This window comes from Ambystoma mexicanum, chromosome 7q (assembly GCF_040938575.1).
Source record: "Ambystoma mexicanum isolate Mex_15411 chromosome 7q, UKY_AmexF1_1, whole genome shotgun sequence".
Lineage (NCBI taxonomy): Eukaryota > Metazoa > Chordata > Amphibia > Caudata > Ambystomatidae > Ambystoma > Ambystoma mexicanum.
Genome location: NC_090941.1, coordinates 603,753 through 747,931, shown reverse-complemented (window position 1 = coordinate 747,931; position 144,179 = coordinate 603,753).

Sequence of the window (144,179 nt, the reverse complement as noted above, 5' to 3'; positions counted from 1 at the left end):
TGATGTGATATCTCATTGCTTATACCAAACCTGAGACCCTTCCTATAGCTTGAGATGTGATATCCAACTCCTTCCCATTCCAATCCTGAGACCCTTCCTATAGCATGAGATGTGATATCTCAATACTTCTAATACCAAACCTGAGATCCTTCCGATAACATGAGATGTGATATCCAAATCCTTCCCCTTCCAAACCTGAGACCCTCCCTTTAGCATGAGATGTGATATCCAACTCCTTCCCATTCCAATCCTGAGACCCTTCTGATAGCATGAGATGTGATATCTCAATGCTTCTAATACCAAACCTGAGATCCTTCCGATAGCATGAGATGTGATATCTCAATGCTTCTAATACCAAACCTGAGCTCCTTCTTATAACATGAGATGTGATATCAAAATCCTTCCCCTTCCAAACCTGAGACCCTCCCTTTAGCATGAGATGTGATATCCAACTCCTTCCCATTCCAATCCTGAGACCCTTCTGATAGCATGAGATGTGATATCTCAATGCCTCTAATACCAAACCTGAGATCCTACCTCTAACATGAAATGTGATATCCAACTCTTTCCCCTTCCAAACCTGAGAGCCTTCCTATAGCATGAGATGTGATATCCAACTCCTTCCCTTTCCAAACCTGAGACCCTTCCTATAGCATGAGATGTGATATCCAACTCCTTCCCATCCCAATCCTGAGACATTTCCGACTGCAGAGATGTGATATCTCAATGCTTATACCAAACCTGAGACTCTTCCTATAACATGAGATGTGATATCCAACTCCTTCCCGTTCCAAACCTGAGACCCTTCCTATAGCATGAGATGTGATATCCAACTCCTTCCCATTCCAATCCTGAGACCCTTCCGATAGCATGAGATGTGATATCTCAATGCTTCTAATACCAAACCTGAGATCCTTCCTATAACATGTGATGTGATATCCAAATTCTTCCCCTTCCAAACCTGAGACCCTCCCTTTAGCATGAGATGTGATATCCAACTCCTTCCCTTTCCAATCCTGAGACCCTTATGATAGCATGAGATGTGATATCTCAATGCCTCTAATACCAAACCTGAGATCCTTCCTATAACATGAGATGTGATATCCAAATCCTTCCCCTTCCAAACCTGAGACCCTCCCTTTAGCATGAGATGTGATATCCAACTCCTTCCCATTCCAATCCTGAGACCCTTCTGATAGCATGAGATGTGATATCTCAATGCCTCTAATACCAAACCTGATATCCTACCTCTAACATGAAATGTGATATCCAACTCCTTCCCTTTCCAAACCTGAGACCCTGCCTATAGCATGAGATGTGATATCCAAGTCCTTCCCATTCCAATCCTGAGACCCTTCCTATAGCATGTGATGTGATATCTCAATGCTTATACCAAACCTGAGACCCTTCCTATGGCATGAGATGTCATATACAACACCTTCCCATTCCAATCCTGAGACCCTTCCTATAGCATGTGATGTGATATCTCAATGCTTATACCAAACCTGAGACCCTTCCTATAGCTTGAGATGTGATATCCAACTCCTTCCCATTCAATCCTGAGACCCTTCCTATAGCATGAGATGTGATATCTCAATACTTCTAATACCAAACCTGAGATCCCTCCGATAACATGAGATGTGATATCCAAATCCTTCCCCTTCCAAACCTGAGACCCTCCCTTTAGCATGAGATGTGATATCCAACTCCTTCCCATTCCAATCCTGAGACCCTTCTGATAGCATGAGATGTGATATCTCAATGCTTCTAATACCAAACCTGAGATCCTTCCGATAGCATGAGATGTGATATCTCAATGCTTCTAATACCAAACCTGAGCTCCTTCTTATAACATGAGATGTGATATCCAAATCCTTCCCCTTCCAAACCTGAGACCCTCCCTTTAGCATGAGATGTGATATCCAACTCCTTCCCATTCCAATCCTGAGACCCTTCTGATAGCATGAGATGTGATATCTCAATGCCTCTAATACCAAACCTGAGATCCTACCTCTAACATGAAATGTGATATCCAACTCTTTCCCCTTCCAAACCTGAGAGCCTTCCTATAGCATGAGATGTGATATCCAAGTCCTTCCCATTCCAATCCTGAGACCCTTCCTATAACATGAGATTTGATATCCAACTCCTTCCCATTCCAACCTGAGACCCTTTCTATAGCATGAGATGGGATATCCAACTCCTTCCAAATCCAATCCTGATACCCTTCCGATAGCATGAGATGTGATATCCCAATGCTTATACCAAACCTGAGACCCATACTATGGCATGAGATGTGATATCAAACTCCTTCCCATTCCAATCCTGAGACCCTTCCTATAGCTTGAGATGTGATATCCAACTCCTTCCCATTCCAATCCTGAGACCCTTCCTATAGCATGAGATGTGATATCTCAATACTTCTAATACCAAACCTGAGATCCTTCCGATAACATGAGATGTGATATCCAAATCCTTCCCCTTCCAAACCTGAGACCCTCCCTTTAGCATGAGATGTGATATCCAACTCCTTCCCATTCCAATCCTGAGACCCTTCTGATAGCATGAGATGTGATATCTCAATGCTTCTAATAACAAACCTGAGATCCTTCCGATAGCATGAGATGTGATATCTCAATGCTTCTAATACCAAACCTGAGCTCCTTCTTATAACATGAGATGTGATATCCAAATCCTTCCCCTTCCAAACCTGAGACCCTCGCTTTAGCATGAGATGTGATATCCAACTCCTTCCCATTCCAATCCTGAGACCCTTCTGATAGCATGAGATGTGATATCTCAATGCCTCTAATACCAAACCTGAGATCCTACCTCTAACATGAAATGTGATATCCAACTCTTTCCCCTTCCAAACCTGAGAGCCTTCCTATAGCATGAGATGTGATATCCAAGTCCTTCCCATTCCAATCCTGAGACCCTTCCTATAACATGAGATTTGATATCCAACTCCTTCCCATTCCAACCTGAGACCCTTTCTATAGCATGAGATGGGATATCCAACTCCTTCCAAATCCAATCCTGATACCCTTCCGATAGCATGAGATGTGATATCCAAATCCTTCCCCTTCCAAACCTTAGACCCTTCCTTTATCATGAGATGTGATATCCAATTCCTTCCCATTCCAATCCTGAGACCCTTCCGATATCATGAGATGTGATATCTCAATGCTTCTAATATCAAACTTGAGACCCTCCCTATAGCATGAGATGTGATATCCAAGTCCTTCCCATTCCTATCCTGAGACCCTTCCTATAGCATGAGATGTGATGTCTCAATGCTTCTAATACCAAACCTGAGACCCTTCCTATAACATGAGATGTGATATCCAACTCCTTCCCATTCCAATCCTGAGACACTTCCTATAGCATGAGATGTGATATCTCACTGCTTATACCAAACCTGAGACCCTTCCTATAGCATGAGATGTGATATCCAACTCCTTCCCATTCCAATCCTGAGACCCTTCCTATAGCATGAGATGTGATATCTCAATGTTTCTAATATCAAACGTGAGACCCTCCCTATAGCATGAGATGTGATATCCAAGTCCTTCCCATTCCAATCCTGAGACACTTCCTATAGCATGAGATGTGATATCTCAATGCTTCTAATACCAAACCTGAGACTCTTCCTATAACATGAGATGGGATATCCAACTCCTTCCCATTCCAATCCTGAGACCTTTCCGATAGCAGAGATGTGATATCTCAATGCTTATACCAAACCTGAGACCCTTCCTACGGATTGAGATGTCATATACAACTCCTTCCCATTCCAATCCTGAGACCCTTCCTATAGCATGAGATGTGATATCTCAATGCTTATACCAAACCAGAGACCCTTCCTATAGCATGAGATGTGATATCCAACTCCTTCCCATTCCAATCCTGAGACCCTTCCTATAGCATGAGATGTGATGTCTCAATGCTTCTAATACCAAACCTGAGATCCTTCCTATAACATGAGATGTGATATCCAACTCCTTCCATTCCAATCCTGAGACGCTTCCTATAGCATGAGATGTGATATCTCAATGCCTCTAATACCAAACCTGAGATCCTTCCTCTAACATGAAATGTGATATCCAACTCCTTCCCTTTCCAAACCTGAGAGCCTATCCATAGCATGAGATGTGATATCCAAGTCCTTCCCATTCCAATCCTTAGACCCTTCCTACAGCATGCAATATGATATCTCAATGATTCTAATAACAATCCTGAGACCCGTCCTATAACATGAGATGGGATATCCAACTCCTTCCCATTCCAATCCTGAGACACTTCCGATAGCAGAGATGTGATATCTCAATGCTTATACCAAACCTGAGACCCTTCCTATAACATGAGATCGGCTATCCAACTCCTTCCCGTTCCAAACCTGAGACCCTTCCTTTAGCATGAGATGTGATATCCAGCTCCTTCCCATTCCAATCCTGAGACACTTCCGATAGCATGAGATGTGATATCTCAATGCTTCTAATATCAAAACTGAGACCCTCCCTATAGCATGATATGTGATATCTAAGTCCTTCCCATTCCAATCCTGAGACCCTTCCTATAGCATGAGATGTGATATCTCAATGCTTCTACCAAACCTGAGACCCTTCCTTTAGCATGAGATGTGATATCCAACTCCTTCCCATTCCAATCCTGAGACCCTTCCTATAGCATGAGATGTGATATCTCAATACTTCCAATACCAAACCTGAGATCCTTCCGATAACATGAGATGTGATATCCAAATCCTTCCCCTTCCAAACCTGAGACCCTCCCTTTAGCATGAGATGTGATATCCAACTCCTTCCCATTCCAATCCTGAGAACCTTCTGATAGCATGAGATGTGATATCTCAATGCTTCTAATACCAAACCTGAGATCCTTCCGATAGCATGAGATGTGATATCTCAATGCTTCTAATACCAAACCTGAGATCCTTCCTATAACATGAGATGTGATATCCAAATCCTTCCCCTTCCAAACCTGAGACCCTCCCTTTAGCATGAGATGTGATATCCAACTTCTTCCCATTCCAATCCTGAGACCCTTCTGATAGCATGAGATGTGATATCTCATTGCCTCTAATACCAAACCTGAGATCCTACCTCTAACATGAAATGTGATATCCAACTCTTTCCCCTTCCAAACCTGAGAGCCTTCCTATAGCATGAGATGTGATATCCAAGTCCTTCCCATTCCAATCCTGAGACCCTTCCTATAACATGAGATGTGATATCCAACTCCTTCCCATTCCAACCTGAGACCCTTCCTATAGCATGAGATGTGATATCTCAATGCCTCTAATACCAAACCTGAGATCCTTCCTCTAACATGAAATGTGATATCCAACTCCTTCCCTTTCCAAACCTGAGAGCCTATCTATAGCATGAGATGTGATATCCAAGTCCTTCCCATTCCAATCCTGAGACACTTCCGATAGCATGAGATGTGATATCTCAATGCTTCTAATATCAAAACTGAGACCCTCCCTATAGCATGATATGTGATATCTAAGTCCTTCCCATTCCAATCCTGAGACCCTTCCTACAGCATGCAATATGATATCTCAATGATTCTAATAACAAACCTGAGACCCTTCCTTTAGCATGAGATGTGATATCCAGCTCCTTCCCATTCCAATCCTGAGACACTTCCGATAGCATGAGATGTGATATCTCAATGCTTCTAATATCAAAACTGAGACCCTCCCTATAGCATGATATGTGATATCTAAGTCCTTCCCATTCCAATCCTGAGACCCTTCCTATAGCATGAGATGTGATATCTCAAGGCTTCTACCAAACCTGAGACCCTTCCTTTAGCATGAGATGTGATATCCAACTCCTTCCCATTCCAATCCTGAGACCCTTCCTATAGCATGAGATGTGATATCTCAATACTTCCAATACCAAACCTGAGATCCTTCCGATAACATGAGATGTGATATCCAAATCCTTCCCCTTCCAAACCTGAGACCCTCCCTTTAGCATGAGATGTGATATCCAACTCCTTCCCATTCCAATCCTGAGAACCTTCTGATAGCATGAGATGTGATATCTCAATGCTTCTAATACCAAACCTGAGATCCTTCCGATAGCATGAGATGTGATATCTCAATGCTTCTAATACCAAACCTGAGATCCTTCCTATAACATGAGATGTGATATCCAAATCCTTCCCCTTCCAAACCTGAGACCCTCCCTTTAGCATGAGATGTGATATCCAACTCCTTCCCATTCCAATCCTGAGACCCTTCTGATAGCATGAGATGTGATATCTCATTGCCTCTAATACCAAACCTGAGATCCTACCTCTAACATGAAATGTGATATCCAACTCTTTCCCCTTCCAAACCTGAGAGCCTTCCTATAGCATGAGATGTGATATCCAAGTCCTTCCCATTCCAATCCTGAGACCCTTCCTATAACATGAGATGTGATATCCAACTCCTTCCCATTCCAACCTGAGACCCTTCCTATAGCATGAGATGTGATATCTCAATGCCTCTAATACCAAACCTGAGATCCTTCCTCTAACATGAAATGTGATATCCAACTCCTTCCCTTTCCAAACCTGAGAGCCTATCTATAGCATGAGATGTGATATCCAAGTCCTTCCCATTCCAATCCTTAGACCCTTCCTACAGCATGCAATATGATATCTCAATGATTCTAATAACAAACCTGAGACCCGTCCTATAACATGAGATGGGATATCCAACTCCTTCCCATTCCAATCCTGAGACACTTCCGATAGCAGAGATGTGATATCTCAATGCTTATACCAAACCTGAGACCCTTCCTATAACATGAGATGTGAAATCCAACTCCTTCCCGTTCCAAACCTGAGACCCTTCCTTTAGCATGAGATGTGATATCTCAATGCTTCTAATATCAAAACTGAGACCCTCCCTATAGCATGATATGTGATATCTAAGTCCTTCCCATTCCAATCCCGAGACCCTTCCTATAGCATGAGATGTGATATCTCAATGCTTCTACCAAACCTGAGACCCTTCCTTTAGCATGAGATGTGATATCCAACTCCTTCCCATTCCAATCCTGAGACCCTTCCTATAGCATGAGATGTGATATCTCAATACTTCTAATACCAAACCTGAGATCCTTCCGATAACATGAGATGTGACATCCAAATCCTTCCCCTTCCAAACCTGAAACCCTCCCTTTAGTATGAGATGTGATATCCAACTCCTTCCCATTCCAATCCTGAGACCCTTCTGATAGCATGAGATGTGATATCTCAATGCTTCTAATACCAAACCTGAGATACTTCCTATAACATGAGATGTGATATCCAAATCCTTCCCCTTCCAAACCTGAGACCCTCCCTTTAGCATGAGATGTGATATCCAACTCCTTCCCATTCCAATCCTGAGACCCTTCTGATAGCATGAGATGTGATATCTCAATGCCTCTAATACCAAACCTGAGATCCTACCTCTAACATGAAATGTGATATCCAACTCTTTCCCCTTCCAAACCTGAGAGCCTTCCTATAGCATGAGATGTGATATCCAAGTCCTTCCCATTCCAATCATGAGACCCTTCCTATAACATGAGATGGGATATCCAACTCCTTCCCATTCCAATCCTGAGACCCTTCCTATAGCAGAGATGTGATATCTCAATGCTTATACCAAACCTGAGACCCTTCCTACGGCATGAGATGTCATATACAACTCCTTCCCATTCCAATCCTGAGACCCTTCCTATAGCATGAGATGTGATGTCTCAATGCTTCTAATACCAAACCTGAGATCCTTCCTATAACATGAGATGTGATATCCAACTCCTTCCCATTCCAATCCTGAGACCCTTCCTATAGCATGAAATGTGATATCTCAATGCTTATACCAAACCTGAGACCCTTCCTATAGCATGAGATGTGATATCCAACTCCTTCCCATTCCAATCCTGAGACCCTTCCTATAGCATGAGATGTGATATCCAACGCCTTCCCTTTCCAAACCTGAGAGCCTACCTATAGCATGAGATGTGATATCCAAGTCCTTCCCATTCCAATCCGTAGACCCTTCCTACAGCATGCAATATGATATCTCAATGATTCTAATAACAAACCTGAGACCCGTCCTATAACATGAGATGGGATATCCAACTTCTTCCCATTCCAATCCTGAGACACTTCCGATAGCAGAGATGTGATATCTCAATGCTTATATCAAACCTGAGACGCTTCCTATAACATGAGATGTGATATCCAACTCCTTCCCGTTCCAAACCTGAGACCCTTCCTATAGCATATGTGATATCCAACTCCTTCCCATTCCAAACATGAGACCCTTCCTATAGCAAGAATGTAATATCCAACTCCTTCCCATTCCAATCCTGAGACCATTCCTATAGCATGAGATGTGATATCTCAATGCTTCTAATACCAAACCTGAGATCCTTCCTATGACATGAGATTTGATATCCAATTCCTTCCCATTCCAAACCTGAGACCCTTCCTACAACATGCAATGTGATATCTCAATGCTTCTAATACCAAACCTGAGACCAGTCCTATAACATGAGATGGGATATCCAACTCCTTCCCGTTCGAAACCTGAGACCCTTCCTATAGCATGAGATGTGATATCTCAATGCTTCTAATGCCAAACCTGAGATCCTTCCGATAGTATGAGATGTGATATCTCAATGCTTTTAATACCAAACCTGAGATCCTTCCGATAGCATGAGATGTGATATCTCAATGCTTCTAATACCAATCCTGAGATCCTTCCTATAACATGAGATGTGATTTCCAAATCCTTCCCCTTCCAAACCTGAGACCCTCCCTTTAGCATGAGGTCTCAGGTTTGGTATTAGAAGCATTGAGATATCACATCTCATGCTATAGGAAGGGTCTCAGGATTGGAATGGGAAGGACTTGGATGTCACATCTCATGCTATAGGGAGGGTCTCAAGTTTGATATTAGAAGCATTGAGATAACAAATCTCATGATATCGGAAGGGTCTCAGGATTGGAATGGGAAGGAGTTGGATATCACATCTCATGATAAAGGAAGGGTCTAAGGTTTGGAAGGGGAAGGATTTGGATATCACATCTCATGTTATAGGACGGGTCTCAGGTTTGGTATTAGAAGCATTGAGATATCAAGTCTCATGTTATAAGAAGGGTCTCAGAATTGGAATGGGAAGGAGTTGGATATCACATCTCAAGCTATAGGAAGCGTCTCAGGATTGGAATGGGAAGGAGTTTGATATCACATCTCATGCCATAGTATGGTTCTCAGGTTTGGTAGAAGCATTGGGATATCACATCTCATGCTATCGGAAGGGTATCAGTATTGGATTTGGAAGGAGTTGGATATCACATCTCATGCTATAGGGAGGGTCTCAAGTTTGATATTAGAAGCATTGAGATAACAAATCTCATGATATCGGAAGGGTCTCAGGATTGGAATGGGAAGGAGTTGGATATCACATCTCATGATAAAGGAAGGGTCTAAGGTTTGGAAGGGGAAGGATTTGGATATCACATCTCATGTTATAGGACGGGTCTCAGGTTTGGTATTAGAAGCATTGAGATATCAAGTCTCATGTTATAAGAAGGGTCTCAGAATTGGAATGGGAAGGAGTTGGATATCACATCTCAAGCTATAGGAAGCGTCTCAGGATTGGAATGGGAAGGAGTTTGATATCACATCTCATGCCATAGTATGGTTCTCAGGTTTGGTAGAAGCATTGGGATATCACATCTCATGCTATCGGAAGGGTCTCAGGATTGGAATGGGAAGGACTTGGATGTCACATCTCATGCTATAGGGAGGGTCTCAAGTTTGATATTAGAAGCATTGAGATAACAAATCTCATGATATCGGAAGGGTCTCAGGATTGGAATGGGAAGGAGTTGGATATCACATCTCATGATAAAGGAAGGGTCTAAGGTTTGGAAGGGGAAGGATTTGGATATCACATCTCATGTTATAGGACGGGTCTCAGGTTTGGTATTAGAAGCATTGAGATATCAAGTCTCATGTTATAAGAAGGGTCTCAGAATTGGAATGGGAAGGAGTTGGATATCACATCTCAAGCTATAGGAAGCGTCTCAGGATTGGAATGGGAAGGAGTTTGATATCACATCTCATGCCATAGTATGGTTCTCAGGTTTGGTAGAAGCATTGGGATATCACATCTCATGCTATCGGAAGGGTATCAGTATTGGATTTGGAAGGAGTTGGATATCCCATCTCATGCTATAGGAAGGGTCTCAGGTTGGAATGGGAAGGAGTTGGATATCATATCTCATGCTATAGGAAGGTTCTCAGGTTTGGAAGGGGAAGGAGTTGGATATCACATTTCATGTTAGAGGAAGGATCTCAGGTTTGGTATTAGAGGCCTTGAGATATGACATCTCATGCTATCAGAAGGGTCTCAGGATTGGAATGGGAAGGAGTTGGATATCACATCTCAAGCTATAGGAAGGGTCTCAGGTTTGGTATAAGCATTGAGATATCACATCTCATGCTATAGGAAGGGTCTCTGGATTGGAATGGGAAGAAGTTGGATATCACATCTCATGCTATAGGAAGGGTCTCAGGTTTGGTATAAGCATTGAGATATCACATCTCATGCTATAGGAAGGGTCTCAGGATTGGAATGGGAAGGAGTTGTATATGACATCTCATGCCATAGCAAGGGTCTCAGGTTTGGTATAAGCATTGAGATATCACATCACATGCTATAGGAAGGGTCTCAGGATTGGAATGGGAAGGACTTGGATATCACATCTCATGCTATAGGCAGGGTCTCAGGTTTGGAAAGGGAAGGAGATGGATATCACATTTCATGTTAGAGGTAGGATCTCAGGTTTGGTATTAGAGGCATTGAGATATCACATCTCATGCTATCAGAAGGGTCTCAGGATTGGAATGGGAAGGAGTTGGATATCACATCTCATGCTAAAGGGAGGGTCTCAGGTTTGGAAGGGGAAGGATTTGGAAATCACATCTCATATTATAGGAAGGATCTCAGGTTTGGTATTAGAAGCATTGAGATATCACATCTCATGTTATAGGAAGGATCTCAGGTTTGGTATTAGAAGCATTGAGACATCACATCTCATGCTATAGGAAGGGTCTCAGGATTGGAATGGGAAGGAGTTGTATATGACATCTCAGGCCATAGGAAGGGTCTCAGGTTTGATATAAGCATTGAGATATCACATCTCTGCTATCGGAAGGGTCTCAGGATTGGAATGGGAAGGAGTTGGATATCCCATCTGAGTTGGATATCCCATCTCATGTTATAGGAAGGGTCTCAGGTTTGGTATTAGAAGCATTGAGATATCACATCTCATGCTATAGGAAGGGTCTCAGGATTGGAATGGGGAGGACTTGGATGTCACATCTCATGCTATAGGGAGGGTCTCAAGTTTGATATTAGAAGCATTGAGATAACAAATCTCATGATATCGGAAGGGTCTCAGGATTGGAATGGGAAGGAGTTGGATATCACATCTCATGATAAAGGAAGGGTCTAAGGTTTGGAAGGGGAAGGATTTGGATATCACATCTCATGTTATAGGACGGGTCTCAGGTTTGGTATTAGAAGCATTGAGATATCAAGTCTCATGGTATAGGAAGGGTCTCAGAATTGGAATGCGAAGAAGTTGGATATCACATCTCAAGCTATAGGAAGGGTCTCAGGATTGGAATGGGAAGGAGTTTGGTATCACATCTCATGCCATAGTATGGGTCTCAGATTTGGTAGAAGCATTGGGATATCACATCTCATGCTATCGGAATGGTATCAGTATTGGATTTGGAAGGAGTTGGATATCCCATCTCATGCTATAGGAAAGGTCTCAGGTTGGAATGGGATGGAGTTGGATATCACATTTCATGTTATAGGAAGGGTCTCAGGTTTGGAATGGGAAGGAATTGGATATCACATCTCATGTTATAGGAAGGATCTCTGGTTTGGTATTAGAACCATTGAGATATCACATCTCATGCTATAGGAAGGGTCTCAGGATTGGAATGCGAAGGATTTGGATATCACATCTCATGCTAAAGGAAGGGTCTCAGGTTTGGTAGAAGCGTTGAGATATCACATCTCTGCTATCGGAAGGGTCTCAGGATTGGATTGGGAAGGAGTTGGATATCCCTTCCCATGCTATAGGAAGGGTCTCAGGATTTGAATGGCAAGGAGTTGGATATCACATATCATGCCATAGGAAGGGTCTCAGGTTTGGTATAAGCATTGAGATATCACATCTCTGCAATCGGAAGGGTCTCCGGATTGGATTGGGAAGGAGTTGGATATCCCTTCTCATGCTATAGGAAGTGTCTCAGGTTGGAATGGGAAGGAGTTGGATATCACATCTCATGTTATAGGAAGGGTCTCAGGATTGGAATGGGAAGGATTTGGATATCACATCTCTTGCTATAGGAAGGGTCTCAGGATTGGAATGGGTAGGAGTTGGATATTACATTCTTGCTATAGGAAGGGTCTCATGTTTGGAATGGAAGGAGTTGGATATCACATATGCTATAGGAAGTGTCTCAGGTTTGGAACGGGAAGGAGTTGGATATCACATCTCATGTTAGAAGAAGGATCTCAGGTTTGGTATTAGAGGCCTTGAGATATCACATCTCATGCTATAGGAAGGGTCTCAGGTTTGGTATAAGCATTGAGATATCACATCTCATGCTATAGGAAGGGTCCCAGCATTGGAATGGGAAGGAGTTGTATATGACATCTCATGCCATAAGAAGGGTCTCAGGTTTGGTATAAGCATTGAGATATCACATCACATGCTATAGGAAGGGTCTCAGGATTGGAATGGGAAGGACTTGGATATCACAGCTCATGCTATAGGCAGGGTCTCAGGTTTGGAAAGGGAAGGAGATGGATATCACATTTCATGTTAGAGGTAGGATCTCAGGTTTGGTATTAGAGGCATTGAGATATCACATCTCATGCTATCAGAAGGGTCTCAGGATTGGAATGGGAAGGAGTTGGATATCACATCTCATGCTAAAGGGAGGGTCTCAGGTTTGGAAGGGGAAGGATTTGGAAATCACATCTCATATTATAGGAAGGATCTCAGGTTTGGTATTAGAAGCATTGAGATATCACATCTCATGTTATAGGAAGGATCTCAGGTTTGGTATTAGAAGCATTGAGACATCACATCTCATGCTATAGGAAGGGTCTCAGGATTGGAATGGGAAGGAGTTGTATATGACATCTCAGGCCATAGGAAGGGTCTCAGGTTTGATATAAGCATTGAGATATCACATCTCTGCTATCGGAAGGGTCTCAGGATTGGAATGGGAAGGAGTTGGATATCCCATCTGAGTTGGATATCCCATCTCATGTTATAGGAAGGGTCTCAGGTTTGGTATTAGAAGCATTGAGATATCACATCTCATGCTATAGGAAGGGTCTCAGGATTGGAATGGGGAGGACTTGGATGTCACATCTCATGCTATAGGGAGGGTCTCAAGTTTGATATTAGAAGCATTGAGATAACAAATCTCATGATATCGGAAGGGTCTCAGGATTGGAATGGGAAGGAGTTGGATATCACATCTCATGATAAAGGAAGGGTCTAAGGTTTGGAAGGGGAAGGATTTGGATATCACATCTCATGTTATAGGACGGGTCTCAGGTTTGGTATTAGAAGCATTGAGATATCAAGTCTCATGGTATAGGAAGGGTCTCAGAATTGGAATGCGAAGAAGTTGGATATCACATCTCAAGCTATAGGAAGGGTCTCAGGATTGGAATGGGAAGGAGTTTGGTATCACATCTCATGCCATAGTATGGGTCTCAGATTTGGTAGAAGCATTGGGATATCACATCTCATGCTATCGGAATGGTATCAGTATTGGATTTGGAAGGAGTTGGATATCCCATCTCATGCTATAGGAAAGGTCTCAGGTTGGAATGGGATGGAGTTGGATATCACATTTCATGTTATAGGAAGGGTCTCAGGTTTGGAATGGGAAGGAATTGGATATCACATCTCATGTCATAGGAAGGATCTCTGGTTTGGTATTAGAACCATTGAGATATCACATCTCATGCTATAGGAAGGGTCTCAGGATTGGAATGCGAAGGATTTGGATATCACATCTCATGCTAAAGGAAGGGTCTCAGGTTTGGTAGAAGCGTTGAGATATCACATCTCTGCTATCGGAAGGGTCTCAGGATTGGATTGGGAAGGAGTTGGATATCCCTTCCCATGCTATAGGAAGGGTCTCAGGATTTGAATGGCAAGGAGTTGGATATCACATATCATGCCATAGGAAGGGTCTCAGGTTTGGTATAAGCATTGAGATATCACATCTCTGCAATCGGAAGGGTCTCCGGATTGGATTGGGAAGGAGTTGGATATCCCTTCTCATGCTATAGGAAGTGTCTCAGGTTGGAATGGGAAGGAGTTGGATATCACATCTCATGTTATAGGAAGGGTCTCAGGATTGGAATGGGAAGGATTTGGATATCACATCTCTTGCTATAGGAAGGGTCTCAGGATTGGAATCGGTAGGAGTTGGATATTACATTCTTGCTATAGGAAGGGTCTCATGTTTGGAATGGAAGGAGTTGGATATCACATATGCTATAGGAAGTGTCTCAGGTTTGGAACAGGAAGGAGTTGGATATCACATCTCATGTTAGAAGAAGGATCTCAGATTTGGTATTAGAGGCCTTGAGATATCACATCTCATGCTATAGGAAGGGTCTCAGGTTTGGTATAAGCATTGAGATATCACATCTCATGCTATAGGAAGGGTCCCAGCATTGGAATGGGAAGGAGTTGTATATGACATCTCATGCCATAAGAAGGGTCTCAGGTTTGGTATAAGCATTGAGATATCACATCACATGCTATAGGAAGGGTCTCAGGATTGGAATGGGAAGGACTTGGATATCACAGCTCATGCTATAGGCAGGGTCTCAGGTTTCGAAAGGGAAGGAGATGGATATCACATTTCATGTTAGAGGTAGGATCTCAGGTTTGGTATTAGAGGCATTGAGATATCACATCTCATGCTATCGGAAGGGTCTCAGGATTGGAATGGGATGGAGTTGGATATCACATCTCATGCTATAGGAAGGGTCTCAGGTTTGGAACGGGAAGGAGTTGGATATCACATCTCGTGTTATAGGAAGAGTCTCAGGTTTGGTATAAGCATTGAGATATCACATCTCTGCAATTGGAAGTGTCTCAGGATTGGGATGGGAAGGATTTGGATATCACATCTCATGCTATAGGAAGGGTCTCAGGTTTGGAACGGGAAGGAGTTGGATATCACATCTCATGTTATAGGAAGAGTCTCAGGTTTGGTATAAGCATTGAGATATCAAATCTCTGCAATCGGAAGTGTCTCAGGATTGGAACGGGAAGGAGTTGGATATCCCATCTCATGTTATAGGACTGGTCTCAGGTTTGGTATTAGAAGCATTGAGATATCACATCGCATGCTGTAGGAAGGGTCTCAGGTTTGGAATGGGAAGGAATTGGATATCACATCTCATGTCATAGGAAGGATCTCAGGTTTGGTATTAGAAGCATTGAGATATCACATCTCATGCTATAGGAATGGTCTCAGGATTGGAAGGGGAAGGAGTTGGATATTACATTCTTGCTATGGGAAGGGTCTCATGTTTGGAATTGGAAGGAGTTGGATATCACATATGCTATAGGAAGGGTCTCAGGTTTGGAATGGGAAGGAGTTGGATATCACATCTCATGTTATAGGAAGGGTCTCAGGTTGGTATACGCATTGAGATATCACATCTCTGCTATCGGAAGGGTCTCAGGATTGGAATGGGAAGGAGTTGGATATCCCATCTCATGTTATAGGAAGGGTCTCAGGTTTGGTATTAGAAGCATTGAGATATCACATCTCATGCTATAGGAAGGGTCTCAGGATTGGAATGGGGAGGACTTGGATGTCACATCTCATGCTATAGGGAGGGTCTCAAGTTTGATATTAGAAGCATTGAGATAACAAATCTCATGATATCGGAAGGGTCTCAGGATTGGAATGGGAAGGAGTTGGATATCACATCTCATGATAAAGGAAGGGTCTAAGGTTTGGAAGGGGAAGGATTTGGATATCACATCTCATGTTATAGGACGGGTCTCAGGTTTGGTATTAGAAGCATTGAGATATCAAGTCTCATGGTATAGGAAGGGTCTCAGAATTGGAATGGGAAGGAGTTGGATATCACATCTCAAGCTATAGGAAGGGTCTCAGGATTGGAATGGGAAGGAGTTTGATATCACATCTTATGCCATAGTATGGGTCTCAGGTTTGGTAGAAGCATTGGGATATCACATCTCATGCTATTGGAAGGGTATCAGTATTGGATTTGGAAGGAGTTGGATATCCCATCTCATGCTATAGGAAGGGTCTCAGGTTGGAATGGGAAGGATTTGGATATCACATTTCATGTCATAGGAAGGGTCTCAGGATTGGAATGGGAAGGACTTGGATATCATATCTCATGCTATAGGAAGGCTCTCAGGTTTGGAAGGGGAAGGAATTGGATATCACATTTCATGTTAGAGGAAGGATCTCAGGTTTGGTATTAGAGGCCTTGAGATATCACATCTCATGCTATAGGAAGGGTCTCAGGATTGGAATGGGAAGGAGTTGGATATCACATCTCAAGCTATAGGAAGGGTCTCAGGTTTGGTATAAGCATTGAGATATCACATCTCATGCTATAGGAAGGGTCTCAGGATTGGAATGGGAAGGAGTTGGATATCACATCTCATATTATAGGAAAGATCTCAGGTTTGGTATTAGAAGCATTGAGACATCACATCTCATGTTATAGGAAGGGTCTTAGGATTGGAATGGGAAGAAGTTGGATATCACATCTCATACTATAGGAAGGGTCTCAGGTTTGGTATAAGCATTGAGATATCACATCTCATGCTATAGGAAGGGTCTCAGGATTGGAATGGGAAGGAGTTGTATATGACATCTCATGCCATAGGAAGGGTCTCACGTTTGGTATAAGCATTGAGATATCACATCACATGCTATAGGAAGGGTCTCAGGATTGGAATGGGAAGGACTTGAATATCACATCTCATGCTATAGGCAGGGTCTCAGGTTTGGAAAGGGAAGGAGATGGATATCACATTTCATGTTAGAGGTAGGATCTCAGGTTTGGTATTAGAGGCATTGAGATATCACATCTCATGCTATCAGAAGGGTCTCAGGATTGGAATGGGAAGGAGTTGTATATCACATCTCATGCTAAAGGGATGGTCTCAGGTTTGGAAGGGGAAGGATTTGGAAATCACATCTCATGTTATAGGAAGGATCTCAGGTTTGGTATTAGAAGCATTGAGATATCACATCTCATGCTATCAGAAGTATCTCAGGTTTGGTATTAGAGGCATTGAGATATCACATCTCATGCTATCATAAGGGTCTCAGGATTGGAATGGGAAGGAGTTGTATATGACATCTCATGCCATAGGAAGGGTCTCAGGTTTGGTATAAGCATTGAGATATCACATCACATGCTATAGGAAGGGTCTCAGGATTGGAATGGGAAGGACTTGAATATCACATCTCATGCTATAGGCAGGGTCTCAGGTTTGGAAAGGGAAGGAGATGGATATCACATTTCATGTTAGAGGTAGGATCTCAGGTTTGGTATTAGAGGCATTGAGATATCACATCTCATGCTATCAGAAGGGTCTCAGGATTGGAATGGGAAGGAGTTGTATATCACATCTCATGCTAAAGGGATGGTCTCAGGTTTGGAAGGGGAAGGATTTGGAAATCACATCTCATGTTATAGGAAGGATCTCAGGTTTGGTATTAGAAGCATTGAGATATCACATCTCATGCTATCGGAAGTATCTCAGGTTTGGTATTAGAGGCATTGAGATATCACATCTCATGCTATCATAAGGGTCTCAGGATTGGAATGGGAAGGAGTTGGATATCACATCTCATGTTATAGGAAGGATCTCAGGTTTGGTATTAGAAGCATTGAGATATCACATCTCATGCTATAGGAAGGGTCTCAGGATTGGAATGGGAAGGAGTTGGATATCACATCTCATGCTATAGGAAGGGTCTCAGATTTGGTATAAGCATTGAGATATCACATCTCATGCTATAGGAAGGGTCTCAGGATTGGAATGGGAAGGATTTGGATATCACATCTCATGCTATAGGAAGGGTCTCAGGTTTGGAACGGGAAGGAGTTAGATATCACATCTCATGTTATAGGAATAGTCTCAGGTTTGGTATAAGCATTGAGATATCACATCTCTGCTATCGGTGGTGTCTCAGGATTGGGATGGGAAGGAATTGGATATCACATCTCATGCTATAGGAAGGGTATCAGGTTTGGAACGGGAAGGAGTTGGATATCCCATCTCATGTTATAGGACAGGTCTCAGGTTTGATATTAGAAGCATTGAGATATCACATCTCATGCTATAGGAAGGGTCTCAGGATTGAAATGGGAAGGACTTGGATATCACATCTCATGTTATAGGAAGGGTCTCAGGTTTGGTATTAGAAGCATTGAGATATCACATCTCATGCTATAGGAAGGGTCTCAGGATTGAAATGGGAAGGACTTGGATATCACATCTCATGTTATGGGAAGGGTCTCAGGTTTGGTATTAGAAGCATTGAGATATCACATCTCATGCTATAGGAAGGGTCTCAGGAATGGAATGGGAAGGACTTGGATATCACATCTCATGATAAAGGAAGGGTCTAAGGTTTGGAAGGGGAAGGATTTGGATATCACATCTCATGTTATTGGACCGGTCTCAGGTTTGGTATTAGAAGCATTGAGATATCAAGTCTCATGGTATAGGACGGGAGTTTGATATCACATCTCATGCCATGGTATGGGTCTCAGGTTTTGTAGAAGCATTGGGATATCACATCTCATGCTATCGGAAGGGTATCAGGATTGGTTTTGGAAGGAGTTGGATATCCCATCTCATGCTATAGGAAGGGTCTCAGGTTGGAATGGGAAGGAGTTGGATATGACATCTCATGTTATAGGAAGGGTCTCAGGATTGGAATGGGAAGGACTTGGATATCACATCTCATGCTGTAGGAAGGCTCGCAGGTTTGGAAAGGGAAGGAGTTGGATATCACATTTCATGTTAGAGGTAGGATCTCAGGTTTGGTATTAGAGGCATTGAGATATCACATCTCATGCTATCTATCAGAAGCGTATCAGGATTGGAATGGGAAGGAGTTGGATATCACATCTCATGCTAATGGGAGGGTCTCAGGTTCGGAAGGGGAAGGATTTGGATATCACATCTCATGTTATAGGAAGGATCTCAGGTTTGGTATTAGAAGCATTGAGATATCACATCTCATGCTATCGGAAGGATCTCAGGTTTGGTATTAGAAGCATTGAGATATCACATCTCATGCTATAGGAAGGGTCTCAGGATTGGAATGGGAAGGAGTTGGATATCACATCTCATGATAAAGGAAGGGTCTAAGGTTTGGAAGGGGAAGGATTTGATTATCACATCTCATGTTATAGGACGGGTCTCAGGTTTGGTATTAGAAGCATTGAGATATCAAGTCTCATGGTATAGGAAGGGTCTCAGAATTGGAATGGGAAGGAGTTGGATATCACATCTCAAGCTATAGGAAGGGTCTCAGGATTGGAATGGGAAGGAGTTTGATGTCACATCTTATGCCATAGTATGGGTCTCAGGTTTGGTAGAAGCATTGGGATATCACATCTCATGCTATTGGAAGGGTATCAGTATTGGATTTGGAAGGAGTTGGATATCCCATCTCATGCTATAGGAAGGGTCTCAGGTTGGAATGGGAAGGAGTTGGATATCACATTTCATGTTATAGGAAGGGTCTCAGGATTGGAATGGGAAGGACTTGGATATCATATCTCATGCTATAGGAAGGCTCTCAGGTTTGGAAGGGGAAGGAGTTGGATATCACATTTCATGTTAGAGGAAGGATCTCAGGTTTGGTATTAGAGGCCTTGAGATATCACATCTCATGCTATAGGAAGGGTCTCAGGATTGGAATGGGAAGGAATTGGATATCACATCTCAAGCTATAGGAAGGGTCTCAGGTTTGGTATAAGCATTGAGATATCACATCTCATGCTATAGGAAGGGTCTCAGGATTGGAATGGGAAGGAGTTGGATATCACATCTCATGTTATAGGAAAGATCTCAGGTTTGGTATTAGAAGCATTGAGACATCACATCTCATGTTATAGGAAGGGTTTTAGGATTGGAATGGGAAGAAGTTGGATATCACATCTCATGCTATAGGAAGGGTCTCAGGTTTGGTATAAGCATTGAGATATCACATCTCATGCTATAGGAAGGGTCTCAGGATTGGAATGGGAAGGAATTGTATATGACATCTCATGCCATAGGAAGGGTCTCAGGTTTGGTATAAGCATTGAGATATCACATCACATGCTATATGAAGGGTCTCAGGATTGGAATGGGAAGGACTTGGATATCACATCTCATGCTATAGGCAGGGTCTCAGGTTTGGAAAGGGAAGGAGATGGATATCACATTTCATGTTAGAGGTAGGATCTCAGGTTTGGTATTAGAGGCATTGAGATATCACATCTCATGCTATCAGAAGGGTCTCAGGATTGGAATGGGAAGGAGTTGTATATCATATCTCATGCTAAAGGGAGGGTCTCAGGTTTGGAAGGGGAAGGATTTGTAAATCACATCTCATGTTATAGGAAGGATCTCAGGTTTGGTATTAGAAGCATTGAGATATCACATCTCATGCTATCGGAAGTATCTCAGGTTTGGTATTAGAGGCATTGAGATATCACATCTCATGCTATCATAAGGGTCTCAGGATTGGAATGGGAAGGAGTTGGATATCACATCTCTTGTTATTGGAAGGATCTCAGGTTTGGTATTAGAAGCATTGAGATATCACATCTCATGCTATAGGAAGGGTCTCAGGATTGGAATGGGAAGGAGTTGGATATCACATCTCATGCTATAGGAAGGGTCTCAGATTTGGTATAAGCATTGAGATATCACATCACATGCTATAGGAAGGGTCTCATGATTGGAATGGGAAGGAGTTGGATATCACATCTCATGCTATAGGAAGGGTCTCAGGTTTGGAACGGGAAGGAGTTAGATATCACATCTCATGTTATAGGAAGAGTCTCAGGTTTGGTATAAGCATTGAGATATCACATCCCTGCTATCGGAGGTGTCTCAGGATTGGGATGGGAAGGAATTGGATATCACATCTCATGCTATAGGAAGGGTATCAGGTTTGGAACGGGAAGGAGTTGGATATCCCATCTCATGTTATAGGACAGGTCTCAGGTTTGATATTAGAAGCATTGAGATATCACATCTCTGCTATTGGAAGGGTCTCAGGATTGGAATGGGAAGGACTTGGATATCAGAACTCATGTTATAGGAAGGGTCTCAGGTTTGGTATTAGAAGCATTGAGATATCACATCTCATGCTATAGGAAGGGTCTCAGGAATGGAATGGGAAGGACTTGGATATCACATCTCATGATAAAGGAAGGGTCTAAGGTTTGGAAGGGGAAGGATTTGGATATCACATCTCATGTTATTGGACCGGTCTCAGGTTTGGTATTAGAAGCATTGAGATATCAAGTCTCATGGTATGGGACGGGAGTTTGATATCACATCTCATGCCATGGTATGGGTCTCAGGTTTTGTAGAAGCATTGGGATATCACATCTCATGCTATCGGAAGGGTATCAGGATTGGATTTGGAAGGAGTTGGATATCCCATCTCATGCTATAGGAAGGGTCTCAGGTTGGAATGGGAAGGAGTTGGATATGACATCTCATGTTATAGGAAGGGTCTCAGGATTGGAATGGGAAGGACTTGGATATCACATCTCATGCTGTAGGAAGGCTCTCAGGTTCGGAAGGGGAAGGATTTGGATATCACATCTCATGTTATAGGAAGGATCTCAGGTTTGGTATTAGAAGCATTGAGATATCACATGCTATCGGAAGGATCTCAGGTTTGGTATTAGAAGCATTGAGATATCACATCTCATGCTATAGGAAGGGTCTCAGGATTGGAATGGGAAGGAGTTGGATATCACATCTCATGTTATAGGAAGGATCTCGGGTTTGGTATTAGAAGCATTGAGATATCACATCTCATGCTATAGGACTGGTCTCAGGATTGGAATGGGAAGGAGTTGGATATCACATCTCATGCTAAAGGAAGGGTCTCAGTTTTGGTAGAAGCATTGAGATTTCACATATCATGCTATAGGAAGGGTCTCAGGATTGGAATGGGAAGGAGTTGGATATCACATCTCATGCTATAGGAAGGGTCTCAGGTTTGGTATAAGCATTGAGATATCACATCTCTGCTATCGGAAGGGTCTCAGGATTGGAATGGGAAGGACATAGATATCACATCTCATGCTATAGGGAGGGTCTCTGTATTGATATTAGAAGCATTGAGATATCACATCTCATGTTATAGGAAGGGTCTATCAGGTCTTAGCATGAGACTCTTCCTATAACATGAGATGGGAATATCCAACTCCTTCCCATTCCAATCCTGAGACCCTTCCTATAGCATGAGATGTGATATCTCAATGCTTATACCAAACCTGAGACCCTTCCTATAGCATGAGATGTGATATCCAACTCCTTCCCATTCCAATCCTGAGACCCTTCCTATAGCATGAGATGTGATGTCTCAATGCTTCTAATACCAAACCTGAGATCCTTCCTATAACATGAGATGTGAAATCCAACTCCTTCCATTCCAATCCTGAGACTCTTCCTATAGCATGAGATGTGATATTTCAATGCTTATACTAAACCTGAGACCCTTCCTTTAGCATGAGATGTGATATCCAACTCCTTCCCATTCCAATCCTGAGACCCTTCCTATAGCATGAGATGTGATATCTCAATGCCTCTAATACCAAACCTGAGATCCTTCCTCTAACATGAAATGTGATATCCAACTCCTTCCCTTTCCAAACCTGAGAGCCTATCCATAGCATGAGATGTGATATCCAAGTCCTTCCCATTCCAATCCTTAGACCCTTCCTACAGCATGCAATATGATATCTCAATGATTCTAATAACAATCCTGAGACCCGTCCTATAAAATGAGAGGGGATATCCAACTCCTTCCCATTCCAATCCTGAGACACTTCCGATAGCAGAGATGTGATATCTCAATGCTTATACCAAACCTGAGACCCTTCCTATAACATGAGATCGGATATCCAACTCCTTCCCGTTCCAAACCTGAGACCCTTCCTTTAGCATGAGATGTGATATCCAGCTCCTTCCCATTCCAATCCTGAGACCCTTTCTATAGCATGAGATGTGATATCTCAATACTTCTAATACCAAACCTGAGATCCTTCCGATAACATGAGATGTGATATCCAAATCCTTCCCCTTCCAAACCTGAGACCCTCCCTTTAGCATGAGATGTGATATCCAACTCCTTCCCATTCCAATCCTGAGAACCTTCTGATAGCATGAGATGTGATATCTCAATGCTTCTAATACCAAACCTGAGATCCTTCCTATAACATGAGATGTGATATCCAAATCCTTCCCCTTCCAAACCTGAGACCCTCACTTTAGCATGAGATGTGATATCCAACTCCTTCCCATTCCAATCCTGAGACCCTTCTGATAGCATGAGATGTGATATCTCAATGCCTCTTATACCAAACCTGAGATCCTACCTCTAACATGAAATGTGATATCCAACTCTTTCCCCTTCCAAACCTGAGAGCCTTCCTATAGCATGAGATGTGATATCCAAGTCCTTCCCATTCCAATCCTGAGACCCTTCCTATAACATGAGATGTGATATCCAACTCCTTCCCATTCCAACCTGAGACCCTTCCTATAGCATGAGATGGGTTATCCCAATGCTAATACCAAACCTGAGACCCATACTATGGCATGAGATGTGATATCAAACTCCTTCCCATTCCAATCCTGAGACCCTTCCTATAGCTTAAGATGTGATATCCAACTCCTTCCCATTCCAGTTCTGAGACCCTTCCTGTACCATGAGACTTGATATCTCAATGCTTCTAATACCAAACCTGAGACCGGTCCTATAACATGAGATGTGATATCCAAATCCTTCCCCTTCCAAACCTTAGACCCTTCTTTTATCATGAGATGTGATATTCAACTCCTTCCTTTATCAATTCTGAGATCCTTCCGATATCATGAGATGTGATATCTCAATGCTTCTAATATCAAACTTGAGACCCTCCCTATAGCATGAGATGTGATATCCAAGTCCTTCCCATTGCAATCCTGAGACCCTTCCTATAGCATGAGATGTGATGTCTCAATGCTTCAAATACCAAACCTGAGACCCTTCCTATAACATGAGATGGGAATATCCAACTCCTTCCCATTCCAATCCTGAGACCCTTCCGATAGCAGAGATGTGATATCTCAATGCTTCTAATATCAAAAATGAGACCCTCCCTATAGCATGATATGTGATATCTAAGTCCTTCCCATTCCAATCTTGAGACCCTTCCTATAGCATGAGATGTGATATCTCAATGCTTCTACCAAACCTGAGACCGTTCCTTTAACATGAGATGTGATATCCAACTCCTTCCCATTCCAATCCTGAGACCCTTCCTATAGCATGAGATGTGATATCTCAATACTTCTAATACCAAACCTGAGATCCTTCCGATAACATGATTTGTCATATCCAAATCCTTCCCCTTCCAAACCTGAGACCCTCCCTTTAGCATGAGATGTGATATCCAACTCCTTCCCATTCCAATCCTGAGAACCTTCTGATAGCATGAGATGTGATATCTCAATGCTTCTAATACCAAACCTGAGATCCTTCCTATAACATGAGATGTGATATCCAAATCCTTCCCCTTCCAAACCTGAGACCCTCACTTTAGCATGAGATGTGATATCCAACTCCTTCCCATTCCAATCCTGAGACCCTTCTGATAGCATGAGATGTGATATCTCAATGCCTCTTATACCAAACCTGAGATCCTACCTCTAACATGAAATGTGATATCCAACTCTTTCCCCTTCCAAACCTGAGCGCCTTCCTATAGCATGAGATGTGATATCCAAGTCCTACCCATTCCAATCCTGAGACCCTTCCTATAACATGAGATGTGATATCCAACTCCTTCCCATTCCAACCTGAGACCCTTCCTATAGCATGAGATGGGATATCCCAATGCTAATACCAAACCTGAGACCCATACTATGGCATGAGATGTGATATCAAAATCCTTCCCATTCCAATCCTGAGACCCTTCCTATAGCTTGAGATGTGATATCCAACTCCTTCCCATTCCAGTTCTGAGACCCTTCCTATACCATGAGACTTGATATCTCAATGCTTCTAATACCAAACCTGAGACCGGTCCTATAACATGAGATGTGATATCCAAATCCTTCCCCTTCCAAACCTTAGACCCTTCTTTTATCATGAGATGTGATATCCAACTCCTTCCCATTCCAATCCTGAGATCCTTCCGATATCATGAGATGTGATATCTCAATGCTTCTAATATCAAACTTGAGACCCTCCCTATAGCATGAGATGTGATATCCAAGTCCTTCCCATTGCAATCCTGAGACCCTTCCTATAGCATGAGATGTGATGTCTCAATGCTTCAAATACCAAACCTGAGACCCTTCCTATAACATGAGATGGGAATATCCAACTCCTTCCCATTCCAATCCTGAGACCCTTCCGATAGCAGAGATGTGATATCTCAATGCTTATACCAAACCTGAGATCCTTCCTATAACATGAGATGTGATATCCAACTCCTTCCCATTCCAATCCTGAGACACTTCCTATAGCATGAGATGTGATATCTCACTGCTTATACCAAACCTGAGACCCTTCCTATAGCATGAGATGTGATATCCAACTCCTTCCAATTCCAATCCTGAGACCCTTCCTATAGCATGAGATGTGATATCTCAATGCTTCTAATATCAAACTTGAGACACTCCCTATAGCATGAGATGTGATATCCAAGTCCTTCCCATTCCAATCCTGAGACACTTCCTATAGCATGAGATGTGATGTCTCAATGCTTCTAATACCAAACCTGAGATCCTTCCTATAACATGAGATGTGATATCCAACTCCTTCCATTCCAATCCTGAGACCCTTCCTATAGCATGAGATATGATATCTCAATTCTTATACCAAACCTGAGACCCTTCCTATAACATGAGATGTGATATCCAACTCCTTCCCATTCCAATCCGGAGACCCTTCCTATAGCATGAGATGTGATATCTCAATGCCTCTAATACCAAACCTGAGATCCGTCCTCTAACATGAAATGTGATATCCAACTCCTTCCCTTTCCAAACCTGAGAGCCTATCCATAGCATGAGATGTGATATCCAAGTCCTTCCCATTCCAATCCTTAGACCCTTCCTACAGCATGCAATATGATATCTCAATGATTCTAATAACAATCCTGAGACCCGTCCTATAACATGAGATGGGATATCCAACTCCTTCCCATTCCAATCCTGAGACACTTCCGATAGCAGATTTGTGATATCTCAATGCTTATACCAAACCTGAGACCCTTCCTATAACATGAGATCGGATATCCAACTCCTTCCCGTTCCAAACCTGAGACCCTTCCTTTAGCATGAGATGTGATATCCAGCTCCTTCCCATTCCAATCCTGAGACACTTCCGATAGCATGAGATGTGATATCTCAATGCTTCTAATATCAAAACTGAGACCCTCCCTATAGCATGATATGTGATATCTAAGTCCTTCCCATTCCAATCCTGAGACCCTTCCTATAGCATGAGATGTGATATCTCAATGCTTCTACCAAACCTGAGACCCTTCCTTTAGCATGAGATGTGATATCCAACTCGTTCCCATTCCAATCCTGAGACCCTTCCTATAGCATGAGATGTGATATCTCAATACTTCTAATACCAAACCTGAGATCCTTCCGATAACATGAGATGTGATATCCAAATCCTTCCCCTTCCAAACCTGAGACCCTCCCTTTAGCATGAGATGTGATATCCAACTCCTTCCCATTCCTATCCTGAGACCCTTCTGATAGCATGAGATGTGATATCTCAATGCTTCTAATACCAAACCTGAGATCCTTCCTATAACATGAGATGTGATATCCAAATCCTTCCCCTTCCAAACCTGAGACCCTCCCTTTAGCATGAGATGTGATATCCAACTCCTTCCCATTCCAATCCTGAGACCCTTCTGATAGCATGAGATGTGATATCTCAATGCCTCTAATACCAAACCTGAGATCCTACCTCTAACATGAAATGTGATATCCAACTCTTTCCCCTTCCAAACCTGAGAGCCTTCCTATAGCATGAGATGTGATATCCAAGTCCTTCCCATTCCAATCATGAGACCCTTCCTACAGCATGCAATATGATATCTCAATGATTCTAATAACAATCCTGAGACCCGTCCTATAACATGAGATGTGATATCCAACTCCTTCCCATTCCAATCCTGAGACCCTTCCTATAGCATGAGATGTGATATCTCAATACTTCTAATACCAAACCTGAGATCCTTCCGATAACATGAGATGTGATATCCAAATCCTTCCCCTTCCAAACCTGAGACCCTCCCTTTAGCATGAGATGGGATATCCAACTCCTTCCCATTCCAATCCTGAGAACCTTCTGATAGCATGAGATGTGATATCTCAATGCTTCTAATACCAAACCTGAGATCCTTCCGATAGTATGAGATGTGATATCTCAATGCTTCTAATACCAAACCTGAGATCCTTCCTATAACATGAGATGTGATATCCAAATCCTTCCCTTTCCAAACCTGAGACCCTCCCTTTAGCATGAGATGTGATATCCAACTCCTTCCCATTCCAATCCTGAGACCCTTCTGATAGCATGAGATGTGATATCTCATTGCCTCTAATACCAAACCTGAGATCCTACCTCTAACATGAAATGTGATATCCAACTCTTTCCCCTTCCAAACCTGAGAGCCTTCCTATAGCATGAGATGTGATATCCAAGTCCTTCCCATTCCAATCCTGAGACCCTTCCTATAACATGAGATGTGATATCCAACTCCTTCCAATTCCAACCTGAGACCCTTCCTATAGCATGAGATGTGATATCTCAATGCCTCTAATACCAAACCTGAGATCCTTCCTCTAACATGAAATGTGATATCCAACTCCTTCCCTTTCCAAACCTGAGAGCCTATCTATAGCATGAGATGTGATATCCAAGTCCTTCCCATTCCAATCCTTAGACCCTTCCTACAGCATGCAATATGATATCTCAATGATTCTAATAACAAACCTGAGACCCGTCCTATAACATGAGATGGGATATCCAACTCCTTCCCATTCCAATCCTGAGACCCTTCCGATAGCAGAGATGTGATATCTCAATGCTTATACCAACCTGAGACCCTTCCTATAACATGAGATGTGATATCCAACTCCTTCCCGTTCCAAACCTGAGACCCTTCCTTTAGCATGAGATGTGATATCCAGCTCCTTCCCATTCCAATCCTGAGACACTTCCGATAGCATGAGATGTGATATCTCAATGCTTCTAATATCAAAACTGAGACCCTCCCTATAGCATGATATGTGATATCTAAGTCCTTCCCATTCCAATCCTGAGACCCTTCCTATAGCATGAGATGTGATATCTCAATGCTTCTACCAAACCTGAGACCCTTCCTTTAGCATGAGATGTGATATCCAACTCGTTCCCATTCCAATCCTGAGACCCTTCCTATAGCATGAGATGTGATATCTCAATACTTCTAATACCAAACCTGAGATCCTTCCGATAACATGAGATGTGATATCCAAATCCTTCCCCTTCCAAACCTGAGACCCTCCCTTTAGCATGAGATGTGATATCCAACTCCTTCCCATTCCTATCCTGAGACCCTTCTGATAGCATGAGATGTGATATCTCAATGCTTCTAATACCAAACCTGAGATCCTTCCTATAACATGAGATGTGATATCCAAATCCTTCCCCTTCCAAACTTGAGACCCTCCCTTTAGCATGAGATGTGATATCCAACTCCTTCCCATTCCAATCCTGAGACCCTTCTGATAGCATGAGATGTGATATCTCAATGCCTCTAATACCAAACCTGAGATCCTACCTCTAACATGAAATGTGATATCCAACTCTTTCCCCTTCCAAACCTGAGAGCCTTCCTATAGCATGAGATGTGATATCCAAGTCCTTCCCATTCCAATCATGAGACCCTTCCTTTAACATGAGATGGGATATCCAACTCCTTCCCATTCCAATCCTGAGACCCTTCCGATAGCAGAGATGTGATATCTCAATGCTTATACCAAACCTGAGACCCTTCCTACGGCATGAGATGTCATATACAACTCCTTCCCATTCCAATCCTGAGACCCTTCCTATAGCATGAGATGTGATGTCTCAATGCTTCTAATACCAAACCTGAGATCCTTCCTATAACATGAGATGTGATATCCAACTCCTTCCCATTCCAATCCTGAGACCCTTCCTATAGCATGAGATGTGATATCTCAATGCTTATACCAAACCTGAGACCCTTCCTATAGCATGAGATGTGATATCCAACTCCTTCCCATTCCAATCCTGAGACCCTTCCTATAGCATGAGATGTGATATCTCAATGCTTCTAATACCAAACCTGAGACTCTTCCTATAACATGAGATGGGATATCCAACTCCTTCCCATTCCAATCCTGAGACCCTTACAATAGCAGAGATGTGATATCTCAATGCTTATACCAAACCTGAGACCCTTCCTACGGCATGAGTTGTCATATACAACTCCTTCCCATTCCAATCCTGAGACCCTTCCTATAGCATGAGATGTGATATCTCAATGCTTATACCAAACCTGAGACCCTTCATATAGCATGAGATGTGATATCCAACTCCTTCCCATTCCAATCCTGAGACCCTTCCTATAGCATGAGATGTGATGTCTCAATGCTTCTAATACCAAATCTGAGATCCTTCCTAAAACATGAGATGTGATATCCAACTCCTTCCATTCCAATCCTGAGACCCTTCCTATAGCATGAGATGTGATATCTCAATGCTTCTAATATCAAACTTGAGACCCTCCCTATAGCATGAGATGTGATATCCAAGTCCTTCCCATTCCAATCCTGAGACACTTCCTATAGCATGAGATGTGATATCTCAATGCTTCTAATACCAAACCTGAGACTCTTCCTATAACATGAGATGGGATATCCAACTCCTTCCCATTCCAATCCTGAGACCCTTCCAAAAGCACAGATGTGATATCTCAATGCTTATACCAAACCTGAGACCCTTCCTATGGCATGAGATGTCATATACATATCCTTCCCATTCCAATCCTGAGACCCTTCCTATAGCATGAGATGTGATATCTCAATGCTTATACCAAACCTGAGATCCTTCCTCTAACATGAAATGTGATATCCAACTCCTTCCCTTTCCAAACCTGAGAGCCTACATATAGCATGAGATGTGATATCCAAGTCCTTCCAATTCCAATCCTTAGACCCTTCCTATAGCATGCAATATGATATCTCAATGATTCTAATAACAAACCTGAGACCCGTCCTATAACATGAGATGGGATATCCAACTCCTTCCCATTCCAATCCTGAGACCCTTCCGATAGCAGAGATGTGATATCTCAATGCTTATACCAAACCTGAGACCCTTCCTACGGCATGAGATGTCATATACAACTCCTTCCCATTCCAATCCTGAGACCCTTCCTATAGCATGAGATGTGATATCTCAATGCTTATACCAAACCTGAGACCCTTCATATAGCATGAGATGTGATATCCAACTCCTTCCCATTACAATCCTGAGACCCTTCCTATAGCATGAGATGTGATGTCTCAATGCTTCTAATACCAAACCTGAGATCCTTCCTATAACATGAGATGTGATATCCAACTCCTTCCATTCCAATCCTGAGACCCTTCCTATAGCATGAGATGTGATATCTCAATGCTTCTAATATCAAACTTGAGACCCTCCCTATAGCATGAGATGTGATATCCAATTCCTTCCCATTCCAATCCTGAGACACTTCCTATAGCATGAGATGTGATATCTCAATGCTTCTAATACCAAACCTGAGACTCTTCCTATAACATGAGATGGGATATCCAACTCCTTCCGATTCCAATCCTGAGACCCTTCCAAAAGCAGAGATGTGATATCTCAATGTTTATACCAAACCTGAGACCCTTCCTATGGCATGAGATGTCATATACATATCCTTCCCATTCCAATCCTGAGACCCTTCCTATAGCATGAGATGTGATATCTCAATGCTTATACCAAACCTGAGACCCTTCCTATAGCATGAAATGTGATATCCAACTCCTTCCCATTCCAATCCTGAGACCCTTCCTATAGCATGAGATGTGATATCTCAATGCCTCTAATACCAAACCTGAGATCCTTCCTCTAACATGAAATGTGATATCCAACTCCTTCCCTTTCCAAACCTGAGAGCCTACCTATAGCATGAGATGTGATATCCAAGTCCTTCCCATTCCAATCCTTAGACCCTTCCTATAGCATGCAATATGATATCTCAATGATTCTAATAACAAACCTGAGACCCGTCCTATAACATGAGATGGGATATCCAACTCCTTCCCATTCCAATCCTGAGACACTTCCGATAGCAGAGATGTGATATCTCAATGCTTATACCAAACCTGAGACCCTTCCTATAACATGAGATGTGATATCCAACTCCTTCCCATTCCAAACCTGAGACCCTTCCTATAGCATATGTGATATCCAACTCCTTCCAATTCCAAACATGAGACCCTTCCCATAGCAAGAATGTAATATCCAACTCCTTCCCATTCCAATCCTGAGACCATTCCTATAGCATGAGATGTGATATCTCAATGCTTCTAATACCAAACCTGAGATCCTTCCTATGACATGAGATGTGATATCCAATTCCTTCCCATTCCAAACCTGAGACCCTTCCTACAGCATGCGATGTGATATCTCAATGCTTCTAATACCAAACCTGAGACCAGTCCTATAACATGAGATGGGATATCCAACTCCTTCCCGTTCCAATCCTGAGACACTTCCGATTGCAGAGATGTGATATCTCAATGCTTATACCAAACCTGAGACCCTTCCTATAACATGAGATGTGATATCCAACTCCTTCCCGTTCCAAACCTGAGACCCTTCCTATAGCATGAGATGTGATATCCAACTCCTTCCCATTCCAATCCTGAGACCCTTCCGATAGCATGAGATGTGATATCTCAAAGCCTCTAATACCAAACCTGAGATCCTTCCTATAACATGTGATGTGATATTCAAATCCTTCCCCTTCCAAACCTGAGACCCTCCCTTTAGCATGAGATGTGATATCCAACTCCTTCCCATTCCAATCCTGAGACCCTTATGATAGCATGAGATGTGATATCTCAATGCCTCTAATACCAAACCTGAGATACTTCCGATAGCATGAGATGTGATATCTCAATGCTTCTAATACCAAACCTGAGATCCTTCCTATAACATGAGATGTGATATCCAAATCCTTCCCCTGCCAAACCTGAGACCCTCCCTTTAGCATGAGATGTGATATCCAACTCCTTCCCATTCCAATCCTGAGACCCTTCGGATAGCATGAGATGTGATATCTCAATGCCTCTAATACCAAACCGGAGATCCTACCTCTAACATGAAATGTGACATCCAACTCCTTCCCTTTCCAAACCTGAGACCCGGCCTATAGCATGAGATGGGATATCCAAGTCCTTCCCATTCCAATCCTGAGACCGTTCCTATAGCATGAGATGTGATATCTCAATGCTTCTACCAAACCTGAGACCCTTCCTATAGCATGAGATGTGATATCCAACTTCTTCCCATTCCAATCATGAGACCCTTCCTATAACATGAGATGTGATGTCTCAATGCTTCTAATACCAAACCTGAGATCTTTCCTATAACATGAGATGTGATATCCAACTCCTTCCCATCCTAATCCTGAGACACTTCCGATTGCAGAGATGTGATGTCTCAATGCTTCTAATACCAAACCTGAGATCTTTCCTTAAACATGAGATGTGATATCCAACTCCTTCCCGTTCCAAACCTGAGACCCTTCCTATAGCATGAGATGTGATATCTCAATGCTTCTAATACCAAACCTGAGATCCTTCCTATAACATGTGATGTGATATTCAAATCCTTCCCCTTCCAAACCTGAGACCCTCCCTTTAGCATGAGATGTGATATCCAACTCCTTCCCATTCCAATCCTGAGACCCTTACGATAGCATGAGATGTGATATCTCAATGCCTCTAATACCAAACCTGAGATACTTCCGATAGCATGAGATGTGATATCTCAATGCTTCTAATACAAAACCTGAGATCCTTCCTATAACATGAGATGTGATATCCAAATCCTTCCCCTTCCAAACCTGAGACCCTCCCTTTAGCATGAGATGTGATATCCAACTCCTTCCCATTCCAATCTTGAGACCCTTCCTATAGCATGAGATGTGATGTCTCAATGCTTCTAATACCAAACCTGAGATCCTTCCTAAAACATGAGATGTGATATCCAAGTCCTTCCCATTCCAATCCTGAGACACTTCCTATAGCATGAGATGTGATATCTCAATGCTTCTAATACCAAACCTGAGACTCTTCCTATAACATGAGATGGGATATCCAACTCCTTCCCATTCCAATCCTGAGACCCTTCCAAAAGCACAGATGTGATATCTCAATGCTTATACCAAACCTGAGACCCTTCCTATGGCATGAGATGTCATATACATATCCTTCCCATTCCAATCCTGAGACCCTTCCTATAGCATGAGATGTGATATCTCAATGCTTATACCAAACCTGAGACCCTTCCTATAGCATGAGATGTGATATCTAACTCCTTCCCATTCCAATCCTGAGACCCTTCCTATAGCATGAGATGTGATATCTCAATGCCTCTAATACCAAACCTGAGATCCTTCCTCTAACATGAAATGTGATATCCAACTCCTTCCCTTTCCAAACCTGAGAGCCTACCTATAGCATGAGATGTGATATCCAAGTCCTTCCAATTCCAATCCTTAGACCCTTCCTATAGCATGCAATATGATATCTCAATGATTCTAATAACAAACCTGAGACCCGTCCTATAACATGAGATGGGATATCCAACTCCTTCCCATTCCAATCCTGAGACCCTTCCGATAGCAGAGATGTGATATCTCAATGCTTATACCAAACCTGAGACCCTTCCTACGGCATGAGATGTCATATACAACTCCTTCCCATTCCAATCCTGAGACCCTTCCTATAGCATGAGATGTGATATCTCAATGCTTATACCAAACCTGAGACCCTTCATATAGCATGAGATGTGATATCCAACTCCTTCCCATTACAATCCTGAGACCCTTCCTATAGCATGAGATGTGATGTCTCAATGCTTCTAATACCAAACCTGAGATCCTTCCTATAACATGAGATGTGATATCCAACTCCTTCCATTCCAATCCTGAGACCCTTCCTATAGCATGAGATGTGATATCTTAATGCTTCTAATATCAAACTTGAGACCCTCCCTATAGCATGAGATGTGATATCCAATTCCTTCCCATTCCAATCCTGAGACACTTCCTATAGCATGAGATGTGATATCTCAATGCTTCTAACACCAAACCTGAGACTCTTCCTATAACATGAGATGGGATATCCAACTCCTTCCAATTCCAATCCTGAGACCCTTCCAAAAGCAGAGATGTGATATCTCAATGCTTATACCAAACCTGAGACCCTTCCTATGGCATGAGATGTCATATACATATCCTTCCCATTCCAATCCTGAGACACTTCCTATAGCATGAGATGTGATATCTCAATGCTTATACCAAACCTGAGACCCTTCCTATAGCATGAGATGTGATATCCAACTCCTTCCCATTCCAATCCTGAGACCCTTCCTATAGCATGAGATGTGATATCTCAATGCCTCTAATACCAAACCTGAGATCCTTCCTCTAACATGAAATGTGATATCCAACTCTTTCCCTTTCCAAACCTGAGAGCCTACCTATAGCATGAGATGTGATATCCAAGTCCTTCCCATTCCAATCCTTAGACCCTTCCTATAGCATGCAATATGATATCTCAATGATTCTAATAACAAACCTGAGACCCGTCCTATAACATGAGATGGGATATCCAACTCCTTCCAATTCCAATCCTGAGACACTTCCGATAGCAGAGATGTGATATCTCAATGCTTATACCAAACCTGAGACCCTTCCTATAACATGAGATGTGATATCCAACTCCTTCCCATTCCAAACCTGAGACCCTTCCTATAGCATATGTGATATCCAACTCCTTCCAATTCCAAACATGAGACCCTTCCCATAGCAAGAATGTAATATCCAACTCCTTCCCATTCCAATCCTGAGACCATTCCTATAGCATGAGATGTGATATCTCAATGCTTCTAATACCAAACCTGAGATCCTTCCTATGACATGAGATGTGATATCCAATTCCTTCCCATTCCAAACCTGAGACCCTTCCTACAGCATGCGATGTGATATCTCAATGCTTCTAATACCAAACCTGAGACCAGTCCTATAACATGAGATGGGATATCCAACTCCTTCCCGTTCCAATCCTGAGACACTTCCGATTGCAGAGATGTGATATCTCAATGCTTATACCAAACCTGAGACCCTTCCTATAACATGAGATGTGATATCCAACTCCTTCCCGTTCCAAACCTGAGACCCTTCCTATAGCATGAGATGTGATATCCAACTCCTTCCCATTCCAATCCTGAGACCCTTCCGATAGCATGAGATGTGATATCTCAAAGCCTCTAATACCAAACCTGAGATCCTTCCTATAACATGTGATGTGATATTCAAATCCTTTCCCTTCCAAACCTGAGACCCTCCCTTTAGCGTGAGATGTGATATCCAACTCCTTCCCATTCCAATCCTGAGACCCTTATGATAGCATGAGATGTGATATCTCAATGCCTCTAATACCAAACCTGAGATACTTCCGATAGCATGAGATGTGATATCTCAATGCTTCTAATACCAAACCTGATATCCTTCCTATAACATGAGATGTGATATCCAAATCCTTCCCCTGCCAAACCTGAGACCCTCCCTTTAGCATGAGATGTGATATCCAACTCCTTCCCATTCCAATCCTGAGACCCTTCGGATAGCATGAGATGTGATATCTCAATGCCTCTAATACCAAACCTGAGATCCTACCTCTAACATGAAATGTGACATCCAACTCCTTCCCTTTCCAAACCTGAGACCCTGCCTATAGCATGAGATGGGATATCCAAGTCCTTCCCATTCCAATCCTGAGACCGTTCCTATAGCATGAGATGTGATATCTCAATGCTTCTACCAAACCTGAGACCCTTCCTATAGCATGAGATGTGATATCCAACTTCTTCCCATTCCAATCATGAGACCCTTCCTATAACATGAGATGTGATGTCTCAATGCTTCTAATACCAAACCTGAGATCTTTCCTATAACATGAGATGTGATATCCAACTCCTTCCCATCCTAATCCTGAGACACTTCCGATTGCAGAGATGTGATGTCTCAATGCTTCTAATACCAAACCTGAGATCTTTCCTTAAACATGAGATGTGATATCCAACTCCTTCCCGTTCCAAACCTGAGACCCTTCCTATAGCATGAGATGTGATATCTCAATGCTTCTAATACCAAACCTGAGATCCTTCCTATAACATGTGATGTGATATTCAAATCCTTCCCCTTCCAAACCTGAGACCCTCCCTTTAGCATGAGATGTGATATCCAACTCCTTCCCATTCCAATCCTGAGACCCTTACGATAGCATGAGATGTGATATCTCAATGCCTCTAATACCAAACCTGAGATACTTCCGATAGCATGAGATGTGATATCTCAATGCTTCTAATACAAAACCTGAGATCCTTCCTATAACATGAGATGTGATATCCAAATCCTTCCCCTTCCAAACCTGAGACCCTCCCTTTAGCATGAGATGTGATATCCAACTCCTTTCCATTCCAATCCTGAGACCCTTCTGATAGCATGAGATGTGATATCTCAATGCCTCTAATACCAAACCTGAGATCCTACCTCTAACATGAAATGTGATATCCAACTCCTTCCCTTTCCAAACCTGAGACCCTGCCTATAGCATGTGATGTGATATCTCAATGCTTATACCAAACCTGAGACCCTTCCTATGGCATGAGATGTCATATACAACTCCTTCCCATTCCAATCCTGAGACCCTTCCTATAGCATGAGATGTGATATCTCAATGCTTATACCAAACTGAGACCCTTCCTATAGCATGAGATGTGATATCCAAATTCTTCCCATTCCAATTCTGAGACCCTTCCTATAACATGAGATGTGATGTCTCAATGCTTCTAATACCAAACCTGAGATCTTTCCTATAACATGAGATGTGATATCCAACGCCTTCCCATCCCAATCCTGAGACACTTCCGATTGCAGTGATGTGATGTCTCAATGCTTCTAATACCAAACCTGAGATCTTTCCTATAACATGAGATGTGATATCCAACTCCTTCCCGTTCCAAACCTGAGACCCTTCCTATAGCATGAGATGTGATATCCAACTCCTTCCCATTCCAATCCTGAGACCATTCCGATAGCATGAGATGTGATATCTCAATGCTTCTAATACCAAACCTGAGATCCTTCCTACAACATGTGATGTGATATTCAAATCCTTCCCCTTCCAAACCTGAGACCCTCCCTTTAGCATGAGATGTGATATCCAACTCCTTCCCATTCCAATCCTGAGACCCTTATGATAGCATGAGATGTAATATTTCAATGCCTCTAATACCAAACCTGAGATACTTCCGATAGCATGAGATGTGATATCTCAATGCTTCTAATACCAAACCTGAGATCCTTCCTATAACATGAGATGTGATATCCAACTCCTTCCCATTCCAATCCTGAGACCCTTCTGATAGCATGAGATGTGATATCCAAGTCCTTCCCATTCCAATCCTGAGACCCTTCCTATAGCATGTGATGTGATATCTCAATGCTTATACCAAACCTGAGACCCTTCCTATGGCATGAGATGTCATATACAACTCCTTCCCATTCCAATCCTGAGACCCTTCCTATAGCATGAGATGTGATATCTCAATGCTTATGCCAAACCTGAGACCCTTCCTATAGCATGAGATGTGATATCCAACTTCTTCCCATTCTAATCCTGAGACCCTTCCTATAACATGAGATGTGATGTCTCAATGCTTCTAATACCAAACCTGAAATCTTTCCTATAACATGAGATGTGATATCCAACTCCTTCCCATTCCAATCCTGAGACCCTTCCTATAGCATGAGATGTGATATCTCAATGCATATACCAAACCTGAGACCCTTCCTATAGATTGAGATGTGATATCCAACTCCATCCCATTCCAATCCTGAGACCCTTCCTATAGCATGAGATGTGATATCTCAATACTTCTAATACCAAACCTGAGATCCTTCCGATAACATAAGATGTGATATCCAAATCCTTCCCCTTCCAAACCTGAGACCCTCCCTTTAGCATGAGATGTGATATCCAACTTCTTCCCATTCCAATCCTGAGACCCTTCTGATAGCATGAGATGTGATATCTCAATGCTTCTAATACCAAACCTGAGATCCTTCCGATAGCATGAGATGTGATATCTCAATGCTTCTAATACCAAACCTGAGATCCTTCCTATAACATGAGATGTGATATCCAAATCCTTCCCCTTCCAAACCTGAGACCCTCCCTTTAGCATGAGATGTGATATCCAACTCCTTCCCATTCCAATCCTGAGACCCTTCTGATAGCATGAGATGTGATATATCAATGCCTCTAATACCAAACCTGAGATCCTACCTCTAACATGAAATGTGATATCCAACTCTTTCCCCTTCCAAACCTGAGAGCCTACCTATAGCATGAGATGTGATATCCAAGTCCTTCCCATTCCAATCCTGAGACCCTTCCTATAACATGAGATGTGATATCCAACTCCTTCCCATTCCAACCTGAGACCCTTCCTGTAGCATGAGATGGGATATCCAACTCCTTCCAAATCCAATCCTGATAACCTTCCGATAGCATGAGATGTGATATCCCAATGCTTCTACCAAACCTGAGACCCATACTATGGCATGAGATGTGATATCAAACTCCTTCCCATTCCAATCCTGAGACCCTTCCTATAGAATGAGATGTGATATCCAACTCCTTCCATTCCAATTCTGAGACCCTTCCTATACCATGAGACTTGATATCTCAATGCTTCTAATACCAAACCTGAGACCCGTCCTATAACATGAGATGTGATATCCAAATCCTTCCCCTTCCAAACCTGAGACCCTCCCTTTAGCATGAGATGTGATATCCAACTCCTTCCCATTCCAATCCTGAGACCCTTCTGATAGCATGAGATGTGATATCTCAATGCCTCTAATACCAAACCTGAGATCCTACCTCTAACATGAAATGTGATATCCAACTCTTTCCCCTTCCAAACCTGAGAGCCTACCTATAGCATGAGATGTGATATCCAAGTCCTTCCCATTCCAATCCTGAGACCCTTCCTATAACATGAGATGTGATATCCAACTCCTTCCCATTCCAACCTGAGACCCTTCCTGTAGCATGAGATGGGATATCCAACTCCTTCCAAATCCAATCCTGATAACCTTCCGATAGCATGAGATGTGATATCCCAATGCTTCTACCAAACCTGAGACCCATACTATGGCATGAGATGTGATATCAAACTCCTTCCCATTCCAATCCTGAGACCCTTCCTATAGAATGAGATGTGATATCCAACTCCTTCCATTCCAATTCTGAGACCCTTCCTATACCATGAGACTTGATATCTCAATGCTTCTAATACCAAACCTGAGACCCGTCCTATAACATGAGATGTGATATCCAACTCCTTCCCATTCCAATCCTGAGACCCTCCCTATAGCATGAGATGTGATATCCAAGTCCTTCCCATTCCAATCCTGAGACCCTTCCTATAGCATGAGATGTGATATCTCAATGCTTCTAATACCAAACCTGAGACCCTTCCTATAACATGAGATGGGAATATCCAACTCCCTCACATTCCAATCCTGAGACCCTTCCGATAACAGAGATGTGATATCTCAATGCTTATACCAAACCTGAGATCCTTCCTATAACATGAGATGTGATATCCAACTTCTTCCCATTCCAATCCTGAGACAGTTCCTATAGCATGAGATGTGATATCTCACTGCTTATACCAAACCTGAGACCCTTCCTATAGCATGAGATGTGATATCCAACTCCTTCCCATTCCAATCCTGAGACCCTTCCTATAGCATGAGATGTGATATCTCAATGCTTCTAATACCAAACCTGAGATCCTTCCTAAAACATGAGATGTGATATCCAACTTCTTCCCATTCCAATCCTGAGACAGTTCCTATAGCATGAGATGTGATATCTCACTGCTTATACCAAACCTGAGACCCTTCCTATAGCATGAGATGTGATATCCAACTCCTTCCCATTCCAATCCTGAGACCCTTCCTATAGCATGAGATGTGATATCTCAATGCTTCTAATACCAAACCTGAGACCCTTCCTATAACATGAGATGGGAATATCCAACTCCCTCACATTCCAATCCTGAGACCCTTCCGATAACAGAGATGTGATATCTCAATGCTTATACCAAACCTGAGATCCTTCCTATAACATGAGATGTGATATCCAACTTCTTCCCATTCCAATCCTGAGACAGTTCCTATAGCATGAGATGTGATATCTCACTGCTTATACCAAACCTGAGACCCTTCCTATAGCATGAGATGTGATATCCAACTCCTTCCCATTCCAATCCTGAGACCCTTCCTATAGCATGAGATGTGATATCTCAATGCTTCTAATACCAAACCTGAGACTCTTCCTATAACATGAGATGGGATATCCAACTCCTTCCCATCCCAATCCTGAGACCCTTCCGATAGCAGAGATGTGATATCTCAATGCTTATACCAAACCTGAGACCCTTCCTACGGCATGAGATGTGATATCCAACTCCTTCCCATTCCAATCCTGAGACCCTTCCTATAGCATGAGATGTGATGTCTCAATGCTTCTAATACCAAACCTGAGATCCTTCCTAAAACATGAGATGTGATATCCAACTCCTTCCATTCCAATCCTGAGACCCTTCCTATAGCATGAGATGTGATATCTCAATGCTTCTAATATCAAACTTGAGACCTCCCTATAGCATGAGATGTGATATCCAAGTCCTTCCCATTCCAATCCTGAGACCATTCCTATAGCATGAGATGTGATATCTCAATACTTCTAATACCAAACCTGAGATCCTTACGATAACATGCGATGTGATATCCAAATCCTTCCCCTTCCAAACCTGAGACCCTCCCTTTAGCATGAGATGTGATATCCAAATCCTTCCGATTCCAATCCTGAGACCATTCTGATAGCATGAGATGTGATATCTCAATGCTTCTAATACCAAACCTGAGATCCTTCCGATAGCATGAGATGTGATATCTAAATGCTTCTAATACCAAACCTGAGATCCTTCCTATAACATGAGATGTGATATCCAAATCCTTCCCCTTCCAAACCTGAGACCCTCCCTTTAGCATGAGATGTGATATCCAACTCCTTCCCATTCCAATCCTGAGACCCTTCTGATAGCATGAGATGTGATATCTCAATGCCTCTAATACCAAACCTGAGATCCTACCTCTAACATGAAATGTGATATCCAACTCTTTCCCCTTCCAAACCTGAGAGCCTTCCTATAGCATGAGATGTGATATCCAAGTCCTTCCCATTCCAATCCTGAGACCCTTCCTATAACATGAGATGTGATATCCAACTCCTTCCCATTCCAACCTGAGACCCTTCCTATAGCATGAGATGGGATATCCAACTCCTTGGAATTCCAATCCTGATACCCTTCCGATAGCATGAGATGTTATATCCCAATGCTTATACCAAACCTGAGACCCATACTATTGCATGAGATGTGATATCAAACTCCTTCTCATTCCAATTCTGAGACCCTTCCTATACCATGAGACTTGATATCTCAGTGCTTCTAATACCAAACCTGAGACCCGTCCTATAACATGAGATGTGATATCCAAATCCTTCCCCTTCCCAACCTTAGACCCTTCCTTTATCATGAGATGTGATATCCAACTCCTTCCCATTCCAATCCTGAGACCCTTCCGATATCATGAGATGTGATATCTCAATGCTTCTAATATCAAACTTGAGACCCTCCCTATAGCATGAGATGTGATATCCAAGTCCTTCCCATTCCAATCCTGAGACCCTTCCTATAGCATGAGATGTGATATCTCAATGCTTCTAATACCAAACCTGAGACCCTTCCTATAACATGAGATGGGAATATCCAACTCCTTCCCATTCCAATCCTGAGACCCTTCCTATAGAAGAGATGTGATATCTCAATGCTTATACCAAACCTGAGATCCTTCCTATAGCATGAGATGTGATATCCTACTCCTTCCCATTCCAATCCTGAGACCCTTCCTATAGCATGAGATGTGATATCTCAATGCTTCTAATATCAAACTTGAGACCTTCCCTATAGCATGAGATGTGATATCCAAGTCCTTCCCATTCCAATCCTGAGACACTTCCTATAGCATGAGATGTGATATCTCAATGCTTCTAATACCAAACCTGAGACTCTTCCTATAACATGAGATGGGATATCCAACTCCTTCCCATTCCAATCCTGAGACCCTTCCGATAGCAGAGATGTGATATCTCAAAGCTTATACCAAACCTGAGACCCTTCCTATGGCTTGAGATGTCATATACAACTCCTTCCCATTCCAATCCTGAGACCCTTCCGATAGCATGAGATGTGATATCTCAATGCTTATACCAAACCTGAGACCCTTCCTATAGCATGAGATGTGATATCCAACTCCTTCCCATTCCAATCCTGAGACCCTTCCTATAGCATGAGATGTGATATCTCAATGCTTCTAATACCAAACCTGAGATCCTTCGTTTAACATGAGATGTGATATCCAACTCCTTCCATTCCAATCCTGAGACCCTTCCTATAGCATGAGATGTGATATCTCAATGCTTATACCAAACCTGAGACCCTTCCTATAGCATGAGATGTGATATCCAACTCCTTCCCATTCCAATCCTGAGACCCTTCCTATAGCATGAGATGTGATATCTCAATGCCTCTAATACCAAACCTGAGATCCTTCCTCTAACATGAAATGTGATATCCAACTCCTTCCCTTTCCAAACCTGAGAGCCTATCCATAGCATGAGATGTGATATCCAAGTCCTTCCCATTCCAATCCTTAGACCCTTCCTACAGCATGCAATATGATATCTCAATGATTCTAATAACAATCCTGAGACCCGTCCTATAACATGAGATGGGATATCCAACTCCTTCCCATCCCAATCCTGAGACACTTCCGATTGCAGAGATGTGATATCTCAATGCTTATACCAAACCTGAAACTCTTCCTATAACATGAGATGTGATATCTGTTAGGAAAGATTTAATAATTGTAGGTAATTTTCCTTCCATGTGGCAACCCCTAAACTTTTTGCTGTTGTTTTTCACCTTGTTCTCGACTTTGCCAGAGAAGTGCAGCCTTCTGCCGCACTCCTCTGGGATTTCGCTCCTTTCTTACGGGGAAACTGACATGCCCTTAAGACAGTCAGTACCGGGAAACGCTGTTTTCCGTAGTTTCTTTTATCATGTTGCGGCTTTCGTGCAACATGACACAAGAGGGCACTGTAAGCTAAGTTGCTGCTCTCTTGGGATTCTAGCCTTCTACAGGCCCTAGATACTCTTTCAGGATTGTAACTGATCCGTGCAAGTGATTCACGGACGGGAATGGTGGCAGCGATCGTTTCTTGTGTTTTGAGCTCCTTTTGGCGTTCTAAGCACGTTTCTCGCACTTAACCCAAAATGGTGGCCTGGCTCCCAAAATGGCCAGACCACGAGGCTCCTTTGTCCTGTCCGCTGACCGTCTTGCTCCCTTCACCTTCCCCAGGTCGAGCCGACCCGGGGCCTTCCTTATTTGGGCATGTACTTTCCCGCGAAACACGGATGCTTTCGCGGGCTTCTACATGTCTTGTGTGTGCCTCCAGTATGTGGGCTGGGATGTCTGGTCCCGTGTGAATGCCTGGGACCACCGTGGTCCGTGATAGGTCCACGAATGGTGTGAGTGTTGATGAGCGGATCTCCCATTGGGTCCCCACCGTTTTGGCACGAAGGGAACCGTGGATAAGAGGGGGCTGGAAACACCACTACCATGTCGAACTCCTGAGTTCTCACGAACAAAGGAATACAGGAGCCAAGTATCCTGCAACCAAGAGGCTGAACCGAGGAATCGCTGGTGACCCGCTGAAGGACTGCTCCTCTGCACTGCTGTCGCCTTGTGAAACCCTTTTCACCTTTGATCGAACCAGAAGGCCTGTACTAGTACTTCGACCCTTGGAATAGCGGGGACAGCTATTCTCGGCATCTTCACCATCTCCTGCTAGTAAGCCTTCGGAAGCGTCTCTGGGCCATCCAGCAGACTGACCAGCCTACACAGGAGTCTTGCTCTGTAACCGCCACCAGGTTGTGTAGTATATCGAGTCCTTGTCACTCTCACACGATTCGTACACTTGGCGTTCCCAGGTCTGAAGTGAGTAGTGTACATTTGGCTCAGATACACACGGCCGCTCCGTTGCCCTGCTGTGGTAACAAACTGTGCGGGTTCCTTCATTTGGGACGTCTTTTACTCAACTCTGCTGCTGCAGACTCAACACGACGACGAGACGTCCCCTGCTCTTCTGAACCTGCCAGCGACTGAAACTGACACGGAGAAGCCTGGGTCTGCTTGCATCGGGGTCCGGTGAGTAGCATAGCTATGAACTGGTCGCCCTCCTGCAGGAGCCCATAGCTTTTCCCCGCTGTGTCAAAACAGCACGCCTTTCCGTACTCGCGCTCTGCTTCTGCCCACAGTGGAGGCTGCGCTTGAGTCGCGGAACACTGTTGTTCTTCGTTTGTGCACTAAACTGAACTGCCTGATCTCCCTCGAAGAGAATCCCCTTTTGCCCGTTGGCACCAGCGTGTGCAGGTACTTTTGAGCACAAGGCTCCACTCTTCGTAGGGCTCGGACTTCCTTTTAGTTAGGTGCCTCTGAAGGCGGACTGGGTCTAAGCATTATTTCACACTGCCTGTTTTCCTTCCCTTTTAGGTGGACTACACATTTCGTGCATCTAACGCTTGAGACTTGTTTGTATTTGTATATATATTGTATTGGTATGGTATGTGTTGGTTTACTAGAGTTGTATTGTGATTTCTCGCTACGGTCATTGTTTTAAAGGCCTTGGAATAAATGTATATATATTTTTAATATAGCACCTGTTTGGAGTAGTTTGTAAGTGTCCTTGCTTTGTGTGCTCATTGCAGGCTTTCAGTCACCCTCACCCCTCTTGAGACCTAGTCTTGACCGCCGCGATCGCTACCTTGATTGGTCTGGCTTGTCCAGAGGTTACCCTGTTCCAAGTAATTAGGTTGGCCTTCTGAACTTCTGCGCCACCAGGACAGAGTTCAGAAATCCGTCTTAACAAATTGGTGTACAGCGGTGGGATACGACTGAAGGTATCCAGTTTTGCGCACGAACTAAGGCATTTCAAGTTATTCCTACCAGGACATGTAGTGAATTGTTGTAGTATAACTTTAAAAAGGCCATAGTCCTATCTAACAGTATGGAAACAAATACCTTGTTAACTTTAAATGCTTCCAAATCAGAAACATTGAAAAAAATGTGTGCGGAGAGAGGTGTTTCCTCTCAAGGCACGAAATTGGATATGATCAAAAGAATCGTGGCGTGGCAAGAAGCGCAGCTTGACGCTATAACTTCTGAGGACAGTGCGGAAGGAGGTGGGGCTGCTCTCACTGGTAGAACCGACGGTTCTGCCGCTGCACTGATCCACTGCGACCACGAGGACAGGGAGGATGAGATGTCTAATGTTTCCTCTGCCAGTGTTGATGGGGAGGCTATGCTTGAATTCAAGAAGCAAGAGCTGCGGTTTAGGCAGAAGGAGCTTGAATTCAGCATAGCCAAACTAAAAATCGAACAGTCAGAAAAACAGAAAGACAGGGATCACCAGTTGGAACTGGCCAAGCTTCAGGTTGCAAATGGGTCCAAGGGTCCTGGACATGGGTCTGGGGCCTCCTCTCATCCACGGTTTCCGAAAGATCTGGTCATTGTGTATGAGGAAAGGAATGACATTATGGACTGGATGAATGCGTTTGAGTATGCATGCGAAGTTCAACAAGTTGACAATGCTGATAAGATTGCCTGGTTACTCAGCAGACTGCCCCATTCTGGCTGTAGTGCCATTATGGAAATGTCGAAGGCTGAGCAAGCTGATTTCGCAATGTTAAAGCAAACTCTCATTTTAAAGTTTGGGAAGACTCCGGCCCAATATTTGAAACGATTCATAGAGTATAAGAAAAAGGAAGGTGGTACTTGGGTATCTTATGTCACTGAATCCTTGAGAAACTTAACTGGCTGGGTCGAAGGTTATAAGGTTTCTACCTTCGAAGGCATGATACATCTTGTCATGCTGGAACACATTTTTGCATCTTCTTCCCCGGAGCTTAAGCAGCATTTGGCCGATTCGAAGGAGATAGATCCTAAGAAGCTGGCCATTGCAGCAGACTTATGGGTGTCACATCGAGTGTCCCATAAGGACAAAACTCATCCTGGTAAGCAGGAGGAAGGGAAAAAGTCCAAAGATAAGGAGGGTGGAGAATCTGATAAATCTTCTTCTCAAAAGGGCCACAAAAAGAAAAATAAGGGTAAGACACAAGAGAACTCACAGGGTAGTGGAGGTCAGCCTCCGAAACAGAACTCTGGTTACAATAAGCCTCCCTATGTAAACAGACCCAATGGATCTTGTTTTGCTTGTGGAGCAACTGACCACGTGAAGGGGGATCCCCGGTGTAAGGTTTGACCTTTGGGGGTCCACTCCGCTAATCTGGCCTTCTCCTCCTACGAGGAAGAAGAGATTACAGGAGCATCCTTCTCCTCAGACTCATTTCCCAGCGGGATAGAGGCTGAGGTAGTTTTAGTTTCCCTGGGTTCCTGGGATCCTAAAGTCGCAGAGGCTTATGCTAGGATTACAGATAATACCAAGCACTACTTTAAAGACAGTGTGCTGATCAATGGAGTAGATACTCCAGCTCTTAAGGATAGTGGGTGCAGTCGAACTGTAGTGGATTCTACCTTGGTAGACTCAGAGGAAGTTGCCAGAGCTACTCTGATGCCCACTAAGTTGGCTGACGGCCCACTCCGTATGTTCCCAGTAATACCTGTAAATCTTACTTTAAATGGTACAGCAGTCAGGATTCCAGTGAGCATTCAGAGAAACGTCCCGGGAAAGGTCTTGTTAGGTAATGATCTCAGAGCTTTAGGGCTCGTAGGAGACACTGCCGAAAGACCCTACACACGGTCTCAAGCACGGGCAGCATTGGCCAAGACCAATACGCCGCCCCAGCCGAAGGGGAAACCCAAGGCGAAAGGAGTCAACAAGTCAAGACGAGGGAAAGAGAATATTCCCCCGAGCTCGCCTACCACTGCGGTGGAGGAAGTTGGTCAATCGCCCGGGCCTGACGAGGAGGTGGCGATGCCTGAAGTATTTTACCCCAACGACCATCCTGAACTAAAAGACTTGTTAGTTGAAGGAGGTCCTGATAGGGACGAATTCAGTAAAGGCCAACGTGAGTGCCCATCTCTGGAAGGCCTAAGGAGACAGGCCTGCTCCCAGCTTGAGGGTGAACCTCCTGGGACGCATAGGATTTATTGGGAAGGTGGACTCCTGTATAGTGAGCCCACAGAGTCTACAGAAGGAGACCATAGGAGGTTGGTGGTTCCCCTTGCTGTTAGGCCCTTCCTCCTGCAGTTGGCGCATGAAGTGCTCCTTGCTGGTCACCTTGGTATTAAGAGGAGCAAACAAAGGTTATCCATGCACTTCTACTGGCCCAAGATGGGGGTGCAAGTAGAAAGTCACTGCAGGAGTTGTGCCTCCTGCCAGTTATCTGGTAAGGTTGGCTCGACAATCCAAGCTCCGTTGGTACCGCTCCCAGTTGTGGGGGTACCATTTGAAAGGGTAGGGATCGACATCGTTGGTCCCCTTGACCCGCAAACATCCTCGGGCAATAGGTTTATCCTGGTGCTGGTCGACCATGCAACCAGATATCCTGAGGCCATCCCATTGAAAAAATGTAACTGCCAAGTCAGTTGCAAAAGCTTTACTTGGCATATTTACTAGGGTTGGCTTCCCTAAAAAAGTTGTGTCAGATTGTGGCAGCAACTTTATGTCAAAGTATATGCAGGCTATGTGGAAAGAATGTGGGGTCACCTACAAGTTCTCTTCTGCATACCACCCCCAGACCAATGGTCTGGTGGAGCGTTTCAACAGAACGTTAAAAAGCATGATTGGGGCTCTGGAGAAGCTTCAGAGAAGACAATGGGATCTTCTTTTACCATGCTTACTGTTTGCCTACCGAGAGGTACCACAGGAGGGTGTTGGCTTCAGCCCCTTCAAACTTCTGTTTGGTCATCCTGTACGGGGACCCTGTTAATAAGTAAATGACCACACTTCACTGCAATCCTTGTCTTTAGTGAGGATTTATTTAGTTAGTTCATCCAAGAGAAAGGCCCCAGGCTGCAACATTCCAAGAATTCCTCGCTCGCTTGGTCGACTATTTGTTCACCTGACAGCCGGGTTCCATTCAAAGATAAACAACTGCAAGCCGCAGCCGTGTGTGTAACGGCAAGACAGTGAGTAATTAAGGTAATGGCAATCCAAATAGTGAGTGACCTCAGGTGGGACCTCTGCTGGTGTTGTCAGCGCAGTCTCTCGTAGTTGCAAATCACAAACCACAAATCAACCTCCTCAGTATTCGTGCTCTGCTCCAGGATTCCTTCGTGGTTCACTTCACTCCCAGGCACTGACTTTTTCCTCAAAATTCGTACTCCGCTCCAGGATAACGGCCGTGTTTCTCGCCGGCTATTACACATGTAGTGTGCCGCTCCGTCCGGTTGCATCCAAACTGTAATCAATATTGCTGCTGCTGGGGGCCTTTTCTCCTTGGCCCAATCCTCGTCGCCAATGTTAATAAGTAAATGACCACACTTCACTGCAATCCTTGTCTTTAGTGAGGATTTATTTAGTTAGTTCATCCAAGAGAAAGGCCCCCAGCTGTGGGCTGTCCTCCTGGTCTCAATCCTCTCTCTGCTGCTCGAATCTGGAACCCTTGCTTAATCATAACAACAAAGATTCTTTGGTAACTAGGTTACATGGCAGCAGCTGAAATGATGTAAGTATAAACACATTGATGTAAGTCTAAACACCTCCTAACAGACCCTTAGCCATAGTCAAAGAGGGATGGGAGATGCCCACTCCCCCTGTTACTACCAACGTAGTTGATTATGTGCTAGGGCTCAGAAAACGGATGGTACTTCTGATGGGCTTGGCTAGTGATAAATTGAAGGCAGGACAAGCACTGGTGAAACATTGGTACGACCAGAAAGCTTCCCTCATCAACTTTACACCTGGTCAGCAAGTCCTGATCATGAATCCCATAAGGCCTTGAGCTTTACAGGACAAATGGTCAGGCTCTTACACAGTGGTGGAGCCCCTGGGTGAGGTTAACTATTTAGTGGACCTTGGAAGGCCTGGACAGGCTCCAAAAGTGTTTCACGTGAATAGGCTGAAGGCTTTCGTCCCAAGAGTCGAAATCGCAGCACTGTTACTGGCTTCAGATGTTGAGGGAGAGGAGTCTGAACCTCTCCCCGACCTGTTCCAAAGTGGTCCTTCAGATAGCTCCTTTGAGGGAGTCCGAGGGGCCCCTCACCTGACTTCTGATCAGCAGGCTGAGGTGAAAAGTTTGCTTAGGCAGTTTTCCCCCCTGTTTTCACAGTCGCCTGGTTTGACACCTTGGTGCAAACATAACATAGACACAGGAGACAGTGTACCTACCAAAAGTAGGGGATACAGGATGTCAGACAAAGTACGGTCTTATATTAAGACCGAGGTCAACAAGATGTTAGACCTTGGGGTGATTGAACCCTCTAGTAGGCCTTGGTCCAGCCCTGTGGTTTTCGTTCCAAAGGCAGGCACTTCTGAATTGAGGTTCTGGTGGATTACAGGGCTCTGAATGCTGTCACCAAGACAGATGCACACCCCTTGCCTCGAACAGATGAGCTGGTGGATACTTTGGGTGCCTCCAAGTACCTCAGCACGTTTGACCTCACTGCTGGCTATTGGCAAATAGCTTTAGCAGAACATGCCAAGGAGAAGACAGCGTTTTCTACTCCAGACGGCCTTTACCAATTCCGGGTAATGCCGTTCGGGTTGAAGAATGCACCTGCCACTTTCCAGAGGCTTGTGCATCATGTTTTGAATGGGTTGGACGAATTCTGTCTTGCATATCTAGACGATATAGCAGTTTTCAGTGCCACCTGGGAAGACCATGTGAAACACCTCGGGATTGTGCTCCAGGCTCTTCAGAAAGCACACTTGACCATAAAGGCTAGTAAATGCCAGATTGGACAAGGCTCAGTGTTTTACCTTGGACATGAAGTAGGTGAAGGGAGGATACAGCCTCTACCCAGTAAAGTACAAGCAGTACAAGACTGGCCTACCCCCACTACACACACCCAAGTGAGAGCCTTCTTAGGACTCACGGGGTATTACCGCAATTTTGTGGCAGACTATGGCACCATAGCTGCCCCTCTGACTGCCCTCACAACTCTGAAGAAACCCAAGAAGGTAACTTGGACCGACGAGTGTGAGAAGGCCTTCAATGGCTTAAAAGACTCCTTGTGCCAGGCCCCTGTCCTCAGGGCCCCTGATTATCAAAGACCTTTTATCGTGCAGACGGACGCCTCTGACACTGGGATAGGAGCTGTACTATCGCAAGTAGATGAGAAGGGTAAGGAACACCCTATTGGTTTTATTAGTCACCAGTTTAAGGACAGAGAGCTCAGATGGTCCACGGTAGAGAAAGAATGTTTCTCTGTTGTGTGGGCCCTAAGGAAGCTGAGGCCCTACCTCTATGGGACCCACTTCACTGTGCAAACTGACCATAAGCCCTTAAAGTGGCTAATAAACATGAAGGGGGAGAATCCAAAGTTGCTTAGGTGGTCCATAAGTCTACAAGGCTTCGACTTCACTATTGAGCATAGACCAGGTGTCCAACATAGCAATGCTGATGGGTTGTGCAGAATGTTTAACCGACCTGAACAAGAGACTCATCCAGGGGTGGATTAGTTCCCCCTGTCCATAGTCTGGGAGGGGTGAGTGTTAGGAAAGATTTTGTAATTGTAGGTAATTTTCCTTCCATGTGGCAACCCCTAAACTTTTTGCTGTTGTTTTTCACCTTGTTCTCGACTTTGCCAGAGAAGTGCAGCCTTCTGCCGCACTCCTCTGGGCTTTCGCTCCTTTCTTACGGGGAAACTGTCATGCCCTTAAGACAGTCAGTACCAGGAAACGCTTGTTTCCGTAGTTTCTTTTATCATGTTGCGGCTTTCGTGCAACATGACGCAAGAGGGCACTGTAAGATAAGTTACTGCTCTCTTGGGTCTCTAGCCTTCTACAGGCCCTAGATACTCTTCCAGGATTGTAACTGATCGGTGCAAGTGATTCACGGACGGGCATGGTGGCAGCGATCGTTTATTGTGTTTTGAGCTCCTTTTGGCGTTCTAAGCGCGTTTCTCGCGCTTAACCCAAACTGGTGGCCTAGAGCCCAAAATGGCCAGACCACGAGGCTCCTTTGTCCTGTCCGCTGACCATCTTGCTCCCTTCACCTTCCCCAGGTCGAGCCGACCTGGGGCCTTCCTTATTTGGGCATGTACTTTCCCGCGAAACACAGATGCTTTCGCGGGCTTCTACATGTCTTGTGTGTGCCTCCAGGATGTGGGCTGGGATGTCTGGTCCCAATACACATCCTGGGTGCCAGAGAGTCTAGGGTGGTGTGAATGCCTGGGACCACCGTGGTCCGTGATAGGTCCACGAATGGTTTGAGTGTTGATGAGCGGATCTCCCATTGGGTCCCCTCCGTTTTGGCGCGAAGGGAACCGTGGATAAGAGGGGGCTGGAAACACCACTACCATGTCGATCTCCTGAGTTCTCACGAACGAAGGAATACAGGAGCCAAGTATCCTGCAACCAAGAGGCTGAACCGAGGAATCGCTGGTGACCCGCTGAAGGACTGCTCCTCTGCACTGCTGTCGCCTTGTGAAACCCTTTTCACCTTTGATCGAACCAGAAGGCCTGTACTGGTACTTCGACCCTTGGAATAGCGGGGACAGCTATTCTCGGCATCTTCACCATCTCCTGCTAGTAAGCCTTCGGAAGCGTCTCTGGGCCATCCAGCAGACTGACCAGCCTACACAGGAGTCTTGCTCTGTAACCGCCGCCAGGTTGTGTAGTATATCGAGTCCTTGTCACTCTCACATGATTCGTACACTTGGCGTTCCCAGGTCTGAAGTGAGTAGTGTACATTTGGCTCAGATACACACCGCCGCTCCGTTGCCCTGCTGTGGTAACAAACTGTGCGGGTTCCTTCGTTTGGGACGTCTTTTACTCAACTCTGCTGCTGCAGACTCAATACGACGACGAGACATTGAGATATCACATCTCATGCTATAGGAAGGGTCTCAGGATTGGAATGGGAAGGACTTGGATATCACATCTCATGCTATAGGCAGGGTCTCAGGTTTGGAAAGGGAAGGAGTTGGATATCACATTTCATTTTAGAGGTAGGATCTCAGGTTTGGTATTAGAGGCATTGAGATATCACATCTCATGCTATCAGAAGGGTCTCAGGATTGGAATGGGAAGGAGTTGGATATCACATCTCATGTTATAGGAAGGATCTCAGGTTTGGTATTAGAAGCATTGAGATATCACATCTCATGCTATCGGAAGTATCTCAGGTTTGGTATTAGAGGCATTGAGTTATCACATCTCATGCTATCATAAGGGTCTCAGTATTGGAATGGGAAGGAGTTGGATATCACATCTCATGCTAAAGGGAGGGTCTCAGGTTTGGAAGGGGAAGGAATTGAATATCACATCACATGTTATAGGAAGGATCTCAGGTTTGATATTAGAGGCATTGAGATATCACATCTCATGCTATCGGAAGGGTCTCAGGATTGGAATGGGAAGGAGTTGGATATCACATCTCATGCTATAGGAAGGGTCTCAGATTTGGAACGGGAAGGAGTTGTATATCACATCTCATGTTATAGGAAGAGTCTCAGGTTTGGTATAAGCATTGAGATATCACATCTCTGCAATCGGAAGTGTCTCAGGATTGGAACGGGAAGGAGTTGGATATCCCATCTCATGTTATAGGACTGGTCTCAGGTTTGGTATTAGAAGCATTGAGATATCACATCGCATGCTGTAGGAAGGGTCTCAGGTTTGGAATGGGAAGGAATTGGATATCACATCTCATGTCATAGGAAGGATCTCAGGTTTGGTATTAGAAGCATTGAGATATCACATCTCATGCTATAGGAATGGTCTCAGGATTGGAATGGGAAGGAGTTGGATATTACATTCTTGCTATGGGAAGGGTCTCATGTTTGGAATTGGAAGGAGTTGGATATCACATCTCATGTTATAGGAAGGGTCTCAGGTTTGGTATAAGCATTGAGATATCACATCTCTGCTATCGGAAGTGTCTCAGGATTGGAATGGGAAGGAGTTGGATATCCCATCTCATGTTATAGGACGGGTCTCAGGTTTGTTATTAGAATCATTGAGATATCATATTGCATGCTATAGGAAGGGTCTAAGGATTGGAATGGGAAGGACTTGGATATCACATCTCATGCTATAGGTAGGCTCTCAGGTTTGGAAAGGGAAGGAGTTGGATATCACATTTCATGCTAGAGGTAGGATCTCAAGTTTGGTATTAGAGGCATTGAGATATCACATCTCATGCTATCAGAAGGGTCTCAGGATTGGAATGGGAAGGAGTTGGATATCACATCTCATGTTATAGGAAGAATCTCAGGTTTGGTATTAGAAGCATTGAGATATCACATCTCATGCTATCGGAAGTATCTCAGGTTTGGTATTAGAGGCATTGAGATATCACATCTCATGCTATCATAAGGGTCTCAGGATTGGAATGGGAAGGAGTTGGATATCACATCTCATGCTAAAGGGAGGGTCTCAGGTTTGGAAGGGGAAGGAATTGAATATCACATCACATGTTATAGGAAGGATCTCAGGTTTGGTATTAGAGGCATTGAGATATCACATCTCATGCTATCGGAAGGGTCTCAGGATTGGAATGGGAAGGAGTTGGATATCACATCTCATGCTATAGGAAGGGTCTCAGGTTTGGAACGGGAAGGAGTTGGATATCACATCTCATGTTATAGGAAGAGTCTCAGGTTTGGTATAAGCATTGAGATATCACATCTCTGCAATCGGAAGTGTCTCAGGATTGGAACGGGAAGGAGTTGGATATCCCATCTCATGTTATAGGACTGGTCTCAGGTTTGGTATTAGAAGCATTGAGATATCACATCGCAAGCTGTAGGAAGGGTCTCAGGTTTGGAATGGGAAGGAATTGGATATCACATCTCATGTCATAGGAAGGATCTCAGGTTTGGTATTAGAAGCATTGAGATATCACATCTCATGCTATAGGAATGGTCTCAGGATTGGAATGGGAAGGAGTTGGATATTACATTCTTGCTATGGGAAGGGTCTCATGTTTGGAATTGGAAGGAGTTGGATATCACATATGCAATAGGAAGGGTCTCAGGTTTGGAATGGGAAGGAGTTGGATATCACATCTCATGTTATAGGAAGGGTCTCAGGTTTGGTATAAGCATTGAGATATCACATCTCTGCTATCGGAAGTGTCTCAGGATTGGAATGGGAAGGATATGTATATGACATCTCATGACATAAGAAGGGTCTCAGGTTTGGTATAAGCATTGAGATATCACATCTCTGCTTTTGGAAGGGTCTCAGGATTGGAATGGGAAGGAGTTGGATATCCCATCTCATGCTATAGGGAGGGGTCTCAAGTTTGATATTAGAAGCATTGAGATATCACATCTCATGCTATAGGAAGGGTCTCAGGATTGGAATGGAAGGAGTTGGATATCACATCTCATGTTATAGGAAGGATCTCAGGTTTGGTATTAGAAGCATTGAGACATCACCTCTCATGCTATAGGAAGGGTCTCAGGATTGGAATGGGAAGGAGTTGGATATCACATCTCATGCTATAGGAAGGGTCTCAGGATTGGAATGGGAAGGAGTTGAATATGACATCTCATGCCGTAGGAAGGGTCTCAGGTTTGGTATAAACATTGAGATATCACATCTCTGCTATCAAAAGGGTCTCAGATTTGGAATGGGAAGGAGTTGGATATCACATCTCATGCTGTATGAAGGGTCTCAGGTTTGGTATAAGCATTGAGATATCACATCTCATGCTATGGGAAGGGTCTCAGGATTGGAATGGGAAGGAGTTGTATATGACATCTCATGCCGTAGGAAGGGTCTCAGGTTTGGTATAAGCATTGAGATATCACATCTCTGCTATCGGAAGGGTCTCAGGATTGGAATGGGAAGGAGTTGGATATCACATCTCATGCTGTATGAAGGGTCTCAGGTTTGGTATAAGCATTGAGATATCACATCTCATGCTATGGGAAGGGTCTCAGGATTGGAATGGGAAGGAGTTGTATATGACATCTCATGCCGTAGGAAGGGACTCAGGTTTGGTATAAGCATTGAGATATCACATCTCTGCTATCGGAAGGGTCTCAGGATTGGAATGGGAAGGAGTTGGATATCCCATCTCATGTTATAGGACGGGTCTCAGGTTTGTTATTAGAATCATTGAGATATCATATTGCATGCTATAGGAAGGGTCTAAGGATTGGAATGGGAAGGACTTGGATATCACATCTCATGCTATAGGAAGGGTCTCAGGTTTGGTATAAGCATTGAGATATCACATCTCATGCTATAGGAAGGGTCTCAGGATTGGAATGGGAAGGATATGTATATGACATCTCATGCCATAGGAAGGGTCTCAGGTTTGGTATAAGCATTGAGATATCACATATCTGCTTTTGGAAGGGTCTCAGGATTGGAATGGGAAGGAGTTGGATATCCCATCTCATGTTATAGGAAGAGTCTCAGGTTTGGTATTAGATTCATTGAGATATCATATTGCATGCTATAGGAAGGGTCTAAGGATTGAAATGGGAAGGACTTGGATATCACATCTCATGCTATAGGAAGGGTCTCAGGTTTGGTATAAGCATTGAGATATCACATCTCATGCTATAGGAAGGGTCTCAGGATTGGAATGGGAAGGATATGTATATGACATCTCATGCCATAGGAAGGGTCTCAGGTTTGGTATAAGCATTGAGATATCACATCTCTGCTTTTGGAAGGGTCTCAGGATTGGAATGGGAAGGAGTTGGATATCCCATCTCATGTTATAGGAATAGTCTCAGGTTTGGTATTAGAAGCATTGAGATATCACATCTCATGCTATAGGAAGTGTCTCAGGATTGGAATGGGAAGGACTTGGATATCACATCTCATGCTATAGGGAGGGTCTCAAGATTGATATTAGAAGCATTGAGATATCACATCTCACGCTATAGGAAGGGTCTCAGGATTGGAATGGAAGGAGTTGGATATCACATCTCATGTTATAGGAAGGATCTCAGGTTTGGTATTAGAAGCATTGAGACATCACATCTCATGCTATAGGAAGGGTCTCAGGATTGTAATGGGAAGGAGTTGGATTTCACATCTCATGCTATATGAAGGGTCTCAGGTTTGGTATAAGCATTGAGATATCACATCTCATGCTATAGGAAGGGTCTCAGGATTGGAATGGGAAGGAGTTGGATATCACATCTCATGCTATAGGAAGGGTCTCGGGTTTGGTATAAGCAGTGAGATATCACATCTCTACTATCGGACGGGTCTCAGAATTGGAATGGGAAGGAGTTGGATATCCCATCTCATGTTATAGGAAGAGTCTCAGGTTTGGTATTAGAAGCATTGAGATATCTCATCTCATGCTATAGGAAGGGTCTCAGGATTGGAATGGGAAGGAGTTGGATATCACATCTCATGCTATAGGAAGGGTCTTAGGTTTGGTATAAGCAGTGAGATATCACATCTCATGCTATAGGAAGTGTCTCAGGATTGGAATGGGAAGAAGTTGGATATTACATCTCATGTTATAGGAAGGATCTCAGGTTTGGTATAAGCATTGAGATATCACATCTCTGTTATCGGAAGGGTCTCAGGATTGGAATGGGAAGGAGTTGGATATTCCCATCTCATGTTATAGGAAGGGTCTCAGGATTGGAATGGGAAGGACTTGGATATCACATCTCATGCTATAGGGAGGGTCTCAAGTTTGATATTAGAAGCATTGAGATATCACATCTCATGATATCGGAAGGGTCTCAGGATTGGAATGGGAAGGAGTTGGATATCACATCTCATGATAAAGGAAGGGTCTAAGGTTTGGAAGGGGAAGGATTTGGATATCACATCTCATGTTATAGGACGGGTCTCAGGTTTGGTATTAGAAGCATTGAGATATCAAGTCTCATGGTATAGGAAGGGTCTCAGAATTGGAATGGGAAGGAGTTGGATATCACATCTCAAGCTATAGGAAGGGTCTCAGGATTGGAATGGGAAGGAGTTTGATATCACATCTCATGCCATAGTATGGGTCTCAGGTTTGGTAGAAGCATTGGGATATCACATCTCATGCTATCGGAAGGGTATCAGGATTGGATTTGGAAGGAGTTGGATATCACATCTCATGTTATAGGAAGGGTCTCAGGTTTGGTATAAGCATTGAGATATCACATCTCTGCTATCGGAAGTGTCTCAGGATTGGAATGGGAAGGAGTTGGATATCCCATCTCATGTTATAGGACGGGTCTCAGGTTTGTTATTAGAATCATTGAGATATCATATTGCATGCTGTAGGAAGGGTCTAAGGATTGGAATGGGAAGGACTTGGATATCACATCTCAAGCTATAGGTAGGCTCTCAGGTTTGGAAAGGGAAGGTGTTGGATATCACATTTCATGTTAGAGGAAGGATCTCAGGTTTGGTATTAGAGGCATTGAGATATCACATCTCATGCTATAGGAAGGGTCTCAGGATTGGAATGGGAAGGAGTTGGATATCACATCTCATGCTATAGGAAGGGTCTCAGGTTTGGTATAAGCATTGAGATATCACATCTCATGCTATAGGAAGGGTCTCAGGATTGGAATGGGAAGGATATGTATATGACATCTCATGCCATAGGAAGGGTCTCAGGTTTGGTATAAGCATTGAGATATCACATCTCTGCTTTTGGAAGGGTCTCAGGATTGGAATGGGAAGGAGTTGGATATCCCATCTCATGTTATAGGAAGAGTCTCAGGTTTGGTATTAGAAGCATTGAGATATCACATCTCATGCTATAGGAAGTGTCTCAGGATTGGAATGTGAAGGACTTGGATATCGCATCTCATGCTATAGGGAGGGTCTCAAGTTTGATATTAGAAGCATTGAGATATCACATCTCATGCTATAGGAAGGGACTCAGGATTGGAATGGGAAGGAGTTGAATATCACATCTCATGCTATAGGAAGGGTATCAGGTTTGGTATAAGCAGTGAGATATCACATCTCATGCTATAGGAAGGGTCTCAGGATTGGAATGGGAAGGAGTTGGATATCACACCTCATGTTATAGGAAGGATCTCAGGTTTGGTATAAGCATTGAGATATCACATCTCTGCTATCGGAAGGGTCTCAGGATTGGAATGGGAAGGAGTTGGATATTCCCATCTCATTTTATAGGAAGGGTATATCAAGTCTTAGCATGAGATGTGATATCCAGCTCCTTCCATTCCAATCCTGAGACCCTTCCGATAGCATGAGATGTGATATCTCAATGCTTCTAATATCAATACTGAGACCCTCCCTATAGCATGAGATGTGATATCTAAGTCCTTCCCATTCCAATCCTGAGACCCTTCCGATAGCAGAGATGTGATATCTCAATGCTTATACCAAACCTGAGACCCTTCCTATAGCACGAGATGTGATATCCAACTCCTTCCCATTCCAATCCTGAGACCCTTCCTATAGCATGAGATGTGATATCTCAATGCTTCTAATACCAAACCTGAGATCCTTCCTATAACATGAGATGTGATATCCAACTCCTTCCCATTCCAATCCTGAGACCCTTCCTATAGCATGAGATGTGATATCTCAATGCTTCTAATACCAAACCTGAGATCCTTCCGATAGCATGAGATGTGATATCTCAATGCTTCTAATACCAAACATGAGACCCTCCCTTTAGCATGAGATGTGATATCCAATTCCTTCCCATTCCAATCCTGATACCCTTCTGATAGCATGAGATGTGATATCTCAATGCCTCTAATACCAAACCTGAGATCCTACCTCTAACATGAAATGTGATATCCAACTCCTTCCCTTTCCAAACCTGAGAGCCTTCCTACAGCATGAGATGTGATATCCAAGTCCTTCCCATTCCAATCCTGAGACCCTTCCTATAACATGAGATGTGATATCCAACTCCTTCCCATTCCAACCTGAGACCCTTCCTATAGCATGAGATGGGATATCCAACTCCTTCCAAATCTAATCCTGATATCCTTCCGATAGCATGAGATGTGATATCCCAATGCTTCTACAAAACCTGAGACCCATACCATGGCATGAGATGTGATATCAAACTCCCGTCCTATACCATGAGACTTGATATCTCAATGCTTCTAATACCAAACCTGAGACCAGTCCAATAACATGAGATGTGATATCCAAATCCTTCCCCTTCCAAACCTTAGACCCTTCCTTTATCATGAGATGTGATATCCAACTCCTTCCCACTCCACTCCTGAGACCCTTCCTATAGCATGAGATGTGATATCTCAATGCTTCTAATACCAAACCTGAGACCCTTCCTATAACATGAGATGTGATATCCAAGTCCTTCCCATTCCAATCCTGAGACACTTCCTATAGCATGAGATGTCATATCTCAATGCTTCTAATACCAAACCTGAGACCCTTCCTATAACATGAATTGTGATATCCAAGTCCTTCCCATTCCAATCTTGAGACCTTTCCAATAGCAGAGATGTGATATCTCAATGCTTATACCAAACCTGAGATCCTTCCTATGACATGAGATGTGATATCTAAATCCTTCTCATTCCAAACCTGAGACCCTTCCTACAGCATGTGATGTGATATCTCAATGCTTCTAATATCAAAACTGAGACCCGTCCTATAACATGAGATGGGATATCCAACTCCTTCCCGTTCCAAACCTGATACCCTTCCTATAGCATGAGATGTGATATCCAATTCCTTCCCATCCCAATCCTGAGACACCTCCGATAGCAGAGATGTGAAATCTCAATGCTTATACCAAACCTGAGACTCTTACTATAACATGAGATGTGATATCTAACTCCTTCCCATTCCAAACCTGAGACCCTTCCTATAGCATGAGATGCGATATCCAACTCCTTCCCATTCCAATCCTGAGACCCTTCCCATAGCATGAGATGTGATATCTCAATGCTTCTAATACCAAACCTGTGATCCTTCCTATAACAAGAGATGTGATATCCAAATCCTTCCCCTTCCAAATCTGAGACCCTCCCTTTAGCATGAGATGTGATATCTCAATGCCTCTAATACCAAACCTGAGATCCTTCCGATAGCATGAGATGTGATATCTCAATGCTTCTAATACCAAACCTGAGATCCTTCCTATAACATGAGATGTGATATCCAAATACTTCCCCTTCCATTCCTGAGACCCTCCCTTTAGCATGAGATGTGATATCCAACTCCTTCCCATTCCAATCCTGAGACCCTTCTGATAGCATGAGATGTGATATCTCAATGCCTCTAATACCAAACCTGAGATCCTACATCTAACATGAAATGTGATATCCAACTCCTTCCCTTTCCAAACGTGAGACCCTCCCTATAGAATGAGATGTGATATCCAAGTCCTTCCCATTCCAATCCTGAGACCCTTCCTATAGCATGAGATGTGATATCTCAATGCTTCTAATACCAAACCTGAGACCCTTCCTATAACGTAAGATGGGATATCCAACTCCTTCCCATTCCAATCCTGAGACCCTTCCGATAGCAGAGATGTGATATCTCAATGCTTATACCAAACCTGAGACCCTTCCTGTGGCATGAGATGTCATATACAACTCCTTCCCATTCCAATCCTGAGACCCTTCCTATAGCATGAGATGTGATATCTCAATACTTATACCAAACCTGAGACCCTTCCTATAGCATGAGATGTGATATCCAACTCCTTCCCATTCCAATCCTGAGACCCTTCCTATAACATGAGATGTTATGTCTCAATGCTTCTAATACCAAACCTGAGATCATTCCTATGGCATGAGATGTCATATAAAACTCCTTCCCATTCCAATCCTGAGACCCTTCCCATAGCATGAGATGTGATATCGAACTCCTTCCCATTCCAATCCTGCGACCCTTCCTATAGCATGAGATTTGATATCTCAATGCTTCTAATACCAAACCTGAGATCCTTCCGATAGCATGAGATGTGATATCTGAATGCTTCTAATACCAAACCTGAGATCATTCCTACAACACGAGATGTAATATCCAAATCCTTCCCCTTCCAAACCTGAGACCCTCCCTTTAGCATGAGATGTGATATCCAACTACTTCCCATTCCAATCCTGAGACCCTTCCTATAGCATGAGATGTGATGTCTCAATGCTTCTAATACCAAACCTGAGATCCTTCCTATAACATGAGATGTGATATCCAACTCCTTCCCATTCCAATCCTGAGACACTTCCTATAGCATGAGAAGTGATATCTCCATGCTTATACCAAACCTGAGACCCTTCCTATAGCATGAGATGTGATATCCAAATCCTTCCCATTCCAATCCTGAGACCCTTCCTATAGCATGAGATGTGATATCTCAATGCTTATACCAAACCTGAGAGCCTACCTATAGCATGAGATGTGATATCCAACTCCTTCCCGTTCCAAACCTGAGACCCTTCCTATAGCATATGTGATATCCAACTCCTTCCCATTCCAAACATGAGACCCTTCCTATAGCAAGAGTGTAATATCCAACTCCTACCCATTCCAATCCTGAGACCATTCCTATAGCATGAGATGTGATATCTCAATGCTTCTAATACCAAACCTGAGATACTTCCTATGACATGAGATGTGATATCCAATTCCTTCCCATTCCAAACCTGAGATCCTTCCTATAGCATGCGATGTGATATCTCAATGCTTCTAATACCAAACCTGAGACCCGTCCTATAACATGAGATGGGATATCCAACTCCTTCCCGTTCCAAACCTGATACCCTTCCTATAGCGTGAGATGTGATATCCAACTCCTTCCCATCCCAATCCTGAGACACCTCCGATAGCAGAGATGTGATATCTCAATGCTTCTAATACCAAACCTGTGATCCTTCCTATAGCATGAGATGTGATATCCAACTCCTTCCAATTCCAATCCTGAGACCCTTCCTACAGCAATAGATGTGATATCTCAATGCTTCTAATACCAAACCTGAGACCCTTCCTATAACATGAGATGGGAATATCCAACTCCTTCCCATTCCAATCCTGAGACCCTTCCGATAGCAGAGATGTGATATCTCAATGCTTATACCAAACCTGAGATCCTTCCTATAACATGAGATGTGATATCCAACTCCTTCCCATTCCAATCCTGAGACCCTTTCTATAGCATGAGATGTGATATCTCACTGCTTATACCAAACCTGAGACCCTTCCTATAGCATGAGATGTGATATCCAACTCCTTCCCATTCCAATCCTGAGACCCTTCCTATAGCATGAGATGTGATATCTCAATGCTTCTAATATCAAACTTGAGACCCTCCCTATAGCATGAGATGTGATATCCAAGTCCTTCCCATTCCAATCCTGAGACACTTCCTATAGCATGATATGTGATATCCAATGCTTCTAATACCAAACCTGAGACTCTTCCTATAACATGAGATGGGATATCTAACTCCTTCCCATTCCAATCCTGAGACCCTTCCGATAGCAGAGATGTGATATCTCAATGCTTATACGAAACCTGAGACCCTTCCTACGGCATGAGATGTCATATACAACTCCTTCCCATTCCAATCCTGAGACCCTTCCTATAGCATGAGATGTGATATCTCAATGCTTATACCAAACCTGAGACCCTTCCTATAGCATGAGATGTGATATCCAACTCCTTCCCATTCCAATCCTGAGACCCTTCCTATAGCATGAGATGTGATGTCTCAATGCTTCTAATACCAAACCTGAGATCCTTCCTATAACATGAGATGTGATATCCAACTCCTTCCATTCCAATCCTGAGACCCTTCCTATAGCATGAGATGTTATATCTCAATACTTATACCAATCCTGAGCCTTCCTATAGCATGAGATGTGATACCCAACTCCTTCCCATTCCAATCCTGAGACGCTTCCTATAGCATGAGATGTGATATCTCAATGCCTCTAATACCAAACCTGAGATCCTTCCTCTAACATGAAATGTGATATCCAACTCCTTCCCTTTCCAAATCTGAGAGCCTATCTATAGCATGAGATGTGATATCCAAGTCCTTCCCATTCCAATCCTTAGACCCTTCCTGCAGCGTGCAATATGATATCTCAATGATTCTAATAACAAACCTGAGAGCCGTCCTATAACATGAGATGGGATATCCAACTCCTTCCCATTCCAATCCTGAGACACTTCTGATAGCAGAGATGTGATATCTCAATGCTTATACCAAACCTGAGACCCTTCCTATAACATGAGATCGGATATCCAACTCCTTCCCGTTCCAAACCTGAGACCCTTCCTATAGCATATGTGATATCCAACTCCTTCCCATTCCAAACATGAGACCCTTCCTATAGCAAGAATGTAATATCCAACTCCTTCCCATTCCAACCCTGAGACCATTCCTATAGCATGAGATGTGATATCTCAATGCTTCTAATACCAAACCTGAGATCCTTCGTTTGACATGAGATGTGATATCCAATTCCTCCCCATTCCAAACCTGAGAACCTTCCTACAGCATGCAATGTGATATCTCAATGCTTCTAATACCAAACCTGAGACCAGTCCTATAACATGAGATTGGATATCCAACTCCTTCCCCTTCCAAACCTGAGACCCTTCCTATAGCATGAGATGTGATATCCAACTTCTTCCCATTCCAATCCTGAGACCCTTCCTATAACATGAGATGTGATGTCTCAATGCTTCTAATACCAAACCTGAGATCTTTCCTATAACATGAGATGTGATATCCAACTCCTTCCCATTCCAATCCTGAGACCCTTCCTATAGCATGAGATGTGATATCTCAATGCTTATACCAAACCTGAGACCCTTCCTATAGCTTGAGATGTGATATCCAACTCCTTCCCATTCCAATCCTGAGACCCTTCCTATAGCATGAGATGTGATATCTCAAGGCCTCTAATACCAAACCTGAGATCCTTCCTCTAACATGAATGTGATATCCAATTCCTTCCCCTTCCAAACCTGAGAGCCTTCCTATAGCATGAGATAGGATATCCAAGTCCTTCCCATTCCAATCCTGAGACCCTTCCTATAACATGAAATGTGATATCCAACTCCATCCCATTCCAACCTGAGACCTTTCCTATAGCATGAGATGGGATATCCAACTCCTTCCAAATCCAATACTGATACCATTCCGATAGCATGAGATGTGATATCCCAATGCTTCTACCAAATCTGAGACCCATACTATGGCATAAGATGTGATATCAAACTCCTTCCCATTCCAATCCTGAGACCCTTCCTATAGCTTGAGATGTGATATCCAACTTCTTCCCATTCCAATTCTGAGACCCTTTCTATACCATGAGACTTGATATCTCAATGCTTCTAATACCAAACCTGAGACCCGTCCTATAACATGAGATGTGATATCCAAATCCTTCCCCTTCCAAACCTTAGACCCTTCCTTTATCATGAGATGTGATATCCAACTCCTTCCCATTCCAATCCTGAGACCCTTCCGATATCATGACATTCGTTATCTCAATGTTTCTAATATCAAACTTGAGACCCTCCCTATAGCATGATATGTGATATCCAAGTCCTTCCCATTCCAATCCTGAGACCCTTCCTATAGCATGAAATGTGATATCCAACTCCATCCCATTCCAACCTGAGACCTTTCCCATAGCATGAGATGGGATATCCAACTCCTTCCAAATCCAATACTGATACCATTCCGATAGCATGAGATGTGATATCCCAATGCTTCTACCAAATCTGAGACCCATACTATGGCATAAGATGTGATATCAAACTCCTTCCCATTCCAATCCTGAGACCCTTCCTTTATCATGAGATGTGATATCCAACTCCTTCCCATTCCAATCCTGAGACCCTTCCGATATCATGACATTTGTTATCTCAATGTTTCTAATATCAAACTTGAGACCCTCCCTATAGCATGAGATGTGACATCCAAGTCCTCCCCATTCCAATCCTGAGACCCTTCCTATAGCATGAGATGTGATATCTCAATGCTTCTAATACCAAACCTGAGACCCTTCCTATAACATGAGATGGGATATCCAACTCAGATGGGATATCCAACTCCTTCCCATTCCAATCCTGAGACCCTTCCGATAGCAGAGATGTGATATCTCAATGCTTATATCAAACCTGAGACCCTTCCTATGGCCTGAGATGTCATATACAACGCCTTCCCATTCGAATCCTGAGACCCTTCCTATAGCATGAGATGTGATATCTCAATGCTTATACCAAATCTGAGACCCTTCCTATAGCATGAGATGTGATATCCAACTCCTTCCCATTCCAATCCTGAGACCCTTCCTATAGCATGAGATGTGATGTCTCAATGCTTCCAATACCAAACCTGATATCCTTCCTATAACATGAGATGTGATATCCAACTCCTTCCCATTCCAATCCTGAGACCCTTATGATAGCATGAGATGTGATATCTCAATGCCTCTTATACCAAACCTGAGATCCTTCCGATAGCATGAGATGTGATATCTCAATGCTTCTAATACCAAACCTGAGATCCTTCCTATAATATGAGATGTGATTTCCAAATCCTTCCCCTTCCAAACCTGAGACCCTCCCTTTAGCATGAGATGTGATATCCAACTCCTTCCCATTCCAATCCTGAGACCCTTCTGATAGCATGAGATGTGATATCTCAATGCCTCTAATACCAAACCTCTAATACCAAACCTGAGATCCTACCTCTACCATGAAATGTGAAATCTCCTTCCCTTTCCAAACCTGAGACCCTGCCTATAGCATGATATGTGATATCCAAGTCCTTCCCATTCCAATCCTGAGACCCTTCCTATAGCATGTGATGTGATATCTCAATGCTTATACAAAACCTGAGACCCTTCCTATGGCATGAGATGGCATATACAACTCCTTCCCATTCCAATCCTGAGACCCTTCCTATAGCATGAGATGTGATATCTCAATGCTTATACCAAACCTGAGACCCTTTCTATAGCATGTGATGTGATATCCAACTTCTTCCCATTCCAATCCTGAGACCCTTCCTATAGCATGAGATGTGATATCTCAATGCTTATACCAAACCTGAGACCCTTCCTATAGCTTGAGATGTGATATCCAACTCCTTCCCATTCCAATCCTGAGACCCTTCCTATAGCATGAGATGTGATATCTCAAGGCCTCTAATACCAAACCTGAGATCCTTCCTCTAACATGAAATGTGATATCCAACTCCTTCCCCTTCCAAACCTGAGAGCCTTCCTATAGCATGAGATATGATATCCAAGTCCTTCCCATTCCAATCCTGAGACCCTTCCTATAACATGAAATGTGATATCCAACTCCTTCCCATTCCAACCTGAGACCCTTCTTATAGCATGAGATGGGATATCCAACTCCTTCCAAATCCAATACTGATACCCTTCCGATAGCATGAGATGTGATATCCCAATGCTTCTACCAAACCTGAGTCCCATACTATGGCATGAGATGTGATATCAAACTCCTTCCCATTCCAATCCTGAGACCCTTCTTATACCATGAGACTTGATATGTCAATGCTTCTAATACCAAACCTGAGACCCGTCCTATAATATGAGATGTGATATCCAAATCCTTCCCCTTCCAAACCTTAGACCCTTCCTTTATCATGAGATGTGATATCCAACTCCTTCCCATTCCAATCCTGAGACCCTTCCGATATCATGAGATGTGATATCTCAATGCTTATACCAAATCTGAGACCCATCCTATGGCCTGAGATGTCATATACAACTCCTTCCCATTCCAATCCTGAGACCCTTCCTATAGCATGAGATGTGATATCTCAATGCTTATACCAAATCTGAGACCCTTCCTATAGCATGAGATGTGATATCCAACTCCTTCCCATTCCAATCCTGAGACCCTGCCTATAGCATGATATGTGATATCCAAGTCCTTCCCATTCCAATCCTGAGACCCTTCCTATAGCATGTGATGTGATATCTCAATGCTTATACAAAACCTGAGACCCTTCCTATGGCATGAGATGGCATATACAACTCCTTCCCATTCCAATCCTGAGACCCTTCCTATAATATGAGATGTGATTTCCAAATCCTTCCCCTTCCAAACCTGAGACCCTCCCTTTAGCATGAGATGTGATATCCAACTCCTTCCCATTCCAATCCTGAGACCCTTCTGATAGCATGATATGTGATATCTCAATGCCTCTAATACCAAACCTGAGATCCTACCTCTAACATGAAATGTGATATCCATCTCCTTCCCTTTCCAAACCTGAGACCCTGCCTATAGCATGATATGTGATATCCAAGTCCTTCCCATTCCAATCCTGAGACCCTTCCTATAGCATGTGATGTGATATCTCAATGCTTATACAAAACCTGAGACCCTTCCTATGGCATGAGATGGCATATACAACTCCTTCCCATTCCAATCCTGAGACCCTTCCTATAGCATGAGATGTGATATCTCAATGCTTATACCAAACCTGAGACCCTTTCTATAGCATGTGATGTGATATCCAACTTCTTCCCATTCCAATCCTGAGACCCTTCCTATAGCATGAGATGTGATATCTCAATGCTTATACCAAACCTGAGACCCTTCCTATAGCTTGAGATGTGATATCCAACTCCTTCCCATTCCAATCCTGAGACCCTTCCTATAGCATGAGATGTGATATCTCAAGGCCTCTAATACCAAACCTGAGATCCTTCCTCTAACATGAAATGTGATATCCAACTCCTTCCCCTTCCAAACCTGAGAGCCTTCCTATAGCATGAGATATGATATCCAAGTCCTTCCCATTCCAATCCTGAGACCCTTCCTATAACATGAAATGTGATATCCAACTCCTTCCCATTCCAACCTGAGACCCTTCCTATAGCATGAGATGGGATATCCAACTCCTTCCAAATCCAATACTGATACCCTTCCGATAGCATGAGATGTGATATCCCAATGCTTCTACCAAACCTGAGTCCCATACTATGGCATGAGATGTGATATCAAACTCCTTCCCATTCCAATCCTGAGACCCTTCTTATACCATGAGACTTGATATGTCAATGCTTCTAATACCAAACCTGAGACCCGTCCTATAACATGAGATGTGATATCCAAATCCTTCCCCTTCCAAACCTTAGACCCTTCCTTTATCATGAGATGTGATATCCAACTCCTTCCCATTCCAATCCTGAGACCCTTCCGATATCATGAGATGTGATATCTCAATGCTTATACCAAATCTGAGACCCTTCCTATGGCCTGAGATGTCATATACAACTCCTTCCCATTCCAATCCTGAGACCCTTCCTATAGCATGAGATGTGATATCTCAATGCTTATACCAAATCTGAGACCCTTCCTATAGCATGAGATGTGATATCCAACTCCTTCCCATTCCAATCCTGAGACCCTTCCTATAGCATGAGAAGTGATATCCCCATGCTTATACCAAACCTGAGACCCTTCCTATAGCATAAGATGTGATATCCAAATCCTTCCCATTCCAATCCTGAGACCCTTCCTATAGCATGAGATGTGATATCTCAATGCTTATACCAAACCTGAGACCCTTCCTATAGCATGAGATGTGATATCCAACTCCTTCCCATTCCAATCCTGAGACCCTTCCTATAGCATGAGATGTGATGTCTCAATGCTTCTAATACCAAACCTGAGATCCTTCCTATAACATGAGATGTGATATCCAACTCCTTCCCATTCCAATCCTGAGACCCTTATGATAGCATGAGATGTGATATCTCAATGCCTCTTATACCAAACCTGAGATCCTTCCGATAGCATGAGATGTGATATCTCAATGCTTCTAATACCAAACCTGAGATCCTTCCTATAATATGAGATGTGATTTCCAAATCCTTCCCCTTCCAAACCTGAGACCCTCCCTTTAGCATGAAATGTGATATCCAACTCCTTCCCATTCCAATCCTGAGACCCTTCTGATAGTATGAGATGTGATATCTCAATGCCTCTAATACCAAACCTGAGATCCTACCTCTAACATGAAATGTGATATCCATCCCCTTCCCTTTCCAAACCTGAGACCCTGCCTATAGCATGAGATGTGATATCCAAGTCCTTCCCATTCCAATCCTGAGACCCTTCCTATAGCATGTGATGTGATATCTCAATGCTTATACCAAACCTGAGACCCTTGCTATGGCATGAGATGTCATATACAACTCCTTCCCATTCCAACCCTGAGACCCTTCCTATAGCATGAGATGTGATATCTCAATGCTTATACCAAACCTGAGACCCTTCCTATAGCATGAGATCTGATATCCAACTTCTTCCCATTCCAATCCTGAGACCCTTCCTATAGCATGAGATGTGATATCTCAATGCTTATATCAAACCTGAGACCCTTCCTATAGCATAAGATGTGATATCCAAATCCTTCCCATTCCAATCCTGAGACCCTTCCTATAGCATGAGATGTGATATCTCAATGCTTACACCAAACCTGAGACCCTTCCTATAGCATGAGATGTGATATCCAACTCCTTCCCATTCCAATCCTGAGACCCTTCCTATAGCATGAGATGTGATGTCTCAATGCTTCTAATACCAAACCTGAGATCCTTCCTATAACATGAGATGTGATATCCAACTCCTTCCCATTCCAATCCTGAGACCCTTCCTATAGCATGAGATGTGATATCCAACTTCTTCCCATTCCAATCCTGAGACCCTTCCTATAGCATGAGATGTGTTATCTCAATGCTTATACCAAACCTGAGATCCTTCCTCTAACATGAAATGTGATATCCAACTCCTTCCCCTTCCAAACCTGAGAGCCTTCCTATAGCATGAGATATGATATCCAAGTCCTTCCCATTCCAATCCTGAGACCCTTCCTATAACATGAAATGTGATATCCAACTCCTTCCCATTCTAACATGAGATCCTTCCTATAACATGAGATGTGATATCCAACTCCTTCCCATTCCAATCCTGAGACCCTTCCTATAGCATGAGATGTGATATCCAACTTCTTCCCATTCCAATCCTGAGACCCTTCCTATAGCATGAGATGTGTTATCTCAATGCTTATACCAAACCTGAGATCCTTCCTCTAACATGAAATGTGATATCCAACTCCTTCCCCTTCCAAACCTGAGAGCCTTCCTATAGCATGAGATATGATATCCAAGTCCTTCCCATTCCAATCCTGAGACCCTTCCTATAACATGAAATGTGATATCCAACTCCTTCCCATTCTAACATGAGACCCTTCCTATAGCATGAGATGGGATATCCAACTCCTTCCAAATCCAATACTGATACCCGTCCGATAGCATGACATGTGATATCCCAATGCTTCTACCAAACCTGAGACCCATACTATGGCATGAGATGTGATATCAAACTCCTTCCCATTCCAATCCTGAGACGCTTCCTATAGCTTGAGATGTGATATCCAACTCCTTCCCATTCCAATTCTGAGACCCTTCTTATACCATGAGACTTGATATCTCAATGCTTCTAATACCAAACCTGAGACCCGTCCTATAACATGAGATGTGATATCCAAATCCTTCCCCTTCCAAACCTTAGACCCTTCCTTTATCATGAGATGTGATATCCAACACCTTCCCATTCCAATCCTGAGACCCTTCCTATAGCATGAGAAGTGATATCTCCATGCTTATACCAAACCTGAGACCCTTCCTATAGCATGAGATGTGATATCCAAATCCTTCCCATTCCAATCCTGAGACCCTTCCTATAGCATGAGATGTGATATCTCAATGCTTATACCAAACCTGAGAGCCTACCTATAGCATGGGATGTGATATCCAAGTCCATCCCATTCCAATCCTTAGACCCTTCCTACAGCATGCGATGTGATATCTCAATGATTCTAATACCAAACCAGAGACCTGTCCTTTAACATGAGATGGGATATCCAACTCCTTCCCATTCCAATCCTGAGCCACTCCTGATAGCAAAGATGTGATATCTCAATGCTTATACCAAACCTGAGACCCTTCCTATAACATGAGATGTGATATCCAACTCCTTCCCGTTCCAAACCTGAGACACTTCCTATAGCATATGTGATATCCAACTCCTTCCCATTCCAAACATGAGACCCTTCCTATAGCAAGAATGTAATATCCAACTCCTACCCATTCCAATCCTGAGACCATTCCTATAGCATGAGATGTGATATATCAATGCTTCTAATACCAAACCTGAGATCCTTCCTATGACATGAGATGTGATATCCAAATCCTTCCCATTCCAATCCTGAGACCCTTCCTATAGCAAGAGATGTGATATCCAAATCCTTCCCATTCCAATCCTGAGACCCTTCCTATAACATGAGATGTGATATTCAACTCCTTCCCATTCCAACCTGGGACACTTCCTATAGCATGAGAAGGGATATCCAACTCCTTCCCAATCCAATCCTGAGAACCTTCCGATAGCAGAGATGTGATATCTCAATGCTTATACCAAACCTGAGAACCTTCCTATGGCATGAGATGTGATATCCAACTCCTTGCCATTCAAATCCTGAGACCCTTCCTATAGCATGAGATGTGATATCTCAATGCTTCTACCAAACCTGAGACCCTTCCTTTAGCATGAGATGTGATATCCAAATCCTTCACATTCCAATCCTGAGACCCTTCCTATAGCATGAGATGTGATATCTCAATACTTCTAATACCAAACCTGAGATCCTTCCTATAACATGAGATGTGATATCCAATTCCTTCCCATTCCAAACCTGAGACCCTTCCTATTGGATGAGATGTGATATCCAACTCCTTCCCATTCCAACCCTGAGACCCTTCCTATACCATGAGATGTGATATCTCAATGCTTCTAATACCAAACCAGGGAACCGTCCTATAACATGAGATGTGATATCTCAATGTTTCTAATAAAAAACCTGAGACCCTTCCTATAACATGAGATGTGATATCCAATTCCTTCCCATTCCAAACCTGAGACCCTTCCTATTGGATGAGATGTGATATCCAAATCCTTCCCCTTCCAAACCTGAGACCCTTCCTTTAGCATGAGATGTGATATCCAAATACTTCCCATTCCAATCCTAAAACACTTCCTATAGCATGAGATGTGATATCTCAATGTTTCTAATAAAAAACCTGAGACCCTTCCTATAGCAAGAGATGTGATATCCAAATCCTTCCCATTCCAATCCTGAGACCCTTCCTGTATATAACATGAGATGTGATATCCAACTCCTTCCCATTCCAACCTGAGACCCTTCCTATAGCATGAGATGTGATGTCCAACTCCTTACCATTCAAATCCTGAGACCCTCCCTATAACAAGAGATGTCATATCCAACTCCTTCCCATTCCAAACCTGAGACCCTTCCTATAACATGAGATGTCATATACAACTCCTTCCCATTCCAATCCTGAGACCCTTCCTATAGCATGAGATGTGATATCTCAATGCTTATACCAAACCTGAGACCCTTCCTATAGCATGAGATGTGATATCCAACTCCTTCCCATTCCAATCCTGAGACCCTTCCTATAGCATGAGATGTGATGTCTCAATGCTTCTAATACCAAACCTGAGATCCTTCCTATAACATGAGATGTGATATCCAACTCCTTCCATTCCAATCCTGAGACCCTTCCTATAGCATGAGATGTTATATCTCAATACTTATACCAATCCTGAGCCTTCCTATAGCATGAGATGTGATACCCAACTCCTTCCCATTCCAATCCTGAGACGCTTCCTATAGCATGAGATGTGATATCTCAATGCCTCTAATACCAAACCTGAGATCCTTCCTCTAACATGAAATGTGATATCCAACTACTTCCCTTTCCAAATCTGAGAGCCTATCTATAGCATGAGATGTGATATCCAAGTCCTTCCCATTCCAATCCTTAGACCCTTCCTGCAGCGTGCAATATGATATCTCAATGATTCTAATAACAAACCTGAGACCCGTCCTATAACATGAGATGGGATATCCAACTCCTTCCCATTCCAATCCTGAGACACTTCTGATAGCAGAGATGTGATATCTCAATGCTTATACCAAACCTGAGACCCTTCCTATAACATGAGATCGGATATCCAACTCCTTCCCGTTCCAAACCTGAGACCCTTCCTATAGCATATGTGATATCCAACTCCTTCCCATTCCAAACATGAGACCCTTCCTATAGCAAGAATGTAATATCCAACTCCTTCCCATTCCAACCCTGAGACCATTCCTATAGCATGAGATGTGATATCTCAATGCTTCTAATACCAAACCTGAGATCCTTCGTTTGACATGAGATGTGATATCCAATTCCTCCCCATTCCAAACCTGAGAACCTTCCTACAGCATGCAATGTGATATCTCAATGCTTCTAATACCAAACCTGAGACCAGTCCTATAACATGAGATTGGATATCCAACTCCTTCCCCTTCCAAACCTGAGACCCTTCCTATAGCATGAGATGTGATATCCAACTTCTTCCCATTCCAATCCTGAGACCCTTCCTATAACATGAGATGTGATGTCTCAATGCTTCTAATACCAAACCTGAGATCTTTCCTATAACATGAGATGTGATATCCAACTCCTTCCCATTCCAATCCTGAGACCCTTCCTATAGCATGAGATGTGATATCTCAATGCTTATACCAAACCTGAGTCCCTTCCTATAGCTTGAGATGTGATATCCAACTCCTTCCCATTCCAATCCTGAGACCCTTCCTATAGCATGAGATGTGATATCTCAAGGCCTCTAATACCAAACCTGAGATCATTCCTCTAATATGAATGTGATATCCAACTCCTTCCCCTTCCAAACCTGAGAGCCTTCCTATAGCATGAGATATGATATCCAAGTCCTTCCCATTCCAATCCTGAGACCCTTCCTATAACATGAAATGTGATATCCAACTCCATCCCATTCCAACCTGAGACCTTTCCTATAGCATGAGATGGGATATCCAACTCCTTCCAAATCCAATACTGATACCATTCCGATAGCATGAGATGTGATATCCCAATGCTTCTACCAAATCTGAGACCCATACTATGGCATAAGATGTGATATCAAACTCCTTCCCATTCCAATCCTGAGACCCTTCCTATAGCTTGAGATGTGATATCCAACTTCTTCCCATTCCAATTCTGAGACCCTTTCTATACCATGAGACTTGATATCTCAATGCTTCTAATACCAAACCTGAGACCCGTCCTATAACATGAGATGTGATATCCAAATCCTTCCCCTTCCAAACCTTAGACCCTTCCTTTATCATGAGATGTGATATCCAACTCCTTCCCATTCCAATCCTGAGACCCTTCCGATATCATGACATTTGTTATCTCAATGTTTCTAATATCAAACTTGAGACCCTCCCTATAGCATGAGATGTGACATCCAAGTCCTCCCCATTCCAATCCTGAGACCCTTCCTATAGCATGAGATGTGATATCTCAATGCTTCTAATACCAAACCTGAGACCCTTCCTATAACATGAGATGGGATATCCAACTCAGATGGGATATCCAACTCCTTCCCATTCCAATCCTGAGACCCTTCCGATAGCAGAGATGTGATATCTCAATGCTTATATCAAACCTGAGACCCTTCCTATGGCCTGAGATGTCATATACAACTCCTTCCCATTCCAATCCTGAGACCCTTCCTATAGCATGAGATGTGATATCTCAATGCTTATACCAAATCTGAGACCCTTCCTATAGCATGAGATGTGATATCCAACTCCTTCCCATTCCAATCCTGAGACCCTTCCTATAGCATGAGATGTGATGTCTCAATGCTTCCAATACCAAACCTGAGATCCTTCCTATAACATGAGATGTGATATCCAACTCCTTCCCATTCCAATCCTGAGACCCTTATGATAGCATGAGATGTGATATCTCAATGCCTCTTATACCAAACCTGAGATCCTTCCGATAGTATGAGATGTGATATCTCAATGCTTCTAATACCAAACCTGAGATCCTTCCTATAATATGAGATGTGATTTCCAAATCCTTCCCCTTCCAAACCTGAGACCCTCCCTTTAGCATGAGATGTGATATCCAACTCCTTCCCATTCCAATCCTGAGACCCTTCTGATAGCATGAGATGTGATATCTCAATGCCTCTAATACCAAACCTGAGATCCTACCTCTAACATGAAATGTGATATCCATCTCCTTCCCTTTCCAAACCTGAGACCCTGCCTATAGCATGATATGTGATATCCAAGTCCTTCCCATTCCAATCCTGAGACCCTTCCTATAGCATGTGATGTGATATCTCAATGCTTATACAAAACCTGAGACCCTTCCTATGGCATGAGATGGCATATACAACTCCTTCCCATTCCAATCCTGAGACCCTTCCTATAGCATGAGATGTGATATCTCAATGCTTATACCAAACCTGAGACCCTTCCTATAGCATGTGATGTGATATCCAACTTCTTCCCATTCCAATCCTGAGACCCTTCCTATAGCATGAGATGTGATATCTCAATGCTTATACCAAACCTGAGACCCTTCCTATAGCTTGAGATGTGATATCCAACTCCTTCCCATTCCAATCCTGAGACCCTTCCTATAGCATGAGATGTGATATCTCAAGGCCTCTAATACCAAACCTGAGATCCTTCCTCTAACATGAAATGTGATATCCAACTCCTTCCCCTTCCAAACCTGAGAGCCTTCCTATAGCATGAGATATGATATCCAAGTCCTTCCCATTCCAATCCTGAGACCCTTCCTATAACATGAAATGTGATATCCAACTCCTTCCCATTCCAACCTGAGACCCTTCCTATAGCATGAGATGGGATATCCAACTCCTTCCAAATCCAATACTGATACCCTTCCGATAGCATGAGATGTGATATCCCAATGCTTCTACCAAACCTGAGTCCCATACTATGGCATGAGATGTGATATCAAACTCCTTCCCATTCCAATCCTGAGACCCTTCCTTTATCATGAGATGTGATATCCAACTCCTTCCCATTCCAATCCTGAGACCCTTCCGATATCATGAGATGTGATATCTCAATGCTTATACCAAATCTGAGACCCTTCCTATGGCCTGAGATGTCATATACAACTCCTTCCCATTCCAATCCTGAGACCCTTCCTATAACATGAGATGTGATATCTCAATGCGTATACCAAATCTGAGACCCTTCCTATAGCATAAGATGTGATATCCAAATCCTTCCCATTCCAATCCTGAGACCCTTCCTATAGCATGAGATGTGATATCTCAATGCTTATACCAAACCTGAGACCCTTCCTATAACATGAGATGTGATATCCAACTCCTTCCCATTCCAATCCTGAGACCCTTATGATAGCATGAGATGTGATATCTCAATGCCTCTTATACCAAACCTGAGATCCTTCCGATAGCATGAGATGTGATATCTCAATGCTTCTAATACCAAACCTGAGATCCTTCCTATAATATGAGATGTGATTTCCAAATCCTTCCCCTTCCAAACCTGAGACCCTCCCTTTAGCATGAAATGTGATATCCAACTCCTTCCCATTCCAATCCTGAGACCCTTCTGATAGCATGAGATGTGATATCTCAATGCCTCTAATACCAAACCTGAGATCCTACCTCTAACATGAAATGTGATATCCATCTCCTTCCCTTTCCAAACCTGAGACCCTGCCTATAGCATGAGATGTGATATCCAAGTCCTTCCCATTCCAATCCTGAGACCCTTCCTATAGCATGTGATGTGATATCTCAATGCTTATACCAAACCTGAGACCCTTGCTATGGCATGAGATGTCATATACAACTCCTTCCCATTCCAACCCTGAGACCCTTCCTATAGCATGAGATGTGATATCTCAATGCTTATACCAAACCTGAGACCCTTCCTATAGCATGAGATGTGATATCCAACTTCTTCCCATTCCAATCCTGAGACCCTTCCTATAGCATGAGATGTGATATCTCAATGCTTATACCAAACCTGAGACCCTTCCTATAGCATAAGATGTGATATCCAAATCCTTCCCATTCCAATCCTGAGACCCTTCCTATAGCATGAGATGTGATATCTCAATGCTTATACCAAACCTGAGACCCTTCCTATAGCATGAGATGTGATATCCAACTCCTTCCCATTCCAATCCTGAGACCCTTCCTATAGCATGAGATGTGATGTCTCAATGCTTCTAATACCAAACCTGAGATCCTTCCTATAACATGAGATGTGATATCCAACTCCTTCCCATTCCAATCCTGAGACCCTTCCTATAGCATGAGATGTGATATCCAACTTCTTCCCATTCCAATCCTGAGACCCTTCCTATAGCATGAGATGTGATATCTCAATGCTTATACCAAACCTGAGATCCTTCCTCTAACATGAAATGTGATATCCAACTCCTTCCCCTTCCAAACCTGAGAGCCTTCCTATAGCATGAGATATGATATCCAAGTCCTTCCCATTCCAATCCTGAGACCGTTCCAATAACATGAAATGTGATATCCAACTCCTTCCCATTCTAACATGAGACCCTTCCTATAGCATGAGATGGGATATCCAACTCCTTCCAAATCCAATACTGATACCCTTCCGATAGCATGACATGTGATATCCCAATGCTTCTACCAAACCTGAGACCCATACTATGGCATGAGATGTGATATCAAACTCCTTCCCATTCCAATCCTGAGACGCTTCCTATAGCTTGAGATGTGATATCCAACTCCTTCCCATTCCAATTCTGAGACCCTTCTTATACCATGAGACTTGATATCTCAATGCTTCTAATACCAAACCTGAGACCCGTCCTATAACATGAGATGTGATATCCAAATCCTTCCCCTTCCAAACCTTAGACCCTTCCTTTATCATGAGATGTGATATCCAAATCCTTCCCCTTCCAAACCTTAGACCCTTCCTTTATCATGAGATGTGATATCCAACTCCTTCCCATTCCAATCCTGAGACCCTTCCGATATCATGAGATTTGTTATCTCAATGCTTCTAATATCAAACTTGAGACCCTCCCTATAGCATGAGATGTGACATCCAAGTCCTTCCCATTCCAATCCTGAGACCCTTCCTATAGCATGAGATGTGATATCTCAATGCTTCTAATACCAAACCTGAGACCCTTCCTATAACATGAGATGGGATATCCAACTCCTTCCCATTCCAATCCTGAGACCCTTCCGATAGCAAAGATGTGATATCTCAGTGCTTATACCAAACCTGAGACCCTTCATAAGGCCTGAGATGTCATATACAACTCCTTCCCATTCCAATCCTGAGACCCTTCCTATAGCATGAGATGTGATATCTCAATGCTTATACCAAATCTGAGACCCTTCCTATAGCATGAGATGTGATATCCAACACCTTCCCATTCCAATCCTGAGACCCTTCCTATAGCATGAGAAGTGATATCTCCATGCTTATACCAAACCTGAGACCCTTCCTATAGCATGAGATGTGATATCCAAATCCTTCCCATTCCAATCCTGAGACCCTTCCTATAGCATGAGATGTGATATCTCAATGCTTATACCAAACCTGAGAGCCTACCTATAGCATGGGATGTGATATCCAAGTCCATCCCATTCCAATCCTTAGACCCTTCCTACAGCATGCGATGTGATATCTCAATGATTCTAATACCAAACCAGAGACCTGTCCTTTAACATGAGATGGGATATCCAACTCCTTCCCATTCCAATCCTGAGCCACTCCTGATAGCAGAGATGTGATATCTCAATGCTTATACCAAACCTGAGACCCTTCCTATAACATGAGATGTGATATCCAACTCCTTCCCGTTCCAAACCTGAGACACTTCCTATAGCATATGTGATATCCAACTCCTTCCCATTCCAAACATGAGACCCTTCCTATAGCAAGAATGTAATATCCAACTCCTACCCATTCCAATCCTGAGACCATTCCTATAGCATGAGATGTGATATATCAATGCTTCTAATACCAAACCTGAGATCCTTCCTGTTAAGACGGATTTCTGAACTCTGTCCTTAACAAATTGGTGTACAGCGGTGGGATACGACTGAAGGTATCCAGTGTTGCGCTCGAACTAAGGCATTTCAGGTTATTCCAAACAGTACACGTAGTGAATTGTTGTAATATAACTTTAAAAAGGCCATAGTCCTATCAAACAGTATGGAAGCAAATACCTTGTTAACTTTAAATGCTTCCAAATCAGAAACGCTGAAAAAGATGTGTGCGGAGAGAGGTGTTTCCTCTCAAGGCACAAAATTGGAAATGATCCAGAGAATCGTGGCGTGGCAAGAAGCGCAGCTTGACGCTATAACTTCCGAGGACAGTGCAGAAGGTGGTGGGGCTGCTCTCACTGGCAGAACCGACGGTTCTGCCGCTGCACTGATCCATCGCGACCACGAGGACAGGGAGGATGTAATGTCTAATGTTTCCTCTGCCAGTGTTGATGGGGAGGCTATGCTTGAATTCAAGAAGCAAGAGCTGCGGTTTAGGCAGCAGGAGCTTGAATTCAGCATAGCCAAACTAAAAATCGAACAGGCAGAAAAACAGAAAGACAGGGATCACCAGTTGGAACTGGCCAAGCTTCAGGTTGCAAATGGATCCAAGGGTCCTAGACATGGGTCTGGGGCTTCCTCTCATCCACGGTTTCCAAAAGATCTGCTCAGTGTGTATGAAGAAAGGAATGACATTATGGACTGGCTGAATGCGTTTGAGTATGCATGCGAGGTTCAAAAAGTTGACAGTGCTGATAAGATTGCGTGGTTGCTCAGTAGACTGCCCCATTCTGGCTGTAGTTCCATTAGGGAAATGTCGAAGGCTGAGCGGGCTGATTTCGCAATGTTAAAGCAAACTCTCATTTTAAAGTTTGGGAAGACTCCGGCCCAATATTTAAAGCGTTTTCGAGAGTATAAGAAAAAGGAAGGTGGTACTTGGGTATCTTATGTCGCTGAATCTTTGAAAAACTTAACTGGCTGGGTTGAAGGTTATAAGGTTTCTACCTTCGAAGGCATGATAAATCTTGTCATGCTGGAACATATTTTTGCTTCTTCTTCCCCGGAGCTTAAGCAGCATTTGGCCGATTCGAAGGAGATAGATCCTAAGAAGCTGGCCATTGCAGCAGACTTATGGGTGTCACATCGAGTGTCCCATAAGGACAAAACTCATCCTGGTAAGCAGGAGGAAGGGAAAAAGTCCAAAGATATGGAGGGTGGGGAATCTGCTATATCTCCTTCCCATAAGGGCCACAAAAAGAAAAACAAGGGTACGACACAAGAGAACTCACAGGGTAGTGGAGGTTCGCCTCCGAAACAGAACTCTGGTTACAATAAGCCTCCCTAGGTAAACAGACCCACTGGGGCTTGTTTTTCTTGTGGAGCAACTGACCATGTGAAGGGGGATCCCCGGTGTAAGGTTAGACCTTTGGGGGTCCACTCCGCTAATCTGGCCTTCTCCTCCTACGCGGAAGAAGAGATTACAGGAGCATCCTTCTCCTCAGACTCATTTCCCAGCGGAATAGAGGCTGAGGTAGTTTTAGTGTCCCTGGGTTCCTGGGAGCCTAAAGTCGCAGAGGCTTATGCTAGGATTCCGGATAATACCAAGCACTACTTTAAAGACAGTGTGCTGATCAATGGAGTGGATACTCCAGCTCTTAGGGATAGTGGGTGCAGTCGAACTGTAGTGGATTCTACCTTGGTAGACTCAGAGGAAGTTGCCAGAGCTACTCTGATGCCCACTAAGTTGGCTGACGGCCCCCTCCGTATGTTTCCCGTGATCCCTGTAAATCTTACTTTAAATGGTACAGCAGTCAGGATTCCAGTGAGCATTCAGAGAAACGTCCCGGGAAAGGTCTTGTTGGGTAATGATCTCAGAGCTTTAGGGCTCGTAGGAGACACTGCCGAAAGACCCTACACACGGTCTCAAGCACGGGCAGCATTGGCCAAGACCAATACGCCACCCCAGCCAAAGGGGAAACCCAAGGCGAAAGGAGTCTACAAGTCAAAACGAGGGAAAGAGAATATTCCCCCGAGCTCGCCTACCACTGCGGTGGAGGAAGTTGGTCAATCGCCCGGGCCTGACGAGGAGGTGGCGATGCCTGAAGTATTCGACCCCAACGATCATCCTGAACTAAAAGACTTGTTAGTTGAAGGAGGTCCTGATAGGGACGAATTCAGTAAAGGCCAACGTGAGTGCCCATCTCTGGAAGGCCTAAGGAGACAGGCCTGCTCCCAGCTTGAGGGTGAACCTCCTGGGATGCATAGGATTTACCAGGAAGGTGGACTCCTGTATAGTGAGCCCACAGAGTCTACAGGAGGAGACCATAGGAGGTTGGTGGTTCCCCTTGCTGTTAGGCCCTTCCTCCTGCAGTTGGCGCATGTCGTTCCCCTTGCTGGTCACCTTGGTATGAGGAGGACCAAGCAAAGGTTATCCATGCACTTCTACTGGCCCAAGATGGGGGAGCAAGTAGAAAGTCACTGCAGGAGTTGTGCCGCCTGCCAGTTGTCTGGTAAGGTTGGCGCGACAATCCAAGCTCCGTTGGTACCGCTCCCAGTTGTGGGGGTACCATTTGAAAGGGTAGGGATCGACATGGTTGGTCCCCTTGACCCGCAAACATCCTCGGGCAATAGGTTTATCCTGGCGCTGGTCGACCATGCAACCAGGTATCCTGAGGCCATCCCATGGAAAACTGTAACTGCCAAGTCAGTTGCAGAAGCTTTACTCGGCATATTTACTAGGGTTGGCTTCCCTAAAGAAGTTGTGTCGGATCATGGCAGCAACTTTATGTCGAAGTATAGGCAGGCTATGTGGAAAGAATGTGGGGTCACCTACGGGTTCTCTTCTGCATACCACCCCCAGACCAATGGTCTGGGGGGGCGTTTCAACAGGACGTTAAAGAGCGTGATTGGGGCTCTGGAGGAGCCTCAGAGAAGAAAATGGGATCTTCTTGTTTCATGCTTACTGTTTGCCTACCGAGAGGTACCACAGGAGGGTGTTGGCTTCAGCCCCTTCGAACTTCTGTTCGGTCATCCCGTACGGGGACCCTTAGCCATCGTCAAAGAGGGATGGGAGATGCCCACTCCCCCTGTTACTACCAACGTAGTTGATTATGTGCTAGGGCTCAGAAAACGGATGGTACTTCTGATGGTCTTGGCTAGTGATAAATTGAAGGCAGGGCAAGCGCTGGTGAAACATTGGTACGACCAGAAAGCTTCCCTCATCAACTTTACACTTGGTCAGCAAGTCCTGATCATGAATCTCATAAGGCCTCGAGCTTTACAGGACAAATGGTCAGGCCCTTACCCAGTGGTGGAGCCCCTGGGTGAGGTTAACTATTCAGTGGACCTTGGAAGGCCTGGACAGGCTCCAAAAGTGCTTCACGTGAATAGGCTGAAGGCTTTCGGCCCAAGCGTCGAAATCGCAGCACTGCTACTGGCTTCAGACGTTGCGGGAGAGGAGTCTGAACCTCTCCCCGACCTGTTCCCAAGCAGTCCTTCAGATAGCTCTTTTGAGGGTGTCCGAGTGGCCCCTCACCAAAATGGACAAGGCTCAGTGGTTTACCTTGGACATGAAGTAGGTGGAGGGAGGAGACAGCCTCTACTCAGTCAGGTACAAGCAGTACAAGACTGGCCTACCCCCACTACGCAAACCCAAGTGAGAGCCTTCTTAGGACTCACGGGGTATTACCGCAATTTTGTGGCAGACTATGGCACCATAGCTGCTCCTCTGACTGCCCTCACAACTCCGAAGAAACCCAAGAAGGTAACTTGGACCGACGAGTGTGAGAAGGCCTTCAATGGCTTGAAAGACTCCTTGTGCCAGGCCCCTGTGCTCAGGGCCCCTGATTATCAAAGACCTTTTATCGTGCAGACGGATGCCTCTGACACTGGGATAGGAGCTGTACTATCACAAGTAGATGAGAAGGGTAAGGAACACCCTATCGGTTTTATTAGTCGCCAGCTTAAGGACAGAGAGCTCAGATGGTCCACGGTAGAGTAAGAATGTTTCTCTGTTGTGTGGGCCCTAAGGAAGCTGAGGCCCTACCTCTATGGGACCCACTTCACTGTGCAGACTGACCATAAGCCGTTAAAGTGGCTAATGAACATGAAGGGGGAGAATCCAAAGTTGCTTAGGTGGTCCATAAGTCTACAAGGCTTCGACTTCACTATTGAGCATAGGCCAGGTGTCCAACATAGCAATGCTGATGGGTTGTCCAGAATGTTTAACCGACCTGAACAAGAGACTCATCCAGGGGTGGATTAGTTCCCCCTGTCCATAGTCTGGGAGGGGCGAGTGTTAGGAAAGATTTCGTAATTGTAGGTAATTTTCCTTCCATGTGGCAACCCCTAAACTTTTTGCTATTGTTTTTAACCTTGTTCTTGACTTTGCCAGAGAAGTACAGCCTTCTGCTGCACTTCTCTGGGCTTTTGCTCCTTTCTTACGGGGAAACTGACATGCCCTTAAGACAGTCAGTACCGGGGAACGCTGTTTCCCGTAGTTTCTTTTATCGTGTTGCGGCTTTAGTGCAACATGACACAAGAGGGCACTGTAAGCTAAGTTACAGCTCTCTTGGGTCTCTAGCCTTCTACAGGCCCTAGATACTCTTTTAGGATGGTATTTGATCGGTGCAAGTCATTCAAGGACTCGAATGGTGGCAGCGATCGTTTTGTTTATTTTGAGCTCCTTTTGGCGTTCTGAGCACGTTTTTCGCACTGAACCCAAAATGGTGGCCTGGCTCCCAAAATGGCCAGACCACGAGGCTCCTTTGTCTTGTCCACTGACCGTCTTGCTCCCTTCACCTTCCCCAGGTCGAGCGACCCGGGGCCTTCCTTATTTGGGCATGTACTTTCCCGCGAAACGTGGTTGCTTTCGCGGGCTTCTACATGTCGTTTGTGTGCCTCCAGGGTGTGGGCTGGGATGTCTGGTCCCAATACGCATCCTGGGTGCCAGAGAGTCTAGGGTAGTGTGAATGCCTGGGACCACCGTGGTCCGTGATTGGTCCACGTATAGTATGTGTGTTGATGAGCGGATCTCCCATTGGCTCCCCTCCGTTTTGGCGCGAAGGGAACTGTGGATAAGAGGGGGCTGGAAACACCACTACCATGTCGATCTCCTGAGTTCCCACGAACGAAGGAATACAGGAGCCAAGTATCCTGCAACCAAGAGGCTGGACCGAGGAATCGCTGGTGACCCGCTGAAGGAATCCTCCTTTGCACTGCTGTCGTCCTTGAAACCCTTTCCTCCTTGGATCGAAACAGAAGGCCTGTACTGGTGCTTCGACCTTTGGAATAGCAGGGACAGCTATTCCCGGCGACTTCATCATCTCCTGCCAAGTAAGCCTTCGGAAGTGTCTCTGGGCCATCCAGTTGACTGACCAGCTTACAAGGGAGTCCTGCTCTGTAACCGCCGCCAGGTTGTGTTGTATTTCGAGTCCTTGTCACTCTCCCACGCTTCGTACACTTGGCGTTCCCAAGTCTGAAGGGAGGAGTGTACATTTGGCTCGAATACACACGGCCGCTCCGTTGTCCTGCTGCGGCAACAAACTGTGCTGGTTTCGTCGATTGGGACGTCTTTTTGCTCTACACGACTACGAGGCGTTCCCTGCTCTTCTGAACCTGCCAGCTGCTGAAACTAACGTGGAGAAGCCTGGGTCTGCTTGCTTCGGGGACCGGTGAGTAGTTTAGCTAGGATCTGGTCGCCCTCCTGCAGTATCCCATTGCTTTTCCCTGCTGTGTAAAAACAGCACCCTTTTGGCCGTACTCGCGCTCTGCTTCTGCCCGCTGTGGAGGCTGCGCTTGAGTTGCGGAACCTGTTCTCCTTCTGCTGGGCACTAACCCGAACTGCCTGACTTCCTCCGAAGAGCTTCCCCTTTTGCCCGTTGGCACCGGCGTGGCAGGTACTTTGAGCACAAGGCTCCACTCTTCGCAGGGCTCGGACTTCCATCTAGTTAGGTGCCTCTGAAGGCGAACTGAGTCTAAAGCGTTATCGCACTGCCTGTTTTCCTTTCCTTTCAGGTGGACTACATATTTCGTGCTTTAAACGCTTGCGACTGTGTATTTGTATATATATTGTGTTGATATGGTATGTGTTGGCTTAATATTGTGATATTGTGATTTTCTCGCTACGGTCATTATTTTAAAGGCCTTAAAATAAATGTGTATCTATTTTTGATATAACAACTGTTTGGAGTAGTTTGTAAGCGCTCTTGCTTTGTGTGCTCATTGCGGGCTTTCAGTCACCCTCACCCCTCTTGAGACCTAGTCTTGACCGCCGCGATCGCTACCTTGATTGGTCTGGCTTGTCCAGAGGTTACCCTGTTCCAAGTAATTAGGTTGGCCTTCTGAACTTCTGCGCCACCAGGACAGAGTTCAGAAATCCGTCTTAACACTTCCTATGACATGAGATGTGATATCCAAATCCTTCCCATTCCAATCCTGAGACCCTTCCTATAGCAAGAGATGTGATATCCAAATCCTTCCCATTCCAATCCTGAGACCCTTCCTATAACATGAGATGTGATATTCAACTCCTTCCCATTCCAACCTGAGACACTTCCTATAGCATGAGAAGGGATATCCAACTCCTTCCCAATCCAATCCTGAGAACCTTCTGATAGCAGAGATGTGATATCTCAATGCTTCTAATATCAAAACTGAGACCCTCCCTATAGCATGATATGTGATATCTAAGTCCTTCCCATTCCAATCCTGAGACCCTTCCTATAGCATGAGATGTGATATCTCAATGCTTCTACCAAACCTGAGACCCTTCCTTTAGCATGAGATGTGATATCCAACTCCTTCCCATTCCAATCCTGAGACCCTTCCTATAGCATGAGATGTGATATCTCAATACTTCTAATACCAAACCTGAGATCCTTCCGATAACATGAGATGTGATATCTCAATACTTCTAATACCAAACCTGAGATCCATCCTATAACATGAGATGTGATATCCAAATCCTTCGCCTTCCAAACCTGAGACCCTCCCTTTAGCATGAGATGTGATATCCAACTCCTTCCCATTCCAAAACTGAGACCCTTCTGATAGCATAAGATATATCTCAATGCCTCTATACCAAACCTGAGATCCTTCCGATAGCATGAGATGTGATATCTCAATACTTCTAATACCAAACCTGAAATCCTTCCTATAACATGAGATGTGATATCCAAATCCTTATCTTCCAAACCTGAGACCCTCCCTTTAGCATGAGATGTGATATCCAACTCCTTCCCATTCCAATCCTGAGACTCTTCTGATAGCATAAAATATGATATCTCAATGCTTCTATACCAAACCTGAGATCCTTCTGATAACATGAGATGTGATATCTCAATACTTCTAATACCAAACCTGAGATCCTACCTCTAACATGAAATGTGATATCCAACTTTTTCCCCTTGCAAACCTGAGAGCCTTCCTGTAGCATGAGATGTGATATCCAAGTCCTTCCCATTCCAATCCTGAGACCCTTCCTATAACATGAGATGTGATATCCAACTCCTCCCCATTCCAACCTGAGACCCTTCCTATAGCATGAGATGGGATATCCAACTCCTTCCAAATCCAATCCTGATACCCTTCCAATAGCATGAGATGTGATATCCCAATGCTTCTACCAAACCTGAGACCCATACTATGGCATGAGATGTGATATCAAACTCCTTCCCATTCAGATCCTGAGACCCTTCCTATAGCTTGAGATGTGATATCCAACTCCTTCCCATTCCAATTCTGAGACCCTTCCTATACCATGAGACTTGATATCTCAATGCTTCTAATACCAAACCTGAGACCCGTCCTATAACATGAGATGTGATATCCAAATCCTTCCCCTTCCAAACCTTAGACCCTTCCTTTATCATGAGATGTGATATCCAACTCCTTCCCATTCCAATCTTGAGACCCTTCCGATATCATGAAATGTGATATCTCAACGCTTCTAATATCAAACTTGAGACCCTCCCTATAGCATGAGATGTGATATCCAAGTCCTTCCCATTCCAATCCTGAGACCCTTCCTATAGCATGAGATGTGATATCTCAATGCTTCTAATACCAAACCTGAGACCCTTCCTATAACATGAGATGGGAATATCCAACTCCTTCCCATTCCAATCCTGAGACCCTTCCGATAGCAGAGATGTGATATCTCAATGCTTATACCAAACCTGAGATCCTTCCTATAACATGAGATGTGATATCCAACTCCTTCCCATTCCAATCCTGAGACACTTCCTATAGCATGAGATGTGATATCTCACTGCTTATACCAAACCTGAGACCCGTCCTATAGCATGAGATGTGATATCCAACTCCTTCCCATTCCAATCCTGAGACCCTTCCTATAGCATGAGATGTGATATCTCACTGCTTATACCAAACCTGAGACCCTTCCCATAGCATGAGATGTGATATCCAACTCTTTCCCATTCCAATCCTGAGACCCTTCCTATAGCATGAGATGTGATATCTCAATGCTTCTAATATCAAACTTGAGACCCTACCTATAGCATGAGATGTGATATCCAAGTCCTTCCCATTCCAATCCTGAGACACTTCCTATAGCATGAGATGTGATATCTCAATGCTTCTAATACCAAACCTGAGACTCTTCCTATAACATGAGATGGGATATCCAACTCCTTCCCATTCCAAATCTGAGACCCTTTTGATAGCAGAGATGTGATATCTCAATGTTTATACCAAACCTGAGACCCTTCCTACGGCATGAGATGTGATATTCAACTCCTTCCCATTCCAATCCTGAGACCCTTCCTATAGCATGAGATGTGATATCCAACTCCTTCCCATTCCAATCCTGAGACCCTTCCTATAGCATGAGATGTGATGTCTCAATGCTTCTAATACCAAACCTGAGATCGTTCCTATAACATGAGATGTGATATCCAACTCCTTCCATTCCAATCCTGAGACCCTTCCTATAGCATGAGATGTGATATCTCAATGCTTATACCAAACCTGAGACCCTTCCTATAGCATGAGATGTGATATCCAACTCCTTCACGTTCCAAACCTGAGACCCTTCCTTTAGCATGAGATGTGATATCCAGCTCCTTCCCATTCCAATCCTGAGACACTTCCGATAGCATGAGATGTGATATCTCAATGCTTCTAATATCAGAACTGAGACCCTCCCTATGGCACGATATGTGATATCGAAGTCCTTAACGTACCAATCCTGAGACCCTTCCTATAGCATGAGATGTGATATCTCAATGCTTCTACCAAACCTGAGACCCTTCCTTTAGCATGAGATGTGATATCCAACTCCTTCCCATTCCAATCCTGAGACCCTTCCTATAGCATGAGATGTGATATCTCAATACTTCTAATACCAAACCTGAGATCCTTCCGATAACATGAGATGTGATATCTCAATACTTCTAATACCAAACCTGAGATCCATCCTATAACATGAGATGTGATATCCAAATCCTTCGCCTTCCAAACCTGAGACCCTCCCTTTAGCATGAGATGTGATATCCAACTCCTTCCCATTCCAATCCTGAGACCCTTCTGATAGCATAAGATATGATATCTCAATGCTTCTATACCAAACCTGAGATCCTTCCGATAGCATGAGATGTGATATCTCAATCCTTCTAATACCAAACCTGAGATCCTATAGGAAGTGTATCAGGTTTGGAACGGGAAGGAGTTGGATATCACATCTCATGTTATAGGAAGGGTCTCAGGTTTGGTATAAGCATTGAGATATCACATCTCTGCTATCAGGAGTGGCTCAGGATTGGAATGGGAAGGAGTTGGATATCCCATCTCATGTTAAAGGACAGGTCTCTGGTTTGGTATTAGAATCATTGAGATATCACATCGCATGCTGTAGGAAGGGTCTAAGGATTGGAATGGGATGGACTTGGATATCACATCCCATGCTATAGGTAGGCTCTCAGGTTTGGTATAAGCATTGAGATATCACATCTCATGCTATAGGAAGGGTCTCAGGATTGGAATGGGAAGGATTTGGATATCACATCTCATGCTATAGGAAGGGTCTCAGGTTTGGTATAAGCATGGAGATATCACTTCTCATGCTATAGGAAGGGTCTCAGGATTGGAATGGCAAGGTGTTGGATATCACATCTCATGCTATAGGAAGGGTCTCAGATTTGGTATAAGCATTGAGATATCACATCTCATGCTATAGGAAGGGTCTCAGGATTGGAATGGGAAGGAGTTGTATATGACATCTCAGGCCTTAGGAAGGGTCTCAGGTTTGGTATAAGCACTGAGATATCACATCTTTGCTATCGGAAGGGTCTCAGGATTGGAATGGGAAGGAGTTGGATATCCCATCTCATGTTATAGGAAGGGTCTCAGGTTTGGTATTAGAAGCATTGAGATATCACATCTCATGCTATAGGAAGGGTCTCAGGATTGGAATGGGAAGGACTTGGATGTCACATCTCATGCTATAGGGAGGGTCTCAAGTTTGATATTAGAAGCATTGAGATAACAAATCTCATGATATCGGAAGGGTCTCAGGATTGGAATGGGAAGGAGTTGGATATCACATCTCATGATAAAGGAAGGGTCTAAGGTTTGGAAGGGGAAGGATTTGGATATCACGTCTCATGTTATAGGACGGGTCTCAGGTTTGGTATTAGAAGCATTGAGATATCAAGTCTCATGGTATAAGAAGGGTCTCAGAATTGGAATGGGAAGGAGTTGGATATCACATCTCAAGCTATAGGAAGCGTCTCAGGATTGGAATGGGAAGGAGTTTGATATCACATCTCATGCCATAGTATGGGTCTCAGGTTTGGTAGAAGCATTGGGATATCACATCTCATGCTATCGGAAGGGTATCAGTATAGGATTTGGAAGGAGTTGGATATCCCATCTCATGCTATAGGAAGGGTCTCATGTTAGAATGGGAAGGAGTTGGATATCACATTTCATGTTATAGGAAGGGTCTCAGGATTGGAATGGGAAGGACTTGGATATCACATCTCATGCTATAGGAAGGGTCTCAGGATTGGAATGGGAAGAAGTTGGATATCACATCTCATGCTATAGGAAGGGTCTCAGGATTGGAATGGGAAGGAGTTGGATATCACATCTCATGTTATAGGAAGGATCTCAGGTTTGTTATTAGAAGCATTGAGACATCACATCTCATGCTATAGGAAGGGTCTCAGGATTGGAATGGGAAGGAGTTGGATATCACATCTCATGCTATAGGAAGGGTCTCAGGTTTGGAAAGGGAAGGAGTTGGATATCACATCTCATGCTATAGGAAGGCTCTCAGGTTTGGAAGGGGAAAGAGTTGGATATCACATTTCATGTTAGAGGTAGGATCTCAGGTTTGGTATTAGAGGCATTGAGATATCACATCTCATGCTATCAGAAGGGTCTCAGGATTGGAATGGGAAGGAGTTGGATATCACATCTCATGCTAAAGGGAGGGTCTCAGGTTTGGAAGGGGAAGGATTTTGATATCACATCTCATGTTATAAGAAGGAGCTCAGGTTTGGTATTAGAAGCATTGAGATATCACATCTCATGCTATCGGAAGGATCTCAGGTTTGGTATTAGAAGCATTGAGATATCACATCTCATGCTATCAGAAGGGTCTCAGGATTGGAATGGGAAGGAGTTGGATATCACATCTCATGCTAAAGGGAGGGTCTCAGGTTTGGAAGGGGAAGGATTTGGATATCACATCTCATGTTATCGGAAGGATCTCAGGTTTGGTATTAGAAGTATTGAGATATCACATCTCATGCTATAGGAAGGGTCTCAGGATTGGAATGGGAAGGAGTTGGATATCACATCTCAAGCTATAGGAAGGGTCTCAGGTTTGGTATAAGCATTGAGATATCACATCACATGCTATAGGAAGGGTCTCAGGATTGGAATGGGAAGGAGTTGTATATGACATCTCATGCCATAGGAAGGGTCTCAGGTTTGGTATAAGTATTGAGATATCACATCACATGCTATAGGAAGGGTCTCAGGATTGGAATGGGAAGGACTTGGATATCACATCTCATGCTATAGGCAGGGTCTCAGGTTTGGAAAGGGAAGGAGTTGGATATCACATTTCATGTTATAGGTAGGATATCAGGTTTGGTATTAGAGGCATTGAGATATCACATCTCATGCTATCAGAAGGGTCTCAGGATTGGAATGGGAAGGAGTTGGATATCACATCTCATGCTAAAGGGAGGGTCTCAGGTTTGGAAGGGGAAGGATTTGGATATCGCATCTCATGTTATAGGAAGGATCTCAGGTTTGGTATTAGAGGCATTGAGATATCACATCTCATGCTATCATAAGGGTCTCAGGATTGGAATGGGAAGGAGTTGGATATCACATCTCATGCTATAGGAAGGGTCTCAGGTTTGGAACGGGAAGGAGTTGGATATCACATCTCATGTTATAGGAAGAGTCGCAGGTTTGGTATAAGCATTGAGATATCACATCTCTGCAATCGGAAATGTCTCAGGATTGGGATGGGAAGGAGTTGGATATCACATCTCATGCTATAGGAAGGGTCTCAGGTTTGGAACGGGAAGGAGTTGGATATTGTTAAGACGGATTTCTGAACTCTGTCCTGGTGGCGCAGAAGTTCAGATGGCCAACCTAATTTCTTGGAACAGGGTGACCTCTGGACAAGCCAGACCAATCAAGGTAGCGATCGCGGCGGTCAAGGCTAGGTCTCAAGAGAGGTGAGGGTGACTGAAAGCCCGCAATGAGCACACAAAGCAAGGACACTTACAAACTACTCCAAACAGGTGCTATATTAAAAATATATACACATTTATTCCAAGGCCTTTAAAACAATGACCGTAGCGAGAAATCACAATACAACTCTAGTAAACCAACACATACCATACCAATACAATATATATACAAATACAAACAAGTCTCAAGCGTTAGATGCACGAAATGCGTAGTCCACCTAAAAGGGAAGGAAAACAGGCAGTGCGAAATAATGCTTAGACCCAGTCTGCCTTCAGAGGCACCTAACTAAAAGGAAGTCCGAGCCCTACGAAGAGTGGAGCCTTGTGCTCAAAAGTACCTGCACACGCTGGTGCCAACGGGCAAAAGGGGAGTCTCTTCGAGGTAGATCAGGCAGTTCAGTTTAGTGCACAAACGAAGAAGAACAGTGTTCCGCGACTCAAGCGCAGCCTCCACTGTGGGCAGAAGCAGAGCGCGAGTACGGAAAGGCGTGCTGTTTTGACACAGCGGGGAAAAGCTATGGGCTCCTGCAGGAGGGCGACCAGTTCCTAGCTATGCTACTCACCGGTCCCCGATGCAAGCAGACCCAGGCTTCTCCGCGTCAGTTTCAGTCGCTGGCAGGTTCAGAAGAGCAGGGGACGTCTCGTCGTCGTGTTTAGTCTGCAGCAGCAGAGTTGAGTAAAAGACGTCCCAAACGAAGGAACCCGCACAGTTTGTTACCACAGCAGGGCAACGGAGCGGCGGTGTGTATCTGAGCCAAATGTACACTACTCACTTCAGACCTGGGAACGCCAAGTGTACGAATCATGTGAGAGTGACAAGGACTCGATATACTACACAACCTGGCGGCGGTTACAGAGCAAGACTCCTGTGTAGGCTGGTCAGTCTGCTGGATGGCCCAGAGACGCTTCCGAAGGCTTACTAGCAGGAGATGGTGAAGATGCCGAGAATAGCTGTCCCCGCTATTCCAAGGGTCGAAGTACCAGTACAGGCCTTCTGGTTCGATCAAAGGTGAAAAGGGTTTCACAAGGCGACAGCAGTGCAGAGGAGCAGTCCTTCAGCGGGTCACCAGCGATTCCTCGGTTCAGCCTCTTGGTTGCAGGATACTTGGCTCCTGTATTCCTTCGTTCGTGAGAACTCAGGAGATCGACATGGTAGTGGTGTTTCCAGCCCCCTCTTATCCACGGTTCCCTTCGCGCCAAAACGGAGGGGACCCAATGGGAGATCCGCTCATCAACACTCACACCATTCGTGGACCTCTCACGGACCACGGTGGTCCCAGGCATTCACACCACCCTAGACTCTCTGGCACCCAGGATGTGTATTGGGACCAGACATCCCAGCCCACATCCTGGAGGCACACACAAGACATGTAGAAGCCTGCGAAAGCATCTGTGTTTCGCGGGAAAGCACATGCCCAAATAAGGAAGGCCCCAGGTCGGCTCGACCTGGGGAAGGTGAAGGGAGCAAGACGGTCAGCGGACAGGACAAAGGAGCCTCGTGGTCTGGCCATTTTGGGATCTAGGCCACCATTTTGGGTTAAGCGCGAGAAACGCGCTTAGAACGCCAAAAGGAGCTCAAAACACAAGAAACGATCGCTGCCACCATTCCCGTCCGTGAATCACTTGCACCAATCAGTTACAATCCTGAAAGAGTATCTAGGGCCTGTAGAAGGCTAGAGACCCAAGAAAGCAGTAACTTAGCTTACAGTGCCCTCTTGTGTCATGTTGCACGAAAGCCGCAACATGATACAAGAAACTACGGAAACCAGCGTTTCCTGGTACTGACTGTCTTAAGGGCATGACAGTTTCCCCGTAAGAAAGGAGCGAAAGCCCAGAGGAGTGCGGCAGAAGGCTGCACTTCTCGGGCAAAGTCGAGAACAAGGTGAAAAACAACAGCAAAAAGTTTAGGGGTTGCCACATGGAAGGAAAATTACCTACAATTATGAAATCGTTCCTAACACTCGCCCCTCCCAGACTATGGACAGGGGGAACTAATCCACCCCTGGATGAGTCTCTTGTTCAGGTCGGTTAAACATTCTGCACAACCCATCAGCATTGCTATGTTGGACACCTGGCCTATGCTCAATAGTGAAGTCGAAGCCTTGTAGACTTATGGACCACCTAAGCAACTTTGGATTCTCCCCCTTCATGTTTATTAGCCACTTTAAGGGCTTATGGTCAGTTTGCACAGTGAAGTGGGTCCCATAGAGGTAGGGCCTCAGCTTCCTTAGGGCCCACACAACAGAGAAACATTCTTTCTCTACCGTGGACCATCTGAGCTCTCTGTCCTTAAACTGGCGACTAATAAAACCAATAGGGTGTTCCTTACCCTTCTCATCTACTTGCGATAGTACAGCTCCTATCCCAGTGTCAGAGGCGTCCGTCTGCACGATAAAAGGTCTTTGATAATCAGGGGCCCTGAGGACAGGGGCCTGGCACAAGGAGTCTTTTAAGCCATTGAAGGCCTTCTCACACTCGTCGGTCCAAGTTACCTTCTTGGGTTTCTTCAGAGTTGTGAGGGCAGTCAGAGGGGCAGCTATGGTGCCATAGTCTGCCACAAAATTGCGGTAATACCCTGTGAGTCCTAAGAAGGCTCTCACTTGGGTTTGTGTAGTGGGGGTAGGCCAGTCTTGTACTGCTTGTACTTTACTGGGTAGAGGCTGTATCCTCCCTCCACCTACTTCATGTCCAAGGTAAAACACTGAGCCTTGTCCAATCTGGCGTTTACTAGCCTTTATGGTCAAGTGTGCTTTCTGAAGAGCCTGGAGCACAATCCCGAGGTGTTTCACATGGTCTTCCCAGGTGGCACTGAAAACTGCTATATCGTCCAGATATGCAAGACAGAATTCGTCCAACCCATTCAAAACATGATGCACAAGCCTCTGAAAAGTGGCAGGTGCATTCTTCAACCCGAACGGCATTACCTGGAATTGGTAAAGGCCGTCTGGAGTAGAAAACGCTGTCTTCTCCTTGGCATGTTCTGCTAAAGCTATTTGCCAATAGCCAGCAGTGAGGTGAAACGTGCTGAGGTACTTGGAGGCACCCAAAGTATCCACCAGCTCATCTGTTCGAGGCAAGGGGTGTGCATCTGTCTTGGTGACAGCATTCAGAGCCCTGTAATCCACGCAGAACCTCAATTCAGAAGTGCCTGCCTTAGGAACGAAAACCACAGGGCTGGACCAAGGACTACTAGAGGGTTCAATCACCCCAAGGTCTAACATCTTGTTGACCTCGGTCTTAATATAAGACCGTACTTTGTCTGACATCCTGTATCCCCTACTTTTGGTAGGTACACTGTCTCCTGTGTCTATGTTATGTTTGCACCAAGGTGTCAAACCAGGCGACTGTGAAAACAGGGGGGAAAACTGCCTAAGCAAACTTTTCACCTCAGCCTGCTGATCAGAAGTCAGGTGAGGGGCCACTCGGACACCCTCAAAGGAGCTATCTGAAGGACCGCTTTGGAACAGGTCGGGGAGAGGGTCAGACTCCTCTTCCTCAACATCTGAAGCCAGTAACAGTGCTGCGATTTCGACTCTTGGGACGAAAGCCTTCAGCCTATTCACGTGAAACACTTTTGGAGCCTGTCCAGGCCTTCCAAGGTCCACTAAATAGTTAACCTCACCCAGGAGCTCCACCACTGTGTAAGGGCCTGACCATTTGTCCTGTAAAGCTCAAGGCCTTATGGGATTCATGATCAGGACTTGCTGACCAGGTGTAAAGTTGATGAGGGAAGCTTTCTGGTCGTACCAATGTTTCACCAGCGCTTGTACTGCCTTCAATTTATCACTAGCCAAGCCCATCAGAAGTACCATCCGTTTTCTGAGCCCTAGCACATAATCAACTACGTTGGTAGTAACAGGGGGAGTGGGCATCTCCCATCCCTCTTTGACTGTGGCTAAGGGTCCCCGTACAGGATGACCAAACAGAAGTTTGAAGGGGCTGAAGCCAACACCCTCCTGTGGTACCTCTCGGTAGGCAAACAGTAAGCATGGTAAAAAAAGATCCCATTGTCTTCTCTGAAGCTTCTCCAGAGCCCCAATCATGCTTTTTAACGTTCTGTTGAAACGTTCCACCAGACCATTGGTCTGGGGGTGGTATGCAGAAGAGAACTTGTAGGTGACCCCACATTCTTTCCACATAGCCTGCATATACTTCGACATAAAGTTGCTGCCACGATCTGACACAACTTCTTTAGGGAAGCCAACCCTAGTAAATATGCCAAGTAAAGCTTTTGCAACTGACTTGGCAGTTACAGTTTTCAATAGGATGGCCTCAGGATATCTGGTTGCATGGTCGACCAGCACCAGGATAAACCTATTGCCTGAGGATGTTTGCGGGTCAAGGGGACCAACGATGTCGATCCCTACCCTTTCAAATGGTACCCCCACAACTGGGAGCGGTACCAACGGAGCTTGGATTGTCGAGCCAACCTTACCAGATAACTGGCAGGAGGCACAACTCCTGCAGTGACTTTCTACTTGCACCCCCATCTTGGGCCAGTAGAAGTGCATGGATAACCTTTGCTTGGTCCTCTTAATACCAAGGTGACCAGCAAGGAGCATTTCATGTGCCAACTGCAGGAGGAAGGGCCTAACAGCAAGGGGAACCACCAACCTCCTATGGTCTCCTTCTGTAGACTCTGTGGGCTCACTATACAGGAGTCCACCTTCCCAATAAATCCTATGCGTCCCAGGAGGTTCACCCTCAAGCTGGGAGCAGGCCTGTCTCCTTAGGCCTTCCAGAGATGGGCACTCACGTTGGCCTTTACTGAATTCGTCCCTATCAGGACCTCCTTCAACTAACAAGTCTTTTAGTTCAGGATGGTCGTTGGGGTCAAATACTTCAGGCATCGCCACCTCCTCGTCAGGCCCGGGCGATTGACCAACTTCCTCCACCGCAGTGGTAGGCGAGCTCGGGGGAATATTCTCTTTCCCTCGTCTTGACTTGTTGACTCCTTTCGCCTTGGGTTTCCCCTTCGGCTGGGGCGGTGTATTGGTCTTGGCCAATGCTGCCCGTGCTTGAGACCGTGTGTAGGGTCTTTCGGCAGTGTCTCCTACGAGCCCTAAAGCTCTGAGATCATTACCTAACAAGACCTTTCCCGGGACGTTTCTCTGAATGCTCACTGGAATCCTGACTGCTGTACCATTTAAAGTAAGATTTACAGGTATTACTGGGAACATACGGAGTGGGCCGTCAGCCAACTTAGTGGGCATCAGAGTAGCTCTGGCAACTTCCTCTGAGTCTACCAAGGTAGAATCCACTACAGTTCGACTGCACCCACTATCCCTAAGAGCTGGAGTATCTACTCCATTGATCAGCACACTGTCTTTAAAGTAGTGCTTGGTATTATCTGGAATCCTAGCATAAGCCTCTGCGACTTTAAGCTCCCAGGAACCCAGGGAAACTAAAACTACCTCAGCCTCTATCCCGCTGGGAAATGAGTCTGAGGAGAAGGATGCTCCTGTAATCTCTTCTTCCTCGTAGGAGGAGAAGGCCAGATTAGCGGAGTGGACCCCCAAAGGTCTAACCTTACACCGGGGATCCACCTTCACGTGGTCAGTTGCTCCACAAGCAAAACAAGATCCATTGGGTCTGTTTACATAGGGAGGCTTATTGTAACCAGAGTTCTGTTTCGGAGGCTGACCTCCACTACCCTGTGAGTTCTCTTGTGTCTTACCCTTATTTTTCTTTTTGTGGCCCTTTTGAGAAGAAGATTTATCAGATTCTCCACCCTCCTTATCTTTGGACTTTTTCCCTTCCTCCTGCTTACCAGGATGAGTTTTGTCCTTATGGGACACTCGATGTGACACCCATAAGTCTGCTGCAATGGCCAGCTTCTTAGGATCTATCTCCTTCGAATCGGCCAAATGCTGCTTAAGCTCCGGGGAAGAAGATGCAAAAATGTGTTCCAGCATGACAAGATTTATCATGCCTTCGAAGGTAGAAACCTTATAACCTTCGACCCAGCCAGTTAAGTTTTTCAAGGATTCAGTGACATAAGATACCCAAGTACCACCTTCCTTTTTCTTATACTCTATGAATTGTTTCAAATATTGGGCCGGAGTCTTCCCAAACTTTAAAATGAGAGTTTGCTTTAACATTGCGAAATCAGCTCGCTCAGCCTTCGACATTTCCATAATGGCACTACAGCCAGAATGGGGCAGTCTGCTGAGTAACCAGGCAATCTTATCAGCATTGTCAACTTGTTGAACTTCGCATGCATACTCAAACGCATTCAGCCAGTCCATAATGTCATTCCTTTCCTCATACACACTGACCAGATCTTTCAGAAACCGTGGATGAGAGGAGGCCCCAGACCCATGTCCAGGACCCTTGGACCCATTTGCAACCTGAAGCTTGGCCAGTTCCAACTGGTGATCCCTGTCTTTCTGTTTTTCTGACTGTTCGATTTTTAGTTTGGCTATGCTGAATTCAAGCTCCTTCTGCCTAAACCGCAGCTCTTGCTTCTTGAATTCAAGCATAGCCTCCCCATCAACACTGGCAGAGGAAACATTAGACATCTCATCCTCCCTGTCCTCGTGGTCGCGGTGGATCAGTGCAGCGGCAGAACCGTCGGTTCTACCAGTGAGAGCAGCCCCACCTCCTTCCGCACTGTCCTCAGAAGTTATAGCGTCAAGCTGCGCTTCTTGCCACGCCACGATTCTTTGGATCATATCCAATTTCGTGCCTTGAGAGGAAACACCTCTCTCCGCACACATCTTTTTCAATGTTTCTGATTTGGAAGCATTTAAAGTTAACAAGGTATTTGTTTCCATACTGTTAGATAGGACTATGGCCTTTTGAAAGTTATACTACAACAATTCACTACGTGTCCTGGTAGGAATAACTTGAAATGCCTTAGTTCGTGCGCAACACTGGATACCTTCAGTGGTATCCCACCGCTGTACACCAATTTGTTAAGACGGATTTCTGAACTCTGTCCTGGTGGCGCAGAAGTTCAGAAGGCCAACCTAATTACTTGGAACAGGGTAACCTCTGGACAAGCCAGACCAATCAAGGTAGCGATCGCGGCGGTCAAGACTAGGTCTCAAGAGGGGTGAGGGTGACTGAAAGCCTGCAATGAGCACACAAAGCAAGGACACTTACAAACTACTCCAAACAGGTGCTATATTAAAAATATATACACATTTATTCCAAGGCCTTTAAAACAATGACCGTAGCGAGAAATCACAATCCAACTCTAGTAAACCAACACATACGGGCAAAAGGGGAGTCTCTTCGAGGGAGATCAGGCAGTTCAGTTTAGTGCACAAACGAAGAAGAACAGTGTTCCGCGACTCAAGCGCAGCCTCCACTGTGGGCAGAAGCAGAGCGCGAGTCCGGAAAGGCGTGCTGTTTTGACACAGCGGGGAAAAGCTATGGGCTCCTGCAGGAGGGCGACCAGTTCCTAGCTATGCTACTCACCGGTCCCCGATGCAAGCAGACCCAGGCTTCTCCGCGTCAGTTTCAGTCGCTGGCAGGTTCAGAAGAGCAGGGGACGTCTCGTCGTCGTGTTGAGTCTGCAGCAGCAGAGTTGAGTAAAAGACGTCCCAAACGAAGGAACCCGCACAGTTTGTTACCACAGCAGGGCAACGGAGCGGCCGTGTGTATCTGAGCCAAATGTACACTACTCACTTCAGACCTGGGAACGCCAAGTGTACGAATCGTGTGAGAGTGACAAGGACTCGATATACTACACAACCTGGTGGCAGTTACAGAGCAAGACTCCTGTGTAGGCTGGTCAGTCTGCTGGATGGCCCAGAGACGCTTCCGAAGGCTTACTAGCAGGAGCTGGTGAAGATGCCGAGAATAGCTGTCCCCGCTATTCCAAGGGTCGAAGTACTAGTACAGGCCTTCTGGTTCGATCAAAGGTGAAAAGGGTTTCACAAGGCGACAGCAGTGCAGAGGAGCAGTCCTTCAGCGGGTCACCAGCGATTCCTCGGTTCAGCCTCTTGGTTGCAGGATACTTGGCTCCTGTATTCCTTCGTTCGTGAGAACTCAGGAGATCGACATGGTAGTGGTGTTTCCAGTCCCCTCTTATCCACGGTTCCCTTCGTGCCAAAACAGTGGGGACCCAATGGGAGATCCGCTCATCAACACTCACACCATTCATGGACCTATCACGGACCACGGTGGTCCCAGGCATTCACACGGGACCAGACATCCCAGCCCACATCCTGGAGGCACACACAAGACATGTAGAAGCCCGCGAAAGCATCCGTGTTTCGCGGGAAAGTACATGCCCAAATAAGGAAGGCCCCAGGTCGGCTCGACCTGGGGAAGGTGAAGGGAGCAAGACGGTCAGCGGACAGGACAAAGGAGCCTCGTGGTCTGGCCATTTTGGGAGCCAGGCCACCATTTTGGGTTAAGTGCGAGAAACGCGCTTAGAACGCCAAAAGGAGCTCAAAACACAAGAAACGATCGCTGCCACCATTCCCGTCCGTGAATCACTTGCACCGATCAGTTACAATCCTGAAAGAGTATCTAGGGCCTGTAGAAGGCTAGAATCCCAGGAGAGCAGTAACTTAGCTTACAGTGCCCTCTTGTGTCATGTTGCACGAAAGCCGCAACATGATAAAAGAAACTACGGAAAACAGCGTTTCCCGGTACTGACTGTCTTAAGGCCATGTCAGTTTCCCCGTAAGAAAGGAGCGAAAGCCCAGAGGAGTGCGGCAGAAGGCTGCACTTCTCTGGCAAAGTCGAGAACAAGGTGAAAAACAACAGCAAAAAGTTTAGGGGTTGCCACATGGAAGGAAAATTACCTACAATTACGAAATCTTTCCTAACAAATATCACATCTCATGTTATAGGAAGAGTCTCAGGTTTGGTATAAGCATTGAGATATCACATCTCTGCAATCGGAAGTGTCTCAGGATTGGGATGGGAAGGAGTTGGATATCCCATCTCATGTTATAGGACGGGTCTCAGGATTGTTATTAGAATCATTGAGATATCATATATATTGCATGCTGTAGGAAGGGTCTAAGGATTGGAATGGGAAGGACTTGGATATCACATCTCATGCTATGGATAGGCTCTCAGGTTTGGAAAGGGAAGGAGTTGGATATCACATTTCATGTTAGAGGAAGGATCTCAGGTTTGGTATTAGAGGCATTGAGATATCACATCTCATGCTATAGGAAGTGTCTCAGGATTGGAATGGGAAGGAGTTGGATATCACATCTCATGCTATAGGAAGGGTCTCAGGTTTGGTATAAGCATTGAGATATCACATCTCATGCTATAGGAAGGGTCTCAGGATAGGAATGGAAGGAGTTGGATATCACATCTCATGTTAAACGAAGGATCTCAGGTTTGGTATTAGAAGCATTGAGACATCACATCTCATGCTATAGGAAGGGTCTCAGGATTGGAATGGGAAGGAGTTGGATATCACATCTCATGCTATAGGAAGGGTCTCAGGTTTGGTATAAGCATTGAGATATCACATCTCATGCTATCGGAAGGGTCTCAGGATTGGAATGGGAAGGAGTTGTATATGACATCTCAAGCCATAGGAAGGGTCTCAGGTTTGGTATAAGCTTTGAGATATCACATCTCTGCTATCGGAAGGGTCTCATGATTGGAATGGGAAGGAGTTGGATATCCCATCTCATGTTATAGGAAGAGTCTCAGGTTTGGTATTAGAAGCATTGAGATATCACATCTCATGCTATAGGAAGTGTCTCAGGATTGGAATGGGAAGGACTTGGATATCACATCTCATGCTATATGGAGGGTCTCAAGTTTGATATTAGAAGCATTGAGATATCACATCTTATGCTATAGGAAGGGTCTCAGGATTGGAATGGGAAGGAGTAGGATATCACATCTCATGCTATAGGAAGGATCTCAGGTTTGGTATAAGCATTGAGATATCACATCTCTTCTATCGGAAGGGTCTCAGGATTGGAATGGGAAGGAGTTGGATATTCCCATCTCATGTTATAGGAAGGGTCTCAGGTTTGGTATTAGAAGCATTGAGATATCACATCTCATGCTATAGGAAGGGTCTCAGGATTGGAATGGGAAGGACTTGGATATCACATCTCATGCTATAGGGAGGGTCTCAAGTTTGATATTAGAAGCATTGAGATATCACATCTCACGATATCGGAAGGGTCTCAGGATTGGAATGGGAAGGAGTTGGATATCACATCTCATGATAAAGGAAGGGTCTAAGGTTTGGAAGGGGAAGGATTTGGATATCACATCTAATGTTATAGGACGGGTCTCAGGTTTGGTATTAGAAGCACTGAGATATCAAGTCTCATGGTATAGGAAGGGTCTCAGAATTGGAATGAGAAGGAGTTGGATATCACATCTCAAGCTATAGGAAGGGTCTCAGGATTGGAATGGGAAGGAGTTTGATATCACATCTCATGCAATAGTATGGGTCTCAGGTTTGGTATAAGCATTGGGATATCACATCTCATGCTATCGGAAGGGTATCAGGATTGGATTTGGAAGGAGCTGGATATCCCATCTCATGCTATAGTAAGGGTCTCAGGTTGGAATGGGAAGGAGTTGGATATCACATCTCATGTTATAGGAAGGGTCTCAGGATTGGAATGGGAAGGACTTGGATATCACATCTCATGCTATAGGAAGGCTCTCAGGTTTGGAAGGGGAAAGAGTTGGATATCACATTTCATGTTAGAGGTAGGATCTCAGGTTTGGTATTAGAGGCATTGAGATATCACATCTCATGCTATCAGAAGGGTCTCAGGATTGGAATGGGAAGGAGTTGGATATCACATCTCATGCTAAAGGGAGGGTCTCAGGTTTGGAAGGGGAAGGATTTGGAAATCACATCTCATGTTATAGGAAGGATCTCAGGTTTGGTATTAGAAGCATTGAGATATCACATCGGTGTCCAGTCAACTCGTCGAAAAAAAACTGGTCGACTGCAATTTGGTCGACGCAATTTCGTCGAAAACCATTTCGTCGAAAATATTTTTTTATTTATATATTTATTTTTTGGGTTTTCGTTTTGATAAAAAATGGGTTTTTAGAGAAAAAAAGGGGGTTGGGGGGGACCCCCCCCAAAAAAAAAAAAAAGGGTTAAAATAGAAAAAAAAAAATTTCGACAAAATGTTTTTCGACCAATTTGATTCGACCATTTGTCTGGTCGACCAATTTTTTTCGACGAATTGACTGGCAACCATCACATCTCATGCTATCGGAAGGATCTCAGGTTTGGTATTAGAAGCATTGAGATATCACATCTCATGCTATCAGAATGGTCTCAGGATTGGAATCGGAAGGAGTTGGATATCACATCTCATGCTAAAGGGAGGGTCTCAGGTTTGGAAGGGGAAGGATTTGGATATCACATCTCATGTTATCAGAAGGATCTCAGGTTTGGTATTAGAAGTATTGAGATATCACATCTCATGCTATAGGAAGGGTCTCAGGATTGGAATGGGAAGGAGTTGGATATCACATCTCAAGCTATAGGAAGGGTCTCAGGTTTGGTATAAGCATTGAGATATCACATCTCATGCTATAGGAAGGGTCTCAGGATTGGAATGGGAAGGAGTTGGATATCACATCTCATGTTATAGGAAAGATCTCAGGTTTGGTATTAGAAGCATTGAGACATCACATCTCATGTTATAGGAAGGGTCTCAGGATTGGAATGGGAAGAAGTTGGATATCACATCTCATGCTATAGGAAGAGTCTCAGGTTTGGTATAAGCATTGAGATATCACATCTCATGATATAGGAAGGGCTCAGGATTGGAATGGGAAGGAGTTGTATATGACATCTCATGCCATAGGAGGGTCTCAGGTTTGGTATAAGCATTGAGATATCACATCACATGCTATAGGAAGGGTCTCAGGATTGGAATGGGAAGGACTTGGATATCACATCTCATGTTAAACGAAGGATCTCAGGTTTGGTATTAGAAGCATTGAGACATCACATATCATGCTATCGGAAGAATCTCAGATTTCCAAACCTGAGAGCCTTCCTACAGCATGAGATGTGATATCCAAGTCATTCCCATTCCAATCCTGAGACCCTTCCTATAACATGAGATGTCATATCCAACTCCTTCCCATTCCAACCTGAGACCCTTCCTATAGCATGAGATGGGATATCCAACTCCTTCCAAATCCAATCCTGATACCCTTCCGATAGCATGAGATGTGATATCCCAATGCTTCTACAAAACCTGAGACCCATACCATGGCATGAGATGTGATATCAAACTCCCGTCCTATACCATGAGACTTGATATCTCAATGCTTCTAATACCAAACCTGAGACCGGTCCAATAACATGAGATGTGATATCCAAATCCTTCCCCTTCCAAACCTTAGACCCTTCCTTTATCATGAGATGTGATACCCAAGTCCTTCCCATTCCATTCCTGAGACCCTTCCTATAGCATGAGATGTGATATCTCAATGCTTCTAATACCAAACCTGAGACCCTTCCTATAACATGAGATGTGATATCCAAGTCCTTCCCATTTCAATCCTGAGACCCTTCCTATAGCATGAGATGTAATATCTCAATGCTTCTAATACCAAACCTGAGACCCTTCCTATAACATGAATTCTGATATCCAAGTCCTTCCCATTCCAATCCTGAGACCCTTCCAATAGCAGAGATGTGATATCTCAATGCTTCTAATATCAAACCTGAGACCTGTCCTATAACATGAGATGGGATATCCAACTCCTTCCCGTTCCAAACCTGATACCCTTCCTATAGCATGAGATGTGATATCCAATTCCTTCCCATCCCAATCCTGAGACACCTCCGATAGCAGAGATGTGATATCTCAATGCTTATACCAAACCTGAGACTCTTCCTATAACATGAAATGTGATATCTAACTCCTTCCCGTTCCAAACCTGAGACCCTTCCTATAGCATGAGATGTGATATCCAACTCCTTCCCATTCCAATCCTGAGACCCTTCCTATAGCATGAGATGTGATATCTCAATGCTTATACCAAATCTGAGACCCTTCCTATAGCATAAGATGTGATATCCAACTCCTTCCCATTCCAATCCTGAGACCCTTCCTATAGCATGAGATGTGATATCTCAATGCTTCTAATACCAAACCTGAGATCCTTCCTATAACATGAGATGTGATATCCAACTCCTTCCCATTCCAATCCTGAGACCCTCATGATAGCATGAGATGTGATATCTCAATGCCTCTAATACCAAACCTGAGATACTTCCGATAGCATGAGATGTGATATCTCAATGCCTTTAATACCAAACCTGAGATCCTTACTATAACATGAGATGTGATTTCCAAATCCTTCCCCTTCCACACCTGAGACCCTCCCTTTAGCATGAGATGTGATATACAACTTCTTCCCATTCCAATCCTGAGACCCTTCTGATAGCATGAGATGTGATATCTCAATGCCTCTAATACCAAACCTGAGATCCTACCTCTAACATGAAATGTGATATCCATCTCCTTCCCTTTCCAAACTTGAGACCCTGCCTATAGCATGCGATGTGATATTCAAGTCCTTCCCATTCCAATCCTGAGACCCTTCCTATAGCATGTGATGTGATATCTCAATGCGTATACCAAACCTGAGACCCTTCCTATGGCATGAGATGTCATATACAACTCCTTCCCATTCCAATCCTGAGACCCTTCCTATGGCATGAGATGTGATATCTCAATGCTTATACCAAACCTGAGACCCTTCCTATAGCATGAGATGTGATATCCAACTTCTTCCCATTCCAATCCTAAGACCCTTCCTATAACATGAGATGTGATGTCTCAATGCTTCTAATACCAAACCTGAGATCTTTCCTATAACATGAGATGTGATATCCAACTCCTTCCCATTCCAATCCTGAGACCCTTCTTATAGCATGAGATGTGATATCTCAATGCTTATACCAAACCTGAGACCCTTCCTATAGCTTGAGATGTGATATCCAACTCCTTCCCATTCCAATCCTGAGACCCTTCCTATAGCATGAGATGTGATATCTCAAGGCCTCTAATACCAAACCTGAGATCCTTCCTCTAACATGAAATGTGATATCCAACTCCTTCCCCTTCCTAACCTGAGACCTTTCCTATAGCATGAGATGTGATATCCAACTCCTTCCCATTCCAATCCTGAGACCCTTCCGATAGCAGAGATGTGATATCTCAATGCTTATACCAAACCTGAGACCCTTCCTATAGCATGAGATGTGATATCCAACTCCTTCCCATTCCAATCCTGAGACCCTTCCTATAGCATGATATGTGAAATCTCAATGCTTCTACCAAAACTGAGACCCTTCCTTTAGCATGAGATGTGATATCCAACTCCTTCCCATTCCAATCCTGAGACCAGTCCTATAGCATGAGATGTGATATCTCAATGCTTCTAATACCAAACCTGAGATCCTTCCTATAACATGAGATGTGATATCCAACTCCTTCCCATTCCAATTGTGAGACCCTTCCTATAGCATGAGATGTGATATCTCAATGCTTCTAATACCAAACCTGAGATCCTTCCGATAGCATGAGATGTGATATCTCAATGCTTCTAATACCAAACCTGAGATCCTTCCTATAACATGAGATGTGATATCCAAATCCTTCCCCTTCCGAACCTGAGACCCTCCCTTTAGCATGAGATGTGATATCCAACTCCTTCCCATTCCAATCCTGATACCCTTCTGATAGCATGAGATGTGATATCTCAATGCCTCTAATACCAAACCTAAGATCCTACCTCTAACATGAAATGTGATATCCAACTCCTTCCCTTTCCAAACCTGAGAGCCTTCCTACAGCATGAGATGTGATATCCAAGTCCTTCCCATTCCAATCCTGAGACCCTTCCTATAACATGAGATGTCATATCCAACTCCTTCTCATTCCAACCTGAGACCCTTCCTATAGCATGAGATGGGATATCCAACTCCTTCTTATGCCAAACCTGAGACCCTTCCTATGGCATGATATGTGATATCCAACTCCTTGCCATTCAAATCCTGAGACCCTTCCTATAGCATGAGAAGGGATATCCAACTCCTTCCCAATCCAATCCTGAGACCCTTCCGATAGCAGAGATGTGATATCTCAACGCTTCTACCAAACCTGAGAACCTTCCTATAACATGAGATGTGATATCCAATTCCTACCCATTCCAAACCTGAGACCCTTCCTATTGGATGAGATTTGATATCCAACTCCTTCCCATTCCAACCCTGAGACCCTTCCTATACCACGAGATGTGATATCTCAATGCTTCTAATACCAAACCTGGGTCCCGTCCTATAACATGAGATATGATATCCAAATCCTTCCCCTTCCAAACTTGAGACCCTTCCTTTAGCATGAGATGTGATATCCAAATACTTCCCATTCCAATCCTAAAACCCTTCCTATAGCATGAGATGTGATATCTCAATGTTTCTAATAAAAAACCTGAGACCCTTCCTATAGCAAGAGATGCGATATCCAAATCCTTCCCATTCCAATCCTGAGACCCTTCATATAACATGAGATGTGATATCCAACTCCTTCCCATTCCAACCTGAGACCCTTCCTATAGCATGAGAAGGGATATCCAACTCCTTCCCAATCCAATCCTGAGACCCTTCCGATAGCAGAGATGTGATATCTCAATGCTTATACCAAACCTGAGACCCTTCCTATGGCATGAGATGTGATATCCAACTCCTTGCCATTCAAATCCTGAGACCCTCCCTATAACAAGAGATGTCATATCCAACTCCTTCCCATTCCAAACCTGAGACCCTTCCTTTAGCATGAGATGTAATATCCAAATCCTTCACATTCCAATCCGGAGACCCTTCCTATAGCATGAGATGTGATATCTCAATGCTTCTAATACCAAACATGAGATCCTTCCTATAACATGAGATGTGATATCCAACTCCTTCCCATTCCAAACCTGAGACCCTTCCGATAGCATGAGATGTGATATCTCAATGCTTCAAAAACCAAACATGAGAACCATCCTATAACATGAGATGTGAAATCCAAATCCTTCCCTTCCCAAACCTGAGACTCTTCCTATAGCATGAGATGTGATATCTCAATGCTTCTACCAAACCTGAAACCCTTCCTATAGCATGAGATGTGATATCCAACTCCTTCCCATTCCAATCCTGAGACACTTCCTATAGCATGAGATTTGATATCACAATGCTTCTAATACCAAACCTGAGACCCGTCCTATAACATGAGATGTGATATCCAAATCCTTCCCCTTCCAAACCCTAGACCCTTCCTTTATCATGAGATGTGATATCCAAGTCCTTCCCATTCCATTCCTGAGACCCTTCCTATAGCATGAGATGTGATATCTCAATGCTTCTAATACCAAACCTGAGACCCTTCCTATAACATGAGATGTGATATCCAAGTCCTTCCCATTCCAATCCTGAGACCCTTCCTATAGCATGAGATGTGATATCCTAGTCCTTCCCATTCCAATCCTGAGACCCTTCCGATAGCAGAGATGTGATATCTCAATGCTTATACCAAACCTGAGACCCTTCCTATGGCATGAGATGTCATATACAACTCCTTCCCATTCCAATCCTGAGACCCTTCCTATAGCATGAGATGTGATATCTCAATGCTTATACCAAACCTGAGACCCTTCCTATAGCATGAGATGTGATATCCAACTCCTTCCCATTCCAATCCTGATACCCTTCCTATAACATGAGTTGTGATGTCTCAATGCTTCTAATACCAAACATGAGATCCTTCCTATGGCATGAGATGTCATATAAAACTCCTTCCCATTCCATTCCTGAGACCCTTCCTATAGCATGAGATATGATATCCAACTCCTTCCCATTCCAATCCTGAGACCCTTCCTATAGCATGAGATGTGATATCTCAATGCTTCTAATAACAAACCTGAGATCCTTCCTATAACATGAGATGTGATATCCAAATCCTTCCCCTTCCAAACCAGAGACCCTCCCTTTAGCATGAGATGTGATATCCAACTCCTTCCCATTCCAATCCTGAGACCATTCTGATAGCATGAGTTGTGATATCTCAATGCTTCTAATACCAAACCTGAGATCCTTCCGATAGCATGAGATGTGATATTTCAATTCTTCTAATACCAAACCTGAGATCCTTCCTATAACACGAGATGTGATTTTCAAATCCTTCCCCTTCCAAACCTGAGACCCTCCCTTTAGCATGAGATGTGATATCCAACTCCTTCCCATTCCAATCCTGAGACCCTTCTGATAGCATGAGATGTTATATCTCAATGCCTCTAATACCAAACCTGAGATTCTACCTCTAACATGAAATGTGATATCCAACTCCTTCCCCTTCCAAACCTGGGAGCCTTCCTATAACATGAGATGTGATATCGAAGTCCTTCCCATTCCAATCCTGAGACCCTTCCTATAACATGAGATGTGATATCCAACTCCTTCCCATTCCAATCCTGAGACCCTTCCTATAGCATGAGATGTGATGTCTCAATGCTTCTAATACCAAATCTGAGATCCTTCCTATAACATGAGATGTGATATCCAACTCCTTCCATTCCAATCCTGAGACCCTTCCTATAGCATGGGATGTGATATTTCAATGCTTATACCAAACCTGAGACCCTTCCTATAGCATGAGATGTGATATCCAAATCCTTCCCATTCCAATCGTGAGACCCTTCCTATAGCATGAGATGTGATATCTCAATGCCTCTAATACCAAACCTGAGATCCTTCCTCTAACATGAAATGTGATATCCAAATCCTTACCCTTCCAAACCTGAGAGCCTACCTATAGCATGAGATGTGATATCCAACTCCTCCCCATTCCAATCCTGAGACCCTTCCTATAGCATGAGATGTGATATCTCAATGCTTATACCAAACCTGAGACCCTTCCTATAGCATGAGATGTGATATCCAAATCCTTCCCATTCCAATCCTGAGACCCTTCCTATAGCATGAGATGTGATATCTCAATGCCTCTAATACCAAACCTGAGATCCTTCCTTGAACATGAAATGTGATATCCCACTCCTTCCCTTTCCAAACCTGAGAGTCTACCTATAGCATGAGATGTGATATCCAAGTCCTTCCCATTCCAATCCTTAGACACTTCCTACAGCATGAGATGTGATATCTCAATGATTCTATTACCAAACCTGAGACCCGTCCTATAACATGAGATAGGATATCCAACTCCTTCCCATTTCAATCCTGAGAAACTTCCGATAGCAGAGATGTGATATCTCAATGCTTAGACCAAACCTGAGACCCTTCCTATAACATGAGATGTGATATCCAACTCCTTCCCGTTCCAAACCTGAGACCCTTTCTATAGCAAGAATCTAATATCCAACTCCTTCCCATTCCAATCCTGAGACCATTCCTATAGCATGAGATGTGATATCTCAATGCTTCTAATACCAAACCTGAGATCCTTCCTATGACATGAGATGTGATATCCAATTCCTTCCCATTCCAAACCTGAGACCCTTCCTATAGCATGAGACGTGATATCTCAATGCTTCTAATACCAAACCTGAGATCCTTCCTATAACATGAGATGTGATATCCAAATCCTTCCCCTTCCAAACCAGAGACCCTCCCTTTAGCATGAGATGTGATATCCAACTCCTTCCCATTCCAATCCTGAGACATTTCTGATAGCATGAGATGTGATATCTCAATGCCTCTAATACCAAACCTGAGATCCTACCTCTAACATGAAATGTGATATCCAACTCCTTCCCCTTGCAAACCTGAGAGCCTTCCTATAGCATGAGATGTGATATCGAAGTATTTCCCATTCCAATCCTGAGACCCTTCCTATAACATGAGATGTGATATCCAACTCCTTCCCATTCCAACCTGAGACCCTTCCTATAGCATGAGATGGGATATCCAACTACTTCCAAATCCAATCCTGATACCCTTCCGATAGCATGAGATGTGATATCTCAATCCCTCTAATACCAAACCTGAGATCCTTCCTATAACATGAGATGTGATATCAAAATCCTTCCCCTTCCAAACCTGAGACCCTCCCTTTAGCATGAGATGTGATATCCAACTCCTTCCCATTCCAATCCTGAGACCCTTCTGATAGCATGAGATGTGATATTCAATGCCTCTAATACCAAACCTGAGATCCTACCTCTAACATGAAATGTGATATCCAACTCCTTCCCTTTCCAAACGTGAGAGCCTCCCTATAGCATGAGATGGGATATTCAAGTCCTTCCCATTCCAATCCTGAGACCCTTCCTATAGCATGAGATGTGATATCCAACTCCTTCCCATTCCAATCCTGAGACCCTTCCTATAGCATGAGATGTGATATCTCAATGCTTATACCAAACCTGAGATCCTTCCTATAGCATGAGATGTGATATCCAACTCCTTCCCATTCCAATCCTGAGACCCTTCCTATAACATGAGATGTGATATCTCAATGCTTCTAATACCAAACCTGAGACCCTTCCTGTAACATAAGTTGGGATATCCAACTCCTTCCCATTCCAATCCTGAGACCCTTCCGATAGCAGAGATGTGATATCTCAATGCTGATACCAAACCTGAGACCCTTCCTATGGCATGAGATGTCATATACAACTCCTTCCCATTCCAATCCTGAGACCCTTCCTATAGCATGAGATGTGATATCTCAATGCTTATACCAAACCTGAGACCCTTCCTATAGCATGAGATGTGATATCCAACTCCTTCCCATTCCAATCCTGAGACCCTTCCTATAACATGAGATGTTATGTCTCAATGCTTCTAATACCAAACCTGAGATCCTTCCTATGCATGAGATGTCATATAAAACTCCTTCCCATTCCATTCCTGAGACCCTTCCTATAGCATGAGATGTGATATCCAACTCCTTCCCATTCCAATCCTGAGACCCTTCCTATAGCATGAGATGTGATATCCAAATCCTTCCCATTCCAATTGTGAGACCCTTCCTATAGCATGAGATGTGATATCCAAAACCTTCCCTTTCCAAAACTGAGAGCCTACCTATAGCATGAGATGTGATATCCAACTCCTTCCCATTCCAGTCCTGAGACCCTTCCTATAGCATGAGATGTGATATCTCAATGCTTATACCAAACCTGAGACCCTTCCTATAGCATGAGATGTGATATCCAAATCCTTCCCATTCCAATCCTGAGACCCTTCCTATAGCATGAGATGTGATATCCAAATCCTTCCCATTCCAAACCTGAGACCCTCCCTTTAGCATGAGATGTGATATCCAACTCCTTCCCATTCCAATCCTGAGACCCTTCTGATAGCATGAGATGTTATATCTCAATGCCTCTAATACCAAACCTGAGATCCTACCTCTAACATGAAATGTGATATCCAACTCCTTCCCCTTCTAAACCTGGAAGCCTTCCTATAACATGAGATGTGATATCGAAGTGCTTCCCATTCCAATCCTGAGACCCTTCCTATAACATGAGATGTGATATCCAACTCCTTCCCATTCCAATCCTGAGACACTTCCTATAGCATGAGATGTGATGTCTCAATGCTTCTAATACCAAATCTGAGATCCTTCCTATAACATGAGATGTGATATCCAACTCCTTCCCATTGCAATCTTGAGACCGTTTCTATAGCATGAGATGTGATATCTCAATGCTTATACCAAACCTGAGACCCTTCCTATAGCATGAGATGTGATATCCAAATCCTTCCCCTTCCAAACCTGATAGCCTTCCTATAGCATGAGATGTGATATCCAAGTCCTTCCCATTCCAATCCTGATACCCTTCCTATAACATGAGATGTGATATCCAACTCCTTCCCATTCCAACCTGAGACCCTTCCTATAGCATGAGATGGGATATCCAACTCCTTCCAAATCCAATCCTGATACCCTTCCGATAGCATGAGATGTGATATCCCAATGCTTCTACAAAACCTGAGACCCATACCATGGCATGAGATGTGATATCAAACTCCTTCCCATTCCAATCCTGACACCCTTTATATAGCTTGAGATGTGATATCCAACTCCTCCCCATTCCAATTCTGAGACCCGTCCTATACCATGGGACTTGATATCTCAATGCTTCTAATACCAAACCTGAGACCGGTCCTATAACATGAGATGTGATATCCAAATCCTTCCCCTTCCAAACCTTAGACCCTTCCTTTATCATGAGATGTGATATCCAAGTCGTTCCCATTCCAATCCTGAGACCCTTCCTATAGCATGAGATGTGATATCTCAATGCTTCTAATACCAAACCTGAGACCCTTGCTATAATGAGATGGGATATCCAACTCCTTCCCATTCCAATCCTGAGACCCTTCCGATAGCAGAGATGTGATATCTCAATGCTTCTAATACCAAACCTGAGACCCTTGCTATAATGAGATGGGATATCCAACTCCTTCCGATTCCAATCCTGAGACCCTTCCTATAGCATGAGATGTGATATCTCAATGCTTCTAATAATAAACCTGAGATCCTTCCTATAACATGAGATATGATATCCAACTCCTTCCCATTCCAAACCTGAGACCCTTCCGATTGCATGAGATGTGATATCAAACTCCTTCCCATTCCAATCCTGAGACCCTTCCTATACCATGAGATGTGATATCTCAATGCTTCTAATACCAAACCTGACACCCGTTCTAAAACATGAGATGTGATGTCCAAATCCTTCCCCTTCCAAACCTGAGATCTTTCCTTTAGCATGAGATGTGATATCCAACTCCTTCCCATTCCAATCCTGAGACCCTTCCTATACCATGAGATGTGATATCTCAATGCTTCTAATACCAAACCTGACACCCGTCCTAAAACATGAGATGTGATGTCCAAATCCTTCCCCTTCCAAACCTGAGATCTTTCCTTTAGCATGAGATGTGATATCCAACTCCTTCCCATTCCAATCCTGAGACCCTTCCTATACCATGAGATGTGATATCTCAATGCTTCTAATACCAAACCTGACACCCGTCCTAAAACATGAGATGTGATGTCCAAATCCTTCCCCTTCCAAACCTGAGATCTTTCCTATAACATAAGATGGGATATCCAACTCCTTCCCATTCCAATCCTGAGACCCTTCCGATAGCAGAGATGTGATATCTCAATGCTTATACCAAACCTGAGACCCTTCCTGTGGCATGAGATGTCATATCCAACTCCTTCCCATTCCAATTCTGAGACCCTTCCTATAGCATGATATGTGATATCACAATTTTTCTAATACCAAACCTGAGATCCTTCCTATAACATGAGATGTGTATCCAACTCCTTCCCATTCCAAAACCTGAGACCCTTCCTATAGCATGAGATGTGATATCTTAATGCTTCTAAAACCAAACCTGAGAACCATCCAATAACATATGTGAAATCCAAATCCTTCCCTTTCCAAACCTGAGACCCTTCCGATAGCATTAGATGTGATATCTCAATGCTTCTAAAACCAAACATGAGAACCATCCTATAACATGAGATGTGAAATCCAAATCCTTCCCTTTCCAAACCTGAGACCCTTCCTATAGCTTGAGATGTGATATCAAACTCCTTCCCATTGCAATCCTGTGATAGCTTGAGATGTGATATCCAACTCCTTCCCATTCCAATCCTGAGACCCTTCCTATACCATGAGATGTGATATCTCAATGCTTCTAATACCAAACCTGAGACCCGTCCTAAAACATGAGATGTGAGATCCAAATCCTTCCCCCTCCAAACCTGAGAACCTTCCTATAGCTTGAGATGTGATATCAAACTCCTTCCCATTCCAATCCTGAGATAGCTTGAGATGTGATATCCAACTCCTTCCCATTCCTATCCTGAGACCCTTCCGATAGCAGAGATGTGATATCTCAATGCTTGTACCAAACCTGAGACCCTTCCTATGGCATGAGATGTGATATCCAACTCCTTCCCATTCCAATCCTGAGACCCTTCCTATAGCATGAGATGTGATATCTCAATGCTTATACCAAACCTGAGACCCTTCCTATAGCATGAGATGTGATATCCAAATCCTTCCCATTCCAATCCTGAGACCCTTCCTATAGCATGAGATGTGATATCTCAATGCCTCTAATACCAAACCTGAGATCCTTCCTTGAACATGAAATGTGATATCCCACTCCTTCCCTTTCCAAACCTGAGAGTCTACCTATAGCATGAGATGTGATATCCAAGTCCTTCCCATTCCAATCCTTAGACACTTCCTACAGCATGAGATGTGATATCTCAATGATTCTATTACCAAACCTGAGACCCGTCCTATAACATGAGATGGGATATCCAACTCCTTCCCATTTCAATCCTGAGAAACTTCTGATAGCAGAGATGTGATATCTCAATGCTTAGACCAAACCTGAGACACTTCCTATAACATGAGATGTGATTTCCAACTCCTTCCCGTTCCAAACCTGAGACCCTTTCTATAGCAAGAATCTAATATCCAACTCCTTCCCATTCCAATCCTGAGACCATTCCTATAGCATGAGATGTGATATCTCAATGCTTCTAATACCAAACCTGAGATCCTTCCTATGACATGAGATGTGATATCCAATTCCTTCCCATTCCAAACCTGAGACCCTTCCTATAGCATGAGATGTGATATCTCAATGCTTCTAATACCAAACCTGAGATCCTTCCTATAACATGAGATGTGATATCCAAATCCTTCCCCTTCCAAACCAGAGACCCTCCCTTTAGCATGAGATGTGATATCCAACTCCTTCCCATTCCAATCCTGAGACATTTCTGATAGCATGAGATGTGATATCTCAATGCCTCTAATACCAAACCTGAGATCCTACCTCTAACATGAAATGTGATATCCAACTCCTTCCCCTTGCAAACCTGAGAGCCTTCCTATAGCATGAGATGTGATATCGAAGTATTTCCCATTCCAATCCTGAGACCCTTCCTATAACATGAGATGTGATATCCAATTCCTTCCCATTCCAACCTGAGACCCTTCCTATAGCATGAGATGGGATATCCAACTACTTCCAAATCCAATCCTGATACCCTTCCGATAGCATGAGATGTGATATCTCAATCCCTCTAATACCAAACCTGAGATCCTTCCTATAACATGAGATGTGATATCAAAATCCTTCCCCTTCCAAACCTGAGACCCTCCCTTTAGCATGAGATGTGATATCCAACTCCTTCCCATTCCAATCCTGAGACCCTTCTGATAGCATGAGATGTGATATTCAATGCCTCTAATACCAAACCTGAGATCCTACCTCTAACATGAAATGTGATATCCAACTCCTTCCCTTTCCAAACGTGAGAGCCTCCCTATAGCATGAGATGTGATATCTCAATGTTTCTAATAAAAAACCTGAGACCCTTCCTATAGCAAGAGATGCGATATCCAAATCCTTCCCATTCCAATCCTGAGACCCTTCCTATAACATGAGATGTGATATCCAACTCCTTCCCATTCCAACCTGAGACCCTTCCTATAGCATGAGAAGGGATATCCAACTCCTTCCCAATCCAATCCTGAGACCCTTCCGATAGCAGAGATGTGATATCTCAATGCTTATACCAAACCTGAGACCCTTCCTATGGCATGAGATGTGATATCCAACTCCTTGCCATTCAAATCCTGAGACCCTCCCTATAACAAGAGATGTCATATCCAACTCCTTCCCATTCCAAACCTGAGACCCTTCCTTTAGCATGAGATGTAATATCCAAATCCTTCACATTCCAATCCGGAGACCCTTCCTATAGCATGAGATGTGATATCTCAATGCTTCTAATACCAAACATGAGATCCTTCCTATAACATGAGATGTGATATCCAACTCCTTCCCATTCCAAACCTGAGACCCTTCCGATAGCATGAGATGTGATATCTCAATGCTTCAAAAACCAAACATGAGAACCATCCTATAACATGAGATGTGAAATCCAAATCCTTCCCTTCCCAAACCTGAGACTCTTCCTATAGCATGAGATGTGATATCTCAATGCTTCTACCAAACCTGAAACCCTTCCTATAGCATGAGATGTGATATCCAACTCCTTCCCATTCCAATCCTGAGACACTTCCTATAGCATGAGATGTGATATCACAATGCTTCTAATACCAAACCTGAGACCCGTCCTATAACATGAGATGTGATATCCAAATCCTTCCCCTTCCAAACCTTAGACCCTTCCTTTATCATGAGATGTGATATCCAAGTCCTTCCCATTCCATTCCTGAGACCCTTCCTATAGCATGAGATGTGATATCTCAATGCTTCTAATACCAAACCTGAGACCCTTCCTATAACATGAGATGTGATATCCAAGTCCTTCCCATTCCAATCCTGAGACCCTTCCTATAGCATGAGATGTGATATCCTAGTCCTTCCCATTCCAATCCTGAGACCCTTCCGATAGCAGAGATGTGATATCTCAATGCTTATACCAAACCTGAGACCCTTCCTATGGCATGAGATGTCATATACAACTCCTTCCCATTCCAATCCTGAGACCCTTCCTATAGCATGAGATGTGATATCTCAATGCTTATACCAAACCTGAGACCCTTCCTATAGCATGAGATGTGATATCCAACTCCTTCCCATTCCAATCCTGATACCCTTCCTATAACATGAGTTGTGATGTCTCAATGCTTCTAATACCAAACATGAGATCCTTCCTATGGCATGAGATGTCATATAAAACTCCTTCCCATTCCATTCCTGAGACCCTTCCTATAGCATGAGATATGATATCCAACTCCTTCCCATTCCAATCCTGAGACCCTTCCTATAGCATGAGATGTGATATCTCAATGCTTCTAATAACAAACCTGAGATCCTTCCTATAACATGAGATGTGATATCCAAATCCTTCCCCTTCCAAACCAGAGACCCTCCCTTTAGCATGAGATGTGATATCCAACTCCTTCCCATTCCAATCCTGAGACCATTCTGATAGCATGAGTTGTGATATCTCAATGCTTCTAATACCAAACCTGAGATCCTTCCGATAGCATGAGATGTGATATTTCAATTCTTCTAATACCAAACCTGAGATCCTTCCTATAACACGAGATGTGATTTTCAAATCCTTCCCCTTCCAAACCTGAGACCCTCCCTTTAGCATGAGATGTGATATCCAACTCCTTCCCATTCCAATCCTGAGACCCTTCTGATAGCATGAGATGTTATATCTCAATGCCTCTAATACCAAACCTGAGATTCTACCTCTAACATGAAATGTGATATCCAACTCCTTCCCCTTCCAAACCTGGGAGCCTTCCTATAACATGAGATGTGATATCGAAGTCCTTCCCATTCCAATCCTGAGACCCTTCCTATAACATGAGATGTGATATCCAACTCCTTCCCATTCCAATCCTGAGACCCTTCCTATAGCATGAGATGTGATGTCTCAATGCTTCTAATACCAAATCTGAGATCCTTCCTATAACATGAGATGTGATATCCAACTCCTTCCATTCCAATCCTGAGACCCTTCCTATAGCATGGGATGTGATATTTCAATGCTTATACCAAACCTGAGACCCTTCCTATAGCATGAGATGTGATATCCAAATCCTTCCCATTCCAATCGTGAGACCCTTCCTATAGCATGAGATGTGATATCTCAATGCCTCTAATACCAAACCTGAGATCCTTCCTCTAACATGAAATGTGATATCCAAATCCTTACCCTTCCAAACCTGAGAGCCTACCTATAGCATGAGATGTGATATCCAACTCCTCCCCATTCCAATCCTGAGACCCTTCCTATAGCATGAGATGTGATATCTCAATGCTTATACCAAACCTGAGACCCTTCCTATAGCATGAGATGTGATATCCAAATCCTTCCCATTCCAATCCTGAGACCCTTCCTATAGCATGAGATGTGATATCTCAATGCCTCTAATACCAAACCTGAGATCCTTCCTTGAACATGAAATGTGATATCCCACTCCTTCCCTTTCCAAACCTGAGAGTCTACCTATAGCATGAGATGTGATATCCAAGTCCTTCCCATTCCAATCCTTAGACACTTCCTACAGCATGAGATGTGATATCTCAATGATTCTATTACCAAACCTGAGACCCGTCCTATAACATGAGATAGGATATCCAACTCCTTCCCATTTCAATCCTGAGAAACTTCCGATAGCAGAGATGTGATATCTCAATGCTTAGACCAAACCTGAGACCCTTCCTATAACATGAGATGTGATATCCAACTCCTTCCCGTTCCAAACCTGAGACCCTTTCTATAGCAAGAATCTAATATCCAACTCCTTCCCATTCCAATCCTGAGACCATTCCTATAGCATGAGATGTGATATCTCAATGCTTCTAATACCAAACCTGAGATCCTTCCTATGACATGAGATGTGATATCCAATTCCTTCCCATTCCAAACCTGAGACCCTTCCTATAGCATGAGACGTGATATCTCAATGCTTCTAATACCAAACCTGAGATCCTTCCTATAACATGAGATGTGATATCCAAATCCTTCCCCTTCCAAACCAGAGACCCTCCCTTTAGCATGAGATGTGATATCCAACTCCTTCCCATTCCAATCCTGAGACATTTCTGATAGCATGAGATGTGATATCTCAATGCCTCTAATACCAAACCTGAGATCCTACCTCTAACATGAAATGTGATATCCAACTCCTTCCCCTTGCAAACCTGAGAGCCTTCCTATAGCATGAGATGTGATATCGAAGTATTTCCCATTCCAATCCTGAGACCCTTCCTATAACATGAGATGTGATATCCAACTCCTTCCCATTCCAACCTGAGACCCTTCCTATAGCATGAGATGGGATATCCAACTACTTCCAAATCCAATCCTGATACCCTTCCGATAGCATGAGATGTGATATCTCAATCCCTCTAATACCAAACCTGAGATCCTTCCTATAACATGAGATGTGATATCAAAATCCTTCCCCTTCCAAACCTGAGACCCTCCCTTTAGCATGAGATGTGATATCCAACTCCTTCCCATTCCAATCCTGAGACCCTTCTGATAGCATGAGATGTGATATTCAATGCCTCTAATACCAAACCTGAGATCCTACCTCTAACATGAAATGTGATATCCAACTCCTTCCCTTTCCAAACGTGAGAGCCTCCCTATAGCATGAGATGGGATATTCAAGTCCTTCCCATTCCAATCCTGAGACCCTTCCTATAGCATGAGATGTGATATCCAACTCCTTCCCATTCCAATCCTGAGACCCTTCCTATAGCATGAGATGTGATATCTCAATGCTTATACCAAACCTGAGATCCTTCCTATAGCATGAGATGTGATATCCAACTCCTTCCCATTCCAATCCTGAGACCCTTCCTATAACATGAGATGTGATATCTCAATGCTTCTAATACCAAACCTGAGACCCTTCCTATAACATAAGTTGGGATATCCAACTCCTTCCCATTCCAATCCTGAGACCCTTCCGATAGCAGAGATGTGATATCTCAATGCTGATACCAAACCTGAGACCCTTCCTATGGCATGAGATGTCATATACAACTCCTTCCCATTCCAATCCTGAGACCCTTCCTATAGCATGAGATGTGATATCTCAATGCTTATACCAAACCTGAGACCCTTCCTATAGCATGAGATGTGATATCCAACTCCTTCCCATTCCAATCCTGAGACCCTTCCTATAACATGAGATGTTATGTCTCAATGCTTCTAATACCAAACCTGAGATCCTTCCTATGCATGAGATGTCATATAAAACTCCTTCCCATTCCATTCCTGAGACCCTTCCTATAGCATGAGATGTGATATCCAACTCCTTCCCATTCCAATCCTGAGACCCTTCCTATAGCATGAGATGTGATATCCAAATCCTTCCCATTCCAATTGTGAGACCCTTCCTATAGCATGAGATGTGATATCCAAATCCTTCCCTTTCCAAAACTGAGAGCCTACCTATAGCATGAGATGTGATATCCAACTCCTTCCCATTCCAGTCCTGAGACCCTTCCTATAGCATGAGATGTGATATCTCAATGCTTATACCAAACCTGAGACCCTTCCTATAGCATGAGATGTGATATCCAAATCCTTCCCATTCCAATCCTGAGACCCTTCCTATAGCATGAGATGTGATATCCAAATCCTTCCCATTCCAAACCTGAGACCCTCCCTTTAGCATGAGATGTGATATCCAACTCCTTCCCATTCCAATCCTGAGACCCTTCTGATAGCATGAGATGTTATATCTCAATGCCTCTAATACCAAACCTGAGATCCTACCTCTAACATGAAATGTGATATCCAACTCCTTCCCCTTCTAAACCTGGAAGCCTTCCTATAACATGAGATGTGATATCGAAGTGCTTCCCATTCCAATCCTGAGACCCTTCCTATAACATGAGATGTGATATCCAACTCCTTCCCATTCCAATCCTGAGACACTTCCTATAGCATGAGATGTGATGTCTCAATGCTTCTAATACCAAATCTGAGATCCTTCCTATAACATGAGATGTGATATCCAACTCCTTCCCATTGCAATCTTGAGACCGTTTCTATAGCATGAGATGTGATATCTCAATGCTTATACCAAACCTGAGACCCTTCCTATAGCATGAGATGTGATATCCAAATCCTTCCCCTTCCAAACCTGATAGCCTTCCTATAGCATGAGATGTGATATCCAAGTCCTTCCCATTCCAATCCTGATACCCTTCCTATAACATGAGATGTGATATCCAACTCCTTCCCATTCCAACCTGAGACCCTTCCTATAGCATGAGATGGGATATCCAACTCCTTCCAAATCCAATCCTGATACCCTTCCGATAGCATGAGATGTGATATCCCAATGCTTCTACAAAACCTGAGACCCATACCATGGCATGAGATGTGATATCAAACTCCTTCCCATTCCAATCCTGACACCCTTTATATAGCTTGAGATGTGATATCCAACTCCTCCCCATTCCAATTCTGAGACCCGTCCTATACCATGGGACTTGATATCTCAATGCTTCTAATACCAAACCTGAGACCGGTCCTATAACATGAGATGTGATATCCAAATCCTTCCCCTTCCAAACCTTAGACCCTTCCTTTATCATGAGATGTGATATCCAAGTCGTTCCCATTCCAATCCTGAGACCCTTCCTATAGCATGAGATGTGATATCTCAATGCTTCTAATACCAAACCTGAGACCCTTGCTATAATGAGATGGGATATCCAACTCCTTCCCATTCCAATCCTGAGACCCTTCCGATAGCAGAGATGTGATATCTCAATGCTTATACCAAACCTGAGACCCTTCCTATGGCATGAGATGTCAAATACAACTCCTTCCGATTCCAATCCTGAGACCCTTCCTATAGCATGAGATGTGATATCTCAATGCTTCTAATAATAAACCTGAGATCCTTCCTATAACATGAGATGTGATATCCAACTCCTTCCCATTCCAAACCTGAGACCCTTCCGATTGCATGAGATGTGATATCAAACTCCTTCCCATTCCAATCCTGAGACCCTTCCTATACCATGAGATGTGATATCTCAATGCTTCTAATACCAAACCTGACACCCGTTCTAAAACATGAGATGTGATGTCCAAATCCTTCCCCTTCCAAACCTGAGATCTTTCCTTTAGCATGAGATGTGATATCCAACTCCTTCCCATTCCAATCCTGAGACCCTTCCTATACCATGAGATGTGATATCTCAATGCTTCTAATACCAAACCTGACACCCGTCCTAAAACATGAGATGTGATGTCCAAATCCTTCCCCTTCCAAACCTGAGATCTTTCCTTTAGCATGAGATGTGATATCCAACTCCTTCCCATTCCAATCCTGAGACCCTTCCTATACCATGAGATGTGATATCTCAATGCTTCTAATACCAAACCTGACACCCGTCCTAAAACATGAGATGTGATGTCCAAATCCTTCCCCTTCCAAACCTGAGATCTTTCCTATAACATAAGATGGGATATCCAACTCCTTCCCATTCCAATCCTGAGACCCTTCCGATAGCAGAGATGTGATATCTCAATGCTTATACCAAACCTGAGACCCTTCCTGTGGCATGAGATGTCATATCCAACTCCTTCCCATTCCAATTCTGAGACCCTTCCTATAGCATGATATGTGATATCACAATTTTTCTAATACCAAACCTGAGATCCTTCCTATAACATGAGATGTGTATCCAACTCCTTCCCATTCCAAAACCTGAGACCCTTCCTATAGCATGAGATGTGATATCTTAATGCTTCTAAAACCAAACCTGAGAACCATCCAATAACATATGTGAAATCCAAATCCTTCCCTTTCCAAACCTGAGACCCTTCCGATAGCATTAGATGTGATATCTCAATGCTTCTAAAACCAAACATGAGAACCATCCTATAACATGAGATGTGAAATCCAAATCCTTCCCTTTCCAAACCTGAGACCCTTCCTATAGCTTGAGATGTGATATCAAACTCCTTCCCATTGCAATCCTGTGATAGCTTGAGATGTGATATCCAACTCCTTCCCATTCCAATCCTGAGACCCTTCCTATACCATGAGATGTGATATCTCAATGCTTCTAATACCAAACCTGAGACCCGTCCTAAAACATGAGATGTGAGATCCAAATCCTTCCCCCTCCAAACCTGAGAACCTTCCTATAGCTTGAGATGTGATATCAAACTCCTTCCCATTCCAATCCTGAGATAGCTTGAGATGTGATATCCAACTCCTTCCCATTCCTATCCTGAGACCCTTCCGATAGCAGAGATGTGATATCTCAATGCTTGTACCAAACCTGAGACCCTTCCTATGGCATGAGATGTGATATCCAACTCCTTCCCATTCCAATCCTGAGACCCTTCCTATAGCATGAGATGTGATATCTCAATGCTTATACCAAACCTGAGACCCTTCCTATAGCATGAGATGTGATATCCAAATCCTTCCCATTCCAATCCTGAGACCCTTCCTATAGCATGAGATGTGATATCTCAATGCCTCTAATACCAAACCTGAGATCCTTCCTTGAACATGAAATGTGATATCCCACTCCTTCCCTTTCCAAACCTGAGAGTCTACCTATAGCATGAGATGTGATATCCAAGTCCTTCCCATTCCAATCCTTAGACACTTCCTACAGCATGAGATGTGATATCTCAATGATTCTATTACCAAACCTGAGACCCGTCCTATAACATGAGATGGGATATCCAACTCCTTCCCATTTCAATCCTGAGAAACTTCTGATAGCAGAGATGTGATATCTCAATGCTTAGACCAAACCTGAGACACTTCCTATAACATGAGATGTGATTTCCAACTCCTTCCCGTTCCAAACCTGAGACCCTTTCTATAGCAAGAATCTAATATCCAACTCCTTCCCATTCCAATCCTGAGACCATTCCTATAGCATGAGATGTGATATCTCAATGCTTCTAATACCAAACCTGAGATCCTTCCTATGACATGAGATGTGATATCCAATTCCTTCCCATTCCAAACCTGAGACCCTTCCTATAGCATGAGACGTGATATCTCAATGCTTCTAATACCAAACCTGAGATCCTTCCTATAACATGAGATGTGATATCCAAATCCTTCCCCTTCCAAACCAGAGACCCTCCCTTTAGCATGAGATGTGATATCCAACTCCTTCCCATTCCAATCCTGAGACATTTCTGATAGCATGAGATGTGATATCTCAATGCCTCTAATACCAAACCTGAGATCCTACCTCTAACATGAAATGTGATATCCAACTCCTTCCCCTTGCAAACCTGAGAGCCTTCCTATAGCATGAGATGTGATATCGAAGTATTTCCCATTCCAATCCTGAGACCCTTCCTATAACATGAGATGTGATATCCAACTCCTTCCCATTCCAACCTGAGACCCTTCCTATAGCATGAGATGGGATATCCAACTACTTCCAAATCCAATCCTGATACCCTTCCGATAGCATGAGATGTGATATCTCAATCCCTCTAATACCAAACCTGAGATCCTTCCTATAACATGAGATGTGATATCAAAATCCTTCCCCTTCCAAACCTGAGACCCTCCCTTTAGCATGAGATGTGATATCCAACTCCTTCCCATTCCAATCCTGAGACCCTTCTGATAGCATGAGATGTGATATTCAATGCCTCTAATACCAAACCTGAGATCCTACCTCTAACATGAAATGTGATATCCAACTCCTTCCCTTTCCAAACGTGAGAGCCTCCCTATAGCATGAGATGGGATATTCAAGTCCTTCCCATTCCAATCCTGAGACCCTTCCTATAGCATGAGATGTGATATCCAACTCCTTCCCATTCCAATCCTGAGACCCTTCCTATAGCATGAGATGTGATATCTCAATGCTTATACCAAACCTGAGATCCTTCCTATAGCATGAGATGTGATATCCAACTCCTTCCCATTCCAATCCTGAGACCCTTCCTATAACATGAGATGTGATATCTCAATGCTTCTAATACCAAACCTGAGACCCTTCCTATAACATAAGTTGGGATATCCAACTCCTTCCCATTCCAATCCTGAGACCCTTCCGATAGCAGAGATGTGATATCTCAATGCTGATACCAAACCTGAGACCCTTCCTATGGCATGAGATGTCATATACAACTCCTTCCCATTCCAATCCTGAGACCCTTCCTATAGCATGAGATGTGATATCTCAATGCTTATACCAAACCTGAGACCCTTCCTATAGCATGAGATGTGATATCCAACTCCTTCCCATTCCAATCCTGAGACCCTTCCTATAACATGAGATGTTATGTCTCAATGCTTCTAATACCAAACCTGAGATCCTTCCTATGCATGAGATGTCATATAAAACTCCTTCCCATTCCATTCCTGAGACCCTTCCTATAGCATGAGATGTGATATCCAACTCCTTCCCATTCCAATCCTGAGACCCTTCCTATAGCATGAGATGTGATATCCAAATCCTTCCCATTCCAATTGTGAGACCCTTCCTATAGCATGAGATGTGATATCCAAAACCTTCCCTTTCCAAAACTGAGAGCCTACCTATAGCATGAGATGTGATATCCAACTCCTTCCCATTCCAGTCCTGAGACCCTTCCTATAGCATGAGATGTGATATCTCAATGCTTATACCAAACCTGAGACCCTTCCTATAGCATGAGATGTGATATCCAAATCCTTCCCATTCCAATCCTGAGACCCTTCCTATAGCATGAGATGTGATATCCAAATCCTTCCCATTCCAAACCTGAGACCCTCCCTTTAGCATGAGATGTGATATCCAACTCCTTCCCATTCCAATCCTGAGACCCTTCTGATAGCATGAGATGTTATATCTCAATGCCTCTAATACCAAAACTGAGATCCTACCTCTAACATGAAATGTGATATCCAACTCCTTCCCCTTCTAAACCTGGAAGCCTTCCTATAACATGAGATGTGATATCGAAGTGCTTCCCATTCCAATCCTGAGACCCTTCCTATAACATGAGATGTGATATCCAACTCCTTCCCATTCCAATCCTGAGACACTTCCTATAGCATGAGATGTGATGTCTCAATGCTTCTAATACCAAATCTGAGATCCTTCCTATAACATGAGATGTGATATCCAACTCCTTCCCATTGCAATCTTGAGACCGTTTCTATAGCATGAGATGTGATATCTCAATGCTTATACCAAACCTGAGACCCTTCCTATAGCATGAGATGTGATATCCAAATCCTTCCCCTTCCAAACCTGATAGCCTTCCTATAGCATGAGATGTGATATCCAAGTCCTTCCCATTCCAATCCTGATACCCTTCCTATAACATGAGATGTGATATCCAACTCCTTCCCATTCCAACCTGAGACCCTTCCTATAGCATGAGATGGGATATCCAACTCCTTCCAAATCCAATCCTGATACCCTTCCGATAGCATGAGATGTGATATCCCAATGCTTCTACAAAACCTGAGACCCATACCATGGCATGAGATGTGATATCAAACTCCTTCCCATTCCAATCCTGACACCCTTTATATAGCTTGAGATGTGATATCCAACTCCTCCCCATTCCAATTCTGAGACCCGTCCTATACCATGGGACTTGATATCTCAATGCTTCTAATACCAAACCTGAGACCGGTCCTATAACATGAGATGTGATATCCAAATCCTTCCCCTTCCAAACCTTAGACCCTTCCTTTATCATGAGATGTGATATCCAAGTCGTTCCCATTCCAATCCTGAGACCCTTCCTATAGCATGAGATGTGATATCTCAATGCTTCTAATACCAAACCTGAGACCCTTGCTATAATGAGATGGGATATCCAACTCCTTCCCATTCCAATCCTGAGACCCTTCCGATAGCAGAGATGTGATATCTCAATGCTTATACCAAACCTGAGACCCTTCCTATGGCATGAGATGTCAAATACAACTCCTTCCGATTCCAATCCTGAGACCCTTCCTATAGCATGAGATGTGATATCTCAATGCTTCTAATAATAAACCTGAGATCCTTCCTATAACATGAGATGTGATATCCAACTCCTTCCCATTCCAAACCTGAGACCCTTCCGATTGCATGAGATGTGATATCAAACTCCTTCCCATTCCAATCCTGAGACCCTTCCTATACCATGAGATGTGATATCTCAATGCTTCTAATACCAAACCTGACACCCGTTCTAAAACATGAGATGTGATGTCCAAATCCTTCCCCTTCCAAACCTGAGATCTTTCCTTTAGCATGAGATGTGATATCCAACTCCTTCCCATTCCAATCCTGAGACCCTTCCTATACCATGAGATGTGATATCTCAATGCTTCTAATACCAAACCTGACACCCGTCCTAAAACATGAGATGTGATGTCCAAATCCTTCCCCTTCCAAACCTGAGATCTTTCCTTTAGCATGAGATGTGATATCCAACTCCTTCCCATTCCAATCCTGAGACCCTTCCTATACCATGAGATGTGATATCTCAATGCTTCTAATACCAAACCTGACACCCGTCCTAAAACATGAGATGTGATGTCCAAATCCTTCCCCTTCCAAACCTGAGATCTTTCCTATAACATAAGATGGGATATCCAACTCCTTCCCATTCCAATCCTGAGACCCTTCCGATAGCAGAGATGTGATATCTCAATGCTTATACCAAACCTGAGACCCTTCCTGTGGCATGAGATGTCATATCCAACTCCTTCCCATTCCAATTCTGAGACCCTTCCTATAGCATGATATGTGATATCACAATTTTTCTAATACCAAACCTGAGATCCTTCCTATAACATGAGATGTATATCCAACTCCTTCCCATTCCAAAACCTGAGACCCTTCCTATAGCATGAGATGTGATATCTTAATGCTTCTAAAACCAAACCTGAGAACCATCCAATAACATATGTGAAATCCAAATCCTTCCCTTTCCAAACCTGAGACCCTTCCGATAGCATTAGATGTGATATCTCAATGCTTCTAAAACCAAACATGAGAACCATCCTATAACATGAGATGTGAAATCCAAATCCTTCCCTTTCCAAACCTGAGACCCTTCCTATAGCTTGAGATGTGATATCAAACTCCTTCCCATTGCAATCCTGTGATAGCTTGAGATGTGATATCCAACTCCTTCCCATTCCAATCCTGAGACCCTTCCTATACCATGAGATGTGATATCTCAATGCTTCTAATACCAAACCTGAGACCCGTCCTAAAACATGAGATGTGAGATCCAAATCCTTCCCCCTCCAAACCTGAGAACCTTCCTATAGCTTGAGATGTGATATCAAACTCCTTCCCATTCCAATCCTGAGATAGCTTGAGATGTGATATCCAACTCCTTCCCATTCCTATCCTGAGACCCTTCCGATAGCAGAGATGTGATATCTCAATGCTTGTACCAAACCTGAGACCCTTCCTATGGCATGAGATGTGATATCCAACTCCTTCCCATTCCAATCCTGAGACCCTTCCTATAGCATGAGATGTGATATCTCAATGCTTATACCAAACCTGAGACCCTTCCTATAGCATGAGATGTGATATCCAAATCCTTCCCATTCCAATCCTGAGACCCTTCCTATAGCATGAGATGTGATATCTCAATGCCTCTAATACCAAACCTGAGATCCTTCCTTGAACATGAAATGTGATATCCCACTCCTTCCCTTTCCAAACCTGAGAGTCTACCTATAGCATGAGATGTGATATCCAAGTCCTTCCCATTCCAATCCTTAGACACTTCCTACAGCATGAGATGTGATATCTCAATGATTCTATTACCAAACCTGAGACCCGTCCTATAACATGAGATGGGATATCCAACTCCTTCCCATTTCAATCCTGAGAAACTTCTGATAGCAGAGATGTGATATCTCAATGCTTAGACCAAACCTGAGACACTTCCTATAACATGAGATGTGATTTCCAACTCCTTCCCGTTCCAAACCTGAGACCCTTTCTATAGCAAGAATCTAATATCCAACTCCTTCCCATTCCAATCCTGAGACCATTCCTATAGCATGAGATGTGATATCTCAATGCTTCTAATACCAAACCTGAGATCCTTCCTATGACATGAGATGTGATATCCAATTCCTTCCCATTCCAAACCTGAGACCCTTCCTATAGCATGAGACGTGATATCTCAATGCTTCTAATACCAAACCTGAGATCCTTCCTATAACATGAGATGTGATATCCAAATCCTTCCCCTTCCAAACCAGAGACCCTCCCTTTAGCATGAGATGTGATATCCAACTCCTTCCCATTCCAATCCTGAGACATTTCTGATAGCATGAGATGTGATATCTCAATGCCTCTAATACCAAACCTGAGATCCTACCTCTAACATGAAATGTGATATCCAACTCCTTCCCCTTGCAAACCTGAGAGCCTTCCTATAGCATGAGATGTGATATCGAAGTATTTCCCATTCCAATCCTGAGACCCTTCCTATAACATGAGATGTGATATCCAACTCCTTCCCATTCCAACCTGAGACCCTTCCTATAGCATGAGATGGGATATCCAACTACTTCCAAATCCAATCCTGATACCCTTCCGATAGCATGAGATGTGATATCTCAATCCCTCTAATACCAAACCTGAGATCCTTCCTATAACATGAGATGTGATATCAAAATCCTTCCCCTTCCAAACCTGAGACCCTCCCTTTAGCATGAGATGTGATATCCAACTCCTTCCCATTCCAATCCTGAGACCCTTCTGATAGCATGAGATGTGATATTCAATGCCTCTAATACCAAACCTGAGATCCTACCTCTAACATGAAATGTGATATCCAACTCCTTCCCTTTCCAAACGTGAGAGCCTCCCTATAGCATGAGATGGGATATTCAAGTCCTTCCCATTCCAATCCTGAGACCCTTCCTATAGCATGAGATGTGATATCCAACTCCTTCCCATTCCAATCCTGAGACCCTTCCTATAGCATGAGATGTGATATCTCAATGCTTATACCAAACCTGAGATCCTTCCTATAGCATGAGATGTGATATCCAACTCCTTCCCATTCCAATCCTGAGACCCTTCCTATAACATGAGATGTGATATCTCAATGCTTCTAATACCAAACCTGAGACCCTTCCTATAACATAAGTTGGGATATCCAACTCCTTCCCATTCCAATCCTGAGACCCTTCCGATAGCAGAGATGTGATATCTCAATGCTGATACCAAACCTGAGACCCTTCCTATGGCATGAGATGTCATATACAACTCCTTCCCATTCCAATCCTGAGACCCTTCCTATAGCATGAGATGTGATATCTCAATGCTTATACCAAACCTGAGACCCTTCCTATAGCATGAGATGTGATATCCAACTCCTTCCCATTCCAATCCTGAGACCCTTCCTATAACATGAGATGTTATGTCTCAATGCTTCTAATACCAAACCTGAGATCCTTCCTATGCATGAGATGTCATATAAAACTCCTTCCCATTCCATTCCTGAGACCCTTCCTATAGCATGAGATGTGATATCCAACTCCTTCCCATTCCAATCCTGAGACCCTTCCTATAGCATGAGATGTGATATCCAAATCCTTCCCATTCCAATTGTGAGACCCTTCCTATAGCATGAGATGTGATATCCAAAACCTTCCCTTTCCAAAACTGAGAGCCTACCTATAGCATGAGATGTGATATCCAACTCCTTCCCATTCCAGTCCTGAGACCCTTCCTATAGCATGAGATGTGATATCTCAATGCTTATACCAAACCTGAGACCCTTCCTATAGCATGAGATGTGATATCCAAATCCTTCCCATTCCAATCCTGAGACCCTTCCTATAGCATGAGATGTGATATCCAAATCCTTCCCATTCCAAACCTGAGACCCTCCCTTTAGCATGAGATGTGATATCCAACTCCTTCCCATTCCAATCCTGAGACCCTTCTGATAGCATGAGATGTTATATCTCAATGCCTCTAATACCAAACCTGAGATCCTACCTCTAACATGAAATGTGATATCCAACTCCTTCCCCTTCTAAACCTGGAAGCCTTCCTATAACATGAGATGTGATATCGAAGTGCTTCCCATTCCAATCCTGAGACCCTTCCTATAACATGAGATGTGATATCCAACTCCTTCCCATTCCAATCCTGAGACACTTCCTATAGCATGAGATGTGATGTCTCAATGCTTCTAATACCAAATCTGAGATCCTTCCTATAACATGAGATGTGATATCCAACTCCTTCCCATTGCAATCTTGAGACCGTTTCTATAGCATGAGATGTGATATCTCAATGCTTATACCAAACCTGAGACCCTTCCTATAGCATGAGATGTGATATCCAAATCCTTCCCCTTCCAAACCTGATAGCCTTCCTATAGCATGAGATGTGATATCCAAGTCCTTCCCATTCCAATCCTGATACCCTTCCTATAACATGAGATGTGATATCCAACTCCTTCCCATTCCAACCTGAGACCCTTCCTATAGCATGAGATGGGATATCCAACTCCTTCCAAATCCAATCCTGATACCCTTCCGATAGCATGAGATGTGATATCCCAATGCTTCTACAAAACCTGAGACCCATACCATGGCATGAGATGTGATATCAAACTCCTTCCCATTCCAATCCTGACACCCTTTATATAGCTTGAGATGTGATATCCAACTCCTCCCCATTCCAATTCTGAGACCCGTCCTATACCATGGGACTTGATATCTCAATGCTTCTAATACCAAACCTGAGACCGGTCCTATAACATGAGATGTGATATCCAAATCCTTCCCCTTCCAAACCTTAGACCCTTCCTTTATCATGAGATGTGATATCCAAGTCGTTCCCATTCCAATCCTGAGACCCTTCCTATAGCATGAGATGTGATATCTCAATGCTTCTAATACCAAACCTGAGACCCTTGCTATAATGAGATGGGATATCCAACTCCTTCCCATTCCAATCCTGAGACCCTTCCGATAGCAGAGATGTGATATCTCAATGCTTATACCAAACCTGAGACCCTTCCTATGGCATGAGATGTCAAATACAACTCCTTCCGATTCCAATCCTGAGACCCTTCCTATAGCATGAGATGTGATATCTCAATGCTTCTAATAATAAACCTGAGATCCTTCCTATAACATGAGATGTGATATCCAACTCCTTCCCATTCCAAACCTGAGACCCTTCCGATTGCATGAGATGTGATATCAAACTCCTTCCCATTCCAATCCTGAGACCCTTCCTATACCATGAGATGTGATATCTCAATGCTTCTAATACCAAACCTGACACCCGTTCTAAAACATGAGATGTGATGTCCAAATCCTTCCCCTTCCAAACCTGAGATCTTTCCTTTAGCATGAGATGTGATATCCAACTCCTTCCCATTCCAATCCTGAGACCCTTCCTATACCATGAGATGTGATATCTCAATGCTTCTAATACCAAACCTGACACCCGTCCTAAAACATGAGATGTGATGTCCAAATCCTTCCCCTTCCAAACCTGAGATCTTTCCTTTAGCATGAGATGTGATATCCAACTCCTTCCCATTCCAATCCTGAGACCCTTCCTATACCATGAGATGTGATATCTCAATGCTTCTAATACCAAACCTGACACCCGTCCTAAAACATGAGATGTGATGTCCAAATCCTTCCCCTTCCAAACCTGAGATCTTTCCTATAACATAAGATGGGATATCCAACTCCTTCCCATTCCAATCCTGAGACCCTTCCGATAGCAGAGATGTGATATCTCAATGCTTATACCAAACCTGAGACCCTTCCTGTGGCATGAGATGTCATATCCAACTCCTTCCCATTCCAATTCTGAGACCCTTCCTATAGCATGATATGTGATATCACAATTTTTCTAATACCAAACCTGAGATCCTTCCTATAACATGAGATGTGTATCCAACTCCTTCCCATTCCAAAACCTGAGACCCTTCCTATAGCATGAGATGTGATATCTTAATGCTTCTAAAACCAAACCTGAGAACCATCCAATAACATATGTGAAATCCAAATCCTTCCCTTTCCAAACCTGAGACCCTTCCGATAGCATTAGATGTGATATCTCAATGCTTCTAAAACCAAACATGAGAACCATCCTATAACATGAGATGTGAAATCCAAATCCTTCCCTTTCCAAACCTGAGACCCTTCCTATAGCTTGAGATGTGATATCAAACTCCTTCCCATTGCAATCCTGTGATAGCTTGAGATGTGATATCCAACTCCTTCCCATTCCAATCCTGAGACCCTTCCTATACCATGAGATGTGATATCTCAATGCTTCTAATACCAAACCTGAGACCCGTCCTAAAACATGAGATGTGAGATCCAAATCCTTCCCCCTCCAAACCTGAGAACCTTCCTATAGCTTGAGATGTGATATCAAACTCCTTCCCATTCCAATCCTGAGATAGCTTGAGATGTGATATCCGACTCCTTCCCATACCAATCCTGAGACCCTTCTGATAGCATGAGATGTGATATCTCAATGCCTCTAATACCAAACCTGAGATTCTTCCTATAACATGAGATGTGATATCTCAATGCTTCTAATACCAAACCTGAGACCCTCCCTTTAGCATGAGATGTGATATCCGACTCCTTCCCATTCCAATCCTGAGACCCTTCTGATAGCATGAGATGTGATATCTCAATGCTTCTAATACCAAACCTGAGACCCTTCCTATAACATAAGATGGGATATCCAACTCCTTCCCATTCCAATCCTGAGACCCTTCCGATAGCAGAGATGTGATATCTCAATGCTTATACCAAACCTGAGACCCTTCCTGTGGCATGAGATGTCATATACAACTCCTTCCCATTCCAATCCTGAGACCCTTTCTATAGCATGAGATGTGATATCCAACTCCTTCCCATTCCAATCCTGAGACCCTTCCTATAGCATGAGATTTGATATCTCAATGCTTCTAACACCAAACCTGAGATCCTTCCGATAGCATGAGATGTGATATCTCAATGCTTCTAATACCAAACCTGAGATAATTCCTATAACACGAGATGTAATATCCAAATCCTTCCCCTTCCAAACCTGAGACCCTCCCTTTAGCATGAGATGTGATATCCAACTCCTTCCCATTCCAATCCTGAGATCCTTCTGATAGCATGAGATGTGATATCTCAATGCCTCTAATACCAAACCTGAGATCCTACCTCTAACATGAAATGTGATATCCAACTCCTTCCCCTTCCAAACCTGAGAGCCTTCCTATAGCATGAGATGTGATATCCAAGTCCTTCCCATTCCAATCCTGAGACCCTTCCTATAGCTTGAGATGTGATATCCAACTCCTCCCCATTCCAATTCTGAGACCCTTCCTATAGCATGAGATGTGATATCTCAATGCTTCTAATACCAAACCTGGGACCCTTCCTATAACATGAGATGGGATATCCAAGTCCTTCCCATTCCAATCCTGAGACCCTTCCTATAGCATGAGATGTGATATCTCAATGCTTCTAATACCAAACCTGAGACCCTTCCTATAACAAGAGATGTGATATCCATGTCCTTCCCATTCCAATCCTGAGACCCGTCCTATACCATGAGATGTGATATCTCAATGCTTCTAATACCAAACCTGAGACCCTTCTGTAGTATCGGGAATGGTAAGAAGACATCTGGGTTCAGGTAAGGCACAGGAGACCAGTATATATAAAAGGAGTGAGTTTATTTATAAGTTACAGAGTTACAGGGCTAGTTATATAGAAAGGGGCAGAGAGCTAAACAGATGACATCCTTTCAGTCAGGTTCTCCCATCCTGTGTTCCCAACTGTAGTTCCTGGAACCCTCAGGTCCCATCACATTCCATATGACATAGCTGTATTCTACTAGCAGCACTGTGTGCACCCAGTGCAAATAGATAGGTACAATACTACACATCTCCCTCTCTTCAATTGAACACTAAACAAAGCATCACAAACCAAGCATTAAAAGAGGCTCTCAAAATTACACACTCCTGCAAATCCGTAAAACCTATACAACATTCACAACCAAGAAAGCGTATCCACATTCACGTAACTAACAATCAAAACAATCAAATACACAAATCACCACCTGCCCGGGACTGCCACTCCCGGGCCTCACAACTGCCACTTGCGAGCACATACGTCCTTTGCCACACTCTCAACCATCAAAGCGTATCTCCTCCCACTCCACCTGTCACATGGAGACAAGGGTCTGCCACACCCAGCACAACCGCGTACTCACGCAACCATCAGGAACTATCTAACATTCATATGAACCTCTTATATTTTATCCTTATCAACATTACATTTGCCTCACAACCATAACTGCATAACTACATACACCACCATTCCTCTCCGAAACACCTGTGGTTTGCGCCATCACATATTCACATACACACCCTGCCATAAGAAACAATGAAAAGTGGGAAAATGCAGAAAAGAAAACTCACAAAACAAAGATCACATTAAAACAACGCAACTGGAAAAGAACAGCGCGAGAAGAGAATACACCGCGACAGAGACTGATCAGATCTGAGTCCAAGTGCAAAAGATCTTTGAAAACAAAATTGTTTTGAATGCAGCCAAAAATTGAAAGCATCCAAAGTTTTAAAAAACATGTTAGGCCAAGGAAAATAAACCGGTAATATATTAATATGCATGCCATAAGTACTATGCCCAAAAATTGTATACGTACCACGCAACATTCGTGTCACATTTAACCATAGGGCTTTCTCATTTAACATGAAATCACTCATTTTTTTCACTCATGTATTGCATGACATCAGAACGATGCTGTGCCAAAATATTATACTATAACATGGCATCAGAACGATGCTGTGCCATTTAAATTATACTTATTACAATCCACATCATGGATAATATATCATTAATGAACATATTTCCCCTTTGGATTGATACACATTTAAAATATCAATATGCATTGCAAATATATATATGAATTGCAGCATTTGGAGACCTGAAAATCCTATAATATTGTTAAACACTACACACAGGAAAAAAACATTTTCTTTTTCTTTGTGTTGTTTGTTGGTTAGGTTGTTGGTGTGATATAGTGTTATGCATAAACACACACAACCTCTCTCCCTCATAAAGTGAATGCAATCACCAATTGCACTCTGTCACCCTTTTAAATATTGGCATATGCATCCATACAAGGTAACATATACTACCATGGCACACACCCTAAACATTCAGATTATGGCAATACTGACTGGTTCCTATTAGTTGCAAGCATTACAAAATTTCATTACTATTAAACATTTAAATAGATTGAAGTGCATAAAATACACATGAAACATCAGCCAGAAACATTTCTGTACTTAAAAGTAAAATGTCCATGAATTACACGTGGAATAAACACTGCTTTCATTAGTGTGGAAGGCATTGCTAATGCCCCCTTCATTTCGTACCATAAATAAGTTCTGGCAGGTTAATGGCAAAGTAAATCATTAACCTTTAACCTTGTCTCGGCAGCGCTGCGGTTTATAAAACACAGTACCTGTCAATTCGTCCATTTCTCCATGAAGTACTGCCAACACTCTGTAAATACAGCAGCAAACGTATCGGCATTCATTTTAATTAAAACCCATTTCATTGTGCTCCAGATGCAGCGCTGGTGTTGCACTGCGAGTCATCTGCTTTCCTTTTAAAATTGACCAGAACATCTCCATCGTAACGCGGTGTATAAATCCCTGGAGGTTAACATCCCATCCTCGTCGCCATTTGTAGTATCAGGGATGGTAAGAAGACATCTGGATTCAGGTAAGGCACAGGAGACTTGTATATATAAAAGGAGTACGTTTATTTATAAGTTAGAGTTACAGGGCTAGTTATATAGAAAGGGGCAGGGAGCTAAACAGATGACATCCTTTCAGTACGGTTCTCCCATCCTGTGTTACCAACTGTAGTTCTTGGAACCTTCAGGTCCCATCACATTCCATATGACATAGCTGTGTTCTACCATCAGCAGCACTGTGTGCACCCAGTGCAAATAGATAAGTACAACACTACACATCTCCCTCTCTTCAATTGAACACCAAACAAAGTATCACAAACCAAGCATTAAAAGAGGCTATCAAAATTACACACTCCTGCAAATCCGTAAAACCATTACAACATTCACAACCCAGAAAGCGTATCCACATTCACGTAACTAACAATCAAAACAATCAAGTACACAAATCACCACCTGCCCGGGACTGCCACTCCCGGGCCTCACAACTGCCACTTGCGAGCACATACGTTCCTTGCCACACTCTCAACCAACAGAGCGTATCTCCTCCCACTCCATCTGCCACCTGGAGACAAGGGTCTGCCACACCCAGCACAACCGCCTACTCACGCAACCATCAGGAACTATCTAACATTCATATGAACCTATTATATTTTATCCTTATCAACATTTGCCTCACAACCATAACTGCATAACTACATACACCACCATTCCTCACAGAAATACCTGTGGTTTGCGCCATCACATATTCACATACACACCCTGCCATAAGAAACAATGAAAAGTGGGAAAATGCAGAAAAGAAAACTCACAAAACAAAGATCACATTAATACAACGCAGCTGGAAAAGAACAGCGCGAGAAGAGAATACACCACGACAGAGACTGATCAGATCTGAGTCCAAGTGCAAAAGATCTTTGAAAACAAAATTGTTTTGAATGCGACCAAAAATTGAAAGCATCCAAAGTTTAAAAAAAAACATGTTAGGCCAAGGAAAATAAACCGGTAATATCTTCACATGCATGCCATATGTAATATGCCCAAAAAATGGTATACATACCATGCAACATTCATGTCACATTTAACCATAGGGCTATCTCCTTTAACATGGAGATCACTCAGCAATTTCACTTATATATTTCATGACATCAGAACGATGCTGTGCCAAGAAAAAAATATTATACTCTAACATGACAACAGAACGATGCTGTGCCACTTAAATTATACTTATTCCAATCCACATCTTGGATAATATATTATTAATGAACATATTTCCCCTTGGAAATAACACATTTAAAATATCAATATGCATTGCAAACATATATGAAATACAGCATTTGAACACCTGAAAATCTTATAATATTGTTAAACACTACACGCAGGAAAAAAACATTTTTTTTCTTTGTGTTTGTTGGTTAGGTTGTTGGTGTGATATAGTGTTATGCATAAACCCATACAACCACTCATCCTCATAAAGTAAATGCAATCACCTATTACACTATTCACCCTTTTAGTCATTAGCACTTACCAATACATACATTCATGGCACAATCCATAATAATAATAATACATTGCATCAGATTTAAACATGCAATTAAAATTCCACATAAAAACTGAGAATAATATCATCAAAACTGAAAATTGTCCATGAATTGCTCGAAGACATATATCGGGAGTAAAAACAATATGTTCCTCAAAATTATCAGTTTCCAGCAAAATGAGGCAAAACATATTTAACTGGCATTCTCAATAAAATTGATAACGTGCATATATAGTCCATAATTTACACGTTGACTGTAACTGCATTCAAAACACAAGAGGAAACACCAAAAGTACCTGTGCCTCGTGTTTACTCAGCATGAAAATCAGAAACGTTGTCAGTGCCATAAATTTCACGCAGAAAATATCCGCAGCAACACGAAAACACACAGTGCCCTTAGTGCTCTCGTTGGCGTGAAAGGCATGCAAAAGCCCCCTTCAGTAAGCATCATAAATAAACTCTGGCAGGTTAATGGCAAAGTAAATAAATAGTTTCAATCGCGGCAACGCTGTGCTGAATAATTAAACCGTACCCGTCGCATCATCTCATGCAAGAATGTGTCATCCATCCATAAATCCGCTGGAACTGCTGCCGGTGAATTTCTTCACAATCAGCACACGACTGCTGTGAAATCATTTTTAATAGGAATCCTAGATTAAATGCTTTTAAAATCCCTTGTGCATTTAACACAGCGCTTCCCTTGACGATGAGATGTTCACAATATTGCCTGCCCTCACACGATAACGTGGGAAATACACTGGATTCTACAAAGCCTCCTTAGGAAACGTCATCACGCCAGGCACGCAGCTAGGGCTTTTCCTTTAAAGTTCAAGTCTCATACGGAAACAAATGCAGGCATTTCTCTGCGCAGCAAATGGAACTTAGAATTCCAAGTTCATAACATTCTGAACTCTGCCAACACAACAGAGCACTATGCAACGTCATTATTTGTCTGAGGTAATCTGTGGTGTACAGAACACCGGCACCTCCATATTAAGGACGGTGTGGTCACCGCTGCACATAATATACCAGTGACTGTGTAGCCCCATTTTACACTTCTGTTGTGTGTCGCTCGGAAGTCTCATTCACACCAGCCCTGTAACTCAGCAGCTGCAATGAGCACCCTAGCCCTTAATTAAACGCTGCTGCAACTCCCCAGGCATGCCGCACAGTACCTTAATCGATGCTCTTCAACAGTCTTTTGCGTGCCGGCTGCCTGCCACATAGATACAAAATGGCAGGACTTATACCTTGTGTAGGCTGATATATGAAGTATCTCACTGGAAGCAGGCGCTGGGCTGTGCCACTGCTGGGCTCATCATGGACCTCTGCCAAGAGCATTTTTATGATGCCAGGAGTCATCAGAATTTCCATCAGTGGGTCCTTTTATTTTGGGATCAACAGGCAAACATATATCAATCCAACTGGAACCAGCAACACCTGTTAATCCCATCCTCGTCGCCATTTGTAGTATCGGGAATGGTAAGAAGACATCTGGGTTCAGGTAAGGCACAGGAGACCAGTATATATAAAAGGAGTGAGTTTATTTATAAGTTACAGAGTTACAGGGCTAGTTATATAGAAAGGGGCAGAGAGCTAAACAGATGACATCCTTTCAGTCAGGTTCTCCCATCCTGTGTTCCCAACTGTAGTTCCTGGAACCCTCAGGTCCCATCACATTCCATATGACATAGCTGTATTCTACTAGCAGCACTGTGTGCACCCAGTGCAAATAGATAGGTACAATACTACACCTTCCTATAATGAGATGGGATATCCAACTCCTTCCCATTCCAATCCTGAGACCCTTCCAATAGCAGAGATGTGATATCTCAATGCTTATACCAAACCTGAGACCCTTCCTATGGCATGAAATGTCATATACAACTCCTTCCGATTCCAGACCTGAGACCCTTCCTATAGCATGAGATGTGATATCCAACTCCTTCTCATTCCAATCCTGAGACCCTTCCTATAGCTTGAGATGTGATATCCAACTCCTTCCCATTCCAATCCTGAGACCCTTCCTATAGCATGAGATGTGATATCTCAATGCTTCTAATACCAAACCTGAGATCCTTCCTATAACATGAGATATGATATCCAAATCCTTCCACTTCCAAACCTGAGACCCTCCCTTTAGCATGAAATGTGATATCCGACTCCTTCCCATTCCAATCCTGAGACCCTTCTGATAGCATGAGATGTGATATCTCAATGCCTATAATACCAAACCTGAGGTCCTTCCGATAGCATGAGATGTGATATCTCAATGCTTCTAATACCAAACCTGAGATCCTTCCTATAACATGAAATGTGATATCCAAATCCTTCCAAATCCAATCCTGATACCCTTCCGATAGCATGAGTTGTGATATCCCAATGCTTCTACAAAACCTGAGACCCATACATGGCATGAGATGTGATATCAAACTCCTTCCCATTCCAATCCTGAGACACTTCCTATAGCATGAGATGTGATATCTCAATGCTTCTAATACCAAACCTGAGACTCTTCCTATAACATGAGATGGGATATCCAACTCCTTCCCATTCCAATCCTGAGACCCTTCCGATAGCAGAGATGTGATATCTCAATGCTTATACCAAACCTGAGACCCTTCCTATGGCATGAGATGTCATATACAACTCCTTCCCATTCCAATCCTGAGACCCTTCCTATAGCATGAGATGTGATATCTCAATGCTTATACCAAACCTGAGACCCTTCCTATAGCATGAGATGTGATATCCAACTTCTTCCATTTCAATCCTGAGACCCTTCCTATAGCATGAGATGTGATGTCTCAATGCTTCTAATACCAAACCTGAGATCCTTCCTATAACATCAGATGTGATATCCAACTCCTTCCCATTCCAATCCTGAGACCCTTCCTATAGCATGAGATGTGATATCTCAATGTTTATACCAAACCTGAGACCCTTCCTATAGCATGAGATGTGATATCCAACTCCTTCCCATTCCAATCCTGAGACCCTTCCTATAGCATGAGATGTGTGTTAGGAAAGATTTCGTAATTGTAGGTAATTTTCCTTCCATGTGGCAACCCCTAAACTTTTTGCTGTTGTTTTTCACCTTGTTCTTGACTTTGCCAGAGAAGTGCAGCCTTCGGCCGCACTCCTCTGGGCTTTCGCTCCTTTTCTTACGGGGAAACTGACATGCCCTTAAGACAGTCAGTACCGGGGAACGCTGTTTCCCGTAGTTTCTTTTATCGTGTTGCGGCTTTAGTGCAACATGACACAAGAGGGCACTGTAAGCTAAGTTACAGCTCTCTTGGGTCTCTAGCCTTCTACAGGCCCTAGATACTCTTTTAGGATGGTATTTGATCGGTGCAAGTCATTCAGGGACTGGAATGGTGGCAGCGATCGTTTTGTTTATTTTGAGCTCCTTTTGGCGTTCTGAGCACGTTTTTCGCACTGAACCCAAAATGGTGGCCTGGCTCCCAAAATGGCCAGACCACGAGGCTCCTTTGTCCTGTCCACTGACCGTCTTGCTCCCTTCACCTTCCCCAGGTCGAGCGACCCGGGGCCTTCCTTATTTGGGCATGTACTTTCCCGCGAAACGTGGTTGCTTTCGCGGGCTTCTACATGTCTTTTGTGTGCCTCCAGGGTGTGGGCTGGGATGTCTGGTCCCAATACACATCCTGGGTGCCAGAGAGTCTAGGGTGGTGTGAATGCCTGGGACCACCGTGGTCCGTGATTGGTCCACGTATGGTATGTGTGTTGATGAGCGGATCTCCCATTGGCTCCCCTCCGTTTTGGCGTGAAGGGAACCATGGATAAGAGGGGGCTGGAAACACCACTACCATGTCGATCTCCTGAGTTCTCACGAACGAAGGAATACAGGAGCCAAGTATCCTGCAACCAAGAGGCTGGACCGAGGAATCACTGGTGACCCGCTGAAGGAATCCTCCTTTGCACTGCTGTCGTCCTGTGAAACCCTTTCCTCCTTTGATCGAACCAGAAGGCCTGTACTGGTGCTTCGACCTTTGGAATAGCAGGAACAGCTATTCCCGGTGACTTCATCAACTCCTGCCAAGTAAGCCTTCGGAAGTGTCTCTGGGCCATCCAGTTGACTGACCAGCTTACAAGGGAGTCCTGCTCTGTAACCGCCGCCAGGTTGTGTTGTATTTCGAGTCCTTGTCACTCTCCCACGCTTCGTACACTTGGCGTTCCCAAGTCTGAAGGGAGGAGTGTACATTTGGCTCGAATACACACGGCCGCTCCGTTGTCCTGCTGCGGCAACAAACTGTGCTGGTTTCGTCGATTGGGACGTCTTTTTGCTCTACACGACTACGAGGCGTTCCCTGCTCTTCTGAACCTGCCAGCTGCTGAAACTAACGTGGAGAAGCCTGGGTCTGCTTGCTTCGGGGACCGGTGAGTAGTTTAGCTAGGATCTGGTCGCCCTCCTGCAGTAGCCCATTGCTTTTCCCCGCTGTGTAAAAACAGCACCCTTTTGTCCGTACTCGCGCTCTGCTTCTGCCCGCTGTGGAGGCTGCGCTTGAGTTGCGGAACCTGTTCTCCTTCTGCTGTGCACTAACCCGAACTGCCTGACTTCCTCCGAAGAGCTTCTCCTTTTGCC